Source organism: Chelonia mydas, chromosome 2, assembly GCF_015237465.2.
Source record: "Chelonia mydas isolate rCheMyd1 chromosome 2, rCheMyd1.pri.v2, whole genome shotgun sequence".
NCBI lineage: Eukaryota > Metazoa > Chordata > Testudines > Cheloniidae > Chelonia > Chelonia mydas.
In genome coordinates this window covers 173115759-173239337 of record NC_057850.1, presented here as the reverse complement: position 1 = coordinate 173239337, position 123579 = coordinate 173115759, and the positions used below count along the sequence as shown (strand labels likewise).

At 42.7% G+C, this 123579-nt stretch overlaps 1 protein-coding gene across 10 annotated transcripts; it reads left to right on the top strand.

Moving 5' to 3' along the window:
• Positions 1–79747: 79747 nt before the first annotated feature.
• On the top strand, positions 79748–121910 carry STARD3NL (STARD3 N-terminal like). 10 transcript variants are annotated; one of them, XM_043540577.1, is made up of 11 exons: positions 89248–89320; positions 90120–90543; positions 93619–93700; positions 99575–99872; positions 104351–104428; positions 107111–107188; positions 109205–109258; positions 109343–109460; positions 114149–114247; positions 119882–119953; positions 121116–121514. In XM_043540577.1, the coding sequence occupies exons 4-10, from the start codon at positions 99648–99650 to the stop codon at positions 119932–119934; spliced, it is 705 nt and encodes a 234-aa protein (XP_043396512.1). In that variant the 5' UTR covers positions 89248–89320; positions 90120–90543; positions 93619–93700; positions 99575–99647; the 3' UTR covers positions 119935–119953; positions 121116–121514. The 10 variants fall into 10 exon arrangements, with proteins under 10 accessions (XP_043396513.1, XP_043396510.1, XP_043396514.1 ...); XM_043540578.1 differs by lacking the exons at positions 89248–89320; positions 93619–93700 and adding an exon at positions 79748–79882; XM_037890038.2 differs by lacking the exons at positions 93619–93700; positions 109343–109460 and adding an exon at positions 80409–80456 and having other exon boundaries at positions 121116–121910.
• Positions 121911–123579: the final 1669 nt, after the last annotated feature.

Here is a 123579-nt window from a genome sequence, read left to right as displayed (position 1 = left end):
CTGGCTATACCATATTCTGGGAGTTAAATGTTTAAACAACTTTAACTCTTGCTTCAGTGCAAAAAAAAAAATTGTTGGCACTTACTTCATTGCTGATGTCTTACATTCATATAGCTACAATTGTACCTCTGTGCTGTTGACAGGCTACTGTGCAAGAGCAGCTTCCTGATTCAAGGAAGACATGGACCATTGGATTGCTTTAGTTTGATGATTATGGATATTTCAGTGCTGCTGAAAGTCCAGTTTGGCCAGAGAAGCGCTATGCACAAGTCATCCTAGAAAAGCCATTTAGTCAAGAAATTCCACTTGGAAGGAGAATAGCGAACTGGTATAAGTTTCTTGAAAACAGACTGTGCCCCTTTCCAATTAAAATTCTGTGGTGTACAAGATATTACCTATTTTGTCATTTTCCCCCTCTGTCCTCCCAAAGACATGACAAAATACGTCTTCTGATCACTCAAACGGTGTTGCGAACTCATGATTTTGTCACAAGTCTTATGCTATTTGGGGTTTTTTCCCCTTAAAACTTCAAGCTCCTGGAAGCATGTGATTAGGTGAGAATCTCAGCCTTCATTAGTAGGTTTAGTCCTCATGGTTATGGAGAAAAGCCTCAAAATGTGACCTAAGTGCCCCCTAAAGGTTCAAAAAAACTCCAAAAGATAAATAACCCACAGTTTTTTGGGGCTTAAAAGTCATGAGATTAAGATATCATGATTTTTGAATACTAGAGGCTGTACTGTTTACAAATGCTGTAAACAACTTTTTAGAGAAGGTGGCCTTTTAGTAAAGATGGAGCAAAATTGTACCACTTCTTATGATGGGATTCAGCCCCCAGGCTCCTCACCCAGGGGCTACTTCTACCATGCCTGTTCCTAGTCAGGCTTTCTCAACCAGTCCCCTGCCAAAAACCTGCCTTGGTTCCTTCCCAGTTTCCACTTAACCAGAGCAAACAACTTCCATGTTGCTCCAGTCCCAACTACTTCAGAAAGTCCCCATTCTACCACAGGACTCTCCTGGCCAAGCTTCTATTCCAGCCATCTCTCAAGCCCTCACTTTGGCCAATATGGAGAGACTCAACACCTCTTGCTACCCCAGATCAAACCCCACTAGTCACATGCTTGCTTACTCCATTAAGTGCTCAAGGGGCTGACAGTCATGTAACAGGTCATCTGTAAAAGCTCAGCTCATTGTCTAATGGATACATAACCTAACATTACTGAAATGCATTAAGCTCCAAAGCAATACAATACTATATTGTCTTTGATACCCTTGCAGCTCTGTCTTCGAGGTGTGTTTAGTTTGGTTGATTTCCAGGATGTATATAGTCTGCAGCTGCAAAATAAATTCTGTAAGTATTGAACATTGCATCATTTCATAGAATTGTATTCTGAGATACATGCTGATTCTTCTGTTTCAGTCTTTCCCCTGCTTTCAGTAGTCAGTTTTGGCCAACAGCAAGTAATTTGAAGGATCTGTTTTTAGAAGTGCTTGTGATCTCTACAACCAAGTTAGTTGTATTAAGTGAGGAAAAGATACTGCTGTGGATACTTAAGACACCTCACTACTAATTATAAGGGTGGTCTCTAGCACAAACTTGTTTTTAGATTTGTGTAGCACATGTATAGACTCTAGAAATATGAATGGAGATGATGTATAGCATAACTACAAATGTAACCAGATTCTCAACTTCAGGATACCATGTACAAATCCACTATTACACACTCAGGACAGAGTACAGTAAATATAAATTTCACTATGTCCTGAAAGTCAGCTCCAGTGGCAGTTTGGATCCTGGTTGTGTATGAAACACAATGTCCCCACATTCCACCACAACAATAGAGTTAGGTGGGGCATTCTTGCTTAGTCTCTAAATTTACCTTTTATGGACCAGTGCGTTCTTAGCCAAAGGACCTTCAATTCTGGAACACACTCTCAACACCATACAAACAGGTCTCAAATTATATATAGACCTTAACGGCTAAAGAGTAATACCTTTTGAATTGCAGCTGACAGTGAACTCTTGGTTGGTTCCAGACTTCTCTGGAAGGGGATTAGATGCATTTCAGTCCCAGTCTCTCTTTCTCATGATCTGGGATGTTTTGCCTGATGCTTTGCATGAGCGACATTTGTCCAGGCAGCTTTCAACAGGTTCTGGCCCCTTTAATGCCCTATGTACTCAAGGCTGGGTGTGGCTTCATCCCATACAGGTTCTACTGAATGTCCCATTGCCTCAAACCTTCTCTAAACAGTGTCCCTAGAATGGGGGTGCTCCAATGGCTGTCCACTTGTGCTACTGCCCCTTTAAGGATTGTATGGCGGTAAGGTGGGCCCTTTAGCTGCAGCAATGTGGCTGCCTCTCTGGTCTGCCCCCCAGCTCCTTAATTCTCCCCACACTCTGGATACCCTGGCAGCTCATGAGCCAGTACCTGGCAGGTGCTTGCAATAGCAGCAGCTCCCCTGTGCCTATTCCCAGCTTCCTCACAGCACAATACAGACAGCTCTCCCCCCTCCCCCCCTCCGCATGGGTTTTTCACCTAACTCCCATCTGCTCTTGTTCCTTGCATGATCCGTTCTTTCTGAGCCCTCTGACCCCGCAAACTCACCCAGGCCAGTGGGGCAATGGAATGAAGAGGCTTGCCTCACTCTGACTTAGCTGCCATAGAGGTCAGGAGAAGTGTTCCCTGCAGTGAACATGTGGTGAGCTTATTTGTTGAGGCTTTCCAGGCTAAATTTTAGCTCCAGGGAGAGGATCAGAAGTCTTGTCAGCTCACTTTCATACAAGAGTTCTTTTTAAATGGTTGATTTTCATCTTGGTCTTTCTAAATACACACTACAGTGACCACAAGTGAATAATTTTTGTGTTTGGTTTCTGCTGAAACTTTTCACAGAAAAGAAGCTGGACAGACTTTTCTCAGGGGGATAGCAAATTCACCCCTTCACACACACGTTCCTCATTTAAGTGCTATAAAATTCCCACAATACCTCTGATAGCTTTGCTGCAGAGGGGACCATAAAATTACACAGTCTAGCATCATGAAAATTGATCAGTATGAGCTATGGGAGTTCAATAAGAGTGAGGAGGTGTATTTCTTTTCTGTTCCCCTTCGGGCCTTGAATTCCTCCATTTGTGGCTGTGCAGGGATCTAACCAAGTTTTGGATGTATTTCTTTCAGTGGTTGTGCTGTCTGCTGGACTTCATTACCTAATATTTTTAGTGTAATGGGTAAGGTTGTAAGTCACTGCAGTAATCCCTAAACACCACATAGACTCGTAGACTTTAAGGTAGAAGGGACCATCATGATCATCTAGCCTGACCTCCTGCACATTGCAGGCCACATAACTCACCCACCAACTCCCATAATAGACCCATAACATCTGGCTGAGTTACTGAAGTCCTCAATCATGATTTAAAGACTTCAAGTTACAGAGAATCCACATATTCTTAATCTAGATCTTTAAACCTGAAAGTTCCTATAGATATCATGGAGGAGGTGAGGACCTTTGTTGTAAAGGTTTATTTCCCAGTTGAGGAGAGAAAAAAGTGAAATTAATGTAGAGGTGGCAGAGAACTTTTTTGTCAGACTCCCAGTATACTGTAAATCAGAGTACAGGTGACTCTCTACCTAGTGGAGTCTTTCTAGCTAGAAGGCAGTGTCTCCCTTTCCAGATGTTGGGATGAGGAGAAAAAGATGTGGAAGTTTTTCTCATGAGCTCCACAAGTACTTAGCCTTACTGTATAGCAACCTTGCGGAGTTGAATTCTCTGCTCTTACACAAGAAGACATTCCAACCTCTTGGATAAAGAGGATGGGGAAGACATCTCCATTTACAGCTCTGTGCAGCAATCTATGACAAAGATGAGGTGTTACAAAGCTACCATAGTGCACGGAGGTCTCAGTCCCTCCAGGATATTGTGTGATTCTTAGAAGTCTATACCTGAGGAATTTGGTGAGGGAAAGATGGGTGACTATAAAATGCTATTTAATTTAGCTCCTATTATGTATGTTTGTCAGCTGGCTGGATCTGCACATCTCGGAAGAAGAAAAGGGTGTTCCATAATACATTTGGCTGTCAAAGTTAAGTTACTATATTTTTTAAAATATTTTAAAAAAACAAACAAACAATACTCTCTGACATACAGTACCTCCTGGCTACTAGCACAAAACTCTTCTGACCCCAAGGATCCCTCAATAAATGAATGTGTCAAATAAGAATGTTATACACCATTATTTTGTTGCCACATAGCAAAAGAGAGAGGTGGTGTGTGGAAAAGCATGAGGCACTAATCAGACTGACAAATCCCAAACCAACTGCCTGTGTAAATCAGGGTTTATGAATAAGTGATGAGATTTTATCAAATCTGGGTTTACTCAAAAAAGTGGCAGTATTTCTGCTATAAAAGAAAGCCATCAGGGTTATTTATGACGGAAACTTTCTTTATTCTGAAACTGCCGACAACAAATCCACAGCAACGTTATCTTCTGCATTTTTAAAATCCCCTTTCTTGAGATACATGGTCTGCAAAGTACGGAGCAGGTTTTCTATCTTACAAGCAAAGTGTTTCGAATACCATTTCCCTCCAATCTGCCATGGCAATGTAGTATATCCCTATTGCATTAAGGTAAGTCACCAAAAAGATTTCTGAACTTTAAACAGCCAGTTGAGAGCCATAAAAGCAGGGGTGAAAGTAACTTAAAGAATTTACCGGTACTCTGGAGTCCTGAGCAGGGGGGCGTGGCCTCAACTGGAAGAAGCGTGGCCTCAACTGGAAGAGGTGGGGCCTCTAAATACCCGGGCCCTTTAAATCAAGATTTAAAGGCCCCAGGACTCCGACTGTGGCTGGGAGCCCCGGGGCCTTTAAATCACCCCTGGAGCTACCAGCTGCAGAGGTGGCTGGGAGCCCCAGGGCTCAGGGGCGATTTAAAGGGCCCCGGGCTCCAGCCACAGCGGAGCTCCAGGCCATTTAAATCAGCGCCGGAGCCCTGCCACTGCTACCCCAGGGCTCCAGCAGTGGGGCTCAGGTGGCTCTTTAAAGGGCCCGGGGCTCCCCTCAGTAGCCAGAGCCCCGGGCCCTTTAAAGCTCCACCTGAGCCCCGCTGCCGGAGCCCCTCGGGTAGCGGCGGCAGGGCTCCAGCGGTGATTTAAAAGGCCCAGGGCTGCGGCCACTGCGGGGAGCCCGGGGCCCTTTAAAGTGCCAGCCTGGGGAAGCCGGTTTGATCCGGCATGGCATACTGGCTCTTGCTGGTACACCGTACCGGACCGTACTGGCTTACTTTCACCTCTGCATAAAAGAGGAGTGAGGAGTACACCATTAACTTTCTACATCTCAGGATGTCAAATATCAAAAGAAATTGTCTGTTGTCTCCTTGAAATGATTTTATTTACTTGTACCCTGATTACTGATGGGTGAACATCAGTAGCTTTTGTTTAAAGAACATAAACATTCAAGGCCAGATCCTCTCTTCATTGGAGCTATGTGAATTTGCCTCAGCTGGGGAGCTGGATCCCAAAATTAATACTGAAGAAGCTAATTGAGAGGGAGTTTATCTTATCAAAATTAGCCAGGTTCTAAGATGCTCCTTTTGAGGTGTAAGTGATGAGGGATATATGGGACAGCTAGGTTATATCTGTCTCACCTTGCTAGCCTTCCCAGTCAATGGACCTTCTTCCTTACTTAAGAATGGCCATACTAGGTCAGACCAAAGGTCCATCCAGCCCAGTATCCTGTCCAGGTGCCCCAGAGGGAGTAAACCTAACAGGTAATTATCTTGTGATCTCTCTCCTGCCATCCATCTCCACCCTCTGACAAACAGAGGCTAGGGACACCATTCCTTACCCATCCTGGCTAATAGCCATTAATGGATTTAACCTCCATGAATTTATTCTTGCTGACATGTCTGAGGAAGGAGAGGGGCAATTCATAAGTAGACTGAGGCAGAGCAGAATGGGTTAGGAGACACAAGCATCTGCTTCCTTCTCCAATGCCTTATCTCAAAATACAGTCAGCTCATTTGGAGAAAATGAGGGAAAAGGACTCCTGACCACAGAAGTTACAACTTTTCAACAGTTGGAAAGTAGGAGAGATGGTGCAGTTTGCTTTGTCCTTGTCCTTTACTTCTGTTTTTGATTTATATACATTGCATAAAAAGGAACACTTCTTCTTTGCTCTAGGCACCTCTTTGACACATTCAAAAATAGAATACAACTAGATGGTTTCAGAGTAACAGCCGTGTTAGTCTGTATTCGCAAAAAGAAAAGGAGGACTTGTGGCACCTTAGAGACTAACCAATTTATTTGAGCATGAGCTTTCGTGAGCTACAGCTCACTTCATTGGATGCATACTGTGGAAATCGCAGAAGACATTATATACACAGACACCATGAAACAATACCTCCTCCCACCCCACTCTCCTGCTGGTAATAGCTTATCTAAAGTGATCATCAAGTTGGGCCATTTCCAGCACAAATCCAGGTTTTCTCACCCTCCGCCCTCCCACAAACAAACTCACTCTCTTGCTGGTAATAGCCCATCCAAAGTGACCACTGTCTTCACAATGCGTATGATAATCAAGGTGGGCCATTTCCTGCAGAAATCCAGGTTCTATCACCCCCTCACCCCCCTCCAAAAACCACAAACTCATGGCAGAGGGGCATTGCTGGCACATGATGGCATATATCACATTGGTGGATGTGCAATTATCTCAAAACTGGATACTCTCATAAAAAACCAACCTTCCACACAAACTTCCTCGTGGCTGGATTTTACTAAAACTAGACAAGCCATTTACAACACACACTTTGCTTCTCTACAAAAGAAAAAGGACACTAAACTTTCTAAACTACTACATGCTACAAGGGGCCACAGCAATGGTTCCCTCAACCCACCCAGCAATATTGTTAATCTATCCAACTATACTCTCAGCCCAGCAGAAGCAGCTGTCCTATCTCGGGGCCTCTCCTTCTGCCCCTCCACCCCCACGAACATGATACAGTTCTGTGGTGACCTAGAATCCTATTTTCGACGTCTCCGACTCAAGGAATATTTCCAAAATACCTCTGAACAACATACTAATCCACAGAGGCCTCCCAACCAACATTACAAAAAGAAGGATTCTAGGTGGACTCCTCCTGAAGGTCGAAACAGCAGACTGGACTTCTACATAGAGTGCTTCCGCCGACGTGCACGGGCTGAAATTGTGGAAAAGCAGCATCACTTGCCCCATAACCTCAGCCGTGCGGAACACAATGCCATCCACAGCCTCAGAAACAACTCTGACATCATAATCAAAAAGGCTGACAAAGGAGGTGCTGTTGACATCATGAATAGGTCGGAATATGAACAAGAGGCTTAAATAGAGACTGGGAGTGGCTAAGTCATTATGCAAGGTAGCCTATTTCCCCTTGTTTTTTCCTCCCCCCCCCCCAGACGTTCTGGTTAAACTTGGATTTATGCTGGAAGTGGCCCACCTTGATTGTCATGCACAGTGTGGGGAGAGTGGTCAGTTTGGATGAGCTATTGCCAGCAGGAGAGTGAGTTTGTGTGTGTTTGGGGGGGGGGTGAGAAAACCTGGATTTGTGCTGGAAATGGCCCACCTTGATTATCATGCACATTGTAGGGGGAGCGGTCACTTCGGATGAGCTATTACCAGCAGGAGAGTGAGTTTGTGGTTTTTGGAGGGGGGTGAGGGGGTGATAGAACCTGGATTTCTGCAGGAAATGGCCCACCTTGATTATCATACGCATTGTGAAGACAGTGGTCACTTTGGATGGGCTATTACCAGCAAGAGAGTGAGTTTGTTTGTGGGAGGGCGGAGGGTGAGAAAACCTGGATTTGTGCTGGAAATGGCCCAACTTGATGATCACTTTAGATAAGCTATTACCAGCAGGAGAGTGGGGTGGGAGGAGGTATTGTTTCATGGTGTCTGTGTATATAATGTCTTCTGCGATGTCCACAGTATGCATCCGATGAAGTGAGCTGTAGCTCACGAAAGCTCATGCTCAAATAAATTGGTTAGTCTCTAAGGTGCCACAAGTCCTCCTTTTCTTTTTGCGAATACAACTAGAGTAGTCCAGTAACCTCCCATCTCCCAATAATAAAAGCACTGTGGATGTGTATTCTTATCCTTCAAGACCTATCTAGGTACTTTATATTCAATTTTATAGCCTTTAGCCCAAGCCCTGTGAGCCCAGGTGGACTGACATGGGTCAGCCGCAGGTGTTTTATTGCATTCCCTAACATGCTTATCCAAAACATTTTGGGTTTAAAGTCTTGATCAAACTTTGTAAGACTTCTGGTAATGCTGGTTCCAAATGAACAAAATGTGAAAACAGCCTCCTAGCCTTTTGTTTCTGATCTGGAATGTCCTGAGAAATACAGAGATTAAGGAGGGAGGGATGTAATTAATATTTCTGAAATTCAAGAAAAGGTGTGACTTTTGGACTGAGGCTTCACTTGTAGAATTTTGCAGCTCACTCGGCATCACACAATTTGGGGTGCATCTGTTATATTGCATCACATTACATGACATGATAAGACTGACCCACCCTGAAATGACGAATCAAGTGGGATGTTTGAAAAGGCTTTCTTTTTTACAACCATCAATTAGAGAAACCACATTTTCCAGGAGAAAACAGTAACTTTTTAACGTGGTATTTTACAAAGAAGACTCTCCTGCCCACTATAGAACTTGGTCAGAGGGTTTTTTTAAACCTGTCATGAATCAACATGAATCATCTAATTTTAACCAGTGTCTGAAGTTCATAGTTTGAAAATAATCGGTAACACTGTCTATGCTAAGCACAGTAATGGATTTTTCAGCTCTTGTGGGATATTGCCCCATTTGCTGTGCATTATGTCACAACTTTAGTGTATCTCCCTTCAAATACACCTAGGAAATACGGCAACTGCCCAATATCCCAGGAACCTTTCTCTTTGCTGAATCAACTAACATTACATTAAGCATCCTTGGATTCCCTGTACTTTCCCATGCTGTTCAATATTTAGCAAAAACAGAGAATAGATTAAAAAACTTTTTTGCAAACAATGAAATGTTTAATGAAACTCCAGTTTGTAGCACAGGACGCTGGTGTTGCTGTTACTCTTACTAAGACCCTTTGTATTGTGCTGCACTCAGTTTAGTTGATGGCGTTTAGTTGATGAAGCTTTAATGTTTTTTGTTTCATGAGTGTGTGTGTTTTTTTTTTTTTTTTTTTGTAAACAAGTCATTGTTTTGGCTATGTATGTCTTCCTCTTTCACTTGGTGAGCTTAGAAGTGATAGTCTGTTTGATGGATCAGGTGTTATTGAATCATAAGATATATGCACATTTGAAGTGCGTCAGATCCCCAAGTCTGGAGTATTTTTGATTGTTTATGGATTGGGTATTTCTAGTTTTCTTCCTGCCAATAAAGAAAGTGAATTCTCATTTAAAATTTACATAGCATCAAGAAGCACAAAATGATTTTTGTTCTGTCATACAAACACATACAAAGATACAGTCCCTGCACTGTAGATATTACAATCTATATAAGTATAATTAAAAGGAGAAGTGAACTGTTTCAGGCTGAGTGAAATCAACATTCTGATGTCAAATATGTCCTTAAATTCATGTGTTTGAGTGTGTTCTAAATTACGAACTTAATTAAATCTTACAGCATTCCTATGGGGCAGATAAAGGATAGTAGAAATGCTGGGTCTTGGGTTGTAAGGATGGGGTGGGTGGAGGTGGGAAATCTATCTAGTAGCCAGCCCACTGAAAACTCTAGGATGAAACACGTTGAGAGGCCTGACATTGCCCAGACAATTCATAGCAGGATTGGGGAAACTTGGCCATGACTTCCTTGAACAGATGTTGGATGCTGCAGATGGCCATTGTGGTTAGAGCGGACATCCTATGTATATTGATGTAAGCATGTGCATTTATGCTTGGGCTTCTGGATGTTGACACACGTTCCAGCCACAACTCCGAGTACAGTTGGGAATGTGCAAATCTGCAAAACTCTGCATGGATGGGTACCCCTTTGAGAAGATCATGCCAGGACCAGTAGAGGGTGGCCATTTATGTGACTGTGTCTGCAATTGTATTCAGAGCCATGGTCCTGCCTGGCATTCATTGCAGTAGTGGCCTATCTTAACGCCACACAGCTCATGCAGCTTACACAACAAGAGCAATCCTGATGTTCCAGCACACTCCTGAGCCCTTGTGCCTGCTCCCTTCTCCCCAAAATGTCCTGCACTGTGGCATCGTTCTGGCTGAGCACAGCCACCATTAAATGGTACCCTCTGACTTGAGGCGGGGGTGCGGGACATGCCCACCTTCCTGCGTCTGTGGTGTGGGGACAGGCTCTGAGTCTTTCTAGGCAATGCTGCAGGGTGGCGTCAGTGTCCCCACCTGTGACTGTGGGAAAGGCAATCTGTATTGTGGTGAGTTCTGTCAGAGTGGTGTGATCACTACTGGCTCCTCAGGGATGTGTGTCTGGGTTGAGGATCTTTCCCTCGTGGGGGCTGAGGATGCAGGGGCATTCCAGTTAAGACATGCCGGCACCGTGGAGAAGGAATACATGAATGTGGCTGAGCAGTCTACATTCCACTGGTACGGAGCCTGTGGTGCTGAAAGCAGTGACATGTAGCCATGCAGACACCAGGGGCTACTTCCAACCTGGTCTTCTGGGATAGGGAGGTGGGGGGTTGAGTATGTGGTTTGGGGGGGTGGGAGGTTGGGGCATTTGTGAGGTTCTGAGAAAATGCAGACCGTACAATGATGCTGTAGTATATGTATTTCTAAACCCCTGTATCGTTGTACTGTGTTGACTCTATAGCCTGACATCTTACCAATAAATGTAGTGAAAGAAAACAGGCACTTTACTCTGTTCTAGGTCATCTACTGGGTAAACTTACAGGTTGGGCTCCTCTGCCTTTGCGGGGTGTCTGTACCTCCGCACTCTCATTACAGCAACTGAAGGACTAGCAGAGGCTGCAAGCTGCAAGTGTTTGGAGAAGCAGGAGATCCAATTTTCCCCCCATCCCCTCCACATTCTACGCCCCCGTGTTAGTGATCTCATGGATGGCCATCTTTGCCTGGTCCTGGCACAGCTGCCACTTCTAAAAATGTCTTTCAGTCCCCTCCAGTGGCTGCCCAATATTCATCCTGTCCTGGCCAGCTGCAAATATTTCGGACGTATTGGATGCTAGTTAGGATTGGGGCTTGCACACCCATAAACTGGTCGATCTCATTGATATAGTTAGAAACGTTGGACCGCTTCCTTGCTTGCCTCTGCCTTCTCCAGCGCCCCGTGGCTGACCTGTCATGTTCTGATCCAGAGGAAACCATCGTGCTGGGATGCTAGGGGCACTGCTGGCATGACAGGCTTAAAACAGCATTCGTAGACTTTGGTTTTAATGAGCTGCCATGATCATCAACACATGACATTGTTGCCCAGTACCTGCCTGATAATAGGGTATGCACCGGTTGGTGGCTATGGATGTGAAGCTTTTGAAAATGCTGATGGTGGGTGAGTAATCAAAGTTCCTCAACGTACCCTATATTGTGTAGTTCGGTGCTTATCCCCCCTTCTACCTCCCCTCACAGGAGCGGTGAGAGAAGAGAGCCTTTTCCTGTTGCTTCCGTTCAAAAATAAAAGTGGCTGCAGGTCCCGATTTGCAGCTGGTCTTTCACCAAGAAAAAGTGCAAGAAAACCCCCAACTTGAATGCTAAAGTTTGAGACGGTTGTAGGCAACGGGGGACAGGGAACAGGGTGTCAACATGGAGAAATCTATTGCTGCACACCACTCTGTGGTGGAGAACTACCCCAGTCCATCATTTGGCCGGACCAGGGGATGCCCCTTGATGACCAGGGCAACAGGAGACCAGTGCAGGTGTACAACACTTGGATGTGCAGCTCTATCCCAGAACCTAACAAGGAGGGTGAGCATATGGCAGTGCCCGCTGCATGGCATGCCTCTCAGGAGCTGACTGCGCTGGCAGTGAGGGGGCGAAGTGGGGAGAAACTTGTTGATTGTGGTTCTCATTTTCCTCCAGTCTACTGGAAGGACTCTCCTATATTTTTTTCCACCTCTTTATCATTTGAGAGGACTAAACCATGTGGGAGGGTTTGCCTGTTCCTCCCCCACCTTCACAGGCTACTGTGTCTTTCCATTCCTGTAGCGGCCTGGGCTCCGCTAGGTGCACTAGATGGCATAAGCTGTTCTTTGTGCTCGAGGAGATTGTTGAGACTGACTGACTCCAGGGGTTGCCTTTGCTGGGCTGGGAAGGCTTTGAGCCTGGAAACAGAGGGGCTAGGATTAGGGTCTGCTGGGTGTGGAGGGACCCTCCCCTTGCTCATCCCTCAGAACTCCCAAATTGATGTACGGATGACACAACATGAGAAATTTGACTCACTTCTATGTCCACCTGTTTCTCCAGCATCCAGAAGAAAGGGAGTGGAGTGAATCTAGTGGTGTGGGGCCCTGAGAGTGTTAAGGGGACTCCAGAGGAAGGTGAGTAAAACTTTTCCCCCCGTTATATAGCATTGTGCTAGATAGTGGAAATGGCTTTATAAATGTAGGAGCTGCAGCAGTCAAAGATGGTGAGGGACTGTAGAGCAATTGTTTCAAGCATACACCAGTACTAGGGGCTAGACCAGTAATAGGGGCTAATGAGTATCTCCACACTTCAAGGTTGCTTTGCTCGGGAATTTATGTCTACACAGGTGGGGCAGGGCTCACATCCTCGCATTCTGAAACTTCCATACAGAGGTGCTTACTTGGCCCCTTGCATGGGGAGATAGGCAACTACTTGCCTCCCATTCTGGTTCTGAAAACTCTGCTAGGCAGCAGCTGGCTTGAGTTTGAGCAGGGCAGCAACTAAATACCTTTAAAAATTTACCTCCCTGTACAGCCCATGCTTTCAGGTGAGATGAGAAATGAGGATCACATTCTCTTTGATGATCAAGTACTAACTAAGAAGGAAGAGTTTCACTTCCTGCAGCACGTAGGTCCTCCTGGAAGGTCTCCTATCCAACTAATGATCTGGCCAACTCTGCCCTGATTGCAAGCTGTCAGGATCACGGCACAGGTGATGTCTACAGTACTTATGACTGAAAAAGGTAAACAAGTTACATGAGCCTTCAGCTGACATACATAAGGCTGTGTATTTACATGGACCCATGCTTTCTAGAAAGTAGCTGAAAATAATCAATTTTCTGGCAAACTTCATGAATTGACCATCTTCCCCATTAATTTCATACTAACAAAAATGCCTCTGTCCAGTATTTTACATGAACAAAAACTAACTCTGGAGTGAGATCTGCCCTCAGCTGACCATTAATTTAGGTATTTAATCTCTCCTGTAACTATTCTCCTTGGTTCACTACTCGTGTCTCTCTTGCTCCTCCCACTGTAGGAAACAGTGGATGTTGCAACTCTGTGAAGGGCAAGTGAACAGTCAGTAAAGTAGGGCGGAGGGCCCCAAATTTTGTATCTTGGTCAGGTATATATTTTGAACTAGTAGAAGAAGCTTGTAGCTTTTAGCCAGTTGTAAACTGGTGGATTTGAGCCTGCCTTCCGGGCTCTTGCAGGCATGCTAAGGAAAACAAATCCTCCCTGGTGTGGGTGCCATTCAGGATAGTCCCTAGGGTGTCTGGTCACAGTAACAATGGGTTACCTCACTCCTGTAGTATCAAGCAAAACAAAACAACTCAAGAATCAGCCTAAAAATTCATCCCTTCAGGTAAGGAGGTGATAACAAGAGCAGTCCCTGAGGACTGTCCTTGTAGAGTAAGACAAGCAAGTCAGCATACCTGCAAGGAAAATGTAAGGGGCCGACCAGACAGGATAATAGAGAAGCCCACTCATCTAAATCTGATGCTGTGCTAAGTAGACCAGTTTGATTCCTGAATTATGGTATCAAAATGGATTGGGAGAGGCTTGCCAGACCAGCTCTTTTTAGAGGCAGTACCCCACAGGCACACAGTAGAGAGGAAATCTGTCTGTCTTCCCTTCTATTTTGGGACTCCCTTTCTCAAATTTTTCAAAGCAATTAGACCTTTCAGGATGTTTTAGTTTCTGAGGAAGCAATAGGCAATATACCCTCAGCCTCTGGTGTTTTATTAAAAGCACCCACCTTCTAGGATTGTGAAAGAAAACAGGTATGAATATTAACACAAACAAGAACTCTACTACCCAGAATACTTCACAATATAGCACAATCTAATATCAGATAGCCTGTCTAACAGGAAAGACACCAAAAGCCTCAATGAATCCATCAATCTAGATGTCTCAATCTACTCTTCCTTAGAAATCCTGGTGTATTTTGGAGCATGGCCTGAAAGTTAACTATTTGGCTTCAAGACTACGTATGGGTCCCCCACCCTTATTGCTTAATTTTATCACTAGGCTTTCACTATCCTCTGCTTTAGAGCACCACATCCTGAATATTAGAGTTGGTTTAAAAACTACATTTTTCTGAGCTTGTCAAAATCGGACACATCTGTGCTGGCTTTTCAGTTCATGCTACACCACAAATTTCCTGTGGCTCTAAAGGCAAATACTAACTTGTAATTTTTTGATGGTTTTCATCTTTCAGTAACATTAACTGATTGGCTCTGGTGGCTTCCATGTCCCAGTTCATAGCCACATGCTTAAGTTCACTCATAAATATGGTTCTTGAGGGGAACCATGTTCTGCTTTGGTAGATTGTTCCCTCCAGCTGAATTCTGGCTGAATTCTGCTCCAGCCCCACAGCTGGTGGCAGTAGCTGTATGTGCTCTCACAGTTGGAGTAACTGCCTCTTCAACACCTTCCAATCTCGTTCTTCCTAGAAGACACTCACTTAAGGTTTTAGGTTTCCTAGCTGTCATCTCTCTCAGGAGGAGACCTGTGTCACTCTCCCTCCAGATCAGGGGATTAGTCTTGCAGTCTCTCTGCACCTCACTGTAATTTTCTCCAGCAGGTCTGACCTGTGTCCAGCATCTGTGGTTAACCTTTTGCCAGGCACTACAACAGTGTACACCAGGTACCAAACAGCCTTCACACAGCAAGGTACAGTTATTCTTGGGGCAAAAGTATTACAGAGAAAACAAAAAGAGACCTACATGCATGCTGAAAGCTTACCAGAGGTCAACCTCCCTCAACTCCCAGGCAAGGCTTTGATAGGTGTCAGACTGTCAAACCCCTCAACTGGGTTTGCTCTTCTGATTACCAGTTTGTGTTAGGTTTCAGATCAAGAATGAGAATAACCTTGGGACAGTTCAGCTGTTCCTTTATACAGTTTGAGCCGTTAATCTCTGACCTCCTGTAACAGGAGATCACCAGTCAGTTACCTTCTCCTCAGGGCGAAGCTGCAAAAGGTTGCGTTTGCATAACTGGTGTTGTAGAATTTGCATTAGCCACCCTCCAGGGATTCCCCAGGGAACCCACTTACTGTCACAAAAGTCCATGTTGTCTGGTACATTTCAGTGTAGCCGTTTGAACACCTTACATTTCCCAGGTCTCTCACTTGTCACATGCCCAACAAGGGTTTGGCCAGAGTTTAGGATAGTGCAAAGCAGGCATGGAACACAGTTAATCAGTCAAAAACTTGCAATGTGTCCTGTTCACACAGAGTGAACAAAAGATACGATTAGACCGGCTTACCTCAGTGACTGGGCAGCTGTATCTGAAAGTTAGGCATAAACCTGAGATAATAAAGAATTTCTTTTGCTATAACAGAGCTGTGGAATCATGGGGCCCATTTAGGTTATTTTATATCTTTTCTGTGTCATTGGATGTCTCTGGGCTCTTGTATTCTGAGAAAGTAGATGGGGATCTGACTTGCTTTCTCTGCCATTCATTTGATGTAGATTTAGTTTAGAGGAGACAAGATTAAGACTGTATCTCTTCATTTTCTCTGTCTGTAATCAGCTGTTGGTCTCTCCTGGATCTCTTCCATTTGTTACTCTGGGTTTGGGTGAAAGGCAGTACCCAGGAAGCAAGTAATGGACATCTTAGTGTCCTCCTTGGTAGATGGACTTGGCATGGTGCAGAGTAGGCTTGCTCTACAGTAAAGGGAAGAATGAGGCTGACGGAGCCATGGTGCTAAAAAATGGCGGCAGGAAAGATTCTGGTTGTCACTGTGGCTTGAACTGTGGCTGTGATGAACGATGCCTGAATTAGGCACCTAGGTTCCCTACACAATGAATGGGGGGAGTTAGGTGCCTTAGAATGTGATGCTCAAAGGGCAACCCAGATGAGCTGAGAGCAGCCCAAGCTAGCCTGGAGACAGGCCGTGCCCACACATGGCAGCCTTGATGCTGACAGGCATAAGCAATTGCCTCCCCCAGTCCCCAGTGTCGAGTAGAACAATAGGCCCAGTGAAAACTGGCTCTAATGAGCTCCTTACATTGAAAGCGCATGGACATATACACTGTCTTAAATGTATTGCAAGGAACCGGTTCAGAAGACACCTGCTCCTCTCAATCCACCATTTCACTCACCCCTGAAGCTCCTAGGACTCTGAACACACAGGAGTTCTAAACTCCCACCACCCCACCTCCCAAAAAAACCCCACCAGAGGGACGTGTGACCCATAAACTGGAGAGTGGAGCAACCATGGGGGAGGTAGGGGGAGAACAGTACCATCAGACACACACAAATGCCATGCGCCTTTTCCACAGGCTCAGCGACCTGCCAGACCCCAACAAAAGAAGATCTGTCCCAAAGTCACCCTCAGTCACATCCAATACCTAGCATCTTATGGCTTCATGTCCTAGAGTCGTGCACATAGATTCTCCCTGCCCATCCCTCAAACTCCTGTACATGTGGAGGGGAGCAGCCTTTGAACCACAGGAGCTGAAACAGAGCTTCCCTGCCACTTGTCATGTCCTTAGAGGATGTGGTAATCCAAATGGTAAATCCTTTTGGACTATATCAGTGAGAACTGGGGACCTTTAAGTTCGCACCACAGCATCCACACAGGGACATGTCAGTGCAGCTCTCTGCTGCGCCCTGCTGTTCACACCCCCTGTAGTCTGAACTGTGGGGAGTGTAGACATACCCTAAGTCCTCTCATTACAGACTTGCTGCGCTAAATAGAAACTTGAGGGAGGTCAGAATTTTGCAAGCCAAACATGAAAGTTTCAGACAAGAGAAACCGATGTCATCCAGGAGCAAGTGCCCACTGTTACACTACAAAAGTCTTCAAAATTCTGCTTCACGTATTCTCACGTATTCTCACCTAAGACATACGATGCCTTATCTGTAGGACTTTGATAGAGTGTTGCTAGATGACTCACACTAACTGGAATAAAAACACCAGGTAAAATATGACTATTGGACGAAGTGATTTTTCTTCTCTCCCTGCCCCTGCCTTACTTCCCTCTGGAGTCTAGGAGGCTAGCTGATTGGAGACCTGTAGTGTCAAGTATATCATTTTGACTGCTGATACAATAAGTTAAGATTTATAACACCGCTGGTGAGCCAGCAACACTAACTCAATTTCTTGGTCTCATTATTTGCAATGAACCATAACTCAGCACCAGGGTCACGCAGCCCTTGTTATCCATAAATCTGTTAATACTGAAGTAGAGAGAGCCTTTTCCTCCATCTGAATTTCCTTTTCTAAAGACATGAGAGTGGTGCCCCCAGATGTCAACTGTGGGGAATATTAAAAAAACAGAGATAAAAATAGTCAAAACATCTGAAGGGTCTGCTGTAGCTTTTCCCTCTCCAACCTTTGTATGTCCAAAGCCTCTTATGCCAGTGAAGTGCTACTTTTCTTCACAAACGTCCTTTTAAGTATCAAAACACATTCTTCATAAGCTACAGTGGTTTGCAGAGGCTTGTCACTTACATAGCTAGGCTATTTTACTGGTCCCTTAGCCTCTTTTTGAGCATATAAATCCATATCAGATAAAAGCCCTAAGCATGCACTGGTTGGATTTTATCCTGCAATATTGTAAAATAATTTCCATTTGTAACTGCTGAAATAGCTTTCCAATACTAGAAAACTGCACCAGTTAATTTCCATTCTTGTGTGACAGGTGGAAGGTTACTAAAAGGAAAGGCTGAAGTGCCCAGAAGTTTTTCTTGTAAAAACACCAGGGTACGATGGAGCATGTGGTGATGATGATACTGTGGGGACAAACTACTTGTCATTAAAAACCCACATCCCAGACTATGCCACATAGAAGTAAAACCAAACATTTCTTGCTTACACAAAAGCATTACATTATTTTAGCTTTTACAAAAACAAAACACTGAAAAAAAAATCCACTGCAGTCACTAAAATAATGTGTTTCTAAAATTCAATCTTGAAATTCTCTAAATAAACTAACTCCTTAAAAATTCCAAGTAACCATTCCAGTGTCTTGGTCTGTGACCTAAACCGATTTAAAAATAAAAAAAAGATGCAGAGCCTAAAGGCTAAAACCTCTTCCTCCATACACCCTGTTTTTGCCAAGTTATTGGCTTTATGTGAAGTTCCCCATTTGGATATCTTGTATTATCCTAACTCAGTAGGGTGATCTAGAGAATTCTTTGAATTTCATCTCCTCTGTGCTACCTTGACCCAGCAAAGTAAATTAGGACTATGTCAGATCTTCTTGAATTTACAATTTTCATCCTCTATCACTAGCTTAATTCCAGTTATTCTTCCCTATGCTTGTAGCTTACACACCAGCCCAATATATGGGCTTCTTTCCCCTTAGAACTCCATCCTGATCCCAAAGGTGCATCCCTTCAAAAACCTGAGCATGTCTTTGATACCACCTGCAGACTGGGCACATCCAGGCCTGCATTTGTTAGACCCTCACTTAGACTGTTGGGCCATCACTTTCAAGTAGTTGTAGGTGAATTTGGGGCTTTGGGATAGAAAAAACAACCCACATTCTGTTGTCTCCTAATCCCCCATTTTTGTGCATGCTAAAATGTGGTGCTCTGTTATTGGCATTAGAGCACTGTGCATACTCTGACTGTGACAATGCCTTCTAGGGGGACAGTTTCTCTAGATGGTGGGGGAGGGGGGAGACTTGGGAAAACGAGCTGTTGCATGAGCCAGTGGTGATTATGAAAGAAAGTAATGGTACTTTACCTAAACTGGATGTTTCTGCTTAATTTTTTTTTTTTAAAGCAAGTAGTGAAATAGCAATTGCACTTCTGAGTTAATGCTCCCGTGGCCTTCAATTGCTTTCAAATTCAGAAAGTTGTTTAATGCAAGTTTAAAAGTTGACTGCTTCTTAAAATGAAAGCTTACATTCTGAAGAAATTGCAGTGGCTCAATCTCTCCCCTGCTGCTTGCCGCAGCGGAGTGAGCGGGCATGGGGAAGCTCAGATTGCTGTGGTCCATGATTTATGTGTTCTATGTGTAGATGTTAGACTGGCAGCACTCTATTTATCAGACACATGCAGCAGTCACTCTTCTTTCTGACAAACTGATGGTCGCTGAACGAATTACTTACTTGGAATAAAACAGGTGTCTGGGTCGAACATGAGTTGTGTCCATCCTTCCTTTCTTTTCCAATGCTAGCCTCTATGGTGGACATTTTGAATAAATAATCTATGTTAAGTGCATTTTTCCAGAACATTCCCTCTCCTTCCCCTCTTTTCATTGGAAATTTGAGGTAATCGCTGACTGCTCATGGGATCTCAGGCAGAGTGGCATTCTAGTTCTCCTGCTTATCACTCATCGCAGTAATGGCCTGTCGCAGCTCACATGATAGGAACAATCCTTGTGCATGCTTCCATCTCAGCTCCAAAAGTTCCAACATCACAGCTTCATTTTGATTTATCAGGACCTCTGAATTTGTGATTTTTTTGCATGGGCCTTTTTTTACTATCTGCCTTGGTCTGGGAGGTTGCAGTCTTTCCTTTCAGATGCAGATCTTTCCACCATTAGCCATGTTTTTGTCACTTCAAGATTAGACTACTTTACTTTAAAACCATTCTGAGAATGAAGCTGGCACAGAATGGAGCGGCTTGCTTATTAAGCATAGCATCTCTCTGGGAGCATAAGAACTGTTGCTCCGGGACCTGCACTGGTTGCCCATTGGTGTCTGGAAGGAGCTTATGGTATTGGTTAACCTAATAGGTGTGCAATTAATGCTCATTTAAAAAAAAACGTTAATTTGAGTTAATTGCATGTGTTAACTGTGATTAATTGACAGCCCTAATATCAACATTAATGGTTCAGAAAGCTCTTCACCCAGCTCTTTTAAGACTCTCAGATGCAAGTTATCTGGACCCGCTGATTTAAAATGTTGAACTTTAATAGCTGCTGTTTAACATGCTCAGTTACTGTTGGAATGGAAAATATTTCAAAATCATCATGTGGTATGAATAAGTCATCTGGATTTTTCCCAAATGCAGAACAAATATTTATTGAATACGTCTCTCTATTCTGCATCACTATTGACATTACTACCATTTTCATCTGACAATGAAACAGTACCAATGTTAGGGTTCCCAATTTTCATTCACATTTTCGTCCCAGCTAATGTGTGTCAGTTGTTTGCAGCTTTGTGAAAGTGCCCATTTTAAAGCACCAAATGTATTAGTGGTTGGGACTCTATTCTCTTTGCACATAATATCAAATCACTTGCACCTAAGCAACAACAACTAATTTTTAGTTCTGTGATCATTTTTTTTATGAAAATGAGGTTGAATATAGAATTCCCCCACTGGGGATGCAATATTTCAAATTAGGAAATTCATCTAACTTTTTGAAATTCTAAGAATGTTTTAATACTGGCAGCATGAGACCCCAAGCATGTAATTCAGATTGAAATTCTCCATAATAAGGCAGCTTTTTTGTCCCTTATGCATTAGATACTTGTTTAAAGAGCTGGTCATCTTGATCTGTAGTGTGATTAAGTAGTCTGTAAAAGACACCAACTAGTCACCACTAGCACTCCATCTTGTGCTTTGTCTGTTAGAACATTGACCTATAAGCATTGATGATCACTTGCTTCTCAGTTGGCAGTGACTTGGAAATAGGTGATGTCACTTTTGACAGAGTGGCATTCCTTATTACCTTTTGCACAGTAAATCATTCCTAAATAGATTTTATCCAGTGATTTTTTTTAACATTCCCGTCATACAAATCTTACCACCAGGTTTAAGTAATACCAGCTAGATTGAATCAATGCTCATAAATGACAATACTAATATCTTTTATTTATTATCTAGGGTCCTAGCATTGATGTATAGGCAACTCAAGAATTTCTTCTCTACACATCCTTTGGTGCCTTGATCGGTTTTAATCGTGATTTTGTGCTAAATGAGTGTTCCTTTGTCTGCTTTTCACTCTCACCTTTTAACACCCTAATCCATTTAGCAAGCTTGTCTCCATGACTATTGGTTCCCCTGATCTGGAGATGGAAGTCCTTCAAACTATATGGCCTCCTCTCCCCATAGAAGATGGCCCAATGTTCCACAAAAACAAAGTTTTTCTACACCACTTAGACAGCATTTCACTTCCAGAACATTCTGCTTTCTGTTTTCTTTTGCTTGCGAGACAGGAAGAATCTCAGAGAAGATCACCTGAACATTTCTCTCCTTCAGCACCCTTCCAAGTTCACTGAAGCAGGATGTAATCTCAAAGATCCTCTGAAGCAGTTTTGTTAGTGGTGATATGCACTGTTGCCAGTGGATCCTTCCCCATGGACTTCAGAAGCCTATCCAGTCTTGCAGTCACATCCCCTGTGCTGGCTCCAGGAAGACAGCACACTGGTCCTATTGTCCACCTGTCCCTTGCAGAACCTTCTCTCCATTCTTCTTAGCATAGAATCCCTGACAAGGATAGTCTGTTTTTGGACAGTTGGAGATCTTTCTGGTCACACCTAATGGTCTTGCAGGTTGGCCCAAGCAGTCATCCTCAGGCATGTCCTAGTGATAAAACAACCCCACCAGAGTGCCCTTCTGAGGCAGCACAGCAAGCATACCTGCCTCACTTTCCTCTTCTGCCCATGAAAGGAACATAGTCTGTATCTGGCACAAAGCCTGCCTCTGGACATAATTTATTCACATACCCCACTGTAGTAGTTCCCAAATACATTGTAATAAAATCATTCTCCAGTTTCCCCAGTAAGCATAAATATACAGCAGGTTCTTCTCATTCCCCTCGCCACGGACATTATCAGCAAGTCACCACCCAAGAGTCCATAGCAGCACTTCATTCTCTGTTCCTTTGGCTCCTGATCTAGGCCCCACTCTTCAGGTCTCTCTGCCAGTCTTCAAGCAGCCCTTCACTCAGGTCTTCACCCCAGGGCTCCTCCTCTTGTAACATTCCACTTCTCCAGGCCTCCCTGCCGGTGAATCGTGCCCCTGCTCAGGGAATCCACCATCTCACAAGAACCCTCTTGCTTCTGGGCTCAGCTTCCACTGACAGTCACTGGACCATGCTGGACCACTCCCCTTTTCCTAGGAGGCCAGTGCCTGAGCCTTCTGCTTGTCAAGGGTTCCAGCTTTGGTCAGTTCTGCTCAGCAGTTCTGTTCCAGGTCTCTGCAGAATTCAGCTCCCTTTACCAGGGAGCTCTCTCCCAAGCCACTCTTTCTAGCTCTTCCTTGTTGCTTCTCTCTCTCTACTCTTGGTTTCAAGCATTTCTCACCTGCATCTTCATGACTCTCTCTCAGGCACTAACTTACCAAGTCTCTCTCCTGTAGGGTCCAGGTGCCGGCGTAAGCCCAGTTGAGAAGTAGCTAATAAGTCACAGGCACACTGGCTCTTGTTCCCTTTTAAAGAGCCATTCTCCACCTGTGACCTTGGGTTTACAACCTCCTCAACTCAAAGTCCTCAAGCTCTCTGAGCCTGCTCTGACGAGTCTTCTGGAGTCTGGGAAAGAGCTGACCCATTACAAGATGGATGGCTTCTAGTCTCCTCTTCCCTGCTTGGCTTCCTGTTCCTGCTTAAATAGGTCAGTCCTAGGGTGGAACAGGGAGCCTCCTTGATTATCCCCAGGCTGCTCTGATGGGGAGCTCCTGGGTTTCCCTTAAAGGAGTAGTAACCTCCTTCACATGGCCCTCTAAGAACACACCATACAGACCAAACATCTGGGCAGATCAAGGAACAAAATAGTCCATTCATTGTATTTAGTAAGTTACTTTGATTTCTTGAACAATTTTCATTTTTGTCATGCTTATGTATTGCCCTTTTCTTCAATGACCCTTGGCTACCTCTTTGCTCTTAACTAGAATGTTGACTAGATTCTCAGCTTGACAGCTCTCACCGAGCTGCTTTTCCTGCTGACTCCAAGGCAAAAGGAGCTGTTCACTCTCATCACAGATTTCTCCAGAGACTTGCCCTTGTCTGGGTTAGCATTTTCTTCTTCATAAATGCCCATCCAAATTGAGCAGATACACAGTAAATTCAGTAGCTCCTTGGCTTTAAGTGGCACCTGCTTAAAATTCGGTGCCAGCACCGTTATCTGTCCTCCCTTCTCTCGTTTAAAAAAATGGTTATGAATTGCTTCTGAAATGTATTTAAGGGTATCCCAGCACTTGTCTGGCCAATGGATTTATAGTTACCTGAAGATGGTAGAGCTTGGGTTACTGCTGTCCAGCAAACAAACACATGGAACATTTTAGTTGGTCAATCAAATTGCATAGCTCGTTATCTAGAGACTGGTTTATAAAATAAAATAACCTTATTTATTCTGTAGTATCATATTTCATTAGTATAACATCTTAGAAGCTGTAAGATGAATACTAAAATCATAGAATATCAGGGTTGGAAGGGACTTCAGGAGGTCATCTAGTCCAACCCCCTGCTCAAAGCAGGACCAATCCCCAATTTTTGCCCCAGATCCCTAAATGGCCCCCTCAAGGATTGAACTCACAACCCTGGGTTTAGCAGGCCAATGCTCAAACCACTGAGCTATCCCTCCCCCCCTAATGAAAATAATCTCTTCATTAGATTATTTGGGATAAACTTCTAAATCACGAATCAATGTTATAATCCCCAAAACAGTAATAAAAAATAATGCTCTTAAAGTTGTACTCCATAGTTCTTGGGGAACTTCTTAAAATATGTAAAATGGAAAACTATCCCCTACGGTCCATGGTGTATACAACCCATACACGTGTGTATGCAGTCTGCCTCTATGACCAAATGGTTCTCTTGCAAATATTTCTTGGCCATGAGTGATTCAAAACCTACCCTGATCACTGGAAAACAAATACATTTATTTTATACATAATCTTTGTAACAAGAGCCCATGTCCCCACCATGACATTTTCTTCTGGGTTTTCCCCACAAAAATGCCAGGCTGAAGTACAGTCTATATAGAAAGGGTTAAAGTTTACAAGCAAATGGTTATTTAGACTTTATGGAAGTCACAAGCATATCATTAAAGTACATAACCCCAAATCCCTCACTTAAAACTCAAAAGGAAACTTTTACCCTTACCACAACACTTCTCAAGTTTTCAGTCAGTGACTTTTGTTTTCAAAGGCAACTTAATAAATTAGTCCATAACATATCCCTGAATAGAATAGTTTGGGGTTTTCTAGTACAAATTCATGTTTTTTTAAAAAAATAGGTACTTTAATATACAAAGTCATCTTAATGAAGGAGGGGAGTGAGGTGTGCCCTATCTAGTAGCTTGGGGTCTTGTGGGCTTAGGGGGGGGATCTCAAATTTACAACTTCTTTTATCCAGCATTGCACTAGATAATGGAAATAGCCTTGTAAAATGTGAGGGCTGCAACAGTCAGACTGGACTGCACAGGTATTGGTTGACAAACATCCAGGTGTAGGAGCTGACAGGTCTCATCACTTTTCAAGGGAGCTTCGTGGCAGGGTCAGCCTCTGCAAAGCACCTTTGTGGCTTGATGTGGGACTATTCAACCTGCTTCAGTTTCCTTCTGGGTCACCAGTGGTCATCAGCCCCCTCTGTTATGGCCTGGTGCTGTTGTGACTTAGCCTGATAGCTAAATACAGCCAAAGTTCCAGTCCTTCAGGGAGTATCAAAGTTCCAAAACAAATACAACAGTCAAAGAGGAGAGTCATCCATGGCTGGATCCAGCCTGTCTCTTCTAGCTAATGCTCATCTGGGCTCCCTGCTTCAAGCCTTCCTTCCCTTGGGAAGGAACTACTTCTTGACCAGTGTGGGAGAACATCGCATCATACACCCTCCTCAAGACAGTTCCCAGGGCACTGTGAGCTGATGTTAGCACCCTCACTCCCAGGAGAAGCCTGCGTTCTGGAGTGCCTTTCCCACCCTATGTTGTATCTTGTATGTGTATGGCTGAAGGTACAAGTATCATCGCATGAGCTGGGGGTTTGCATCCTTCAGTGCATTAAGCCACATCAGAGGGGCATTGTTTGTGACCAAGGTGAAGAGGCTTTCGAGGAGGTAGCAGCAGAGGGCGTCCATGGCCTCCCTTCAGCACCAGTGCTTCATTCTCAATGGCAACATGAGCCCTGTCCTGGGGAAGCACTTTGTGCTTCTGTACAGAACCAAGTGTTCCACCCCATGGATTTCCTGGGACAACAGTGCCCAACTGCACTTTGGAGGCATTGATCTGGAGGATAAACTCCGTTGGACATAAGAGTGATATAGAATGGGTTTCTTCATTACTTCCTCAAGGGGAGGTGTTTACCAATGGAAGAGGGACTAAGGGGCTTTCAAAACTCTTCGAGCAGCAGCATCGACTCCTATAGGGGGTGTCTCTGGCTTCTTGCTATGGTGGGCAACTGAGAGAATCTCTGGCTGGCTAGAACTACTCCCCCCAAACTAGCCCTGCCTTTTCACTCTGCCCTTTATGATTCTCTGGGTCCTGGGCCCTATCCCTTGGGGTCTCATTGAATCATAGAAATTTAAGGTTGTTTCCAGTTCTACAAGGTCATCTAGTCCAGCTCCCTGTGCTGAGGCAGGACCAAGTACACCTAGATTATCCCTGACAGGTGTTTGTCTGACCTGTTCTTAAAAACCTCCAAGGATGGGGATTCCACAGCCTCCCTCCATAACTTGTTCCAATGCTTAACAATCCTTTGTAGTTGGAAAGTTTTCCTACTAGCTAACCTAAATCTTCCTTTCTGCAGATTAAGCCTATTGTTTATTTCTTGTCCTACCTTCAGTGGACATGTAGAACAATTGATCACCATCCTCTTTATAACAGAAGTTAACATATTTGAAGACTGTTCAAAGACTGTTCAACTCTCTGTCAAAGTGGGGGCTCTGAGTCCAAGGCTGGCAGTACCGCCTAGTGGCGATACTCTGGACTGTGTCATGCAGTGGTGAGAATCAATGGCTGCTTTGCCTAGCAACTGTAGTCAATGGCTGTGTTGTGCTACGGTGATAATCCACAGCCATATTGCGCAGTGGTGGGAAGTCAGTGGCTGGGGGTAGGGGAACGCAGGCCTTCTCTGCTCTATTGGATTCCAACCCAGAGCCCAAACAAACAATCATTCAAAATGGGTGGCCTACGGGGCGGGTGCCCCTATGACTGTTCACTGCCACTTCCTCCCCCACCTTCTGTTCCTCTTCTGGCCAGTATTTTGTTTGTACACATTATCACGCATTGGTTGGGGAAAATATCTGCTTAGGCAGGGGAGCGCGCAGCCCTGCGTTCTGAAAATCCCATATTTAGATGCTTACATTGCCCCGTGCCATGGAGAGAGAGATGCCTACTTGCCATCTGTTCTGGTTCTGAAAATTCTTCTAGGCATGGGCCACTCAGGAAGTTCATTGTGCAGTGCTGAGTGGGGCAGCATCTAAATACCTTTAAAAATCTACCCCATAGCCAGTATTTCCAATTTGTGAAAGCCATATTCAGCCAAGAAGCAAACATTTTTTCCCCTTTGAAAGGACTTGACAGGACATAAATGAAAAAAACAGAATTTTCCCAGAATGGACAACAATTTAACTTTTGAATTCAAGTATTCAGTGGTCTGGTTTGCTTTTTTAAGTATACTCAAAAGTTGGAAAGGATATGTATGGTGTAGCTTCTATGACTGTGGCTTACTTTTGCCATGTTGACTAAAATCATGGACCACAAATAATTGTTCAATATTGTAACAGTAAAATGAGTCTTCTAGTTTTACCTTAACTCTTAAGAGCCAGATATCTCCAGCAGAAGAGGCATGGGCTGGAGATTAAAGTACAGGATTAGGGAACAGAAGACTTGAGTTCTACTCCTTGCTGTACCATTATAACCAAGGGCAAAATACTGAATTTTGGCCCCTTCTTATCCCATTTTGTAGATTGGTAGAAAATACTTACCTCACAGCAGTTATTTGAAGTTCAAGTTCATTAATAGTTGTAAAACACCTGGAGATCGTCAGATGGAAGGTGCAGTAAGAGGGTGAAGTGTTAACTTTCTAGGCCTGAAATGTGTAGCTCTTTTAAAATAGGAAAATATAATCCTTACACTATAAAGATGTTGTGTCTGACTTCTGCCAAATTCAATCTAGCTTCTTTAGCATTTTGTATCGCCATATTCCCTGTGCATATACGACTTACCATATACTACTTATTGTATCCTAAATGTGTTTTTTAGAGAGGATAAGTGACTACGTGATGGTGTGATGCTTTCTTGGGGCATCCAGAGCTGTAAGTCACCCTGTCATCCTTCTGCCTTAGCAAAAAAGTGATTTGTCGGTGCAACACTGTATGGCAGCTCCCTGCCAGCCTATGCTGTTAGCCAGCCAAACAAACAGTCCTAAGACTGCCCATCCTAACTGTGCCTTGCAGATTACCTCTTGGTGTACTTCAGTTCTAGAACTCTCCAGAAGAGTCTTCCTGCAGTATCCAGCCCCTGTAACTGGATGCCCACAGAAATACCAAGTCTGCTGTCTCCAGAGACAGAATACATACCAGCCTGCTGGTTCAGTTGAGGATGCACACCTCCCTTTAATATAACAGCACAGAGATGAATTCATCATAAAACAACAAAAAGTGTATAAATAAAGTACAGATTTAAGTGATACTAAGCAGAGATAATGAAACAGCAAATGGTTACAAAAAAACCACAAAAGTATAATCGTGCTTCCTACTGACTAAAGCTTAGCTCAACAGGTTACAATCCTTGTCTAATGCAGCCTTTCACCTACAGCCATTTCTTAGCATCACCCACCCCACATGGTTAGAGATCCACCCTTCATGGAATGCAAAAAGCACTGACCTCTTTGTCCCTTCAGTGATGGATAACAAGATGTGTTTTTGCTTCTCCTTATATTTGCCAAAGTTCATTGTCTTTATCTCAAGAGTCAGGACAACCCCCTGTCATTCTGACTGGTTTGTCCTCCAGTATGCTGTGGTCATACTGTTTGTTCATCCTCCTGAGAACAGACGTTTACTTCAGATGCAAATGAACTGCCCATTGTCTCTGGCATCTCCATGGTCAATTTACATTAGAAACACAGGACAAACTTGTTTATCAGCTCTGCCACCAAAACGTACTTAAGGAATATATTTCCAGCACACATACATAACTCTTTACACACCACCTATATATACAACATGCAGTGATATTAATGACTGGTATGTCACCAGATTTCATTTGATGCGTCACATGACACGCTTTACAGACAAATACCATGACAGCACTGTGTAAGGCAGGGGTGGGCAAACTACGGCCTGCGGGCCACGTCCGGCCCCTGGGACCATCCTGCCCGGCCCTTGAACTCCCGGTCGGGGAGGCTAACCCCTGCTGTCCCCCATCCTCTGCAGCCTCAGCTCGCCGTGCCGCCAGCCCTCTGGGTGGTAGGGCTGCAAGCTCCTGCTGGGCAGCGCAGCTGTGAGAGCTGCCTGCCTGCCCTTGTGCTCTAGACTGCGTGGTGGCGTGGATGATTCTGGCCGGGCGGCATGGCTGCCAGTCCTGGTGCTCTGAGCGGCATGGTAAGGGGGTGGGGAGTGGGGAGGTTGGGTAAGGGTCAGGTGGTTCTGGGGGGCAGTCAGAGGACAGGAAACAGGGGCTGGTGGGTTGGATAGGCGTGGGAGTCCCAGAGGGCCTGTTAAGGGCTGGCGGTGTTGATAGGGGTCGGGGCAGTCAGGCGACAGAGAGCCGGGGGGAGGTGGATGGGGGGGTCCCGGGGGACAGTTAGGGGCGGGGGTCCCAGGAAGGGGTGGTCAGAGGACAAGGAGCGGGGGGTGTGTGGGTTGGATGGATCAGGGATTCTGAGGGGGACAGTCAGGGGGCGGGAAGTGGGAGGGGGTGGATGGGGGTGGGGGACAGGCTGTTTGGGGAGGTCCTCCATACAGTTTCAGAACCCCGATATGGCCCTCAGGCCAAAAAGTTTGCCCACCCCTGGTGTAAGATGTAGTGAGTAAGTCAGGCCTGAGAGGAGTTGCAGTACATTAGGACTCCTGCCAGTAAGTACTGAGAGGCTCTTGGCATCACAGATAGATAGTTTTAAGGTCAGATTCAGACACAAACTGATTTTAAACTGACCGGGACTAGGTTCATGTCCAGGCACCTCAGTACTCAGATTGCAACGCTCCAGATTTGCCTAAAATCTTTAGATTGTCATTTCTAAATCAGTATATTTATTTAGGCACTAAGCTCAGAGAAGCAACATTCAGCATTCTTACATGGAGAGTACAAATGTATTGATATTTAATGTCTTTAAAGTGTTTGCAGTTAGAGCCGTTCAGAACCTGCAAGTAAACTAATTCATGGTCAGGGAGCTGAATTAAATTCGAGACGTGTTATGACACTAATCAAATTGATGGGTCAATATTTAAAATACTTACTCCCTGGTAGTTTAGGTAATGTGTCAGTGGACTAGATCATTACTTTCCAAGCATTCTACAAGTTTGAGCTACGCTACCATAAGCACAGTCCCTGCTAAGCAGTTTGGATTAAATTGTGTGAAAAGTGTCTACCCAATAAAGCAAGTCCTGCTGTAACAGTGTCTTTCTTGAGTGATTTCCCATTTACAGCAGCCAGTTGGCAGTTAATTTCATTAAGAGCTTCACTGAATCACAGCTTAGCCACTGGATCAAAGGCATTTTTTAAGATGTCTGCTGTTACGGTTGTGGGGGGAGAGAGCTATACCTGCTCTGAGAGCCTAATTTTCTAATCCTTGCCTAGAAGGGGCCTTCTCCCTGATTAGGGTTCCCCAAGGATGCCTAGTCTGCTTTGCATTATCCCATCTTTTCTCACTGATTTCTGTATCTGCAGGCCCAGGATGGCCCTTCAAAGATCTGACTGTATGGCAGGAAATACCTTAGAGTTTATTAGGTGGGGCTTGTCTGGTAGGGCAAGAGCAAGAGCAGGTGTTATGACTGACCCTCGTGAGGCACAGATATGCTTCCAATCCCTTTCTACAATTACAAGTCAAGAGAATGTTGGACCCTGATCCAGATTCTCCCTACTAACTGACCTCTTTTCATCAGGACTGTGACTATGGGATAAGTCACTTGTCCCCCACAAACATAGGAGATAAGGAATCGATTAGTGGGGTAGTTTGCAGAAGGTCTGATTTTTACTAGATAGCCTCCAGCTAGAGTACGGGCATATCCTAGGTTTGAACAGATAAACACAACCTTTGGGAGCTTTGGCCTGTGTCCATAAGAGGACAATTTTTTAATCTCTGAAGCCATCCACAGTTACCCAGTTTCTGCATATAAGCCGCTTTTGTGGTGCAAGGCTGTTAAAGGCCCATCAACAGCATCAAAATGTGAAAAACAGGTGCTCCAGAGCTCAGCTATGAGTCTCTGCCTTTTATTCCTTTGCCAGTTCAATTCCTTGGCCTTCGGCTCTAGCTTGCTGATGAGACTTTGATAATTTTTCTTTTCCAGACTACTCTGCTGCTAAATAGTCCTGTCTACTATATAGTTTTTGCCAGCAAACTCAAGGTGTAATCTTCATGGGAAGAATGTCCCAAAACTGTTCTAGACAGAGGTCCACTGCTTCCATTTACAGTAGAACCTCAGAGTTACGAACTGACTGGTCAACCACCCACCTCATTTGGAACTGGAAGTAAGCAGTCAGGCAGCAGCAGAGACAAAAAGAAAAGAAAAGAACAGTACCATATTGTGTCAAACATAAACTACTAAAAAAAGGGAACATTTAAAAAAAGGTGTGACAAGGTAAGAAAACTGTTTCTGTGCTTGTTTCATTTAAATGAAGATGGTTAAAAGCAGCATTTGTCTTCTGCATAGTAAAGTTTTAAAGCTGTATTAAGTCAATGTTCATTTGTAAACTTTTGAAAGAACAACCACAATGTTTTGTTCAGAGTTATGCACATTTCAGAGTTACGAACAACCTCCATTCCCGAGGTGTTCGTAACTCCGAGGGTGTTCTGTATGGACCATAGCGCTGGTTTCACAGTCCTGCAGTCTGAGCCACTGCCTGTAGCTGTGTTCCATTAGAGAATTATTTCTTCTGGAACTTGAGCTGCTACGTCTCCTCAGATTGCCAAATGAGGAGGCAGGTGCCGCCTCTGTCTGCTGTCACATGGGCAAGACCGTAGAAAGCTCTTGGGACTGGAGAAGGAGGGAAACTTGGTTACTGTTATACTTCATCAGAGTCTCTGCCCTCCTCGCAGTCCTCTCCTATAGGGCAGGGGGATTCTCATTGACTTGCTGATTCTTATGAAAAATAAACATTAACTCATCCATTTGAGCCTACCTGCATTTCTTTCATCATGGGGTAGCACAGTCTCCATTTATTTCTTCCACACTGCTCTCCTGGGACTTGGTGGGAGAAAGGGGAATTGCAAAGGTGTAGTTCATTATATTTATCAGTCTGTTTAGCACCATTGCATTTGCAATCCTGTCCTTTGGTTTTGATATGATGCAGCAAGGGTATGTGCTAATGGATTGCCAGCTGCTTAGGATGTGGGCCTCGTCTTGTTTTTTGAACCAAGCAGTCCTCTAGGTCTTGTGGAAATCACTGAGACTGGGGTCATTGCATGATTCCATGGCGATCTGTGGAGGAGTGTCCACTCAGGGTGTTGTATTAATTTTGATGGAAAAAATGGGTCCAAAGCATCAAAGACATAAACGTGATCCTATTACTGTCCAACATTAAACGGTTTTAAACAAGATTCAGGCTTAGGTATACATAGAGCCCAGCCTGCTTAGTACTATGGCAAGCACACCATTAAACATCTTTTTAACCTTTTATTAAAGATCCAGAAAAGTAAAGCAGCTAGAGCATTTCACATATAAATGATTAAGTATGGCTTTCATTCTAACATCCCTTGTTCTTCTTCGAGTGCTTGCTCATGTCGATTCCATTCTAGGTGCGCATGCACCCATAGTCATCAGAGATTTTTGCCTTAGCGGTATCCGTAGGGTCGGCTGTGGCGCTCTCTTGAGTGCCGCGCTCATGCGTTGGTATATTAGGCGTCACCGGCCCTACACCCTCTCAGTTCCTTCTTACTGCCCATGGGGTGGTTAGTCAGAGCACCTTTCCCTTGCCTCGCAAGGGCTAGCAGTTCTTATACTTCGGTCTTTGAGCCTTAAAGCCTTGTAAATAGTTTTACAGTAGTTATTTAGTAAGTAGTTTAAGTAGTGTAGTTAAATATAAAGTCCCAGCGGAGACTTTGCTCCATGCAGGTTTTAAGCCCTGCTCTGACTTTAACAGGCCTGTGCCTGTTAGTGACCCCCATAGCAGCTGCCTCAAATACTTGGGGGAATCGCATGTGAAGGAGAAGTGTCACATCTGTGAGAACTTTGGTCCCAGAACTCCGAAAGAGCGCGACATCCATTTGAGGACTCTCCTCATGGAGGCTGCTCTCCGCCCAGCGTCCGAGCCTTCCCGGCCAGACTCTGCCCCTAGCACTTTGGCCTCAGTGCACATTGCACTCCCGTCACTGGGCTTCGCCCGTCACCGCTCCCCATCACCGGCGCCTAAGTAGAGGTGGAAGAAGAGTGACTCCCCGGCACCAAGCAAGAAGGGCAAAGGACCCAGTTCTGGCAGACAGCCCACACCGGAGCCACATGGGGACGCCCTCTCAATGGGACGCCCTAGCCTCCCGAGGGATCCGCCACCGACTCCAGGGAGCGGTAGGGGACCCAGACTGGTGTCAATGCTGACGCCTTCCCAGGTTCTTCCGGCGCCCAGAGAGCAGAGGCCTCTACCAGTGCGGCTGGCACCGCATGTGTCACAGGTCACGACAAAGGCTCCTAGTGAGGGCAAGCCAGCAGTAAAGACCCCCCAGAGGGCAAGCGAATGACGTTGGTCTCCAGAGACAAGGCAGTCTCCGCCTCTACACCCCAGGTCTCTGTCTTCTGTGGGAAATCCTACATCACCGGCACCGCACTCGTGGTCTCCGCCCTCTCAATGCGGGTTGCCTGGAGGAAGGCACTGGTCCCCATATCGCCGGCAGCAATCATCCTCCTGCCAGCCATCTCCCCGGTGCAGATCCCCATCTCCCAGACAGTGGGAATGGTCTCTGTCATGGTACCGATTCCCCCAAGCCCTGGCACTGATCCTCCTACTCGAGGCACCAGTCTCCTGTGGCGACAGTTAGCCGTGAGATGCAAGCTTCAACAGCCCCTCTGTGGTCACCGGAAGGTTGTTCCTGCGGTTCAGAAAGGGAATTCAGCCCTTCAGTGACAGCACTGGCATGATTGGGCACCTGAGGCTGTGTCGACCTCTGCAATGCCGTTGTGGCAGCAAGGTCAGTGGCAAGCACAATGGCCTTACTGGAGTGCGTGGGGCATGCCTGTGATGCTGATGCCTCCATCAGTACATTCCTTGGCCTCCGCCTCAGAGCAGCAACCTACAGCTCCGAGCTTGGTGCCAGAGGCAAACTCGAAGGCTGGGGTAGGGGAGCACGTGCCCACCCCAAAACCCTTTTCCTTCCCCGGTGACCCACTCGTCATCCTTGTCCCCAAATGAGGCAGTGGCGGGCCAGTCCTGCACCAGCCTGCCAGACAATTAAAAGAACATCAGGCCGTGCTTCGTAGGGTGGCTACGAACTTGGGCTTTGAAGTGGAGGAGATGGCCAAACAGGCAAACACCCTGTTTATTGTGCTCTTGGCCTCTATCCCCTTCCCTGTTGCACTACCAGTGCACGATGAGGTCCTAAAAATAGCAAAAGCCCTTGGCAAACTCCTTCTTCCATCCTTCCCACCTCCAGAGACTGGATCTTTTTGGAAGAAAGATTTATTCAATGGCCAGCCTTCAGTTCCGGGTGGCCAACCACCAGGCTGTCTTGGGGAGGTACAACTTCAGCTTATGGGACTCCTTCTGGAAGTTCAAGGGCTCACTGCCCCAGGACTCGGCCCAGGAATTTAGGGCTCTGGTGGAGGAGGGCATGACAGCTGCAAGGTGCTCCCTCCAAATGGCCTGGGACGAGGCCAACTTGGCAGCTAGGGTGGTTGCACCAGCGGTGGTCATGAGGTGCAATGCCTGGCTTCAGACCACTGACCTGAAGGTGGGGGACTCCCCAGGTAGACATGTTCGCATCCTGTCAGAACAGGAAATGCAACGTGTTCTGCTTGTTCCAGGGATTGGACAGGTCTCCCTGTCGGACGCCTTTCTGCTCCTGTGGTCGGGGGCTCTGAGGTATGCCTTCCCACCGGTGCCGCTAATCCATAAGGTCCTTTTGAAGATCAAACAGGACAAGGCAAAGGTGATTATGATAGCCCCTGCATACATGGCCTCGGCAGCACTGGTTCGGCACGCTGATGGACCTTTCAGTAGCCGCCCTGCTGCAGTTGCCTCTCTGGCTGGACCTGCTGTCCTAGAACCACAGCAGTCTTCTACACCCAAACCTGGTGGTGCTGCACTTGACAGGGTTGTTTCTTCAGGGCTAAATGCAGAAAAACGGGAATGCTTGGCCCAATTCCAACAGGTCTTGTTGGGTAGCAGAAATCTCTCCACCAGAGCAACCTACCTGGCCAAGTGAAAGAGGTTCACGTGCTGGGCCTCGGACTGAGATATCCGGGCTGAGCAGACCTCGCTGCAGGCGATCCTGGATTATGTTTTGTCCCTCAGGCTCCAAGGGTTGTCCTAGTCATCGGTCAAAGTCCACTTGGCTGCTATATTGGCCTTCCACCCTCCACTCCAGGGCAGGTTGGTCTTTGCTCACGATGTGATGGTCCAGTTTTTGAAAGATCTGAAGCATTTCTACACACATGTCAGGGATCCCATCCCTCCCTGGGACCTCAATGTCATGCTGTTGCAGCTCATGGGTCCTCCCTTTGAACCTCTAGCTTCCTGCTTCCTTCTCCCACTCTTCTGGAAAGTTTCTTTCCTGGTTGCAATAACATCCGCCCGTATGGTCTCTAAGATCCGGGTGCTTACTTCAGAGCTGCCCTATGTGGTGTTCTACAAGGACAAGGTCCAGTTGCGGCCGCATCCATCGTTCCCGTCCAAGGTAGTTTCACAGTTTCATACCATCCAATACATATACTTACCTGTCTTCTTTCCAAAGCCTCATAAATCGGAAGAGGAGCGCAAATTGCACGCCCTGGATGTCAGGAGGGCGCTTGCCTTCTACATCAACAGGACCAAGCTGTTTCGTACGTCAGTGCAGTTGTTCGTTCCTGGGGCAGACAGGATGAAAGGTTGGCCAGTGTCTATGCAGAGGATTTTATCCTGGGTCATGGCCTGTATCTGTTACTCATTACTGCTATGACCTAATAAAGTTGCCTCCAGTGGCAATCATGACTGCCCACTTGACTAGAGCGCAGGCTTCGTCAGCAGCCTTCCTGGCCCAGGTGCCGATTCACGATATCTGTAGGGCCGCTACCTGGTCATCTATCCATATGTTTATGTCTCATTATGCGCTCACCCAGCAAGCCGGAGATGATGCTGGCTTTGGCAGAGCAGTGTTGCAAGCCGCACGACCATGAACTCCAAGCCCGCCGCCATGGATACTGCTTGTGAGTTACTTACTTTTTGTAACTGTTGTTCTTCGAGATGTGTTGCTCATGTCCATTCCATTACCTGCCCTCCTGTCCCTCTGTCGGCACTGCCGGCAAGAAGGAACTGAGAGGGTGTAGGGCTGGCAGCGCCTGATATACCGCTGATCAGTAGCCGTTTGGCCTGATATTCACTGTCATTACAGGATTCCTATGCATGTATTGAACCACAGCTAGTGATTTCAATATATGCGGTGAGCAGTGGCTGCTATGCAGTGTTGTAACTTGGGAAAACTCTTGACATGTTTAGCAAACAGATTCATGGGCAAAAGTACTCACCACCCAGTACTTGCTATCTTTGCTCTGTATACGTTTTCCTGGGTCTTGGACAACTTATTGTGTGTCCAGTAATTCTCATTATAAGCGATAAAGTTCTTAGCTTTTCATCAGCTGATTTTTCCTAATGTCTGAAGTGCCAAACCTCTCATTCAGAAAGTTAAGATGGGCAGAGCACGTACCTAGGGATGTCTGTTGATGGTCCACTGTTAAACACTGTTCAAAACCAGTAGTGTCAGCACATTGGCTGAGGTAGCCTGTCTCTAATACAAACCAGCTGTTACACAGAATGCTCAGCCTTACAATTTAGGGCCAAACTATCATTCTTCTGAGACTGTATAGCGTTGTGGTTTGGGTTCTGTTTTGCTGGAGCATTCCCATGGGAAGACTTTAACTTGGAGGGGCTCATCTCTTCCCTGGGCATAAGATAACCATTGAACCAGAGCACCAGTCTTCATTCTTCTGAGATAAATGCAGACATGAATGTTCCTATTCCCAAACTTTTGCCAATAGACCTAGACTACTGAGCTATACCAGTTACTGTGGGGTTCTTCAATCATCCCTAGTCCAAGCATTTTTTGGACTTCCCTTAGGTGTTCACATTAACTTATCAGATATCAATAGGAGATATGCATGTGTAGCAATGGGAGAATAATGCCCTTTAAAATGCTACCTGTATCTTATTGCCACAGTCTCTCCACATATTGATGTGCTATGTAGCCCAGAATAACAGACACAAAAAGATGGAAAAGATTTAAATAATAACTTTAAATAAATCCCAAGTAACTTCCAGAAAATCTGCCATTGTTAGTGTAGCAGTAATTGCTCCCATGGTTATTCTTTCTAGAGCGATTGACTATTGTATGTATGGAACACTGTACTTCTGTTTTGCATTTCCACAGTTTTTGACGTCTCAGCTGGAGTTTGGAAAGGGAAGCTATTGGAAACGTGCCTAATCCTTTATTGTTGATGGCCAATCAAAACAACGGAGATGTCTTGTCAGATGTAAATAATAGGACACCATATTGTGATGTGCATATTTAAGAGACCACACCCCTGTTTGTAGAGGCTTTATGTTGACATGGGAATCATGTGCCACTTCATCAGTCACTTCATTCTCAAACCAGAGCAATTATAACAAAATCCGGTAAAGTGGAACCAAACCACAAGCGTAACATTAGCTCTGTATTCTGTGCCATCACTTATGAATGAGATATGAAAAGTTCATGCTTACAGTAACTGTGCCCTTGTGACCAATATAGAGAATTCTTTCAGTAAAAACAATATTTTCAACACTATTGCTTTTTTTAAATAGGCTGATCTATGTAGATTTCATTTCAGCCAGCAGAACGCTTTGTATAAAACACTGACCAGTTATAGCAACCCATGACTGGTCTCTATTTCTCAACAATGAATCTTTGGCCTTCCCCTGCTTTGTTTATCTTAATCTTCACAGTGATATATTCAAAGAACTGTCTTTTTCTGACTTGCCTATGTGCTCTTAAAATAGCTTTTTGGCCCATCTAATCCAAATCTTATTTTATCTGCCTTACTTTATCTTCCTTTCTTTTGGTTTTGCTAGCGCTGGATTTCAGAGACCTAATGGGTACAAATAACCTTTTGATCTTTGCCATTTATCCATTCTGCCTCTTTTTCTTGATTTGTAGCCCTCTTTATTGTACATACCTCCTGTAATTCTAGTCTGCTTGAGCAGCCTCTGTGCTGCATTTTAATTTCCTTGTGAATTTAGGGCACAGGTATCAAACTCATTTTGTGAAGAAGGCCTACATTTTATACTGTGGTCCACGGGTTGAGCTATAAACTTAAGACAACACGCTGCCCCTTGATCCACAGTAAATCTCCCAATGATATAGAGAGTTTTGGATTAAGATTAAAGGTAGACTATGACACTCATGTAGTAACTTAATTTGTAGTTATTGTCACAATTGGCATCATTCAGTGGGAAAGCACATTCACCTTTAGGATCACCATGATTTCTTCTTCCCTCTACACTTTTCCCTCCACAAAATCCCCGTGCCCATCCAATGAGCTTCATTCTGACCCCTTTCTCCAGTCAGTTCACCAAAATGATCATCCATGAAATAATGATGTTGAAGCATTATCAATGGACTTCAGAGTTAACGTCCAGTGAGACCAGTGGTTGGGGGAAGGTAGTTCACACATCTGTTTCTGAATGCATTCAGACTCAAGAAGGAAACATTATATTTGTTTAAACTTTTGAATGTGAAAGGAACATCTTTGTAATTGAGGGCTAAAAAGCTGTTTTAAAACTTAAAGTTTGCAGAATTTGGTTAGGGTTAGATCACATAAATGCATCAAGCAGGATGAATCTGGCCCATGATCCAGTTGTTTAACACCTCCATCTGACCATGTTGCTTCAAGTCTCATGACAAATTACTACGAGGGCTCTGGTAGGGTCAAATCAACATGGATGTATTGCAGGCGGCCACTGGTTACTGTGGTCGTACTCCAACCTTAAGCAGGGCTCAGAGAGGGCCACAAACTCAAATCTCCTTGTCCAAATGGAAAACATATTAACCACAGGAAACAAAGCAAATTAAAATTCCCATGCCAGCTAGGGTTACCACCTTGGAAATTCAAGAAAAACTGGCATCCCGCTCCACACAGCGCAAGCCCACTGCAACCTCAACCACAAGGCAACCCCCTCTTCAACAGCCACTTACAGTGTCTAGAGAGATAACACACATAGATAAGATTGATAACATCATTTTCTTACACTGGTCATGTTTCTCCAAGCTGTTTTATTTGTGTCCATCTTCACTGAGATTATTTTTTCCCAAACTGCATTGATTCTATATTTTAACTATATATTTGAATGTGAACATTTTGGAACTTTATACATAAAGAAAATCCACTGAGTCTATTTCTTGAATTTGTATTTGCTGTTTGATTGTGCCGTTTCCAGCAATTTCTTATTTTTAATGGCAACATCATAGAATTCCAGACAGGAATAGCTGAGGTTGCATCTAATACAAAGCTCACTTTTGACCACATCAATACCTAAGTGATTCTTCTCATCAGCCCTAAGGTTTTCCAACAAACTGAAAACTCGCTCCATGAATGCATTACTCGAGGCACAGAAAACATATGCCTGACAATTTTCAAGACATTTGGGGCTTCCACTGCCGTGAAAAATGCACGCCACTTATCAGTAGGTCTGGCAAGACTGTAGGGCAGCGGTACGTAAGAGACAGAATTCCCTGTACAAATCATCCCCATCCATGACAATAGCAGCACTCAATTTCAAAAGGTCTTGCAGCTTCATTAAGTCATCAAATGCTGGCAATTTCTTAGTATTTGGGTATGAAAGTGACTTAACTGGAGAGTCTTCAGAAGAAAACCATTTCTCCAGATAAGCTACTGCTCGATTGTACATAGTTTTTGCTTCATTTCTGAATTTTTCCTGGGCTTCTCTTGGCAAGTGTGGCAAAGCTCTGTTCATCTGGTAACCGAAAAATTCGTCCTTTGCTTTGTCAATCAGCTGGCTTCTGACATCTGACATCAGATTGAAAAGTTCTGTGGCATTCATAGAATCCTTTTCAAGAATGGAGAATGATTTCTAAAAGATGGACATGACAGAATACACAGAATAAATGGAGCACTTGGGAAGTGTCAATTTGTCACTTAATACATGCTCCCGATTTCTGATGAATCTCCAAATCAGCCCGTCACAGTCCGAATCCCCAAGCTCCAAGAAATCCACCTTGATAGCTTACCAGTTCTACAGAAGCCTTTCGACTGCAGTAAAGAAGCTTAACCAGGGAGTGGGCACATGCAAAAGCACTGTCTGATACTTGTGCTCCACAAATTCAAAGCAGGATTTGAGATGCTCTGCTTTTTTTGCACTGCATGAAAACTCATTGAAAATCTTCTAAACCAAATCTTCCACATCAAAGCGGAGGGCTTTCATGCAGTCTTTCCTGCATTGTGTAAAACATGATAGTTGCAGTTAGCTTAGATCATCAGTGGTTGAACAGCTTCCAGTTTAGCAAACGCAGAACAATTCTTACCGTAATTCACAGATGCATTATCGGCACCAAAAGCACTGACATTTCTCAGGTCCAACCCAAACTCATTTATGGCATTAATTATACCTCCTGAAATCAACTCCCATGTCTCATCTGGTTCTTTTCTAAAAGGCCATCGTTTTTCTCTTTCGATGTCAAAAAAATGAGCTGCCAAAGGAAAAAAAAGTCCGGCATCCTTTATTTGAAGCCTCAGTAGCAACTGCGGAGGGAGAACCGCTTTCTTTTAGCTTTTTGACTGCTGTTGCCACCGAAGAGCAGATTGAAGACATTCTCAACTAGTCTTTCAATTTTTGTTCTTCCCTGCTTCGTTTTATTCGCCACAGCAGAATCAGCATGTAGCCATGTCACTAATTTGGTGCCACAGTCCATTGACAAAAACCTGTAGTTGTACTTCACTCCATGAAAGATGTTGGCCAATTCCCACAGCCTTGTCTTTAACTCTGTTTCCCTGTGAGGAAACCGTTGATATGCCTGCATTCTGCTTTGCACTCTGAACCATTGTTTGGTGGTTTTTTCCGGTTGAATGTTTCCAAACTGCATCGACTCCATCATATGTTACCGTAAAGACACTCTGACAAATTGTGCAATGAGCATTTGATCAGCCAGTCTTTGGAGTCTGTTTTGTTTAGGCAGTTGTCACTGAATGTGCAGTTTCTGATGTGAGCTTTTTATTTTCAGGGGTGTAGTAGGATCACTCACGTCATCCCCTGATCTTCCATTATTTACTATGCCTCTCACGTCTCCTTGCTCTTGAGTGACTCAAACCCTCTCTCACACACATGCACGGTGCGCTTGCATGTTGGTGGGCAGACAGCTTCTGAATTTTCAACACTTTTGATCTGTTATCGCTTAAACTGCAGCATCTTTAGCTGGACACAGAAACTTTTAACATCAGATATCCCAGTGTATTCTGACAATAATGCAAATCTTTAAACCCTCGTAAAAAAAATCCCGGCAGGTTAAATTTTTTTGGCAACTGGAAAATCCATGAAAAATCCAGTCAAATACCAGCCAGGTGGTAACCATAGTGTCAGCTCTACCTACCCTCAGAGGATCTGGCATCTAGCAGTTTTTGAATAGATCCAGGCCCCAGCCAAGCCTTCTCTCAAGGCGCTAGCATGGGAGGTTATCTCCCTTTCACAGACAGCCAATACTGATCTGGAATTTCCCCTTTTTATCCCTCCGATCACGATTTATGCCTCTTTCAAGACTCGTGGGCTAGGGATGTTTGAACCCATAGGCTCTCATTAACCCCTTCTTGGTTCATGTGGAGTCAATAGGCTGTTCCTTCATGCTGCATATTACTCCATAGCGTGATGCAACATGGAATACCTCTCCCTGAGAGGATGAACATATTGGAGTAGAAGGACAGCGACAAGAAAGAGAAGGGCCACAGCCATAGTTTGACCAAGCCTCCACCATGAGTCAAGTATTGGAATAGGCTTCCAATGGAGGCTGTGGAATCACCAGCATTGGAAGTTTTTAAGAACAGGTTGGACAAACAAGTTGTAAACCTCTGCCTAAGTTTTCTGTGCATGCTGGGCTGCCTTAGCATTACCCTGAAGAACTGCTTCTGTCCAGCCCCTAATTCTCTCTGCTCTAGAGGCTCACTAACCCCTCTTGAATCCAGCTGCCATCTTCAATTACCAGTAATTTACTCTGCTGCTTGATGCAAGGATCTAGCAACCTAATATAGAGTGACTACTCAGAGTCATACATTCTTGTATCGGGTCCCAGGAGCTTTCCCTACTAGTACAGACCAGATGTCAGGTTTTGGCAACCTGGGAAAGGCTTGAGCTGAAAACATGGTTGTGCACCAGCAGATGCCAGTTTCTAGCAGAGGTATGATTACATTAATTCAGTGTTTCAGTAATTTCAGTATATGTCAGGGAAAAGGAGAGTTTCCCAGTGAGGGAAGTGACAACATAGTGTAATTGCTGAAGCACCTGGGAAACATTTACAATTACAGCACAGTCCTGTTGTAAACAATAGTGCAGTAAACAATAGGTGAGAAGTAGGCTGGGGAGATCCCTTTCATCCGATTATGTTCTTGGAACAGTCCATTGATCAGTTCTCTGTCTGCCTCCTGGTGTGCAGTGAGGCATAACATTGCACAAGTCAGGAAATTTTCAGTGAAAGGTTGTACCAGGTTTTCCAGAGGAACACCGCCTGTGAAAATCAAGTCAGAAGCATGGCAATGGCATGTAAAGAAATGTTTTCACAATCAAACCCAGACCCCACAGGGACACCATGTATTGTAGACTCAGTGCCATGGAGTGACTATGCTACAATCCTTCCTGTGTGGGGTGGGCAACTGAATGTGTTTCCTGAGCTAACCAAACTGTCCTTCAGAAAAGGTCTTAAAAATCAAGGTCAGATCTCCTAGAAGCCCTGGTGGATTGGCAGGACTTGACTACAGGACTGCCGTGCTGTGACACCCTCTGCACACAACAGAAGGCATTTCCGACAATAACAAAACAGAAGCCTGAAATACATTTTCTTCTGCAGTTTAGTAGTGAAGGATGGTGCTGTGCATGGGCAACACTTTATTTTATCTGAGCGTCTGCACCTGGCTAACAATTGTGCAACTGAACTCATGTCAGAATGTAAAACTTCATTTTATAGAGGTAATTGTTTCAAACATTAGGTGGTTTTATGGGAACTTCCAGCTATTAGTTATAAGAACTCTTAATCACTTCATCATGTTTATATGAAGTATTGATCTCAAAGTTGCTTCAGCTTCAGAATCTTCTCTTCCTATGAGGTTTACAAATACTTCATGTTCTGAGACTAAAAGGTAGATTTTCAAATGTGCTCAACATTTGTCTAAATCTGCTCCCATTAAAGCTCTCTTTCACCTATACCCTGTTCATAGAGAGGTACTCTACTGACATCAGTGGAGTTACTGCTGCTTGTGACATCAGTGTAAGGAGGAGAATTAGGCTCTGTATCTTTCCGGAGCTGAACCAGCTTTGTCCTCCTTTAATTCATGGGAGGGCAGGGGAGAGACTGCATTCAGTGTCCATTAGACGAGGAAATAATGGGTGGATCAGATTATAAAGGAATATAACATTTCACATGCATATAGCACCAAGGAAGACATAGCCTTTATATCTACTGTGACGAGATGGCCGATGTTCGTATGGTGGGTCCTGCTCTTTTCTTGGGGGGGAGGAGGCAAGACACCACCCTTTGCCCCTGCTCTTGGGTGCCGAAGCCCCTGCTAGTGGCCCGGGAAGGTGGTAGAGGAGAGAAGCGAGGGAGGGGTCTGGGTTTGCTCCTTGCTCGGAGTCCCAGCCCCTCTCAACCCCTGCGGGTTTCTTACCTTCTTCCCCCTTGGGTGGGGAACCTTCGGTCTTTAGACTCTGGGGGAGGGAGTCCCTCTGCCCTGCCAGGGCAGGGTCTCCCTTACTTCAATTCTCTGGTCTTTCAGCTCTCACAACACACCTCCAAGCTCCAGTCTTCTCTCCTTCCTCCTCTTCCCCTGACTGCCTGAAGCAGGGGGTTTTATTAGGTTCCTGACAGGGCCTTAATTGACTACAGGTGCTCCAATTAACCTGTAGCAACCCTCCCTAGTCTACAGGGAATCATGCCTTAATTAGCCTAGGGTTTATATATTTCCCTTCTACCACTCTACCACTGCTCCTTGGCCCTCCTTTATCACACTTCAGTGAACACTGACTTGAAACAGATGTCCCACCACAATGTCCTTCTCTTGTATCTGGCAAGGAGACTTGTTTTTGTAAAGCTGCTGAAAAAAGTAATTTGAATATATGTGTAATGGAGATGCAATGTCTTACCTTTCTGTTTGTAGCTTTCTTTTGCCCTTTTTCCCTCTCCACTTTGTGTGTGGTGCGTTGCATGTGTTAAATTTAACTCCCTCTCCTTTCTGTGAAGAATACGAAAGAAAAATACAGCTGTAATATGCTAGCTTCAGTGTCATAGATATACAAAGAATGAGAACCCACTTTAATCTGAAGGCCTTTTGACAGTCCATTCAGATCTTGTAGTATTTTCATGCAGTTCAGAGTATTCAGCCACTGATATTCTGTATCTATGAGCTGCCGGTGTCATGTGCTTTTCAGGGTGCTTCTTTTCTGAATAGTTTAGAGAGAGGTTAGATTTCCTTGAGGATGAAGGCTGTTTATCAGTCTAGGCCAAAAACTCCTCCAGTGGTCCCCTTATAATTACTAGGGGAAAGTGACAATAGTCACAATACTCTTCTGTAGTGAAGTTACAAGTCTTTAATGACACCTAATTTGATTTGTTTTTGTTTTTTCAAATACTGATAGCCTATTCTTTGAGTCACCTACAATATATTATTATCTTGGATCAGTTTACTTGAAAAAAGACTGTGCAGGGCATCAAATGTCCAGAAGAGGGAGCTGTCTCCCTTCCACAGGCAGTTGTTTCTGGAAATGTTCAGTGAGCTACAATAAATACCTCTGTTAAATCCACAGTGCTTCTCACTTGCTAATCTTGGTTCACCATTACAGATCTGCTGGAAGCAGGCTGGATGTGCTTTTCTTTCCTCTTTTCTCATGGCACCGTTTATTGAAATGAGGCGGGAGAGTAAAGTTTCAGGAAGAATGAGACGATGTGAGCTGATGAACTATTTACTCTGAATTGCATCTAGGAGATGCAGTGTCTCAAAAGAGCATTTTTGTGGTTCTGGTTTCTCTGTTTGTAGACCCAGCATGTTACATTGTGCGGAGCTGGCCCTCCAGTTGGACGGTTGCTGGATCCCGTTGAACTGGTGTCAGGAATGCTGGTAGCTGAAACCCAGGATGCTGGCCAAGTCCCATCTCTGTGGTTCAATAACTCTTCTTGTGTGTGTACTTGATCCAGCACTTGACAGGAAAGGATCAGTGGAAGGACGACTCTCCCACGCTTGTTTGGTGCTTGAACTGCTCTGGTGTCTTGTCATCGCAGCTTGATGTTCTTGCGCTGTTTCAGGCCATGGTCACTGACAATAACCTATTTGCCCATCAGGAATGATCCTTGCAGTGCACATCTTACATGGCTCTAATGTGCAGATCTGTGTCCAGCTGGTGGATCTTTGCTGGCGAACTGCCCAAGAAAGTATTAATTGAATGTGGATTCAACTCATTACAGGTGCAAAATAGTTTCTGCAAAAAATGGAGTCTCACCTTGAAAATGAGGCCATTGGGTATTTTTAAATGTACCTGATTATGCATCCCAAGGCCCATGTATATTATTTAAAAAAATAAAAAATCCTGCACAGCATTTCACAAGAAACACAGGTTTTGGGAACCATAAATGAGATGCACAACAGTACAGGACCACTCCCTTCATCAGTGAGTGTGACAAAGGGTGGTGATTGCACACTTCACAAATAGAACCATAGACACTTACACAGATATTGTTAATTTGAAGAGAGAAACATTAAATATAAAGTCTGCTAAATAGCCAGTAAATATTGCCATCTTTCCCTATAGCTCAATCAGGAAGAAGCCCAATTATCTTTATATCTGAGGTGCACTCGTGTAACAAAATGCTCTATCATGAGGGAAAAAGGAAAAGTTTATGAAAGTATCCTGAAATCCCTAGACCTGCTTACCACCCATGCAAGAGTGCTTGTGCTATCTCATTTGCATGCTATAGTACTTCTCTACCCTTTTTATGAGAGAATAAAACACCTGTGGTTTGTTCAGGCACTGCTTCTTATCCAGCCAGGGAACAAAAGAATACTAAAGGATTTATGGAACAATCACACAGTGAATATCAAATTCACTTAAAAAAAAATCTCCCCAAGAGTGGCACATAAGAAATCCATAGGAAGAAATACATTTGCATAAAATATCCTGTAAACAACTGTGACTAGTAAATGCACAGGAGGGGAAAAGACAAAATAGGCCAGCTTAGTTATTAGAAATTGTTCAGTTAATTCTAATGGTAATACAAGCATAATTTCCAGTCCCATGAGTATGTTCTGGGAGGGAGGGAGAGTGGACACAAGAAGGGAGGGTTAAAAGAAGTTGAGAACAACTTGCTGTGCAAATGATGGATATCTGAGATGCCGTGTATGGAGTAGTGATGGATAACTTAGTTCAGTATTTCTTTGAAATGTTTTGATCAAAATGGCCTTTTTTGAAGAGTAGGGTTTTTTTGCAAAAAAGTTGTCAACATTGTTCAAAACTCTTATAAAATGTTGTTGTGCTTCTAAAAATATTTAAAAGTGTGGTTGAAATGGATCTTCTGTTTACCAAAATCCTTTGTTTTGTTAAATGAAAGACTTCAGAAACCATTTCCATAACATTTTGCTATGTTGGATAATTTTATTAAATGAAAAAATTTATGAACAAATGCTTTAAAACCTCAAATGAGCTTTGAATGCTCAAAACAAAAACTAACAATTTTCATGAAAATGTTTTTGTTTTTCAACAACCTTTGAGAAAGCAACCTTAACAGTACATAAAGAAAAATATTTGTTTGGTAAGGATAATAATATGGATGTAACTTTGATCTTTGAAGAATGCTCCTGTAAATAAAATAAAATAAAATAAAATAAAAAAAAATCTCAGCCAAATTTTCTCTAATAAACGTAAATACTTAAATTTAAGAAATGCTTTTAAGACGGAAGTAACAGCCTACATGAGGCCAGAAAACACTCCTGTGTACTGAATAAGTCCAGATTAGCTAAGAAATAATTACTGTGTGTAGCTTATTGGTAGTGTTGTAAGGCCCAATCATATGCAGTGCTGAACGCCTCTTCTAGGTGCTGAGTACTCTCTGCTTACGTTGAAGTGGAGGGTGGTCAGCATGCTTAGGAGATCTGGCCTTTTCTGAGTATTCCACGTCAGTGAAGTTGTTTATTTGAAGCTGCAGCTGTATTTTTGATGAACCCTGTTGTTCTGCTGTCTGAGGCTTTGCAGAATGAATATGATAGATGCTTCTTGGGTAACATCCAGTCTGGTGAAAAAATCCCTCAGTGTTGCTTACAGGGTGGTTTCTGTACAATAGCATGTGATTCGTTCATCTTTCAGCAAAATAAAATATTAGACTAAGCTGTCAGGGAAAAAAAACATCTTTAAAACTTCAGACCTTGTTTTTTCCTCCTCCTTTCTAATTTTAAGCTAGTTCCTATTTGCTGGAAAATGTCTGAGTTTCAGTAAATGTCTGAGTTTCAGTAAATCAGATCACAAGAATGGATAAAATGAAGTAATGTCATTTGAGGCTTCCTGCAACTACAAATTAAGATTTTTATTAGTCCTTAAGTGTGTGGGTGTGCATGACTACCATTACCACTAATAGAATAAGATTTGGGGCTTTTGGGGAGAGAGAATATGCTCCTTTTTACAGCAGTGTGATGGAGTTAATGAGAACCTGTTAGTGCAGTCAGCTTTGACCCACTAGTACACCTGCATTAGGTGTAAAGCCTGGAGGGAGAAGTTAGAAAGGCTGAACCTGGCTCAGTTAGGCCCTGGACTGAGCTGGCTGGGTCTGCCTGGAGAGCTGAGAGGGAAAATTTTCTGACCCCAAATGAAATCACTCTAGAAACTGAAGAAGAGTCTATTAGAGAGGGAGAATGGGTACAAAGTAAGGAGGGGGGAAAGAAAAGAGTAGAGGCAGAATCAGATGATGATATCAGCAAAAAAGCAAAGTGGAGGAAGGACAACTCAAACGTTATAATTGTGAGATCCCTAGCCAAAGAAATAAGATGAGGTGATGTTCACCCTGTGAAAGTAGATGACTGGATTAATAACAAGCATAGGGGATATAGTAAGAGCCAGGAGGTAGTGAGATGAGGATCTTCTAGTTAAATGTAAAATCAAAGAGCAAAGTTGATAAACAGCTAAAAACTAAAATGGTGCAGGGAAAGTTAAAATAAGTTGCAGGGACCAAAATATTTGAATGAAACAAAGGGGGTTATATATGAAGTGCCATTAGAACTGACCAATGGTGAGATAACAAAAAAGCATAGGAGAATATTATGAAGTGTTAGTAAGTGACTAATCAGTAAAGGAGGAGGAGAAAGCAAACTATCAACAGCAGGGCTGATTACATTTAAGGGAGGGACGCTGCCTGAGAAATTAATACTAGGGTTTAGAACCTACATCCTCCTTCCCCTAACGTGTTATAGTGCTAACATTATGGCCATGTACTAAATGAAAATGAGATGTGGTAAATGTACAGGAGAACATCCCTGTGACAATTGCACAGAAGGGGCAGAGGTCAAGTGTGGTAACTGGGATGGTAATCAGAGTCTGGCATATAAGAGTTTGTATTGCACCAAGACAAGCTAAGAAGATACAAAAGACAAAAATTGTTAATAACATATCTTAAGCAGAAGCTGAAAGAGGACTCTCAAAACACCAGGTGGTGAAAGAAGAGAAAATCAGCACGGGAAAAGGGGAACTGCAGACAAAGCCTCACTCTCTAAAAAATATGATAAACACTGCAGAAAGAATAGGCAATGATATACTAGTAGTAAAGTAGTGAAATAAAGGTTTATTTCAATGATGATAGAGATCATAGAATATCAGGGTTGGAAGGGACCTCAAGAGGTCATCTAGTCCAACCCCCTGCTCAAAGCAGGACCGATCCCCAATTAAATCATCCCAGCCAGGGCTTTGTCAAGCCTGACCTTAAAAACTTCTATAAGATGATAAATTGTTTCTGATTTTTTTCCCCCTGATTGTGATGTGCAAAGAGAATTATAGAAAGGGCAGTGGAAAAATACTTGTATATTAACAATCTGTCAATGGCCATATTCATGCGATTTTTGAATGAGCTTTTAATGGTGAAATATGACTAGCATGGGGATCGGAATCTTTTGCTGGATGTGCACAATTTGATAGCACATGGTCAAGAACTATCCACAGAAGCGGTTGCTTATAGACTTATTGCCCTTACATTCTGTTTGGGTAAAATTATGGAGACAATGGTGGATGAAAAATAGGACACGGGGCAGCAGGAGAGAATATAAACCACTAAGTATTTAGGAATTATAGTTGATGGCAGCTATAGATTATTCAGTTAAGTCTGCTTTGCCATTTAAAAAAAATAAAGAAAAGTGTGGCCCTGACCAGGAAGGAGAGCAGATCTGTGCTTCTCACTCAGTGACAAAGGCCTGTTTGGAGTCAGGGAGCTGATTGGCAGGCAGAGCCTCCATGAAGGAAAGCATGCATGCAATAGGGAGCACAAAGTAGTTGGGAAGGAGCAGCGGAAAGTAAGTCCATCCAGGATTTTCTTTGCCGGAGGAGGGTGCTGCAGGGAGCAGGATGACTACAGCTTAATCAGGGACTGCCCTGTCAGGCGAGCAGAAAAACCTCCTCTCCAGCAGAACCGGTCATATGGCAGAAAGTGCTAAGTACCCCTGCAGTGAAACGATGGAAGAGGCTTAGGGGGAGTGGAGCTGATACACTGGGAGCCTGGGAAGAGGCTGTGGGAAAGGCCTAAGACAGACCAAGGTAGAAAAACCACTGCAGGAAGGAATGGTTATCAGCAAGGAGTGCTAAAGGAGAGTCTGTGGCTATGTCTACACTATGAAATTAGGTCAAATTTATAGAAGTTGGTTTTGTAGAAATCGTTTGTATACAGTTGATTGTGCGTGTCCCCACATAAATGCTCTAAGTGCATTTAGTCGGCAGAGTGTGTCCATAGTACTGACGCAACTGTCGACTTCCGGAGCATTGCACTGTGGGTAGCTATCCCACAGTTCCTGCAGTCTCCACTGCCCATTTGAATTATGGGTACAAATCCCAATGCCTGATGGGGCAAAAACATTGTCGCGGGTGGTTCTGGGTACATATAATCAGGCACCCCCTTCCCTCCCTCCCTCCGTGAAAGGAACAGCAGACAATCGTTTCGCGCCTTTTTTCCTGGGTTACCTGTGCAGACGCCATACCACGGCAAGCATGGAGACCACTCAGCTCACCGTTACCATATGTCTCCTGGGTGCTGGCAGACACGGTACTGCATTGCTACACGGCAGCAGTTCATGGCCTTTTGGCAGCAGACAGTGCAGTATGACTGGTAGCCATCGTCGCTGTATTCCAGGGTGCTCTTTTAGCCGACCTCAGTGAGGTCGGTCAAGGGCGCCTGGGCAAACATGGGAGTGACTCAGCCACGTCATTTCCCTTTTAAGTTTTGTCTCATGGCGATTCAGTCCTGCCGGCAGTCCTACTGCACCGTCTTCTAATGAGCAGCCAGGAGACGACGATGGCCAGCAGTCATACTGCACCGTCTGCTGCCAGCAAGATGTATAAAGATAGATGAAGTGGATCAAAACAAGAAATAGACCAGATTTGTTTTGTATTCATTTTCTCCTCCCTTCCTCCCTCCCCCCGTGAAATCAACGGCCTGCTAAACCCAGGGTTTTGAGTTCTATCCTTGAGGGGGCCATTCTGTTTCTCCTTGATGCAAAGCCACCCCCTTTGTTGATTTTAATTCCCTGTAAGCCAACCCTGTAAGCCATTTTGTCAGTCGCCCCTCCCTCCGTCAGAGCAACGGCAGACAATCGTTTTGCGCCTTTTTTCAGTGCAGACGCCATAGCATTGGGAACATGGAGCCCGCTCAGATCACCGCAGCAATTATGAGCACTATAAACACCGCACGCGTTATCCAGCAGGATATGCAGAACCAGAACCTGCAAGAAAAGTGAAACCAGGCGAGGAGGAGGCGACTGCAGCGCGGTGACGAGAGTGATGAGGACATGGACATAGACTTCTCACAAAGTACGGGCCCCTGCAATGTGCACATCATGGTATCAGTTGGGCAGGTTCATGGTGTGGAACGCCGATTCTGGGCCCAGGAGACAAGCACAGAGCGGTGGGACCACATAGGGTTGCAGGTCTGGGACGATTCCCAGTGGCTGCGAAACTTTTGCATGCGTAAGGGCACTTTCATGGAACTTTGTGACTTGCTTTCCCCTGCCCTGAGGTGCAAGAATACCAAGATGAGAGCAGCCCTCACAGTTGAGAAGCGAGTGGCAATAGCCCTGTGGAAGCTTGCAACACCAGACAGCTACCGGTCAGTCGGGAATCAATTTGGAGTGGGCAAATCTACTGTGGGGGCTGCTGTGATTCAAGTAGCCAACGCTATCACTGAGCTGCTGCTATCAAGGGTAGTGACTCTGGGAAATGTGCAGGTCATAGTGGATGGCTTTGCTGCAATGGGATTCCCTAACTGTGGTGGGGCCATAGATGGAACCCATATCCCTATCTTAGCACCGGAGCACCAAGCCAGTGAGTACATAAACGGCAAGGGGTACTTCTCAATGGTGCTGCAAGCACTGGTGGATCACAAGGGACGTTTCACCAACATCAACGTGGGATGGCCGAGAAATGTACATGATGCTCACATCTTCAGGAACTCTGGTCTGTTTCAACAGCTGCAGCAAGGGACTTACTTTCCAGACCAGAAAATAACCGTTGGGGATGCTGAAAGGCCTATAGTTATCCTTGGGAACACAACCTACCCCTTAATGCCATGGCTCATGAAACCGTACGCAGGCACCCTGGCCAGTAGTAAGGAGCTGTTCAACTATAGGCTGAGCAAGTGCAGAATGGTGGTAAAATGTGCATTTGGACGTTTAAAAGCGCGCTGGCGCAGTTTACTGACTCGGTTAGACCTCTGTGAAACCAATATTCCCATTGTTGTTACTGCTTGCTGTGCGCTCCACAATATCTGTGAGAGTAAGGGGGAAACATTTATGGTGGGGTGGGAGGTTGAGGCAAATCGTCTGGTCACTGATTACGTGCAGCCAGACACCAGGCGGTTACAAGAGCACAGGAGGGTGCGGTGCATATCAGAGAAGCTTTGAAAACCAGTTTCAGGAATGGCCAGGCTATGGTGTGACAGTTCTGTTTGTTTCTCCTTGATGGAAACTGCCCCCCTCGCCCTCCGCCCCGGTTTCACTCTACTTTCCTGTAAGCTAAGCACCCTCCCCTCCCTGCTTCGATCACCGCTTGCAGAAGCAATAAACTCATTGTTGCTTCACATTCATGCATTCTTTATTTATTCATCACACAAATGGGGGATAACTGCCAAGGTAGCCCAGGAAGGGTAGTGGAGGAGGGAAGCTCCGGGTGGGGTGGTGGAGGAAGGAAGGACAAGGCCACACAGCATTTTAAAACTTTAAAACTTATTGAATGCCAGCCTTCTGTTGCTTGGGCAATCCTCTGGGGTGGAGTGGCTGGGTGGCCGGAGGCCCCCCCACCGCGTTATTGGGCGTCTGGGTGAGGAGGCTATGGAAGTTGGGAAGCAGGGCGGTTGGCTATGCTGGGGCTGTAGCGGAGGTCTGTGCTCCTGCTGCCTATCCTGCAGCTCAGCCATACGCTGGAGCATATGAGTTTGATCCTCCAGCAGCCTGAGCATTGACTCCTGCCTTCTTTCAGCAAGCTGACGCCACCTACCATCTTCAGCCCGCCACCTCTCCTCGTGGTCATATTGTGTTTTCCTGCACTCTGAGATTGTCTGTCTCCACATATTTTGCTGTGCTGTCAGTGTGGGAGGACAGCATGAGGTCAGAGAACATTTCATCACGAGTGCATTTTTTTCGCCTTCTAATCTTCGCTAGCCTCTGGGAAGGAGAAACATATCCAGCTGGTGGAGGAAAAAAAAGGGACAGTGGTAGTTAAAAAGACACATTTTATAGAACAATGGGTACACTCTTTCATGGTAAACCTTGCTGTTAACATTACATAGCACATGTGCTTTCATTACAAGGTCGCATTTTGCCTTTTATTGAGGGTCTGCCGGTTTGGTGTGAGAGATCACTCACGCAGGGCCGGGCAGCAGAATTCGGCTTGCAGGCAGCCATGGTAAGCCACAGTCTTTTGGCTTCTTTAACCTTCCTAACACGTGGGAATGGTTTCAAACAGCAGCGCCCTATACGAAGTAGCCATTGGGTTGGCCATTAAAAATGGGTTGGCCATTTAAAAGGAGGGGCTGTGGTTTCCGGGTTCATGTGCAGCAGAAACCCAACTAACGCTTCCCCCCCCCCCCACACCCAATTCTCTGGGATGATGGCTTCACCCCTCCCCCCACCGCGTGGCTAACAGCAGGGAAGATTTCTGTTCAGCCACAGGCAAACAGCCCAGCAGAAACGGGCTCCTCTGAATGTCTGCTTACTAAAACCACCCTATTTCAACCAGGTGACCATGAATGATATCACTCTCCTGAGGGTAACACAGAGAGATAAAGAACAGATGTTGTTTGAATGCCAGCAAACACCGGGACCATACTCTGCAATGCTTTGTTCTGCAATGATTCCCAACTACGTGCTACTGGCTTGGCGTGGTAAAGTGTCCTACCATGAAGGATGGAATAAAGCTGCCCTCCCCAGAAACCTTTACATCCAGGAGAGCTTTATGGAGATGTCCCTGGAGGATTTCCGCTCCATCCCCAGACACATTAACAGACTTTTCCAGTAGCTGTACTGGCCGTGAATGCCAGGGCAAATTAATCATTAAACATGCTTGCTTTTAAACCATGTATAATATTTACAAAGGTACACTCACCAGAGGTCTCGTCTCCGCCTTCAGGGTCCGGGAGCCCGCCATGGGTGGGTTCGGGGGGTACTGGGTCCAGGTCCAGGGTGATAAACAGATCCTGGCTGTTGGGGAAACTGGTTTCTCCGCTTGCTTGCTGTGAGCTATCTACAATCTCCTCCTCCTCATCATCTTCCTCGCCCCCAAAACCCACTTCCGTGTTGCGTCCCACTCCTTGGACAGAGTCAAAGCAAAGGGTTGGGGTAGTGGTGTTTACACCCCCTAGAATGGCACGCAGCTCATCATAGAAGCAGCATGTCTGGGGCTCTGAACCGGAGTGGCCGTTTGCCTCTCTGTTTTTTTGGTAGGCTTGCCTGAGCTCCTTAATTTTCACGCGGCACTGCTGCGGGTCCCTGTTATAGCCTCTGTCCTTCATGCCATTGGAGATTTTTTCAAATATTTTGGCATTTCATCTTTTCGAACAGAGATTCATCTCCCCATATAGCGATCAGATCCCGTACCTCCCGTTCGGTCCATGCTGGAGCTCTTCGGCAATTCTGGGACTGCATGGTTTCCTGTGATGATGAGCTCTGCATGGTGACCTGTGCAGGTGAGCTCGCCATGCTGGCCAAACAGGAAATGAGATTCAAAAGTTCGCAGGCTGTTTCCTGTATACCTGGCCAGTGCATCTGAGTTGAGAGTGCTGTCCCGAGCGGTCACAACTTAGCACTCTGAGATAGTTCCCAGAGGCCAGTTCTGTTGAATTGCATCCACAGTACCCCAAATTCGACCCGGCAAGGCCGATTTCAACGCTAATTCCCTTGTCGGGGGTGGAGTAAATAAATCGATTTTAAGAGCCCTTTAAGTCGAAAAAAAGGGCTTCGTCGTGTGGACGGGTGCAGGGTTAAATTGAGATAACACTGCTAACTTCGACCTAAACTTGTAGTGTAGACCAGGCCTGTGATGCCATGCCCAGCCACCCAGGGGTGTGCTGGTTTGTCAGTCACATACTTACAAGCAGTTAATTCACATAATTAACACCAGAAAAAAATTGTATACCCAAAATAGAATATAGCCAACCATTCAAACAAATATGAATTCATTTAGAGATGTGAATCTAGCTAAAAATTGCATATTGTAAGTGTAACCAGTGCACATATGAAATCTTTTCAGACTATAGGTGGAAGTTTTTGGGTAAAGATAGTAAGAAAATCAGGAAAAATGAAATTTGTTTGTATTTTTTGTCAGATTTCTGATTCTATTTCTTAGGTCAAAAATAGTAAAAATTTCATGAAGTGATTGAAAATTTGTTTTGGACAAAGTTTTCCAACCAGCTCTAACTTTGGGAGATGTTTGTTTTAATAGCACCAGGGGAGGAATGTTGAAACCATAAAGTTCCATAAGGATTGGAATCGTCCAGTTGGAGAAGCACAGATCTGAAGAAAATATAGTGACAGCAACAGGACCACTTTGAATAAGGATTCAGCGACAACAGTCAGTGAGGGAAAGTTAGTAGGAAGCTTGCATGAGAAGAACAAGATAAGGGAGGTGAAGAAGGGAACAGAGTTTGTACAGAAGCAGAACCAGGGAGAAAGTGGCAGAAAATTAAAAATGGGCTGTGAAGTCATCCTGTAAAGATAAATCTGCACTAAGCTAACTCTAATGCATTGGTGGAGTAACAAAAAGTCAACAGCAATTTACACTGGTCTATTGTTTAAATATAAAAGGTATTCCTGTCCTTCGCCCCATTGATAAAACTCTTTATTTACCTCGTGTTGGTGAGGAGCAAGTGGATTCAGGGGGTTAAACTTCTATTACTGAGCTGTTTATATAAGGTCAAATTCTGTGGACTTCAGTTAGGCAAATCTCCTGTTGACTTCGAAGGGAGTTTTGTTCAACAATGGACTGCAGAATTTGGCCCATTTTGTGGAGTAGGAATTCAGGGTTTGTTGTCATGACTACTAAAATAGGGATACCTTTTAGTTTTAGGGGTATCCTACACCAGAAAGATATTTTGAACACATAACCAGATGTTAAAGAAAACAATAGCCTATTGACAATATTAGGCATCTAAGAATCAAGACTTGCTCCATGATTTTTACCCCAGAGACTGTACCTGCCCAAGTGCTTCAGAGGTTGTAATGATCAGATCCTCCAGTAGGGAACCCTGAAGATGGAACATAAGCAATATTTATTTTGTAAGAACTAATATTGTTTTATATTATATAAATTAATGGGGGTTTCCTTTGGATCCCAAGCATCAGCTTTAATGCTTGATCTATCTGAAAGTCCTTAGCTTGAAATCTAATGAGGGGTGGATTTATATAATGCCTAACAGGTGTTTTGATAGTCCACTGCCACTGAATCTAGCCTGCGTCAGTACGTGCATGCTAGAATGCTACATACAGCGCCTATCACAGTGGGGACCTGGTCCAGGAGTAGAGCTCTTAGATTCTATGGTAATACAAATAATAATATACCTACACACCATGCTGGAATGTCTCTTTGTGTGCTTTGAATGGGGTAGTTTGTTTAAAGTTAAAAGTGTGTAAGGGTCTCATCTTCAGGCAGCTAAACATCTGCAACAGGGACATAAAGTAAAGGACTGTGTCTATTTCCAGCAAATGGAGATGCTTTAGCTAGAGCTCCCTCTTGCTGTTTGCATCTGAAGGTTAAATGACTTCTGTGGTCAGTACATCGATTATGGCAATGGCAGTAATTTCACAAAATGTACTACTAATTCTATTGTCCCTTAGATTAGTTTGTTTTTCATTGCTGTGGCCCAAAAAATATCAGACTGGTGCTTTTATTCCTTTTCTATATTGTAATGAACTCTAAATTCACAAAACCATCATCAGGTATATTTACTGATGTAATTTATGGAATCTACACCACATTTGCCATGATGTACATTGTCCCAGCTGGAAGTATTTCACTTCTGCCATCTGATATACTTCCCACTTAGCAGTGTCCATAAAACTTTTTTTTTTAGAGGTGATATGCCAAAAGGTGACAATGGGGAGAGAGATGGATAAACACCCAGGATAAAACTCTCCATAGAAAGAGTTAAAGATGTCATGCAGGAATCCTATCCAGAGTTGTGAAGAATACAATGTGGGTTAAAGTATTCTTTGTCTGGGCCAAAAGACTGTTTCTGAGCTTCCGTTGTATTGTAAAGCAGCTGCACAAAAGGACGTTTAATGGCCAGAGGAGAGCCCTGGACTTAAAATTTCCCAGGAGCTGGAGTTGGAACAGGTGTTAGGCAGTGAGATTGGCATGAAATCCTGGACAGAGACAGACACAAGGCAGGGGTGCTTGACCTGAGGTTTCTTCAAGAGGGAGTTGGCTGTGTGTAGTCTGTTACCACCTCTGTTCTGGCTTAGAGGATTGCATACACATTCTAAATAAACAAATGGTACTAAAAATACACGACTCTGCATCACTAACTTCTGCTCCAAATGTGAAGCTGATCTACAAGGCAACAAAAATCTGCTACAGTTCAGCAAAGGGATAAGAATATGAACATTATTTAGTAATAACAATCTACTACTCTGGAACTTGTCACTTCTTCAAGCACTCATCCACTCAGAAGTACAGCAAACAATTGTACAGTTCATTAGTTTGGCAACTCGGGGGTGTGGGAGGGGGGGAGAATTGAATGGTGTCCTGCAAAGGAAAAAACATGAATCTGTGATTTTTTTTATTCTTCATGACGAATACATTTTGCATTTCCCTCTCTGTTCTGATACAGTAAATTTGTCATCAGCTTTTAACATAAAGTGGGTGATATTTGTTCCAAGTGAAATCAAAAGGATCCAAGGCAGTGACCTTTACATTGCAACTGAGTTCCCAGAAAAGGTCCATTGATTGAAATAATCGAGTTCCCAGAAGAAGTTTTTGTGACTGGATATGTGGGTGGAGCAAACTGGCAACCTCCACTGTTACGTAGAAAGCAAAGGAGGGAATTATAGACCAAGCAGATGTTGTACTTGTTGAAAATGCCACCAGATATACTGAGAGGTCTTAATTTCAGTGATATAAATGATCTTGAATTATCTTTTTTAAGATGATTCTTAAGCCACCCTGTCTAGATCCACGTTAAATTGCAAAAAATGTAGAAGCTTTTAACACAAATGCCATGTTATTCTGAGTTAACATTTTAAGTAAATGTTAGCAGATTATAGAAGAAGATGGAGTTGAATTTATAACTTGAAACAAAAGTTCCTGAATTGGTCTTACAACAGTGTCAGAGTGTAACAGTGGAGAGAGATTGGGGGTGAGGGGCAAGAGAAACATATGGAAAGGCAGGATTCCACCAAGCCCTACCCTGGGTCAAAAGTTAGGGTATACCGCTAAACACTGAGGATGGAGTGGACGTCAAGGATAATCTAGGCATGGCCCAATATCTAAACAAATACTTTGCCTCAGTCTTTAATAAGACTAAAGAGGATCTTAGGGATAATGGTAGCATGACAAATGGGAATGAAGATATGGAGGTAGACATTACCATATTTGAGGTAGAAGAGAAACTCAAACAGCTTAATGGGACTAAATCGGGGGGCCCAGATAATCTTCATCCAAGAATATTAAAGGAATTGGCACATGAAATTGCAAGCCCATTAGCAAGAATTTTTAATGAATCTGTAAACTCAGGGGTTGTACCGTATGATTGGAGAATTGCTGACATAGTTCCTATTTTTAAGAAAGGGAAAAAAAGTGATCCGGGTAATTATAGGCCTGTTAGTTTGACATCTGTAGTATGCAAGGTCTTGAAAAATTTTTTGAAGGAGAAGGTAGTTAAGGACATTGAAGTCAATGGTAAATGGGACAAAATACAACATGATTTTACAAAAGGTAGATTGTGCCAAACCAACCTGATCTCCTTCTTTGAGAAAGTAACAGATTTTTTAGACAAAGGAAACGCAGTGGAGCTAATTTACCTGGATTTTAGTAAGGCGTTTGATACCGTGCCACATGGGGAATTATTAGTTAAATTGGATAAGATGGGGATCAATAGGAAAATTGAAAGGTGGATAAGGAATTGGTTAAAGGGGAGACAACGGGTCCTACTGAAAGGTGAACTGTCAGGCTGGAGGGAGGTTACCAGTGGAGTTCCTCAAGGATCGATTTTGGGACCAATCTTATTTAATCTTTTTATTACTGACCTTGGCACAAAAAGTGGGAGTGTGCTAATAAAGTTTGCGGATGATACAAAGCTGGGAGGTATTGCCAATTTAGAGAAGGACAGGGATATCCTACAGGAGGATCTGTATGACCTTGTAAACTGGAGTAATAATAATAGGATGAAATTTAATAGTGAGAAGTGTAAGGTCATGCATTTACGGATTAATAACAAGAATTTTAGTTATAAGCTAGGGACACGTCAATTAGAAGTAATGGAGGAGGAAAAGGACCTTGGAGTATTGGTTGATCATAGGATGACTATGAGCCGCCAACGTGTTATGGCCGTGAAAAAAGCTAATGCGGTCTTGGGATGCATCAGGAGAGGTATTTCCAGTAGGGATAAGGAGGTTTTAGTACCGTTATACAAGGCACTGGTGAGACCTCACCTGGAATACTGTGTGCAGTTCTGGTCTCCCATGTTTAAGAAGGATGAATTCAAACTGGAACCGGTACAGAGAAGGGCTACTAGGATGATCCGAGGAAAGGAAAACTTGTCTTATGAAAGGAGACTCAAGGAGCTTGGCTTGTTTAGCCTAACTAAAAGAAGGTTGAGGGGAGATATGATTGCTCTCTATAAATATATCAGAGGGATAAATACTGGAGAGGGAGAGGAATTATTTAAGCTCAGTACCAATGTGGACACAAGAACAAATGGATATAAACTGGTCATTGGGAAGTTTAGACTTGAAATTAGACGAAGGTTTCTAACCATCAGAGGAGTGAAGTTTTGGAATAGCCTTCCAAGGGAAGCAGTGGGGGCAAAAGATCTATCTGGCTTTAAGATTAAACTCAATAAGTTTATGGAGGAGATGGTATGATGGGATAACATGGTTTTGGTAATTAAATATTCATGGTAAATAGGCCCAATGGCCTGTGATGGGATATTAGATGGGGTGGGATCTGAGTTACCCAGGAAAGAATTTTCTGTAGTATCTGGCTGATGAATCTTGCCCATATGCTCAGGGTTTAGCTGATTGCCATATTTGGGGTCGGGAAGGAATTTTCTTCCAGGGCAGATTGGAAGAGGCCCTGCAGGTTTTTCGTCTTCCTCTGTAGCATGGGGCACTGGTCACTTGCTGGAGGATTCTCTGCTCCTTGAAGTCTTTAAACTACGATTTGAGGACTTCAATAGCACAGATATAGGTGTGAGGTTTTTTGCAGGAGTGGGTGGGTGAAATTCTGTGGCCTGTGTTGTGCAGGAGGTCAGACTAGATGATCATAATGGTCCCTTCTGACCTAAATATCTATGAATCTATGAATCCCAGGCTGAGGAAGTCTCCTGTTACGCTGCTGCTTATGTAAACTTTTTTTAATTTCTGGTAATAGGGCCTGATCCAAAACCCACTGAAGTAAGTGAAAAGACTCCCTCTGACTTGGTTTTGGATCAGGCATGCAATTTTTAATCTCTTGAGGACACGCCTTGTTTAGACTGCACACAGGCATTTGTTTGTTTCCACTGAAACATTCCACCAGTCTCAGTTGCCTTTAGCTAAAACTGTTGTTTCTTGGGGCTGTGTTGTTTTCCACATTCCCAAATCCAGAGTGCAGTGAAGAGGATACCAGAGAGTATTGGGGAGGCAACACACAGTTCCCCAAGCGCAGTGATGAGCGGGCTAGCCAGTGGAGCCATCTTTTTGTTGACCAACCAACCTAAGAGGGGCTGCACGAATGGATGAATAATCTCTTTAATGTTTTGATCCTGCCAGGCACACAAGGGATAATGCAAGACTATAGAAGACCCCCCACCAATGCAAATCCCCAGTTGTGCCCAGTATGGAAGAGGACACACATACCTACAGAAGTGGTCTGTATACACCCAGTTTTGCTGCTAAGCTTCTTGGACTGTGACTTTGCATCTGCTGGCTGCAATCACTATCTTGGTCATGCTTCCATGCACCTCCTTCACTGCATGGCCTGATGGAGCCCCACATTGTGTCCCATGGAGACCACAGCATGGGCTTCACAAGACCCCTGTAAAGAACTCACCATATGCCATCTTCTACCTGCTCAGCCTAGGGATCTCCAGCACAGTCGACAGTTGGAAAGGGTTTTGAAGGCCACTGCTGGTCCTGCTGGTGTCTGTGTGCTACCTGGAATTTAACCAAGACTGCACTGCCAAATCCTACCACTTTGTTGTTTAACATTGCAGACATCCCCACTCAAAGATGGACACACTGAGGGTGATATTGCCACATCAGCCAGTGTCTGAATATTTCCTGTCTGCTCCCACCATATTCGAGGACAATCTTTATGTTCTCATAATCATGTTCACCAGTGTTTTGGTCTCAGCTCCAGACCAATTGATTGCCCTTTGATAACATTGTTAGAGTCCCCTGGATGTCCATCACCCTTGGAAATCACTCTTCCATTGTTTGGGAGATTTGCTAGCTCAGGCAGAACAACGATGTGGCAAGCTTTGATGCTTTTCCCCTATGTCTCCTAACCCAGGAGCATTCCCAAGGGGTGGTGATCCTCCTTTTCCAACCATGCTGTAATATCACCAAAAAAGGGCACAGCAGGAGTAGGTCCAATAGCTTGGCCTCAAACGGGTACCCTGTCCTACCTAGGTTAACTCATGGTCAACAACCACCTTACAGATATCATGACAGTGGTCACAGGTGATGCATTTGCAGAAGGATGGATGGAGTCTGCTAAACTCATCCCCACTGGAACACTGAGCACTTCCCCATTATGTCTGTCTTCCACTGACAGATGATCAGTGACACTGAAGGTGCCTCGACAGCAATATGTGTCATCTGTTTGCTTTCTTCCCCTTTAGGAGGCTGGTGCTGGCAAGTGAACATGTGTGCAGCTTGGCTCACAGGAGAGCCAGGTAGCTGATATTAAGAACAGCATTTTTTAAATGTGATTCCACAGCCTGTGTCAGGCTGGAGGGTGTCTTTGGATGCAGCTGGGGAAGGTGTGCCTCTTGGTGTGATAGCAACATATGTGATCTCCACAATATGGCTCACCTTTGGGACCTGTCTTGGGAGAAGGAGGGCCTTGTCTAGGAGCCTGTGGCTGGAGAGAATGGCCAGGTTATGGACATGAATCAGCAGGGCAGGGAACTGACAGCATGTGACTTAGTTACTTCACCTGACCCCATCTTATCTTTGGTGTGCCTGTGCACTGGGGTTACCTCACTTATTACAGGAGGGATTTTTATGGGTGAAGGTCAATTTGAAGGGATGTGGCTGGGGAAGTGGTGGGTCTGCGTATATGCAGTGGCTCCCTGTTAGCCGATGGCCAAGGATGTTTGGTGAGGTGCCAGCTACGCCCGTTTTATACCATCCGTGACTTTAACCGCTAGGACGCACTGTCCCTTCGCGGCGGGCAGCCCGGGCTAGGCTGACGGATGCCCCAAGGTCCTAACCACCCGTGACTTTAACTGCTAGAGCTCAGAGCTCCTTCGCAGCGGGCAGTCAACACTGACTGACAGGTGCCCCAATGGCAGCACTAAGAGCCTCTCCACACCCGTGATTTTACTGCTAGAGCTCAGAGCTCCTTCGCAGCGGGCAGTCAGGATTGACTGACAGGTGCCCCAAGAGTTTGCCCCGTGGAGGCGGCACAACTCAACGCTAGGCTCTTAGTACTCTCACCTAATGGCCAGGCTTTATAGCCAAAACGGCTGAGGTTCTTTAATTGTGTTGGCTGCTTTACAGTAAACCAGAGAAACAAGTCAGGCTTATGCACAAATGGTTACCAAAATTTATTAAACTAGATTCTAATCATGTGGTTACAAAATTGCTAGTGCCTACTTATTTAAATGTAGAGATGTTACACACACACAAACAAGTTACAAAACTGAAGCCACAATCCCAAAGAAAGAAAACAAAGTATATAGAGCTCTATTTCAAAATATGTGTACACTAAAGATAGGAGATCAGGTGTGGGTGCTTCTTACCCTCCTTGCATCTCTCGATTCCAGCGGTGCCAAGCCAGGATCGGTCACTCAATTCCGCGGAAAGACGAATAAGGGACAAGGCTTAGGGACCCTCTTAGCTGCAGAAGCCTTGGGAGGCTGTCACTTATCTGACCAGCAGATAGATAGTGAAAAGCACTCAAAAATCATGGTGCTGTAGGTCCCCTACTTATACCTCTGTACTCCTTTATTCTCTTTCTCCTTTCTTATGCCAAATTGGGGCTGGTCTGTCTGGGTGACGCCAGCTCTCGCAAGAGTAGTTCACACTTGCAAGGGAGAGAAACAATAAGTTTCGACTACCGGACATTCCTTTTATTAGGGTAAATATTTTCCCACCTAGGATGTTGGTGTGTGTGCATCATGCTATTTAGTAGGGGCTAAGAGCCATGTCTGTCACAGCGCCTCTGCCTGCTGTGAGCCTAATCGTTGTATATGTTCCCAGAGGCACATTGTAGCAGCACACCTGTGCTTCTCACAGCTTCAAAGGCTGTGCTGGAATTTATGTTGAGTGCCCTGTTGTTTTGGCTCCCGTGTGTTCCCAGCAATGCTGGTCTGAGAGGGGGGGCTGTCTGTCTGGCTACACTCCCCCCTAGTCAGCACTCACTCATTCGTGCATTTGCCCCATTGCTTATCTTCCGGATTCTCTTTTATGGTGACGTCCCAGCCTAGGGTAGGGAGCGGGCTGTGTTCCCTTCCTGTGCATCAGTCTGCCATCTCCAGCTCTGGATGCAGGTCAGGTTGGCATCTATAGTCGTGAACTAGACTCCCTGGTGTCCTTTTATCCACCGCCGTTCTGACATGACAGCCGCTTCCAGTCCTACCTCAGTCCTACCCTAATGTGCGGATAAAGCTACAGCACAGTGCTGCAAAGTGGGTACAGGAGTGAGTGGGGTGGGGACAACGGGTATGTGAACTTACCTCTCCACAACCAGCAGGTGCAGGGTCTCATCCAGGGGACCAGGGGTTTTGTCCCACCGCTGTTGAGATTTGTTTTCCTTCTGTATTATATCTGTGGGCTCAGCCCACTCCATGGCCTGGAGTGATGCTATTGCTGGTTGGCCATTGTTTTTAGTCAAAAAAGCTAACAGAAAGTTAGGAGCCGTTAGGAGAAGGATAAATAATAAGAGAGTAAATATCTTAATGCCACTGTATAAATCCATGGTACGTCTACCCCTTGAATACTTTGTGCATTTCTGGGCACCCCATTTCAAAAAAGATATATTAGAAATGGAAAAGGTATAGAGAAGGGCAACAAAAATGATTAAGGGTATTGAACAGCTTCCATAGGAGGAGAGATTAAAAAGACTGTGACTTTTCAGCTTGGAAAAGAGATGACTAAGGGGCGGAAGATGATAGAGGTCTATAAAATCATGACTGATGCGGAGAAAGTAAATCAGGAAGTGTTATTTACTCCTTTTCATAACACAAGATCTAGAGGTCACCAAATGAAATTAATAGGGAACAGGTTTAAAACAAACAAAAGGAAGTATTTCTTCACATAATGCACTGTCAACCTGTGGAACTCTTTGCCAGAGGATGTTGTGAAGGCCAAAACTATAACTAGATTCAAAAAAGAATTACGTAAGTTTCATGGAAGATAGGTCCAATCAGTGACTACTAGCCAAGATAGTCAGGGATGCAATCTCATGCTCTGGGTGACCCTGCACCTCTGACTGCCAGATGCTGTGAATGGGTAACAGGGGATGGATCACTTGATGATTGCCTGTTCTGTTCATTCCCTGTGAAGCATCTGGTATTGGCCACTGCTGGAAGATATGCTACTGGGCTTGATGGACCATTGGTCTGACCCAGTATGGCCATTCTTAAGTTAAACTTAAGTGAGCTCCCTGCAATTTCTCAACCACTTGGCTTTTCTGAAGGTTTCTCATGTTCCCTGAGACTTCTAGACATTAACTGTTATCCAAACTGTGCAATATTCACTGTTTCAAAGTGAGAACAACAACAAAAATTGGTTACCTACCTTTCTGTAAGTGTTGTTTTTCAAGATGAGTTGCACATGTCCATTCCACTGTAGGTGTGTGCGTGCCTCGTGCAGTACCCATCAGGGTGGTCTGAGTGCCCTCTGTTGCCATGTGCCACTGTGTGCTGGTAGAAGAGGGTGGAGCCATCCCTGACCCCTCTTAGTTCCTTTGTACTGGATAGACTACAATAGAGAAGGGAACGTGAGTGGGTTGTGGAGTTGACATGAGCAACACATCTCAAAGAATGACAGTAACAGGAAGGTAGGTAACTGTTTTTCTTCTTTGAGTGCTTACTCACGTCCATTCCACTGTAGGTGATTCAGAAGCAGACAAATATGGAGATAGACTCAGAGTCTGCATGAACAGTGATTGTAAGACAACCCATCCAAAGCTGCCATCGTCCCTGGACCGATGGGAAATGGCATAATGTGAAGCAAAAGTGTGGACAGATGCTGCTTTACAAATGTCTATAATAGGTACTTGCACCAAGAAAGCCGCTGATGTTGCCGGCACTCTAGTATAATGCAACAATGCCCTAGTTGGTGGGGTTATATTAGCCAACTGGCTGCATAAACAAATGCACAAAGAGATCTAGGATTAAATCCTTTGGGTAAACACTGATCTGCAATTGCAATAAACAGTGGAGTAGAGGGCCTAAGTGACTTAGCATAATCTCGATGGAAAGCTAGAGCTCTTCTCACCTCTTGCAAATGCAGTCTCTCCTCATCTCTATGAGCATGAGATTTCAGAAAAAAAGTTGGCAAATAGAGTGCCTCATTAACATGAAAATTAGAGACTATCTTAGTAAGAAATTTTGGGTGAGGAAAAAGATAAACCTTATCCTTATGGAAAACTGTATAGGGAGGGTCAGACACTAGGGCTTTTAACTCTCCCACCCTTCTGGCTGAAGTAGTGGCCACTAGATATGCTACCTTCAAAGAGAGGTGCAGCAGAGGGCGAGTTGCAAGGGGTTCAAAAGGTGGTCCCATCAGTTTTGCCAGGACCAAGTTCAAAATCCCAGGAGGGATGGGATCTTGCATGTGTGAATACAATCTGACCAAACCCTTTAGTAATCTGATGATGATCTACTATCCACCAAGATGTGGAAGACCAAAATAGCTGCCAGATTCACTCTCATAGTGCTAAAAGCCAAAGTCTTTTTTTTATTTTAATATAGAAAATAGCCAGTATGAGGTCCAGGGATGCCCACTCCGGAAATATGCCTTTCTGATGGGACCAAATGGAGAAACGCTTCCACTTAGTCAGGTAAGTGCTCCTCATTGAGGGTTTTCTGTCATTCAGAAGCACTTTCTGAATGTCCTTTGTACAGGATCTCAAATGGTGTTAACCACGAAGCATCCACGCTGTCAGATGGAGGGCTCTGAGGAGCTGGCGACTGTGGTCCTGGGAAATGACATCTGGATCCAACAAGAGAGACAGCAGAGGCTTGATTGAGAAGGCTAGTAGGGTTGAGTACCAGTGATGATGAGGCCACATTGGTACTAGAAGGATGAGGTGAGCATGGTCTTGTTTGCTTTGAACAAGACTGTAGTTAGGAAAGGAATCGGCGGGAAGGTCAACAAGAGGAGCTTCTTCCAGGATAAGAAAAAAACATTTGTCAGTGTGCCTGGGCTGAGACCTCTCCAGGAACAAAACTAAGGGCATTTTCTGTTGGTCTTTGCTGCAAACAGGTCCAAGGACACTGCTGAGGGAAAAATTTCTCCAACTGTATACAAGGTGTGTAGGCACCTACAGTGGAATGGACATATGCAAACATTCTAAGATGTAACGATAACCAGTTCTTCAAAAATTCTGTATTAATCCTGTTTCTCTCATTCATTGTTAGAAGTGAAACAATTACTACCTTCATTTTCTGTTGTTCAAATAATACCAGCCACTAGATGGTGCAGGGGCCAGATGATAGCCTCTAAATTTCATTATCTCTGTTACTTTATGTAGAAGTCTCTGATTTCATGGCATCCAGGCGAATCCTATTAAATGGCAAAAATAGCATGTTAGTTAACTTTAAACTTTGCACTACTATAAAACATGCTGAGCAGTGCTACGCAGATACAGCATTGAATATTAAGTAACTATCATTGCTGTGATCCCTGTGAATGTTTCTTCAAGATGACAGTCTTATTTCTATCTAACTCCTCAATGGATTATTAGAGTATTGCATTGCAGTTCCACTTTGTCAGTCTCTTACCACTTGGTGTGCGAATACTTGTGTTATACACATTTTTTAGCTCTTCGGTAGCATTGTTCATCCATCAATATCAAAGCACTTTGCAAAGGAGAAAAAGGATCAGTGCTCCCCATTTTACAGCTGGGGAAACAGGCAGAAGTGCAAGTCACTCAGCAGGTCAGTGCCAGAGTTTTTAGAATATAACCCAAGTCCCCTGATTCCAAGTCCTGGAGTCTGTCCACTGTACAACACTACCCTGCCCATTTTATGAGAAGAATGTACCTGCAGCCCCATCATTAAGGTTACAACACAGTTCCTGTTTAAAGCTGAATCTTCAAACCTGTGTAAAATCAATATATAAGGTTGGAGCACCTTGAATACTGGTATGCCAGTTAGGAGCCCAGGCAGGGTATGAGGTGCAAATATCCGCTCATTTGATTAAGAAGTTCTCTTAAGACAGCCCTCATTCTATGAACTGTTTTTAAAATTTGTAAAGTCTTCTAATGTGTTTTGCTCAGAGACAGGGAAGAGCAGGAGGGAAACATTGCTGGAATGCTTCCAGGGAGATCCAGCACACAGTACTCAGAACAGGCCGCTGGGGCCGGTATTGGAGGGCCTGCCTGACCCACTCACTTTCTGCAAGGTATATGTGTATGAGAGGGGAGCATGGGAGAATAAGTGTGATCATGGGTGGTGTTGGCAGCATACTCAGAGCAGGGTGAGCTCCCTGAGTGCTGGAGTGCCTCAGCTTTGTCAGGCTGCCTGCTCCTTTGTGATCTCATAACGTGAGCTGGACAAATCACTAGACATCTTATACAGACAGAATACATAAACTGGTAATTTAGTAAAAAGACATGATGCTGCATTAGTGGAGAATATTACAACTGAGTGAGTGCTAAGAAGACACGAGGCTGAAGACCAATGTATTAACAGCTTGAACAGATTTTATTCCCAAGTAGTGAATAGTTTGTTCTTTGGCCATCATATCATTTTGGGGAGCTTGTTGCTAAATTTAGAAAGGTTGTCATAAATTAATGTTTTTAACTACTACTGGATTCTGAAGTCTGTATGACTTCTGAACTTCTGTGTGTAGAGGGAAGTTCTTTGATGTGGATAAGGCTCAGCTGACATCCACATTGACATTGAATCTGGGCTGTGAACCAATAAAAATGTCAATGCAGTAATGTCATACTGCTTGCTAGGGGATGCAATTAATAACCTGTGTGCCAAACTGTATTAGCCCTCTAGCTAATCATATTGCTTGCGTACTTGTATCCATTTTTCTATGATAGGATGAGAATTGAAAAGACAGTAAATATATTTGCAAATTGATGTAAGAATACAGCTGAAGAGGTCGCATATTCATGTTAGACCGTGTGATTCTCTCATGAATTTTGTTTAGGCCAAGCATACTGTGTCTGTGTTTGTTTTTAGTATGTTAAAACACACTCTCCAGACTGATCATTGTTTCAATATTTGATAGGCAGAAACTAAGGCCCATTCAAAGGCATGTAAGGTGGTGTGTGTTACAACTTACTTACTCATGTGTAAGAGTCTAAGCTGGGTGTAATTTATACAGAAGAAAGTGTATTGGTGTTAAAAAGAAAGTGTAAGAAGTCAAAGTGGAGACTGACCTCCATTAACTTACACATTGTTACACCCTTCTGTTAGCTTCTTTTTTTCCATGTTCCTTTGTGTTGCCTCTGTATTTGGGTTACATCGGATTAGACTATTGTTTTCAGTTAAACTTTTTTGCAGTCCAAATACAAAGTTGTTGTGTAAAAGCAGTGTGGCAAGGCACCTTCTCGGTCTCACCAGCCTCAGCTGTTTTTAGCCTTAGTGAGACGGGCTTGGGGTAAAACAGTCCCTCTTTGCTGCACAGGGGCAGTCCGCTCCTTCTCTCAGCCAGTCTTTTAGGTTGGTTTTTCTCCCTTATAGGAGGGAATGCAGCCTCCCTTCCTGGTGAGGCTTGCTATCTTGCTGTTCCTCCCCTACTGGCAGCTTGACTCCCCCACTGCGCAGGGTTTAAAAAGCTCTCATGCAGCCCTTAGTTGGAATCAGCTGATCCTAATTGCCCTCAGGTAATTCCCTCTCATCTGATCCTAACTGATCTCTGGTAACCCCTTCTCAGATGAACCTGCTTGACCTATAGTCACCCCTCCTCAGTTGATAGGGAGGAGGGCCTTTTACCCTTCTGGGACTGTTTTCTACCCCACCCTTACAGCTGTCTGTCCTGAGTTTATCACAGCAGGTATAAACTGTGTGTTAGTAAGTGTCTGAGTGAGCCTTAAGTAAATAAATCCATGTATTCATGACTGAATATCGGTGATAGCATAGCAGAAATTTTAGAAGCTTTCATGATCCATCGCTCACTTTGAGCATGCTGCAGCTGACCTTCCAGTGATCTGCCACTCACCATACATCCATCTCCTCTCTGGTTGTCTTCTACTATGATGAACATCCACCATTCCTGCACGATAACTTTCTCAAGGTTATTTCCATCTCTATGCCTAATGTGGCCAAAGTACATAAATTTGTATCTGTTTTTCTCCAACATCAAGGTTTGCTTCTCTTCAATACTATTTCTAACGTAGGCATTTGTCTTTTTTTTTCCATCCAGGAAATATGCAAGAATCTTCACCAGCATCACCTTTCAAAAACTTCAGTTTTCTTCTTGTTGGCAGCATTAATGTCTCATGACTCCCATCCATAAATCACTATAGAAAAATTAGGCTTTTCACCAGTCACACTTTTGTACATTTTGAGAGGCCATAGCTAAGTTAGCCAACTCTAGTGTTCTTACGATTTCTTTGGAACAGCCTCCTGGGTTGTATATATATGATCTCAGATAATTAAATTCATCTGCTACTTCTACAGCTTGTCCAATAATCATAATGTCCACTAACATTCTGTTTTTCTTATAAATGTACATGCATTTTTTTTTGTTGCATGCAAGAACAGTTCATATTTCTCACTAACTGTTTTTACAGACTCCAACGTTTGTTACATTTCCTTGGCAGTTGTAGCAAAAGTGTTGTGTCATCAGCATATCTGAGGTCAGTTAAGAGGTATCTACCAATGGAGATCCCAGCTCCTTCCACTTTGTCAAAACCTTCCAAGGCTTGTCTCAGAATAAATTCTCTGTATATATTAAAGAGGTCTGGGGGACAAAATACACCCTTGTGTCTCACCCTGCCCAGTGGAAAACCACTCATTGTTTGCCCACATCGTGGTCTGGTGATAGCAGACTTGCAATGGATTCAATGAGATGCTTTGCAATCCCCATATTTTCTAGAATCCTCCAAGATGGTCATGTCAGATGATATTGAATGCTTTTGAGTTGTCAATGAAGCACATGATCAATGTATTTTTCAATGATGTAACAGTTGTGCTTTGGTCATATGTGATTGGCCCTCCCTAATCTTGCTAATGGCTTGTGATTGGCCTTCCTAATCTAAGCTTGCTGTGGTGGTAGTTCTGCTTTTAAACTTTATTTCATGCAATCCTGGATTATGTAGAGCAGAAATTTGCTGGTGTGCAATATCAGGGAGATAGTACAGTAGTTGCTTACTCTGTCTCCCTTCTTTAATAAGGGCAGAAAAATCCCTTTATCCAGTCCTCCAGCCAATTTCTAGTCAGCCATATATCACTACAAATTTTCCACATAAGAGCAGTACTGTGTTCATCAATTGCTTTTAACAATTCTGAAGGTATATTATCTACTTCTGGTGCTTTCACACCCTTCATTTTCATAATAGTGTGCCCTACTTCTCACAGGATTGATGGCTCAGATTCTATATGCTTTTGTCATTATGAGTGGCTTTGGCAAGGCACACAGAATGGCACAATAATCTCTCTATGTGTGTTTAATATCATCGCCCTCTGTGGGAACTCTGCCCTTGTGATCTTTTATAATGGTTTGATTGTGGGGAAAACCTTTTGGTAAGAAGTCTGACCACTGTGAATATATCTTTTGTATTTTTACTCTCTTTATAATTCTCAAGTTCCATATACTTTGGCCCTCATATATTCGCTCTTGTCTCATCTAGTCTGCCTATGAATCTGTCTGCTAATTTCATTATATTCTATCCTACGTTCTTCCATCTCCAGGCCATTCTGTTTCACCCTGCATAGTTTCTTCTGTTAGCTCAAACATCTTCTCAATTAACCATGGTGCAGTCCAACACTGACTTTTCAGAAGGTGTGCTTTGGCAGTTGCAAGTACGAGGGAGTGTAAGTCGATATAAAATACACATAAAGGGGCTAGAAATTGTAACATAATAAACACTGACAGATTCCTTTTGAAGTAATTTACGTTCACCTCTGAATTTGGCCTTTTGTGTTTGTTTTGCAGTTCCAGAGTCAAAAGGAATAAGTACAATGGAGTTTGTTGATGAGTATGTTGCATTGGTGGCAGCAACCATGGATCATACTAATTACATTTGCAATTAAGTCTGGCCATGGGATGGTGGCAATTTTATCATAGGTTTGCATAAATAACAAGTAAATAACCAAAATGTACTTTCTATTTCAAAATGCTTAATTTTCAGGAAAAATTTCCTTTCAAATAACGTAGCCCCTGGACAGAGAAGTGAATTCTTTCCCCACCTTCTACCCCAACTCCTCAAAAAACCTTTCAACTGTTCCTACTAGTTGCAAACCATCACTTTGAAAATTGTATTTCCATTTCAAAATTTTGTACATAATATTGTTACATATAGTCTCTGTTTTTCCAGTTTGCTTACATTGTACACTTGACAGCACTTTGGGGGAAATCTTGGCCCTACTTGATGTTATTGGCAAAGCTCCTGTTGTCTTCAGTAGGGCCTGGATTTTACACTTTGTGTTTAGTCATTTTCACTGTTTTGTTGATGGTCCATTGTAATTCCTGTTTTGTGCATTGTGCTGGGGCAGGGTAAAGTTCTCATGAATCTTTTAGCCTGGGCCCTTCAAGAAAATGCTTACCAGTAATAGTAGTAGCAAACATGAAACAGAAGGGTCAGCAGACAGGTGAGTGCCTAGACTGAAAGGGAGAGGGCTGGAGGAGTGGACCCAAACATGTTTGCTCTTGGTCCTACCCAAATACCCTTTAAACAGTACTGGAAAAATCAGGAAATATAATTGCAAGGGTTTTCTATAGAATAATTCATAATTAGAAATAAATTAATCTGAAAAATTATAAATTGATGGTGCCCCGTTAATTTAGAGTTTTGCTTCCTCCCCAAATAATCTCTGTGCTAATACTGAGTTGTTCACTGGAGGATATTAACATATTTGTATATTGTTTTGCCTTTTTTAAAGGTCCTATACAGGTATGAAGTTGTTGGATTCATCTGCATTGCTGGAAATAGTTTTGCCTGTTTCTATAGGCATGATTACAACGAACGTGGGCTTATTTTCTGAAACGACATCTTAGGATGCAAAAGGAGAGGATGGTGGAGTTAGTCTAATAATACAAGAGATTGTCTTGGAATTTACTCATAGAGCAAGAGTACCAGCTCACTTTGTTACTCATGCATTTTTCAGGCATATAAACATTAACAAATGTATTCAACTCTGAATAGTGAGAACTTGTTTCTTCACTTATTGCATTGAGAAGACTGCAGCCAAGAAATCAGTTATTCTCCAACCAACAATCAAATAATCATAATTGGCAAATGTTCTTGGAACTATTTTTCTCCATTAGAATGCACTTTTACTTGTAAAAGATTAAAAACAATATTTAAGATTTTGTTTTATGTTACCATTTTGCTAATGCTACATTATTGTTGATTGGCTTTGTTGTTTTCTAATGAAAATGTGCAGAAAACCATTTGTTTTATTGGAGGGGGTAGATATGTTTAGATGTGTTTAATAAACATGTCATTGTTTTTAGTAAATTCTGTTAGCTTTTGTGATAGTACTGAACAACAGACAAGTAAAGGCCTGGGCAGAGTTTAATGTTCTCCTATTGATACTTTTGAAACTACGTGTGTATGGCTCAGGTTATGGACATATGTACAGTATATACAAATAAAAAGAAGAGCTGTGAAAAAGGTCCTGTCTACACTACAAACAGAACAATGTTTAGTGTAACTGGATTGATAGTAGTAGTAAATATTTATATTATGGTATCATACTGTCTGGAGTGGCTCGTGACTGAGAATTCCTACCTTAGGGAGACTGTCAAAAGCAGGGCAGATACCTCAAACTGGTGGTATGTTCTATCATTCGATTTCAACAAACCAGTAACAAATGTGAACTCCTGAAGTATTATGATAATCTTATAATGGAGTCACAGACAATCCCCTTAGACATCTTGTCACTCAGGCAAGCTGGACTATGTGATAAATGGTCATTTACACAAAAAATCACAAGTATTCCAGGTTACGCCCTCTCCCAAGAGACCAGTCACTCACCCAGGTCGATTTGCGTGCTATATCTCGTACCAAAGACAATGCTGGTAGCCAATTGTGTACAAAACTAAGTAAAAGTGTATTAGCTAAGAAAAGGGAATGAGAGTTATTGAGAGGTTAAAGCAGGTGAAAATATATGTTCAGGTGAGTCACAGTCTATAATTCCAAATGGTAGCAGAGATGTAGTAATCTGCCAGTTTCCCAAAAGTCTCTCAGGGCTGGGGAGCTCCATCTTCTTGTTCAGTTATTCTGGCCTATTAGAATCCAAAAAGTCCAGAGATGAAGGGTATTTCCCTGTGTCCATACTTACAGTTTCTTCTCACAGAAAACAAGCTGACAGGGTGACCATCTACATAGGCTCTTTCTTTCTTTGGCAGAGACAGGAATAGATCATCACACACGATGATCACTTGCCTTCAAATGCACAAGAATTAGTACTTTCCTGTTAAAGTTCTTCATTTGTGTTACACAAGGCTTCTTTCTCGTTTGATGGGTTATTTAGTTACAGAGGACTACACAATCTAAATGTTTGCTATTACATTCTAACAGAATACACATAAGTGAAAACAATTCATGTAACATCCCATTACTTTTCATGAAGTTTAAAAACCAAATATATTTTTAGACATTTAACAATCATTTTGATCTATACTAATACACAAGTCAATCAGCCTGGCTTCCCACTATGCATTTGTAAGTGTTCAGTGAGGCCTGGAGCTTTGGCATGACCTGGCACCTGGTTTGCCAGCATCACATGTGGTAGCAGCTAAAGTCCCTAGTTGGGATTAGAGTTCACTGGGCTGGGTTGGGTTGTACAAACATATGTCTGTCGGACAAAGGTAGAGTTAATATGCTTTATCATGTGTATATACTGCAGTTTATTGATAGAGTTGACATGTTATTCTTATAAAAAGCACACGGAATCTTTTAAAGGGGATAAGGCAATACACCACTTTTATTGAGAGTACAGACGCTCCCCAACTTATGCAAGTGTACTGTTCTGGAATGCCTTGCGTAAGTCAAAATTTGCGTAAGTCGGAAAAATATCTCTGGCCATTACGCAAATAAATAAATAAATAAAATAACCCCCTCCTATTTCTAGCTTACTGAAGTTTTTCTGTAAACTTGGATTTGCATAAGTCTGGTTTGCGTAACCCTGGGAGCATCTGTAAAATTTAAGCATGCTTCTATTCACACACACACACACCCCAAAAGGTTCTGCAGCTGGATTTTATAGTTAACAGTCCTTAGTGTTGTTCGGTCAGTTTCAGTGGCCAGCTGAAACTGAACACGAGAAAGGGGAGCTGGGCCTCTGTTGAACGCATTTGAAGCTCCGACGTTGATGCAGAACGAACTCAAAGTCCCAGGGCATTACACCTTTCTTTTATAGTGATAAATTCCCATACAAGTCTCTGGAGCTTGCTGTGTTACACCGGAGCTGTTCAAGGTTGTTCCAATCAGCATTATTTGGGTTGTTACTGGGAGTTATCCGCAGTGTTTCTTATCTCGTCCCTCTGGCTCCACTCTTTATCTTGTCCTTGGGGTGTATGCCTTTGCTTTAGGGTCATCAGTCTGCCATCCGGGTGAAAGTTGGCGCCTCTCGACTCTTCCACTCCCTTCTTGACCATCTGGCCTAGCTGTCCTTTCTCAGTTAATTACCATACATTCTTCTCTCACACCAAACACTAAATAAGGCAATGACAGCCATAAAACTTGTATCCTTCTAAAAACAATCATTAACACAATCAGTAAAGAATAAACTCAGAACAATTTCTTCTTACTAATTCAAGGCTACAATTTCTTCTTCACCTTGATCACCTGGATCGAATGGTCTTCAGCTGTCGTTAAGACTGCGCCGATCACAAAAAGTCCGCCGTTCTTCTCACACTCTTGCCTTTCTTCTCCACGTTCGTCCAAAACACTTAACGATGTCATCTTCCCATCATCTTGGAGGTCGACCGGGTGGTCTTTTCTGTTCTCATGGATACCACTCAGCAATGATTGCGATCCACCTATTGTCCGTGAGCTGTGCTGTGTGGCCCGCGCATCGCATCTTGTTATGTCTGCTTTCCACGACAATACCTTTCACACCACTGTGTTCTCTGATCATTTCATTTGGGAAGTGATCCAGAAGGGAAATTCCCTACATACTTCGGTCCATTGCCCTTTCAGCTACCGACAGCTGCTGTTCTCTCTTCGTCAGTGGCCATGTTTCACTGCCATACAGCATGGCTGGCAGCACTGTTGAATTGAAGATATTTGTACGTGTGGTCATGTCGATTTTTCCTTTGAGGACATCCTTGATGGAATTAAATGCACACCATCCTGCCCGAATCCTTCGCGAGAGTTCTCCATTCAGGTCTTGGCGCATATTAACTTCTTGGCCCAAATATATGTACTGTTCCACTTCTTTGATTTCTTCTCCTGTTACCGTTATTTGGGCTTTTTGTAAGATGTCTGATCGCATGTATTTCGTTTTGCAGCAGTTCATTTTCAGGCCGAACTGACTGCTTTTCTTGTCGAGTCTTCATGGCATGCTCTGCAGTTGGTTGGTGCTTTTGGCAATTAGTACGATGTCATCCGCGAATCTGAAATGGGATAATCGTTCTCCATTTTATGTTCACACCACTCCTCCAGCTGATCTTGTTCATAACCATTTCGAGGCAGGCGGTGAATAGTTTTGGTGAAATTGTATCTCCTTGCTTTACACCTTTCTCGATTTGGGATGCAGAGGGAAGTTATGAGGAGAGTAATGTCTGTTGTACATCCAGTATTCGCTTCCTTCAACAAACTGATGTACTGCATGTTAATGCCCTTCTCTGCGAGCGCCTTTAATATTGCGTTAAACTCGACGCAATTGAAGGCCTTTTCATAGTCAATGAAAGCAACGCACAGTGGGAGTTTGTATTCCATCGCTCTTTCTAGGAGCTGGCTAAGGGTAAATATATGGTCAATCATGCTGAAATTTCTTCAAAACCCTGCCTGCTCTGTCGGCTGTTGTTCATCCAGAATCTGTGAGAGTCGGTTCGTTATCACCTTTGTAAAGAGCTTGTAGATGTGAGAGAGCAGGCATATAGGGCGGTAGATCTTAAGATTTTCTCGATCACCCTTCTTGTGCAGCAAGATGGTATTCGACTCCTTCCAGCTTGATGGTATTTTTCCTTCTTCAAGATATCTACTAAATCTTAAAGCAAGGGCCTTCCAAAGTTTTTTGCCTCCTGCAGAAATAATTTCTGACGTTATTCCATCTTTGCCTGGAGCTTTTCTCTTCTTCATCTGATGTAGTGCACTTCGGACTTCACTGATGATTGTTTGGGGGACGCGTTCTTCTGACTCTTGGAGCGTTGGGAAAGGGACGTTGGTTCTTGATTTGAACAGTTCTGTATAGAAGTCCTTGCAGACCTCCTCTATCCCTGCTCTGTTGATTACTGTCTCTCTGTCCTTGTTCTTCAATGCTGTTATGCTCAATCTATACTGTGTCAATTCCCACTTGCATGTCCTGAGGCTCTTGCGTGATTCAGCTTTTTTGAGGAGCTTTTCTTTCCGGAAGTTCTCAAAGTTGTCCTTCAGTTTTCACCATATAAGCTTGCACAGAATGGAGTACTTGAGGATGTTATCCAAGCTCCTTTTCGTGTTTCTCCGCTTCTCCAAGAAGTTTTTTGTTTCTTCAAGATTCTTCCTTTCACCTTCTTCAGCTTTTCAATTTCAGCTGCTTTTATGCAACTTCTCAGCTTGTCAGCAAAGAGACTATAGTCCTCGTCACACTTTTCTGTCTGGCTCCAGTCAAACCCAGAAATCGCTTTCTTCAGCTTTGCTTCATTGTATGTCTTCGGCCGCTGTTTCCTGTTTGCCATCTGTAACGCCTTCTTTTCCACCGCTTAGTCGAAAATCAACTTTGCTCTAAGCAGGCGATGGTCACTGGTGGTGTTGAAAGGCTGCACCACAGAGACGTCTTGAACTATGCGCCTTTTATTGACTAAAATATAGTCGATTTCATTCTTGCTCTTCGCGCTTGGCGCGATCCATGTCCACCTTCTTGCGGTCTTCTTTTCGTACCAGATGTTTGCCACGTAAAGTTCTTTCGTTTCTATCATCGCTACCAGCCTTACTCCTCTTTCATTCCTTTCACCCCTGCCATATCTCCCTATGAACTTTTCGCCAGCTTTCCCTCGCCCGACCTTGGCATTGAAATCTCCCATCGTGACGGTGTAAATGGACTTTTGCGCGAGGGGTCTTTCGAGCTCTCGGTAGAATTCTTCCACTTCTTACAATTTCTTCTTACTAATTCAAAGCTAGCAAAATGGAGTACAATTTTACTTGAGACAGTTTTTTCCCATTAGGCTTTTGCTTACAGACACATCATTTTATGCGAGGACTTAGCTGTCTAAGGATTGCATAGATATAATAATACCTATATCGTGCTTATCGGTAGATCTCAAAGTGCTTTACTAAGAATGTCAGTATCATTATCCCTATTTTACATGTACTAGTTGCAGTGGTGCAGGAGTTATTTTGGCACTGATATATTCAAACCCCAGTTACTTATTCAGTAAGCCTTTGAACTGTGGAGGTATGTGCTGCACAGAAATCGAATGTGGAGTGAGAGAACACAATATAGGTCAGGACAGGAACCCTTTAAGGATTTCAGAAGATGAATTACTGAGGTGACCCAAGAGACATTTAGATATATATTGATTTTCAAATCCCAGTTGTTCAAATAACAAAGCAATTGCATAAAGAAGGATGGGCTGTTAAAGAACAGTATTTTGTACAGAAAAATAGCATTGGCAGGAGTGTCATTTCTTAGCTGATTCTTAGACAATTAGGCTAACTTAAAAATTTGTAGACACGTTTCTTAAGGTTCAAGCGAACACCTCTTATATATTTCAAAGACTGAAATGTAACTACATGAAAAAAATAGACCAGCCTGACTTTTTTTTAATGGAATTCCACTTTACAATCTTTTATTTATGTTGCAAAAATCATACATTTGAACAACTATGTGTATCACTTTGCCTGACCAGTTCCTGAAAACAAAATTATCTGAGCAAATGCTTCTTATTAGACAAGTCGCAGAATATTAGACACTAATAAGAGATGTTAACTAATATACAGCTATAGATATAGGATGAGTGGCCACTAGACTTGGAGACACCTGAGAACTATTTTATTTATACATACTCAATTCTTAGTTCCCTATTCAAATCAAATCAGGAATTTGTGCAGTGCGAGGTAGTGGAGGGGCATGGGATGGTTTTCTCATTGGTTACAGCAGATCTGGAAGGTGATGCTATGGCACTGTATGTGGCAGATTGGGAGGGGCCACTTTGGCAGCATGAGGAGTAGAACTGGGGTGGTGTATCAGCAACTTGTGGGGCACATTTGTGTCTTGGATTATACATAATTTAAGGCCCTTCATTTTTGGTTTTTATTTTGTGTCCTGGGAATGTCACTGTTTAAAAAACAGGTGAAAAATCAGTAAAAACTGAAAATGCAGGGCCAGTGTTTGGGGTGTGTTAGGGATGTCTGCTACTCATGGGAGGTGGCATGAGGGAGCCTTCCGTTGCCTACAAGCCTATTGCTGCAGTGGCCGGGTGATCTTGGCTGCTGGGACTCATCTCCCTCCCCCACTGCACTGGGGAAAGCCGACACAGCTGTGCTGAAGGGCTGGGGTCAGGAGAGGCATCTGTCGGGCAGGGAAAGCAGATGGTGGCAATCACCTGCCTCTCTGCTCCTCTCATTCCCCCACACCCAGCAGCCATCCACTGGCAGTGACCCTCCTCTGCTCAGGCCTGCTGTGCTGTCGGCCAGGGCCTGTGTGAGGCTGATGGAGGTCTGGGTTGGTTTGCCAATTTTGGTTGGATGCATCCTTGGAGGTTTCAGCAAATGACGTAGTCTTTAATTAAAGATTCATTTTTAATTCCTGGAGACTCCAGAGCAAATACTGGAGGACTGGCAACCCTAGGTCTGGGGTGTTCCTGCACTTGCCAAATTCAGGTTAAAATCTGACGACCTGGTTTTTCAAAAATCTGGTAATGGGGGGGGGGGGGGGGCAGGAAATGGGCAGACATCGACACTTAAGGGTTGCGTAACCGACCGCACTCGCGCAGCAGAGCAAGGGGCCTAAATGGTGACAATTAGATGCTGGGCTCGAGATGTTCAGTTTCAGCCGTCGATGGGGTGCTGATAACCCATCTCCTTCTAAAATGGAGCTTGGTCCCTGTGGGAGGGCGGCTCTTGTGGCTGGGTTGCCGGCGACAGCAGGGACGTGATGACCCACACGCCCGCCCCGCCCCCTGGACGCCTCGGTCCCTCTGAGCCAGTAACGCCTCCTCAGTGACCTGCCCCCAACCCCCCGCCCCGGCCCAACGCGGCCAAGGGAGGAGGAAGCCCCGCCCCCTGCCCTATGAGCCCCGCCCATGCTCCGCTCGGGGGCCCCCCCCTCCCCATTCGCTGCCGACGCGGGCTCCGCCCCCTGCCGCTCTCGTCACTGTGTGTGTGGCAGTTGCCAGGCCGCGCGGCGGCGTCTGTTAGTGCGCGGCCCCGTACAGCCGCCCCCCCTCAGCCGGGGCCGCTCCTTGCCACAGCGGCGCGGCCCCGCCCCCGCCCGGCTGAGGTAAGGCCCCCCCTCCACCCCCATGGGCTCGCCTGTGGGCTCAGATCCCGCTCTTCCGCTCCCCTCCCCCCCCACCGCTGGCCAGCCCCCTGCTCCCCCCCCCCCCGGGTGACTAGATCCCTTCGCGCCCCTCACTGATCTGCCCCCGCCCCGCCCCCTGGGGGCCTCGGCCTGTCTTACCCGCCCCCTCCGGGCCCCGGGGACGCTTCGCGGCCTATCCAGGAGCTGAGGCCCCTTAGGCTGTGAGGGTCGGGCAGGCCCAGGCCCGGCTGTGCGGTGGGGCTCGATCGGGTCCCAGCCCCCGGCCGCTCCGGGGTCGGGGTGGGCCGCCCCGGGCCTTGGCCCGCTCCGCCCGCCTGCCTGCAAGGGGAGCTGTGACAGGCGGGGGCGGGGGTCCGCCACTCCTGGGGCCTGGGTGGTTGGGTAGCTTGGTTGGGGCTGTTTCATTTTTGTGTCCATTCAAAGTCAGGCTGGCGGCGGGGGGTGCAGCAGCAGCAGCTTTAAGAAGGTGTCATTGAAGTGTCAGTGACCCATCCCCTGCTTTTTGCCTCGGGGCGTTTCTATGGGAGAGCAGGTAGGCTTTGAATCAGCGTTGAATAAAGGAGGGGCCAGTCCGCTCATCAAAGTAGAGGTTCCTCTAGAAACCTCCAGCGCTGTGCCCTGCATTCGCTGAAACATCTGTTATATGTGCAGATCAGTCATAGCTGGTTTTCGTGCTGTACAACTGAAGCTTACGGGGCTTTTTTTCCAGGGGATGTCAGCAGGGGAGGTGGAAACTTCCTAAAATTGGTGAAGCCACCAGTGCCTGAACTGCCCCTTCCCCTCCAAGGCCCCGCTTCTGTGCTGCCCCTTTCCCCCTGTGGCCCCGGTCACCCTCACAGACAGTAAAAAGTGGGAGGGCCCTAGCACCCCCCCCCCCCCCCGCGTTCCGGCGCCCCTGGATGTCAATTTAATACCACCCAATCCTCGCTAGAACGTGGGATTTGGGATCCATGTGCAGTACCGTGTTAAAATGAATTGCAATTAATGTAATTAAATTTGGGATCCATGGCCATGACTGCATTATATGCGAATTTGCGCTATATAGACATGCGTTCTAGCGAGGGGCCAGTGTATGGTGGTTCTCAACCTGCTGGCCACTTGCAGCCCAATCAGCACGCAGCTGCAGACCATGTGACATCCTCAGGCTCATATAGGTAGTATATTTATTGTGTGGATGTGATAGAGAGCTGCATTTGTGGCCCACAATGGTAAATCGGTTGAGAACCACTGGTTTAACAAATGGCCTGACATATACAACGCCACAGGAATTCTGTATCTCAGTGTATTGTCTCTGAAAACAGCGAAAACAAATTAATGTGGGCAACTCTTCGATTTTCCCTACAGTGTGATCATATAAAGTGAATAATTCTAATGTCAAACTACACCCATTTAATAGTTACGTGAATTGCTGAGAGATGCTTTCTCATCTCAACATCAGGAAAGTTCAAAATTGTTTCAGAAGTAGGTTGTCAGTTGAGCTATACAGAGCTGAACATAAATTTCAATTAACTTATACCAGTGAATCGAAAAAAGAGGAGGTCTGTATGTTTGGGTTTTTTTTTTTTTTTTTACCAGCAACATTTGTCAACTGTCTACTTTCTGACAGCCATGTTCAAGTGAATACACTGATTGAATTGAGTGTGGATGGTTGGTAACCTTTATCCTTGAAGAAAATTTAAAATAAAGTATTTATATTACTGAGCTAGAAGCATAGATTAATGCACTGTCTGTGCATTGAATGGTGGTTAAGCATTTGAGTTGCCATCCATTTTAATATTTATATATTATATCTTTGCTTTCATTTTTCATCATAAATGTCTCTCTGTATTTAACTTTTTCACTTTGGAGGTGGGGAGCAGACATAATGCCAAGATTTAATCAATAGTAAAAGCAATCTTTTTTTACTCTTACTGGAACACTGAAACATATGTATTGGTAGTGCTGGAGGTGGAATGCTTGACTAGATGGACGAGTGGTCTGTCCTGGTATTACTGTTCCTTAGCTTGATGATAGGTTAGTGTTTGAAGAGTAAGTCAAGATAACTGAACTGTGTAACCTCTGTAGCTTTGAACTAGTCTTACATGGACTTGGAATTCATTTATCAGTGCAGTGGAATTAAATGTTGTCGTCTCCTTAACTTGGTGATGTATTCTAATTAGATTAAATCTCACGGAAGTTCTTGTCCCAACTTTCTGAAGTCCATTCTCTACCATTAACTAGGGCCATCAGCTAATTTGGAAACTAATATCTTTTTAGACTTGACTTTCCCACTTGAATTCTAGTGGTCTGCCTGGAAGTTTGATGTGTGATTTAACAACTTTATTTGTTGAAACGTTCTGTATAACTAGATCTGGTTTCTAGTGAGTGAGAGAACCTAGACCAGTGGTTCCCAAACTTTAACAACCTGTGAACCCTTTTCACTAAAATGTCAAGTTTCACGAACCCCCTCCTAAAAATTAATATTTCCATGGATTTTCTCCTTTACCTGAGTATAAATTATAAAAGCAGTGATCTTGGAACTATAAAAGACTATATATGTTTTTATGACATGTTTATTACACACTATTTATTATGAATTATTATTTAGCATTACAGTATTTTTATTACATCATGAAAACGGCAACACTCTTCCAAGATCTCACTTTTGTAGCTTGTACACTTTGAATAAGCCTGTTATAAGACAAGGCTCCTATGTTTCATCAAGGAGTATCAGATGTGAAACAGCATGAAGGTATTTAAGAAGCCAACTCAAAGAGTTCCTCCTACACAAGCATTCAGCTCTTGAGCAGTCCAGGCAAACAACGCACGTTACAACAAAGCTTAAACTTGTTCTTCATGATAATTTTAAAAACAATACTAGATGCCTATTTAATTTTAAAAACAGCAAAATATATCCACCTCCGTTTCCATTTCTTATAAGAAGTCTTGAAGTTTAAATCTCCACAGTGTGATAGATATGCTTGCTTTGATCTGCTTAGCTCTTGGAAGTCCAGGGGCCCTGGGCTGCTGGCCCCAGGCTCTGTCCGCCATTAGGGAATTTTTTCCTGAGAACCCCCTGTCACGGGGGTTCACGAATCCCAGTTTGGGAACCACTGACCTAGACATGACTTTTACTGTGGCAGTATGTTAAATTCACAATTAGGAATAAGAACAATTAAAATTATTTTTGAAAATTGAATTAAATATGTAAGAGATACTCTAGCAGGTTTTAAAAATCATCTGAGCAATAAATTTGTTGTAAAACTGCATAATCAAACATCATGCTTCTGTGCATCAGCTGATCACTGCAAGGTCGGGAAGGATTTTTCCCTATGGCAGCATTGCAAAAATAGCCAGGTACATTATTATTTGGGATGTGGTGATGGTGGTAATATCTTACTCTAAAGATCAGGCATAATCCTCTGCCAGGCACAGTGTACTCAATTTGTACCATTAGTTTTATCCGACATGGCAGATAGTCTGTTGTAAAGCTAACGTTGCCAGAAAATAAAAGGGGCTATCTTACAACTATGTTATTGTTAGGGATCTCTTTCATAGCTATAAAATATGACTTTAAGTGTGAAAATGCTTGTAAAAGCATATCGCATTTTAAAAGGACTCAGAATTTCTAAAATCAAATATTTCTTTAAAGGTTCTAAAGAATCCACAGGTATTCTTTGGTTTCCTGGAAAATGCATCTGACAGAGCCTGAGAGATTCCTTATACCCCTAAAATGTAATTCCTAGTGAATGTAAAAGTTGCTGTACTGAAGACTCCCTTAATCCTACTCAGGAAAATACAATTAAAGCCTCTTATGCCCACACAGTGTTTGGATGATAGCCTGGGGCTCCTAAATTTGAAGTAGTTCATGAGTACAGTCTCATGAATATCTGAAAGTAGGAATACAACTAACTTGGCTCACTAGGGGAAAAATACTGGTGGCTTATCTACATTCTGAGGAATATAGCCTGTCAGGTCAGCATGTGGTAGGGTATGTCTACACTACCCGCTGGATCGGCGGGCAGCGATCGATCCAGTGGGGATCGATTTATCACGTCTAGACTAGACACGATAAATCGACCCCTGAGTGTTCTCCCGTCGACTCCTGTACTCCAGCTCCACGAGAGCAGCAGTTGACTCACCACGGTAAAGATACCACAGTAAGTCGATCTAAGTACGTCGACTTCAGGTACGTTATTCACGTAGCTGAAGTTGTGTAACTTAGATCGCTTCCCCTCCCCCCAGTTTAGACCAGGGCGTAGTGATAGCAAAGAAAAATAGCTTTAGTTATAGAGAGGAAAGCTACTACTACTTTAATTTTTGCTAATTCATTGTGTGCACGTCAAGATTTTACTAATTAATATTTAACATTTAAAGCCTTAATGGACCATTTTCCTTAAAAGGACCAACTTGTTTCAACTGTGATTGGATGGATTGAAACTGATCATAGTCAGTCAAAAAGGAAGGTTTGGGAAAGAATAGGAGAGAGAGGTACTGCAGGAAACACAGGATTCTGGAATTCCTTCTTATTCACTAGAATGAAGTCTGTGGCATTTTTCTGCATAGACTGATTTGTTCGGTGCTTGTTATGAGCTTCATGAGTAGTTATTGCCTTATGTTGTCTGTATATTTTGAGAACCATAGGCTTATAAGGGGGAGCTAGCCAGGTAACCACCTCAAGCCTTCAATGGTTCTTGGCCCATGCTGCTTGTAAAAATATTTATAAAATAGATATTGACCCGTGCTCAGTATCTATTTTATAAATTTTATTTAAAGTCAAACTAAAATAAAATTGAGCAAACATATCACCAAACCTAAAAAAATAAAACACTATCAGATTAGAATCAAATCATGATAAAATCAAACATGTTATTCTCAGTATTAGATTGGGATCAAATAAATACCAAGAATAACCAGTCCTTGTGCATTCTCAGGAGTTGATGAAGGTGGCTGTCTTCTTGGTAATAAGCCCCAGCTAAAGAATTTTATCAAACTCCATCAGATCTATACTTTGAAAAGAGTTAAATATTGTAATAGTGAAAATAAATTGTCTGAACCTCAATGCCAATGATAAAGCTGCCTTCTTAGACTTAAGTTTTATTGTGGTGGCTAATCTTTCCTTCCTAACAGAAATATTATAATACAGACTTCAACAGAACATTCCCGATAAACAGAAGTTTAACAACTCTTATTTACCAGAAATTACATATGACAGTTTAGTCTCCGAGGACTTGTAAACATGGAACATGCTTTAATGTATATCTGTGTGATGGCATTGAGGTCTGTTTAACCTGGGGAACTTCTTTCCCCATGTGGACTTTATGGGTGCACTCTCACAGATGCATACACACAGTCATGCTCACGCCTCAAAAATAGAAAGGCTGGGATGACTCCCAGTGAATAAAAAACAAGCTGACAATAGGAAAAAAAATAATTAAGATAACAGGGTTTGTGAGCTCTTTACCTCCCACATTCTTCTAGATTCTTGTAGAACAGAAGAATCTGGAACTGCAGACGAGGAGCCAGACAGTGATCTCCTGGCACAGTGCTTATCACTCGTGGGCTTCCTTTGGATGCAGGGAAGGTTAGTCAAAGGCTGGTATAGGCTGTTTGTTGATGTTGTGACTTTCTCTCCCCAAGATGTTCAGCCTTGTTGATTCTGGAATATCAATCTTCCCTTAGATGCCTTATTAATTTGAAAGTCAAGGTTTCTCAGTCTTACCACTGATGCTTATGGTTTACAAATTTTGCTTGCTTCACCGTGCAACTCTTTCCTCCAAGGTCTTCAGACCAATCAAGTGTGAAGTTTACCTTGGAGACATTCAGCTGTTTAGTTCAGCTTAAAATAGGTCATCATTCGTTTATCAAGTTGGAAAATCCTACTTAAAGCAGCAATTTTAAAAAATACTGTGGTCCACATCAGAGACAATGCATCTGCAATCACCCCCAAAATGTCAAAAACCTAGACACATAAGATCACATTCTGGAAGCTGATGTGGTCTTAAGACATTAAGTTACAAGTTTACAAAAGTATTCAACATAAAAACCTATGAAAACAATGAATAGGAAAAACCCTAGCACGGCAAAACCAGGTTCTCAGCATTCAGTCATCAGCAAAATAAAATAAATTGAGTCTTAAGACAAATTTCTTTGGTCCAGTTTCTTCTTTGCTAACCCACTTGACCTTGATGATCCCTTGGAATGTATTAACTACTTATGCTAAACAATCTGTTGCACCTTGTAATTTAGCTGTTACACTCTGAGTACGTTTTAAAGACCTTGAACACTCAAAAGCTTCTCTCTCTCACCAACAAAAGTTCATCCTATACAAGATATTACCTCACCTACCTTGATTCTCCAATATCCTGGACCAGCATAGCTACAAAAACCATTGTATATGATCTAAAAACAAATTATCTTTTTCTTCTGACAATCAAGGCAATTAAAATAACTTTTCTATTTTGGAACTGGGCTATAGGTCAGACAGCTTATCTTCTGAAAGCTACATGTTGATAAAGAAAAGTTTCTTTAAATCTCATCAAGATGAAATCCATTTGAAAGATAAAATTTCAAATATTTTATAAGGTCTGTATACCCTTACAAGGTATTCTCACAGTGGGGTGTACTTAAACTTTGTGTGTTGGATAAGGAATGTTCTTAAATCATAGGATGTTACAGATAAAAAAGACATGTCATATTTCCTGCCAAAGTAGGATTATTCCATATGGAACTCTTGTAACTTATTTTGGTTCACTGTTAAGTGTTCCAAGTGATAGGACTTCCACCACTGTTCTTAGACTCTACTGAAGTCTACTACATCTCATACTGTGCTCTATTCCTGGAAAAGTCTCCCTGTTATCATCTGCCAAGCACCTTCTTTTTTTAAAAACCCTCCTTAAAGTTTTCATATATGTAATCAATAATCCCCACACGTTCCCCTTTATTGAACGGTTGTAAAAGATTGAGGAGAGGTAGTGTTTTACACTGTAAAACACATGTAATGTCCTGCAGTGCTGTATTCTGGGGTTCTTAAACTGTGGGTCGGGATCCCATTTTAATGAGGTCGCCAAGGCTGGTGTTGGCCCTGGGCCCAAGCAAGTTTGAAGCCCAAGCCCCGCCACCCAGGGCAGATTACATGCCCCCCATCCAGGGCAGAAGCCTTTGAGCTTCAGCTTTGGCCCCTGCACCCAGGGTGGCGGGGCTTGGGCTTCGGTCCCCCCTCCTGGGGTCGAGTAGTAATTTTTGTTGTCAGAAGAGGGTCATGGTGCAAGGAAGTTTGAGAACCACTGCTGTATTCCATTAACCTGTTCTTTCTGCTCCTGTTTTTGGATTCATTTGGATAAGATAGGTGTGGGTATTTGTGTAAGTAGCATGCACAGGCCCATGGGCATCAGCACCTAAAAGATTTTCACTGATAAATAGCTAACTGAGGAATAAAGGAAGATAAAGGCATGGGTGAGGCTGGGAAATGTCCCTCACCATGCCTTTTCATTGGTCAAAAGCGCCATGGCAATGGAGACTGTGGAAGTTGCTACAGTAGTGTTCTTGGAATGGTGTAAAACCTCAGATTTGTCCCTTAAAGTGGTCAGCATGAAGGGAAACTCTAGTAATCTGTTGGAGAGCATCTGACAGAAGGGATGTCACAACAGGAGAGGAAATGTGCAGAAAAATCTGGGCAATCCAACTTTGTCTGTATTGAGTGACTACATAAAATACAGAAAATCTTTCCTTTTTGTTTAGAGGGAAAAAAATCTCCTTAGACTGAAGTGTTTGTCAGGAGTGGCATCTACTGTATAAAAATCTCTAGTACTAGATTCATCTTCTGAACCTTGATGGTGATTCTTACACCGCTGTCTTCCACCACTAGCCCATCCCAGTGGATTCTGATTCAAAACTATTGTTGTATTTAACTGTATGTAAATTATTTGCATGTTTCTAGTCATGATAGAGTATTGATGATAGAGTATTGTCTGATCAAGTACAAAAATCTGATTGGAATTAACATTTTGCCCAGTTCTTACTCCTTTACAAATACTGACTAAGTGCATGCTGCACATATGTTGGTTATTTTGAGGTCTTCCTTGACTCGTATATGGTAGCCTAAAATGTTTTTCAAGTGTTGATTAGGTACTGGCCTAGGTGGACAGGGCAAAATATATTAAAATAGTGGTTATTGTAATCATGGTTCTCAACACTTTTGTAAGTTTTGCCTCCCTCTGCTAGCAAAACTGTAATGTGAGACGAAGGCCAATCTTAAACTACTTCAGGGTTGCGGTATTTTTGGTACTGTGGACAGAGGTCTAGGATGAAACAAGGAAGCGCCTAGAGAAGAATGTAGTTTTAACCAATGCATTTAAGACTGCTTTGGAAACAAGACGTACTGATGAACTCAAAGTTAACATACATGTTGGAAAGTATAATCCTGTAGCGTTTTATTTTGCTAAAAACATCAGGGAGGTGTTAGAATGCCTGCAACAGAGCTGTTTTTGTTGTTTTTTTTTTTTTTAATCAATGGCTGGACAAAAGATCAAGTGGTTGATTATCTCCATTTTCTGTAATTGTTACCTGTTTACTTCTTTGTGCTGTTAAGAGTTTGCATGGCTTGAGCTTTCATTCCCTCTTCTGTTTAGGCTGTTATCAGTAATTGTCTTCATTTTGTATACTTGTAGTGGTTTTTCTATTGCTCTTTCATGGAGCTTTCCAGGTGGATCAGTATGAGTGCTGTGTAGTATCTGTTCCTACTTGAATAGTTATATTCTCCATATGTAGGCTAAAACCTGAATTTGCAGAGTAGGCTATATTATTTGGTCATCCCCATCTCTAGATTCTGTGTTTTGATGGTCAAGCTATAATACCAACCAACTGAAATTGAATCTAAGTTTAGGAAGCCTGTTTCTAAAAATTGTTTTGCAAGCAAATCAGGTATTTGGAGGAAGTAACAGTTATTGGGGAAGAGAAAACAATACTTAGCACATAACTAGTGCTGTGTCAAAACCTTCCATAAAGATTAAGACTAGCCTAGGAAAGTGGTATGTATTGAGTGGGGAAGGGGTGAGAGTCTTGAAGAGGATATTTGTGATTTAGATGTAGTTTGGTGTGGGCAGAAGTGACTATTGTAATGGTACTAGTAGCTACCATTCAGTATAAGCTGATTTCTCTAAAAATGAGTTCTTCACTCATCCTAAAAATATTGTCAACATAGAATGGCTTATTGATAGATAATAGTGAATAGAACTGTAGAGGAATTTGTCCAGTGGGATTCAGCAAAGCTTGGTGACAGGCTTAGTCCCAACAACTTCATTAAAATTTGGAAGGGGGTAAAAAGCACAAAATTAATATTACAGGTGTTACTACAGACACTACTTTTGGAGGTGCTCTCCATACCAGTGAAGATAAACGACACAGAACAAATTAGAGGTGAGAAATGTGGGCATGAAACAACCAAAATGAAATTCAAATTAAAGCAACAAACTAAGTATAGCAGATTATAGGCTGGAGTACAGATTCACGGGCAAGCTGAAAAGTGGAAAGCAGTAATGCTTAGAGACCTCGATGTGATAATAGACAGTAATTTAGAGTAGAATCCCAATTTTATTAACATAGATCATTTGAATGAACAGTTAGTTATAAACTATTTTTCTGCTGAATGTGACTTCGGTCCTTTGGCCAACATTGAAGCAGCTGTACAGGTTTGAAAAGACAGAGTTGGTGGCAAAGAAGAGAGGCAGTTCTCTCAAAGAAAGAAATCAGGCACGCTATAAATTTGTTACTGTTCTTTATGTACACTATCATTGAATGATTAAGAAGTTAAATTGTTCACTGTATATACTGTAATTACGAGATTTTCAATTTTGATCTTATGAACACATTCATAACTTTGATGCAACTTTTTGATCTTATGGAAACAATCCCTAATTAGCCCATAAAATGGGGTCCTAGTGGAATTATTTAATGCCGTATAACAGTAAAACTGGCCAGTGTGACTTTAGGTAGTATTGTTACAAGCATGTCATGGGGAAGGGAAATAGTAGTCCCTGTTTATATAATTAGTGAGAGTGCATTTTTACTTTGCTATGACTGTACATCATTTTACAGTGTTCCCCAGTGCACCCATCCCAAAATTCCTGTCCTGAAGCACTTAGTCTAAAGGCATAAGCAGGTAAATATAGACATTGTAATAACAAGATGTAATAACTCATAATATTATCATTTTTAGGCACTTCAGTTCCACAATGACTACTCAGAAATTATTAGAGAAGAGGATCAGAAATGATTAGGGTTTGATTTCTGAGGAATACCTAAGAGCTGTGTATTGCAGTAGTGTAGCTGAAGGTTAACAATATCAAGGATGGAGAAATCAAGTAATGGGATGACATTAGAAAAAAAATCAGAAGCAAAATCAAGAAGATTTTGTTGATGGTGAGACCTACATTGTTAATCCATGAAACATTCAAGGGAAATGGTGAAACTCACATTATTTTGGACACCTGAACGTAAACTAAACAAAACACTGTAGAATTACCTGCAAGAAGTGTCTGCACAGCAGGAGACACACAAGACACAACCAAGTCTTTTCCAGCTCTTAATTTCTTAGATGATGCATATCCTGTTGTAAGATGATCCAGTTGGACAAAATATCAGTAAGTAGAATTGAGGGACAAAATATTAAAGTAGAGGTGATGGGGAGGAATGAAAACAACTTCTGCAAAAAAAAAAATCTATAGATAATGTTTAAAATCTTGTTTGGCATGGAACAATTTCCTCAACTTTTGAAAAAATGAGACAGGTGAAGTTATTATTAAAGCTAAGATTTTTGTCATAGGTATTTTTAGTAAAAGTCATGGACAGGACGTGGGCAATAAACAATAAATCATGGAAACTTGAGCCTTGCAGCATGGGGCAGGAGCTGAAGCCTCACCACGCGGGGCTGAAGTTGTGGAGATCATGTAAAATCATGGAATCTGTGACTGACTCATAGCCTTCTTTATAATATTTAACTTTTCCTTTTACCACTCTGTCTTTTTGAAAGTTGGGGAAATTTTAAAAAGTTGAATGAGGAGGGGAGACTTTTAGTCTGTTAAATTCAGTGGCAAAAAAAGCAGAGGGAGCAAAAACAATGATATTAATTTTGAAAGTGTTTTTAAAAATAAAGGTTTCAGAGTAACAGCCGTGTTAGTCTGTATTCGTAAAAAGAAAAGGAGTACTTGTGGCACCTTAGAGACTAACCAGTTTATTTGAGCATGAGCTTTCGTGAGCTACAGCTCACTTCATCGGATGCATAGCATATCGTGGAAACTGCAGAAGACATTATATACACACAGAGACCATGAAACAAAACTTCCTCCCACCTCACTCCCCCGCTGGCAACAGCTTATCTAAAGTGATACAACCGCATTTGCAAGCTCTGCGATACAACCGCATTTGCAAGCTCTGCGATACAACCGCATTTACAAGCTCTGCGATACAACCGCATTTGCTCCAACCCCTCAGACAGAGACAAACACCTACAAGATCTCTATCAAGCATTCTTACAACTACAATACCCACCTGCGGAAGTGAAGAAACAGATTGATAGAGCCAGAAGAGTTCCCAGAAGTCACCTACTACAGGACAGGCCTAACAAAGAAAATAACAGAACGCCACTAGCCGTCACCTTCAGCCCCCAACTAAAACCCCTCCAACGCATTATTAAGGATCTACAACCTATCCTGAAGGATGACCCAACACTCTCACAAATCTTGGGAGAAAGGCCAGTCCTTGCCTACAGATAGCCCCCCAACCTGAAGCGAATACTCACCAACAACCACATACCACACAACAGAACCACTAGCCCAGGAACCTATCCTTGCAACAAAGCCCGTTGCCAACTGTGCCCACATATCTATTCAGGGGACACCATCACAGGGCCTAACAACATCAGCCACACTATCAGAGGCTCGTTCACCTGCACATCCACCAATGTGATATATGCCATCATGTGCCAGCAATGCCCCTCTGCCATGTACATTGGTCAAACTGGACAGTCTCTACGTAAAAGAATAAATGGACACAAATCAGATGTCAAGAATTATAACATTCATAAACCAGTCGGAGAACACTTCAATCTCTCTGGTCACGCAATCACAGACATGAGGGTCGCTATCTTAAAGCAAAAAAACTTCAAATCCAGACTCCAGCGAGAAACCGCTGAATTGGAATTCATTTGCAAATTGGATACTATTAATTTGGGCTTGAATAGAGACTGGGAGTGGCTAAGTCATTATGCAAGGTAGCCTGTCTCCCCTTGTTTTTTTCCTGCAAACCCCCCCTCCCCCCAAGACGTTCTGGTTAAACTTGGATTATTGCTGTGCACATTGTAAGATGAGCTGTTGCCAGCAGGAGAATGAGTTTGTGTGTGTGGTTTTTGAAGGGAAAAAAAAAAAAAAGGGGGGGGGGGGTGTGGGGGGGGTGAGAAAACCTGGATTAGTGCTGGAGGTGACCCACCTTGATTATCATGCGCATTATAAAGAGGGGTTTCAAAGGGAGATGGGCTGTTGCCAGCAGGAGAGTGAGTTTGTATGTGTGTGGGGGGGGAGGGGGGGAAGGGTGAGAAAACCTGGATTTGTGCTGGAAATGGCTCTACTTGAGGATCACTTTAGATAAGCTGTTGCCAGCGGGGGAGTGAGGTGGGAGGAAGTTTTGTTTCATGGTCTCTGTGTGTATATAATGTCTTCTGCAGTTTCCACGATATGCTATGCATCCGATGAAGTGAGCTGTAGCTCACGAAAGCTCATGCTCAAATAAACTGGTTAGTCTCTAAGGTGCCACAAGTACTCCTTTTCTTTTTAAAAATAAACACAATGAAAACTTCAATTTGAAACAAAATGCAAACTTATTTAGTTATGAATAAGGCCATGAAATATCTGTTATGGACCATGAAATAAACCCTTCCCCATGAAATCTAATCTCCCCCTTGCTCCTGCTTCTAGCTGCAAGTCCCCATTGGGCTGGGGAGGGACAGGACTTGTCCTTCTCTGCATGGCCACTCCCGGTCTCCAGTCTGTATGTGGGGAAATGGCCCACCTGGGAGTGCCTTCTCCTGCTGCAGGAAGCTCCCTGCCCAGCACCGGAGGTTCCTGCAGCTGGAGGAGACTCGTGGAATTGGGTGTAATCTCCCCCTGCTCCTGGAAGCTCCCCAGCCAGGGGACTCCTAGCTGTGAGTCCATGCTGGGCTGGGGAGAGACAGGACTTGTCCTTCCCTTGCATGGCAGCTCGGGGGGGAGGGAGGGGGGGAGGAGAGCTCAGACCCACTTCCGGCTACCTTTTGGTTTGGGCCCCCATGGTTACAACACTGTGAAATTTGAGATGTAAACATCTGAAAATGTGAAATTGACCAATTAAAAAACCCTCTGGCTGTTAAATTGATCAAAATGGACTGTGAATTTGGTAGGGCCCTAGTTATGAAATTTCCCGTTGAGAAATCAATGTTGTGAATTACTTAGCAGTTCAGAGGTTCACCTGGATTTGTTCTGCCTCAGTCAGATAGAAGACCCTTCATTTAAAGTCACAAGGTTCTTTTGTCTTTTGGGTCATGTTCTATGTGGGTAGTATTTTTTACCCTCAGGGGAGAGGCTCCATCTTCTCCTTGTCTTTAATACAAAACAAAACCATCTATGTGGCACACCATCATTTCCTATTAAATGAGCTGATAGTCTGTTTCTTGGCTGCAAGAGTAGATGGTCCAGCTGCCCCAAATGTGCATTCCTCAGCAGCTCAACACTTCCACCCTCCCAAGTATTACCCAGCCTTCCCAAACAGGTAAGTGGCTTTGGGAGAAAGAGGGGATAGTAACATCTATATAACAGATGACATTTTGCGTAAATGATCCAGCAAGTTCTATGTCTAGTTCCAGTGCATCCTGTACAATTTCACGTATATGACTACTACGATCTAAGGATTCTGGTATCCACATTTTGTAAACTCAGTGAATTTTGGGTAGCTTTCTGCCAGTTTATCAAGGTGCATATACTTTTTTTTTTTACTGTTGTTATTTTCCTCAATAAAGATAATAGCTGATTGTTTCAGACTTCAGTGTAGTATGTAATTCTCTTTACATTAACTAGGTCAGTGGCTCTCAACCTTTCCAGACTAGTGTACCCCTTTCAGGAGTGTGATTTGTCTTACATACCTCAAGTTGCACTTCACTTAAAAACTACTTGTTTACAAAATCAGACATAAAAATGTGTGTCACATCACCCTATTTTTGAAAAATTGCTTGCTTTCTCATTTTTATCATATAATTTATAAAATAAATCAATTGGAATATAAATATGGAACTTACATTTCAGGGTATAGTGTATATAGAGCAGGATAAACAAGTCATTTTATGAAATTTTAGTTTGTACTAACTTTGCTAGTGCTTTTTATGTAGACTTTTGTACAACTAGGCAAATATCTAGATGAGTTGATGTGTCCCCTGGAAGATCTCTGCGTGCCCCCCAGAGGTACATGTACCCCGGGCTGAGAACCACTGAACTAGGTCATCTTTTGTTATGCAGATGTGAATGATGTTTTACATTTGAAAACCATAGTGCTTCCTGTTATTTATCATATTCTTTTTTAAGTTCAGGAGGCCAAAGTACTAGCTGACTACTATCAGTGGATGGTACGTTCAAGTTACTCACCTTTTCATTTTTAGCACCAAAACCAACTGTAAATCTGTCTAAATATAGTCTACTAACTCATTTCAATTTTTGTATCTAATTTGTTTTTATATTGGCTGCCACATATAATGTGGTCCCAATGTTTAATAAGAAACTTGCCCATGCACTTTCCCCCTTTATCTGCCATAAAACATAGCTAGGAATTTTCCTAAAACACTTAATTAACTTTAGAAAAAACAAATTAGTATGCACATATACATATCCAAATCATTGTAATTTATTTATGTAGGTTTTTTGGAGACTCAGTAATAAACACACGAAAAATGATATTTGTATGTTTGTTAATATCACTTCTTATAGCACACTTAGTAGCTAGCTGGGAGGCTCTGAAAAGTGATATGTGTATGTTTGTTAATATCACTTTTCTCAGAAAGCCCCAGGACAAATTAAGCCCTGGATGTGGGGTCAGGAGACGATGAGGGGATGGATGTGGGATGATGGAGGAGGTAGCGAGGCTTGGGGTGATCGGCAGGGGGGTGAGCCCTGACGTGCGGCCAGGAGCCAGAGCATGTGGCTAGAGCTGGGGGCTGGCATCTGCCATCACACAGCTGGAGCTGGAGGGCTGGGCCGGTGCCTGCCACTGCATGGCTGGAGCTGGGGGCCTGCACCCAGGGCTAGAGCTCACTGCTGTGTGGCCAGGGTCCGGAGCTAGGGGACAGAGTCCAGGGCCGCATTGCCAGAGTTGGGGGTCAGTGCCTGCTGCCACGTGGCTGGAGCTGGCACTTGCTGCTGCGTCTCAAAGGTCGGCACCTGGGGTCAGCTTCTGCCACCAGGGGTTGGCACCCACTGCCATGGGGCTGGGGCAGTATGGCTGGAGCCAAGGGTCAGCACCTGCCACTGCGTGGCCAGGAGTCAGCACCTTGGAGCCAGGGACTGGAGCTGGGGACCAGTGCCTGCTGCTGCACGGCCAAAGCTGGGGGCCGGAGTCCAAAGCCCCACAGCTGGGGCCACATGGTTGGACACAGGAACCGGAGTCAGGGGTCGGTGCCCAAAGCCCCAAGGCCAATATCTTGAAGTCCAGCCGCTGGAGCTCGCCGCCCAACCACCCTAGGGCTGAAGCCTGAGCCCTGTCGTGCCCCCACCCACCCCAGTGGGTTGAGAACTCACCTTGCTCCTGCAGCGTTGTGCCTCACCTGTCTCCAGAGGCTATGCAGGGCGGCACAGCCAGGAGCAACAGGGAGGAAGGGAGAGGGGCCAGTGCTTTGCCCCACTCCCTTCATCACCACTCAGGAGACTGTTGTGGCTGCACAAAAAGCCACTGGTGGCCACATTTGAGAAACACTAGAATCTGTGTGCTTAGAGAAGGGTTGAAGGATTGTAAGAGTCTTTTCTTTTTTTTTCTCCTCCCCCCCCCCCCAATTTAAACAAAAGCGTTCCCTTAAGTAAAAAGAATATCTTGGCAATCAAACTTATATTGCAATAAGTTTGATTTGCAAATGTGGGGTGGAGGGTGAGAGAGAGAGAGAGAGAGAGAATGAGACAGTCCATTGCTACTATACCACAACATTAAACTTTTCTTGTTTGAAAAGAGGAAGGGGTTGGTTTTGAAAATCTTGTAGGCAGATGTGATATTTTCCTCATTACATTTTTTTTAAGGTACTGGACATCTAGTGCAATTTTGGACATTGAAAAGACAAAATTGGTCCTCTAGAATTTTTTGAGCCTCAATAGACAAACATCTCTGGCAGAGAGGAAACACTGTATTTGGAGAGAAGGGTGAGCTCTCATTAGAGTCATAGAAGTTACTGTAGTTCTTCCTTCATTTTGGTTAGTGGAACTTTAACAAAGAGTCCCTGAGAGCCTTCTCAGGCACATTGTTCCTCCTGCTAATTCTTTCCCAGATACTGTTTTCTGGTAGTACTCTGCAGCTCTGACATGGAGTGCAGTAGAAAAACTCTCACATGCATAGTTGTATGAGTGCTGGATATCTTACTGTATATATACACCCTTTCTGTGCAGTGTTGTTACTTTTGTATTTTTAGCATAAATCGAAATGTGATACTTAAATACCACTTCCTTTCTCTCCTAGAATAGTTACTTAATTTTACTTTCACTTGCCTGAACTGCTGATATGTCCTTTGACCTCTTCTTTCTCTAAAAATAGTAATAGTTTTATTATTTGATGAAAAACCCTTGAACATATTTTCCTGGCTGTTTTTAATTTACTTTAATATTGTGTCCTTTACTTTGTGTAAGAGACAGAATGGTAGAAGATTAGAGTCTTAGTATTATAAGAAGTTGTACTATAGGTCCCAACTTGAGACATCATGTATGTACAGTGAATAGGACAAAAAACTGGGGGGAGAGGTGTATTGGTAGAGGAACAAGTATATAAAAATATGACCTGGGTTTTTTTCTAAGCATGATTTATCTATTAATTGGCTTTTGTTTTTGTGATTCTTTTCTTCAGTATTAGTTGTTGGTAGATTTTACCAGATGTCATTTTTTTGAGCATAAGCGAAAGTTAATTTGTAGTCACTAGGCAGCAGTTGATGAGAACATTTTTCTTTATTTTAAGTGGGTTTTAGGAGGGTTTATGAAGTTCCAAGTTAGAGTTCGTATAACAGACCATTTAACAACTATGTATCTGACACTGAAAAAATATTGCAACCCTGACTCAACTAACGTTAATTAGTTCCATTATTTTTCATTTGACTGGGATTCTTGAATACAACATTTGAGGATCTCAAGAGTATTTGATTTCCTCTTGGGAATTTTCAGTTGCACTAGTTTTATTTCTTCTTGGGTGGCTTTTAAGAAATGGTTTGTCATTGGGCTTTCAAAAGTTATGGATTCTGTTACTTCCTATTTTTTTTATATCTATATCTATATATCTGTATCTATATCTATTTTAACCCTGTTGACTTCTACAGTTTAACTTTCTTGGGGTTGAAGTGTTGCAGTTTTCTTGGAATTGGGGGAGGGGAGGGGGTGAGTTTCACTACTTCACCCTATGTGTGACTTAATAGAGAACAACCTGTACAAAAAAACCCCAGTCTTTGATTTGTAAAAGAATATACTGAGTACAGCATACTCCTGTTTATCCAAAACCTATTATCCAAACCTCTATATTGTTCAAATCCCTTAGTTGTCCACCAGCAGGAGATACATGCCCTCTGCAGAGGAGACAAGGAAGGGATTTGGATAACAGAGCAGAGATTTACACCCGCATCCAAGGCTAGGAGAAGCCCCTGGCCGCAGGGGAGGCCACCCTGTTGCTGAATGGCTCCTGTAACAGAACGGGGACCACAGGGAGCCCTCTGTGGCTGGGCTGTCAAAGGAGTGAGCAGGGCCATGATAGTGGAATTGCTGAGGGCTCCCTGTGTTGCCAAAGGGCTGGTGACACCTGATTCCTGCAGGCACAAGGTTGTGAGCGTGGTGTCACTGGCACTGCAACAGCACAGGGAGTCCTCTACAGCCCTATGTCACAGGAATGGGGCAGAGCAGAGACCCCTGGCCAGGACTGTGAGGAGCAGGAGAAGCCCCCACCAACAGGGGAGGCAACCCTGCTGCTGAATGGCTCCTACCCTCTCGATTATCTGAGCTGCCCAATTATTTGAATAAAATCGGTCTCCCCCATGCTATTCAGATAATTGGGAACATACTTTACTTCCTAAGTCGGCTACAACTATTTTGTATCAGAAGATGCATAATCTTCAGTTGCAGAAATTGTTTTGGAATAAATGTAACACATTTTTTATTAATACTGTTGGAGAAAACTAATCTGTTTTTTATATCTGTTGAAACATATGACCACCTTAGTCAGCTGTCTTTGAGGACACTTTCCGGAAAAAAGTGCAACAGCAAGTGGTAGAAAAAACCCCCTGCAGCTGCTTGGTGTATGAAGAAATGTATCAGTTTGAGACACCCGAGAGCACTTAATATACAAATGCAGTGTAGTGAACAGACTTAGGCATCTGTTGACCTTTATATGTTACCATTAGCTTCACAGAGACACACACTGGTAATGTAACATGGTGTAAACTATGGGGCAAGATTTAAGATATCGGCTCAATAGAACAGGATACCCAGTAGTAGAGATGTCAATAGTTGTAATGACCTTTTGACTTGTTCCTGTTTCTTTCCCAGCCAAGTCAGTCATACCCTGACCAGTGATAAGTATGGATGGCAGACACCCTACGTTTAAGAAGTTGTACCAAATAGACCTCTGTTCTCTTACAACTTGTCTAAACACAGACGTCACACTGGTTTAACTAAAGATGTAATGTTGCTTCAGTTTCGTTAAACCAGTGGATCTTTGTGTACATTTAGACCGGTTTAGCTAAACCAATCTAACATTACATCTTTGGTTATATCAGTACAACTCTCTGTGTGGACCAGACCTCACTCTGCAGACAGCAAGTCCCTCATTCCCTTTCTCCAAATTATCTGAAGCTTGACCTGGTCCTGAGTACTTTGACTTACTGCATAAAAGTTTTAGGTACAGTATGCTGGTGTTTGAAAGTCAAGTAATCATTCCATGAAGCAGTGATGAAAGTGATGGAAAGAGTAGGCCCAGCTAGAGAATCTACTTTTACTAATCATTTATAGAGTTCTTTCTAAATTTGAAGTACCATGCAAGCATTAACTAATCAGTCTGCACAACATCCATGTGAGGTATTAACCACAGTTTTGCAGTTGTAGACAGCAAGGCAAGGTGAAGTAACTTGCGCAAGACCACCCAATCAATCAGTAGCAAACCTGAGATTAGAGTTTGAAAATTTACAACTCTAGACTATGTTTCCTGAGATAAGGCTCACATTGCTATATATTTAAATATTAATATCCTGTCTCAAAAAGGGATTTATAGGTGAACTTAGAAAACGTGCTAAAAGCATTTTTCAGCACACAGTTGCCAAAGAAACTCAACTGTTGGATTACAGAAAACAGTTCAGGTCTGATTAGATTAAGTTTGCTTAGTAGCAGTCAGTTTGCTATGATTAACATTTTGGATTTGTTCTTTCTAAAGACCTCTCCTTCTATATGGATCAACCTGCTAGTGATGGTGAAGCTGGGAAAAGGCTACTCTAACCACAGCCAGGATGAATCGGCTGCCAGGTGATGCAGAAAATGCTCAGAGCAGCAGTCGGGGCTCCTGTCCTTCCTTGCAGGATGTCCATTCCATCAACCCAGCGCAGCTGATGGCAAGGATTGAATCATATGAAGGAAGAGAGAAGAAAGGCATATCAGATGTCAGAAGGACTTTCTGTTTGTTTGTTACTTTTGACCTTTTATTCGTAACCTTGCTGTGGATAATAGAGCTAAATGTGAGTCTTGTTTTTCAAACTTTTTTTAGATTTGTTGTTTTCCATCAGGGGTTGGTGGGCTCAGAAATGGCTAATTGCCACCATTCCCTCCAACTCAAAGTGTGTACTTTCACCCCGGTTTGACATGTTACATTATAACAAACGTCTTGCCATCTAACAGTGAAAACAGATACCCATTTAGCTCAGCAGTGGCAACTCTGTTTTTAATTGCTGGGGTTTACACTTCATTATTATCCATTTGTATTGTTAGATCTTTTCTGACAACACTTCAATCTTAATCGTAATTATTAACTATGTCAAACTAGAACAAGGAAAGTGCAGTGTACTTAACAAAGAATCAAAAAGTTTCAAGCTTCCATGAATTTGGATATTAAATATGAATTTCAATCTAACCAGGGTTTAGGCTTGTTACCGCGTGACACATTGAAAACAATATTTTCCTGCATTGCTCATCACTTGTGAGAGAGATTCCCCTCAGGGGTGCTCTCGGCCAGAGTTTGTTTTGGTTTTTCAAATAAAATATTTGCCTTGTGCCAAGTTTACTCTGATTGATTTTTAAAATATATTAGTTTTGCTGTTGCTGAGGTCTTCTCCCTTAACTACTTTGATTAATAATCTGGAATGTATCCCCAGAAATATCAAAGTGGCTGTTCGTTGTGGGTAAGCACTGAAATTACTCAGTTCAAACAGCTGTTCCTAGGTCCTGGATTTGAAATCATACCAAAAGGTATGTAATAATGTAAAGTCCCATATTTTTAGTATTTACAAGTGAAACATTTTATTGTGAAATTTGGATATGAGGTGTCTCTATCTAGACCTTTAACCACATTTTTGAGGTGTTTGACCCAAGAGCAAGTTGAAACAAAAGATTTAATTTCTTAGAGATATACAATTTTGATTTTAAAATATGTCAATAAGAAAACAACTCACATGAAAAGATAGATCTAGATGAGTGGCTCTTTGTGGGAAAGGGGATATACAATCTTCAATTTGTGTAGCTTATGAATCTTTTTTTTAATAAATTACTGTATAGATTTACCCAGTTAAGATCATCATATTTTTGCAACTAAGGAGGTGCTCTGCTGGAGGTGTTTTAGGGAAAGGAGAAGATACTTGCACATGTGGTGGTTGTGTCCCAAATTAGATGGTTTTGGGAGGAAATTATTAAAGAGATTCATCTTACGACAAAATGCTGGCTTTCTAGAGATCCCCTGTCCTGTTTACTTAACGCTCCAGTAAAGGATCTACATTTTAAATAGAATGTCAAATAATTTTTTTTAATTGTTAGCAGCTAATCTTTGTACTGCACATAATTGGAAACATGTGAGCCCTCCTCCTATGGAATTGTGGTATAGTAAAATGTGGACTATCCTTGTAATGGATAAGCCTGCGCACCAAGTGCATAGGCAAGAGAAGCACCAAAAGGAGGATAGATATTTAGAAATTTTGTAGCCCTTTCTAGTGTATTCAGTGGAGGAGGGCTCCCTAGCCAGCAAGACCGAATCTTTGTCTTTGAATATTAACCTGATCCTGAATAAGTGATGTATGATATAGTATGGTAATGTTTTGTTGTAATTCTTCCTCTAGTAAAAAGGTAAAAAACCCATGAACCCTCCAACATCACAAGATAAAAAGAACATGATTTTTTAAAAAGTTTTAAAATATCATGATTTTTAAGCTAGTCTCATGACTCGGGGGGGTGTGTGTGTGTGTCCAACTCTTGATTTTTAAACACTGGGTGTTGGTGCAATTGATACAGAATCTGCTGTGTTCTGGCTTCCTCACTGGTGAACAACTAGTGAGGTTTGGAGAAGACACCAGTCTTTTCATAAACCAGAAAATGTTTCTCTGCCACTTTTGGACCCGGACTGGTTAGCATCACAAGTTGTTGTTGAACACTTGGTAGTTTAATATAAATCTCAGAGCGGATTGCTTTGTAGGAGTGCTGGGAGGGAGGAGGAAGAGGAAGTGTTTTTTTGTTTTTTTGCTTACTTCTGTATGACACACTAAAATTGTTTTTCAGCTGACCTTTTTAACATGTTCGCTTCCTGAGGCTGAAGTGCTTACACATCAGGATATTTTTAAACTTTCGGTGCTGTGGTTATGTCAAGTGATTAAAATGGCATATTTGTTATCTCTTGTTTTTCTTACTGTTTTTTTTTCTTTTACACAGTTCTGTTTTCCAAAGGCTTTTGTTCAGGCTGGGTAGCATTCCCCAAGCTTTTTTATGTTATAAACATGGCATCTTTATTAATTATCATAAAGGCAAATAGATGCAAGAGGACAGCGTGCAGAAGGAAGGATTTTTGGCAAGTTGTCTCTGAGAATTGGAAGAGTATTTTGGAGCTCAAATTGAGAGGAGATGGAAGTGTTTAGGGTTGCATTGGCTCCTGTGAGGGATAGAGGGGGGATGGGTGTCAATGACGTAGTATTGGGAAGCGTCCAATCTCCCTCGGTTCCATGCCCTTTAGCCTCCTTTGTCTGTAATATCTGTGCACTCTCCCTACTTTAGTTCTGGTCCTGTGGCTATGTGAGGAGTGTAACAATGCACTCTTCCTGTCAGTCAAGCACCACCTCTGTGATTTCAGGTTGTGCTACTTTAGGAATTAAGCAGTTAACATAATTGTCTTTTGTGTGGACTTTTCTTTGGCTTTGCAACAACCTACTGTTACACTTGAATGGTTCAGGTGAGAATCGAAGCATCCTGTTCCAGCTGTCAAACATCCAAAGTCTCATGAGTCTGGATTGGCAGGCATGTTGTCCTGCCCGGCAAAAAGAGCCTTGTTCTCCAAACCCACAAGGAGGTCAGACCAGATGATCATACTGGGCCGTTTTGGCCTTAAAACATATAACTCTCTGGAACACAGACTTTAGGTTTTCCAAATCTTGGATTTAGAACTCTGAATTGTTCATGTTTATCCATACCAATTTTTTTACACTATGAACAGTGTAATAATGGTAGCCATGTAACTTGCTCATCTCCGATACATGAGTTAGCTGTTACTGTGCAAGTCTCATTAAATTCAGTATTTGTATTCTATAAGTAATAGTGATCTATTTTCACGAAGTTGTATTATATTGAATTTGGGTTCTTAATCTTTTTCATCCCCAACTTTCAAAAAAAGGTGTTTGTTTTGTTGCAAATCTAAAAAGAGGTGCTGTCAACAGAAAAGCTAAATACTAAGTAAGTATACTAAAATATTGATACCATATTTTAAACTGAAAAACCAAGCCATTTAATAACACTAGTGCATTTAGTCTTTCAACACCCCTGTTAGGTAAGAAGATAGGGAAACAGGTAGAGCTCAGGTGACTTGCCCAAGAAGTTAATATTAATACTTGATCTCATTTTAACAGATAAACTCCTAAGATTTAAAAAAACAATGACGTAAATTTTTAGAAATGAATTAACTTGTAATGGGGCCAGAAATGGAGATGGCTTAGAGCTGCTTTCTGTAGCTCCATCATGATCATCATAAAATGGGGGAAGTCAGGGGAGCTGACCCCTGCTTTTGAGAAACTTACAAGTCGCTATCTGCTGAAACGGTCATTTAGAACTGGTGTTTGTGAACACAGATAGTGAGAGCTTCCCTGTGTGGAGTAAGGAAGTAGTGCAAATTGATGAGGATTTGCTGTCACTGCACTGCTGTGAGGGAGCACTATTGTGTCCTGGTAGTAGACAACAGATAACACTCCAGTAAAAAAGGAGGAATTTTTTTTCAAGTTACTCTGTCCTGATGCTCTTTGTGAGAGAATTTAAAATAATGTTTTTTTACATGAGAAAGTTCTTTGGACTAGCCAACTTATGATTGGCAGGGGAATGTTGAGTGAGGTGATGATAAAAGGAGGCTTAACAAAGGGAAGGAAAAAAGGGACAGTGAAATAGCAGCAGGCCATTAAAGAGTAGTAGAGAAAATAATCTGAACACAAGGTCTTTAAAAAAAAGGGATACATCTCGAAAGCAGGAAGATGGAAAGAGAACTTGTTGTCCCAACACAGATATAGGAGGTAATTTTTTATTGGTTTCTTGTTTTACGTTGATAGATTTAAATAACTTATTCTGCTTATTAGACATGCAAGGAATTTTGGTTTCTTGATCACGAAATGTGGCAAAATACTTAGGCCTGACTACGTCTTCCACTAACAGTTTCTTCACTGTTATCTCAGGGTGAGAATCGGGAAGGCAGCCTCAGTAGGTCATAGAGTAATTAAAAATAGTGATAATCTTAGACCCATTAGACTTTTTGAAAATACTAAATGCATTTTGATGGAAAAAAGTACATTTGTAACAATGCCACTCCTCTAATGATGTTTCTAGAATAGTAACTTTTCTGGCCTATATGTTTCCTGTCTTGGAGTCAGGCAGAGAAATGCTTTGAAACAGTTACTTGTACAGTTACAAATGGCAAGTGTTTTGACTTCAGTAATTTCCCAGTTTCTGAAGCTGTAAATGCTAAGACTAATTTGTTCTTTTATAGGTAAATGGGGGCATTGAGACTACCTTAGAGAAGGAAGTCCTGCAGTATGACTACCATTCTTCATATTTTGATATATTTGTAAGTATTTTGTTTTAGAATTTCTTTAAAACACGCTTAATGCAAGAATTGGGATTGTTTTTTTTATCCAGAGAGGCCTTATCTTTTATTATCCCATAGTCTGAGTCCTGTGCCAGGGTTAGATTTTCTTGTAACTTAAAAGAGAGGGAAAATGTACTCTAAATCACATCTCTCTTTAAATTAGGATATATAATCTTATGTTTGGGCAATATTCCAGAAATAGATCCAGCAGTAGTGAGGGAAGAATTGATCACAGGACAATAGCTGACATCTGTATATGTCAGGTTTGTTGCAGATTTCTGTATTTCAACCAAAGTAAATTATTATTTTAAATTTTTATTAAAATCTATGTTTAGATTCTATTTTAAATATGGATGACTATAGACATAATGACCCAGCTGCTTCCCTCTACACACAGGCACTAGGAACAAGGAGGAGGGGGGGGAGCAGCACCTCCATTGCTTATTCACTCTCTATATGGGTGGACAGAAGCCCTCCACTCTCTCTTTTTTTTTTGAGACTGCAGCTTTGTGGCAGTGTGAAAGGGGACAAAGTCAGGAAGCAGTATTCTCAACAGCATGAACCATGCAGATATTCGCATGCAAATAAATGCTTTTTTTTGTCTTTCGATCGGCAGGATTTGTGGGCTGTGCCCCCTTTCTTTTCCATAACCCTCATTCCTCTTAGGTAATATTAGGCCTTGTCTATCCTAGAGAGAACAATTGTTGACATTGCATTTGTTATATACCAGTTGTTCCACCACTGATGGGTGCATCGAGACTACTTATCTGGAATTAGTGTAAAATGTTGCTCGCATTTCCACACTGACGCTGCCTTATACCACTTTGGATGACATGGCTGTTATGTTCAACTGCTCCAGCAGCCAAGAGTTGTCCCCTCTGGTGCCTCCCACCATGCCACCTTCAGCAGTGCCCCTGCAGTATCTCCCATCTTATAAAGCTAAAATAGCTATCTGATCATTATGATAATCCTGCAAATAAATCCAGCCTATAGTTAAAGCTGCTTATGTAGAAAAACATATAACTTGGAATGGAAAACTCTTGATAGGAGACACTGAAATCCATAAATGATTTAGAACTTACAAGTAAAACTACTTCTGCCTCTAGCACAAATGTAATTAATCTTATTCAACTTTATACTTAGATTTGGTTGTACTTCCGAAGCTATTCTCAGTTTTGATATTTTAATTGCCGGGGAAAGACAATTCTCTTAAATTTAAGTGTTTGCCTGTTTCAAGTTTTGTGAAATTTTTTTTGTAAACTCGTTTGAACAGATGATGCTTTACAGATAGCATGGTCTCAAGTAGGGCCCTACCAATTTCACAGCCATGAAAAACATGTCACAGACTGAAATAAGCCCTTTTCTGTGAAATCTGATCTCCGCCGTGCTGCTGGGAGCACCCCAGCCTGGGGCTCATAGCTGTGTCTCCTGGCTGGGCTGGGGAGGGACAAGACTTGCCCTTCCCCTGCACAGCCACTCTCCGGGGGAGATCAGAGCCACCTCTGGGTGCCTTCCCCTGCTACAGGAAGCTCCGGGGCTGGACAACAGCCCAGGAGGTTCTTGCAGCCGGAGGAGGCTTGTGGAGGTGGGTCTGAACTCCCCCTTGGTGCTGGAAACGCCCCAGCCAGGGGCTCCTAGCTGATAGTCTCAGCGGGGCTGGAAATGGACAGGACTTCCTCCTCACCTGCATGGCAGCTCTTGCGGAGAGGCGAGAATGAGATCTGACCCATGTCCGGGTACCTTTTGGGTTGGGACCCCCACAGTTTCAACACTGAAATTTCAGGTGTAAACATCTGAAAATGTGAAATTGGCCAATTAAAAACCCTCTGGCCATGAAATTGATCAAAATGGATTGTGAATTTGATAGGGAATGGAAGATTGGGAACTCTGATTCAGAATTCTAATCACACCTGTGCCACTGACTTATTCTTTGGCCTTGGGCAGGTTCCATAAGCTCTCTGTGTCAAATTCTTCCATTGTAAAATGTGGATAACTCTGTGTCTGGAAAAATTATTCACATAGATCTTTGAAAATGTCCAATGCGCAAGACTAATTTTTGGACACAGAAAATAAGAGTAAAACACAAATGAAAAATTGCAGGCATTCTCTAAAGGGAAACAAATAAGGATGACTATATGAATAGTTGTAAAACCTTTATTTCAGTAAGCCTTTTAAATTCTTCAGTTACAGAAATCATTGTATAAATATGTTCATTCCCATCCCATCATTTGTAAGGTAAAATATTTAAAATATACTTACACAGTAACCCATTAGGTATTTGGCAGATTAACTATCTGAAAAGCTTAAATGTTCAGGTCCTGAACTATACACAAATGTACCATGTACCTATGCAGATTTAATGTACTTCAGCTGGGTGTCATACTGGTGCATGCTTAGAGGCCCTCATCTTGCAAACATTTAGGCATATGCTTAATTTTAGTCTCATTGACAGCAGTGTTTTATAACTGAGAAGCCAAAATGTTGAGTTTATATCTTAATAAGCAAATCCACTTTCAAAACTTTTTCCTAATAACCAAATTCCTTTCTTTGTGGTGTCCTGTTCATTTACATTACAAGCAGTTGGTATTTTCAAATAGCTGAGTATCTTGCTGTTTTTTATACATTTGGAATTAACCAGCAATTTTTTTCTTTTCTCTACAGCTACTGGCAGTCTTTCGATTTAACGTGTTAATACTTGCATATGCAATGTGCAGACTGCGCCATTGGTGGGCAATAGCTGTGAGTAGTAGCCAAGCACAACAGAGTTAACTAGAAATGGGTCAAACTTTGGCAAATTTTAGATGCCTCCAAACAGTATATTGAGAAGAGTCTGTATATGTTAAAATAAATGTAAGAATGTGCAACAGGTAGCATGCCAAACAAATGAGTCCTGGTCATCAATTTTTATGATCCTTATTTGGTATACAAATAGTACAAGGTAGTGACTCCTGAAGACCCATTTCCGTTCTTTGAAGAATTCCAGCTATGAATTCCTTTTTGAAATGAAAATGGGAGGGGATAGATGTGCCTTTTTTTTCTTACACTTTCTTATAATGCTCTTAGCACATGTTGCTATATTTGCCATGCCACTTCACAAACTCTTGTTCCATCTGACGTGGTTTCTTGAGACCAGAGTTTGAAAAATCCAGTTAACCACTGGAAACTAGGCAGCTATATTCAGGGAGGGTTGTGGGAAAGGAGAATGCCATATTGATACCAGAGTTAGTGTGCAGACATTCAATTACATGCTGCCGCCCCAAACTCTTGAGTTCATGTGTTGTACTCACTTCCACTTTCCGGAGATTTTAGGCATGGTCACTGTGCTCATCTTGTTCTATACTCTGGTTCAAAGTGCTGCCCATAGGCCCCCTGTAAAGTGGGAAATTCTTAAGGATTTTTTGAGTGTATTGGAGTAAAATACTTACAGCTATTTCTGTAACTGATATGAAGAGGAGAGGGAATTTAACACATTTAATGGCTCTGACTCATACTTCCATCCGTATGGTGGTTTACAGTGAACACTGCAGGCTGTAATATAATAAAGCACCTACTGCTGGCTCATTATATTGTAGATCCAAGAAAGCAGTTTTTTCTATGTTGTGCTGCTATATTTGTTTCATTGGTTGTGTTTGCATTTCTGTGTAGAACGTTTTCAAAGGAGCAATATACAATATGTCTTGCACTAGACTGATTCTGAGCCTGAGTCTCTTGATTCAGTAAAAGTACAGTGTTCTCTTGCTACAGGTGTACATCGAATAGAAATTGCTGCTGAATTTGAGGGGACTAGTGATTTTTTTATTCTAAAGTGTGCATCTCAAAATCCCCTTGCCTATAGTTTTGACTTGTAGATTGCATCTTCCATCTTTACACAAGGGGCTGGGAGATAGCAAGCCAAACCCATCACAAGTGGTAAGCATTAGAGGAGATGCAAAAACAGTTTAGGAGTTTTTCTGGAAGAAGTGAATCTCATTTTAAATCTCCTGTGTTCTCATCAGAAGAGAACCACGTGGTTTGCTGTAAATTGGTATTACTTGGAGAGATGTTGGACCATTGTGCATTAACAGAGCCATGTAGTGAAGGATGCATAGTATCTGTTCACAGTATGTATAGGGCAAGTGAATACCATTAGCCCCTTGCTTTCATGATCACAAATTTCATTCACAAATTTATTTTTATTCTCTCCTATTGCACTTAGCAACCCCCCGCCCCAACCTCCCCCAAAAGACTTCACTATTCATACCACTTGAAGTATTTTTCTAAGTTGTTTACCCAAATATAGTAGCTATCTGAGTGTTTGATTCTGTAAAATGGCTTGCAAAATGAATAGCAGGGTAGGTGGGTTGGTATTTGGAGTAATAGCTGTGTTTATTTTTTTCTGAAGTAGGTATATCTTTAAATGGGTGTTGATTTACAAAATAAGGTATCATCAATATGTAGTTAAATTACAATTTATAATAACTCAGTATGTGCACAGTTTCTAAGTTACCATCTCTGCTGTGTCAAAATAGGTGTTTTGAGGCATCCAAATTAAAATGGCTACGCCCCTGGACACTCAAATTTGAGTTGACGTTTCAACATCCTGTCCCCTCAATCTTATTAATCTGTGACCTTGTTAATTGTTGGGTAACTTTTAATGATATTGCTGTGATTTTGGATTTCATGCCTTAGCGATTAATAAATTACTGTATTGTGCTGAGAAAGTAAATCCACAGTTATTAGTGCAGTTTTAACTATTTTTAACACTGTCTTTTTCAGTTCACAACAGCAGTGACCAGTGCCTTTTTATTAGCAAAAGTAATTCTCTCAAAGGTACGTATTCAGATCAAATTCTAATTTATTTATTTAATATCATGGTTTTCTATGAGGAAAAATGTGGTGTTTTGTTTTTTCAAGTTGTTTTCCCAAGGTGCTTTTGGCTATGTGCTGCCCATTATATCCTTCATACTTGCCTGGATAGAAACCTGGTTCCTGGATTTTAAAGTGTTACCACAAGAAGCAGAAGAAGAAAACAGTAAGTTTACTTCTTATAGTCACCTCAGTTATTGCAGTCCACCTCATGTTTTTTTCTACCTTTTACAATAAAAGAGTATTCTCCCCCTGTCCCACTCAAAATCTGCTAGTATATCTCATCCTTGAGACAAAGATTTTAGCAGTGTATCTGATTCTTGAGACAAAGTGGGGGAGGTAATATCTTTTATTAGTCCAATAAAAGATGTTACCTCAATCAGCTTGTCTCTCTAATATCCTGGGGCCAACACAGCTGCGATAACACTGAATGTCTTATCCTTATCTTTTCTCCCATCTTCAAAAGGAGGAGGAATTTCTATACAGAAGGAAGTGTGTTTTGTCTAGTTCAGGAATGTCAAAATTACACATCATGGGAGGGCCACATTGGCAACTTGCCATAAACCCAACAGTGTGTCTTATTTTCATATATCTTTACATCTTTTAATAAAAAACATTGTATGTAGCTGGGGCAAGTAAAATTTTTTGGTGAGTGGAGTGCGGAGCTGAGCTGCTGGCTCCTTCTCTTGAAGGGAGCGAAAGAGTTCACAACAGACCAGGTGCCTCTAGTTGTTTTGAAAAAGGATGGAGAAAGGAGAGAGTAGTGCTCCTGGAGCTATTGTATCTGTCAGAGTATGGGACCAGGGCATCCTCTAAACTGCTGCTCCTTCAAGAAGAGGCAAGTGAGGGACAGAGGAGGAGCTTGGAGGATGAAGACCTCCTACAGACTTATGGAGCAAAGGTAGAGGGATTCACATTAATCGACTTTATTTTATTTTTATATGTTTTTAGTAAGGGATAACATTAATTGGGCAGGATCTTGAAAAAGTGCACGTATTTCTACAAGAAACATCCTCTAGTTTCAACCACTGGAAGATTCAGACTGGGTAATAGTACAGTGAACCTTTTGTATTTACATAAACAATTTAAATCTGTGCTGAAACAAGTGACCGTAAGTGAATGTTTGCCTCTAAGGTCAATAAATCTCGATCGTGGTATCAACAGTGGAGCTCAGTTTCTCCTCACCGAAGCACGTTACAGTTAATCCAGCACATTGGAGCACCAAATCTTTTCACCCTCTCAATCTCTCTTACCATCAAAAAGAAGATAATTAAATTAGAGGGGTTTGTTTATTTAAAAAAACCCAAAACACTAAATAGGAAAATGTAACACATCATTTTTTGCCTTGCTAATTAGCCAGTTATTTTTATTCTGTCACTTACATCACACAGGATCCCAGCAGCTAAGCAGCCTGGTGAATTCAAAGTCGAGCGTTGTTTTAAAATTAGCAGCCTGGATTTTTAAGTACGTCTTTTACAATGAATACTCATAAGCGAAGAAAAGATTTGACATGTGCAACCTACATCTTTTTGAGGTTCAGTTCATAGAAATTGTTGAAAACCTAAATGTGTTTTCCATTTTTGGTGGGTTAAAGGAGATAGTTATAGTTTTGTTCTATAGAAGTCTATTGTTTTGAAGTACAGTGTGCTCTTGTTTGAGTTACTAAGATTTTTAAAGAAAATGCTGTGTTCCCTGGTGTAGAGCATTGTTGTGCAGTTACTTCAGACACTCCACAGAGCTCTTTCCTTCTATTTGAGAATTCCAAGTGCTCAGTATGTCTTGGGATTTCTCCCCAAGTTTGTGGTTGTATATGTTCTGTTTTTTTATGTATAATACACCATATGAAATCTTGCTACAATAGGAATTCTGATCTGGACAGCTGAAAAATCTCTGTAATTACACCACTTGGGGGAAGAAAAATGATATTTTTAAGAACTCCTTTGCTGTGAAGAAAAATAGTTGCGTGTTCTAAGTTAAAGCAAGAATTATGGAAAGTACAATAGTTTTCTTCTTTTTCTGTATTTTAGAAAAAGATGGACTGTAGGATACTATGATTCTAGTTAAATATTTTCATAAATAGGAACATGTATATGCATGTATTTATTATAACTAGACGTGGGCTAACCACCTGGATAAAACTACCTTGAGCCATTTGAACAGAACCCACATTTATTTTGAGATTTGAAAAAAGAGATTAACTCTATGTATTATATTTGATTCTCACATATGTCTGTAGTTTGTGGTTCCTGCTAAAATATGGAGAGAATTTCCAGACATGCTAGAAGTAAAAGCATTGGAAACCTCATGGGAGCTGCTTCTTGTAAGACTTTCAGAACAGTCTTGTAAGCCGAGAAGTGCAGGTAAACATCCAGGTGTTTGGTGCTTCCCTGCACTGAGCTGCCTAATTTTGAGGTTTACCCATGAGGTGAGGTTTTAAATTGTAGAGCCATTTTTAATTCCTCCTTTGTTTTTATTCTCCTATTTACTCATCACTTGTGATAGCCATTTTGGTCTCCGTTTTCCCACTCGCCACTAATATTTGATTTCTTAGATTGTTGCCTCCCAAGGAACTGGTTGGCAGGATAAATTTCTATCTGCAAATAAGTGGCTGAGATGGAAAACAAGGTTCAGCTCTGATTAGAAAATAACCTATTATCACACTATATTTGTCATTAGTTATTTCAGTGTTTAGTACAGATTCAGTGACAGTAACATTTTAAGAAAACAGGGCAGTCCCCATGGCACAGTAAATAAAAGATGGGGAATTTGAATTTGTTCAAGTACCAAAAAAAAGTAGGGAGCATTCCTGCATTGGCATGGAAATGCATTAAAAACCCTAGTACGTCTTCCATGTCCAACACCTGTGATTCTGAGACTGGCTGAATGTAAATGGAACAAGTGGCAGTACTAATCCACGCAGGCTCATTATGCATGATATTTCTTTCTTTGCTACCCCAAGGCTTGAATTCATTCCCATAAGTAGAACTTAGTTAGCAAGGATATATTGTATTGCCTGGTGGAGTGAACAGTTCACACTTTAGGGGAAAAAAAAATTGTCTAAAGTAAAGTGGTCTGATTGGCACAAATTAATAACTAGAAGGTGTTCCCTATTTACTGGGTGGTATTCATAGCCTCCCTTCAGCTTTACTCAGAATTACCTATCCTCATCATCAAAACAAATAGGACTGTCTGAGATTCAGACTTCTTTTCCACAGCACTCTTTGCTTCTTAGAATCATAGAATATCAGGGTTGGAAGGGACCTCAGGAGGTCATCTAGTCCAACCCCCTGCTCAAAGCAGGACAAATCCCCAACTAAATCATCCCAGCCAGGGCTTTGTCAAGCCTGACCTTAAAAACTTCTAAGGAAGGAGATTCCACCACCTCCCTAGGTAACGCGTTCCAGTGTTTTACCACCCTCTTAGTGAAAAAGTTTTTCCTAATATCCAACCTAAACCTCCCCCACTGCAACTTGAGACCATTACTCCTTGTCCTGTCCTCTTCTACCACTGAGAACAGTCTAGATCCATCCTCTTTGGAACCCCCTTTCAGGTAGTTGAAAGCAGCTATCAAATCCCCACTTATTCTTCTCTTCCGCAGGCTAAACAATCCCAGTTCCCTCAGCCTCTCCTCAGAAGTCATGTGTTCCAGTCCCCTAATCATTTTTGTTGCCCTCCGCTGGACGTTTTCCAATTTTTTACACATCCTTCTTGTAGTGTGGGGCCCAAAACTGGACACAGTACTCCAGATGTGGCCTCACCAATGTCGAATAGAGGGGAACAATCACGTCCCTCGATCTGCTGGCAATGCCCCTACTTATACATCCCAAAATGCCATTGGCCTTCTTGGCAACAAGGGCACACCGTTGACTCATATCTAGCTTCTCGTCCACTGTAACCCCTAGATCCTTTTCTGCAGAACTGCTGCCTAGCCATTCGGTCCCTAGTCTGTAGCGGTGCATGGGATTCTTCCATCCTAAGTGGAGGACTCTGCACTTGTCCTTGTTGAACCTCATCAGATTTCTTTTGGCCCAGTCCTCTCATTTGTCTAGGTCCCTCTGTATCCTATCCCTACCCTCCAGCGTATCTACCTCTCCTCCCAATTTAGTGTCATCTGCAGACTTGCTGAGGGTGCAATCCACACCATCCTCCAGATCATTAATGAAGATATTGAACAAAACCGGCCCGAGGACCGACCTTTGGGGTACTCCAGTTGATAGCGGCTGCCAGCTAGACATGGAGCCATTGATCACTACCCGTTGAGCCCGACAATCTAGCCAGCTTTCTATCCACCTTATAGTCCATTCATCCAGCCCATACTTCTTTAACTTGCTGGCAAGAATACTGTGGGAGACCGTGTCAAAAGCTTTTCTAAAGTCAAGGAACAACACGTCCACTGCTTTCCCCTCATCCACAGAGCCAGTTATCTCGTCATAGAAGGCGATTAGATTAGTCAGGCATGACTGCCCTTGGTGAATCCATGCTGACTGTTCCTGATCACTGTCCTCTCCTCTAAGTGCTTCAGAATTGATTCCTTGAGGACCTGCTCCACGATTTTTCCAGGGACTAAGGTGAGGCTGACTGGCCTGTAGTTCCCAGGATACGCCTCCTTTCTTTTTTTAAAGATGGGCACTGTATTAGCCTTTTTCTTGCGATGTTTAGTCCCTCCTCCCCAAATCCCACCCATCAAAGAGTAAGTCCTAACTTTTTGTGAGTTCTTTTGTATTGAAATAATGTCTTGCAGTAACACAACTTACACAGACCACAATGGAAACAAACTTTTTATAATATAGTACCTTACATTCTGACTGATAGTGGTAACAATGATGCACATTTCTAATTACTGCTTTTTTTTAGGGCTCTTGCTGGTGCAAGATGCGTCTGAGCGAGCAGCTCTTCTTCAGCCAGGACACCTCTCTGATGGGCAGTTTTATTCTCCTCCTGAATCTGCAGCAGGTAATTTTATTCAGAGTGTGTATGCAGAGAATAATTTTCTGTTGCTGTTAGGTTTCCTGCAGATTCCCACAGAGCGTATATCTAATCTACAGGGCAGTGACACAGTAATTTTATAGTTTTGGTCCAGAAAATGTGATTTGAATTTATCAGTGTTCGATCTGATTTGATCAGTTTGCAATTTATGCTTCCCTGTTGTAATTTTTGCTACAATATGTAAGACACTTGTTGCAAGTAAAATTCCATGTAGCATTTTAACACTGCAGAAATAAGACTTATCCATTGCTATAAAGCTTTACAATATGAAGTTACATTTATTTTGAAATCTGTCAGCTGGTCAGTTTGACACTAAAATAATCTCTCAAATCCTTTTCTAGTAGTGTCAAGAAATATAAAACCTGTTCTTTAGATATCTGATTTTTAGATCTGTTTAGTTAAATAAGTTTACTGTTCAGAGAGGAGACATGATACTGATATATAACATAATGAATGGAGTAGGGAGGTCTGAGTCCTACCATACATAATACAAAAGCAAGATGACAGTCAATTAAACTGAAAGGCCAACAAATTTAAAACAGATCAGAACTTGAGATCAAGGGGTTTCCTGCTGTCATGTCATCAGAAAATCTGAACAGAAATAAGGGCTTGTCTACACTACTGCTTAAGTTGATGTAGCTTACGTCGTTCAGGGGCAATGTAAGTTAGTTTCACGTAAAGCAGTGTCTATACCACGCTATGTCGGCAGGAGACACTTTCCCACCAACATAGCTTCAGCCTCTCATTGAGGTGGAGTAATTATGCCAATGGGAGAGTGCTCTCCTGTTGGCATAGTGCATCTTCACCAGACGTGCTACAGCGGCACAGCTGCGTCGATGTAGCATTGTAGTGTAGACTAGCCCTAAGTGTTATAGATAGATAAAGTGTAAGCATGCTGAGTTCTGCTGAGGCAAACTTCACTTGCATCTTAACTACACTTATGGTGCACCTCAATTGGGTCAGTGTAAGAGGTGACTAGACACAAGCCAGAAAAAAACAGCTTTACTATCTGATTCAAGGATGAGTTTGCAGGGAGTGCAGATACTGTCATCTGTTTACTTGTAGAATGAACTACAGCTGAATTCTTTAAGAAACAAATATGGAACCCCACAATACCACGCTAGTCATTTTTCAGAATAGGATTGCACTTTCATGCAGTCATGCTGTCTGTTCATACCTTTTAAAATATGAAATCAAATCAAATATTGTCATCTGCAAAATATTATAAATATCTTCCTGTGATCTTGTAAGGTGTGCTTTATAAATGTCTACTTGGGCATTATTTTTCACAGGTTAATTGAGTTGCTACCCTTACAGTTCCATTAGGGACTCTTCACAGCTCTCTGATCTGTCAGATGTGGGGGGTGGAACAAAAACAATTGTGTCAGATTTCTGTGAGGAGCTTACCTGTCAGGAATCTGGACTTCTGGTCTTGTTACAGTGTTGTAGATAGCTGGCTGAATGGCTTTTGGCACCAAGCAAAACTGTTCCTGGAAGCGATCCCATCTCAGTCCTTCTGCTGCTATCTTGCTGCTGCAGCAGGATCAGAGCAATGCAGTGGTCACCCCAGTGACTGGAGTGAGCCTGGTCCTTTCGGTGGCAGGCCTTTTCCATGCTTGCCCCAGGGCACCTACGGTGTTCCTTGGATGTATCCCAAGCCATTAAAATTAAACCCTGAATTTTTGGAAATCAAACTTTGTTTTTTGTTACTGAAAGTGCAACAAAGAGGAGAAAGTCTTTGCAGTTATTCATAGCTGTATTCCTGCACTAAGGAAATCTACATAGAATGCTTCAGTTCTCAGGTGCTTTGAGGAAGTGTTACAGGTTAGGAAATCTTTCACTGGGCTGAGAGAGAGGCTTGTACAGGATTTAGACATGGTAACAAAAGCTTCAATAACCAGCTGTGGGGTGGAGGTACCCATAATAAGGAGCAACAACGTAGAGGTCACACTGGCAATCTCTGTACAGAGGAGAAACTTACATGGGAAGATCACATATCCATTTTTTAATAACTTTGTACTGGTGATAAATTCAGTATTTTATGTCCATAAGGCTACTATTGACAGTTATTTTGCATGTTATGTGGAGGTTAATGTAGAAGTATCACTCAGGAGCAAGAGTGCAATATAATCAAAGATGATCTTGTTATGATGATGATTTATTACTGAAGAAGGGATATTAACTGCTGAATTTAGTATAAGGTTAAACTGTTTAGCATCATAGTATAATAAAGATAGCTGTCGTATAGTTCCATCTAGTGGTGGTAAGAGGCATTAGGACAATTTAAAGCACAGAATAAAACAGCTAATTGCTCCTGTACCCATATGCTTAGTCACCTGTTGTATCTGAGAGATGATGATATCTATCTAGTAGGTTGTAATTCTGAGACATTAAGAATACAGGCTGAGTATCGGAAGTATTGCATCGTTACCCTTGTAACCTTATTTTGAAATCCACAATGCTGCATTATTTCTTGCCTGTAGAATCATGTGAAGATGCATAGAGTAAAAATAAGTCATACAGGTAACTTTAAATCAGAAAATATTTTAGAAAATTATAATGTCCACTGGTCTAATCTGGTTTACAGTAGATTTTGAGGAATAATGGCAGAAGTAAGCAGTCAGATCTAATCCAATCTAGTGGCACAAAAGCAGAGTTTTAAACAAAAAATTAGGGATATGCTGTGCAGTCTACTGCTACAGACAAGAGAATTGGGGTTTGATAGCAACCTTTGAGACTGGGATTTTTAAAGGTCTGCTGAAGAGTATACTCATTCTTGAAATGATCCTTACTGCTGTCATGGATTAAAGCTTCCTTAGATTGTGTGGGCCAAGTTTTATTGCACACACCAGGGGATCCTTGCATTCTTCCATTCCATCCCACAAGCTCCCTGTCTATCATCTTCCCATCCCTCTCTGTTTTAGGGACTCCCCCCAACCTCTTCCTGACAGGGATTCTGTGTGTCCCATTCCTCTATCCCTCCATGCCAGTGTCCACCATTCTCTCCCATAGCAACAGCTCTGTGTGCATCCCATACCAAAGTCCCTCCGATTTCCCTCTTCCAAAAATGATGTGCCTGCCATTCTTCCCTCCCCTTATGCCAAGTTCCCCCGCGGCTTTCTGTGAACCTCCATTGTCCCCTCCACACCAGGAGCTGTGTGCATGCCCCCACCTGCATGCCCTCCATTCCCCCCATACCATTATTATTTTTGTGGGAGGTGTATCATTCAGGGTGTCAATATGTTACTGTATTGGAAAGACAAGCAGAGGTTGGATAGGGTGTTGTCGTGCTGGAAGGCGTTATTCGGTGCCAGCAACCAGTTGTTTGATCTGTGGACTATTATAGAGGTGCTTAAAGTGTTATTCCTTGTTTTCCCCATTCTGGCTTTCCAGTTTTCCTCAAAATAAATAGGGGTCTGGCCTAGAATATTTCTTGGAATTTTAGAATTGAAAGATATTGAATTATGAACAGAGAAATGCCATCAAGTTCAGCGTAAGACCTTTGCAAGCTCAGCCAATAAATTTAAAGTCAGAAATAGTATAGACAATATCACTGGAGATATAAATTGATGACCATATTTTTCATTGTCAATGAGGAGAGACTAAAAAGAGAATGAGCAACATTGGGATATAATTAATTTAAGAGATAATAAATCAGAATGTTTCAGTATATATCTAGGTGGTGGTCTAGAATGTCACAAAATAGTTTGCAGTCCATTGGGAAAGCTGGCAAATAAACATCTGATAGAAATTTAAGGGACACTCTTAACTTGAAAATCATACGTTTGAAAATTCTGTACCTACTATTGCTAAAAGTAAAACCAGTGATTATTGTAACTAAAAGATGGTAAAAAAAAATTTCTCTATCAGTTCATTTCCTTTGTGTGTCTGATAGCTTTACGTATAGTTACTTTCAACGCTCCCCTTGCTAATCGGCTTCGTCTATGGTAAAAAGACCAATAGGAGAGCAGAAAAACCCTTTACACTTTTTTGTTTTAAATTTTTAGGGCTTGTCTACATGGCATGGCCACATGCACCAAAGGGGTGTAAACTCTAGAGTGCTCTAAAATATTGCACTCTGCCCTTTAATGCACTCTTAATGCATGTTAATGCAGTACTGTGTCATATGGGGCGATATCAACACACAGTAGGGACCTTTTAGAGCAAGTCAACAGGGCAGTTAGAGTACAACACATGGGAGCACTTTACAGTTTACACCCTTCTGGTGTACTGTGTAGACAAGCCCTAGTGGAACATGGAATATTTTTAAGTTAGTCCTTTCAAAAATGTAAAGCTGTGTCCCTTTAAGAGGAATAGCTCAGTTTCAGTTTACTGTACTTGCAGCCCCTTTATCTTCAATAAGCAGCTAATGGTTGCTGAGTAACCATTGTGGTGAGAGCAGGTGCTAACTGAGCCAGGCAGCAGTTAGATTTTTACAGTTCCTTTTAAAATTCAACTTCAAAATAATAGAGGCAGTTAAGCCACGACAAAGAATTTTAATGATTTGAAGTAGTTCAGTTTAAAAAAAAAATCCCTTCATGCTCTGTGACTTTTTTACCACAGATTTCATGTGAAAAATACAGCATTACTCTTGTGGTCCACAATCTGGCTTAAAGATAGTGGCACAGATCTCCAGAGTAAGTTTCCCAGGCATTTTTCATCATAAACAGTTACAATCAAATGAGATTCTCACAGGAAAAATAACTGTCCAAGACACATACTCAAAGCTGGAATGGTTCAGAGGCTGAGAAATTTCTCACTGACCACAAGCAGTGTTCAGTGCCAGGTGTGGTGGGAACAAAGGAATCTATAACTCAAAACATAGCTACAGAACTTCTGTTTGCTAGTCCGCATCTGACCAGTTTAGTATCCCTGTTGAGTTGGCACTAGATTCTGAAGGGACACTCCCTCCAATGTGGCACAGTAGGTTGAAGTTCTAGGCGGGGGTATAGAAAGGGTCCACTCTAAAGGGTTTACTGATTATAGATGTGTGTAGTACTGTGGTTCGAGCTTAAAACTGGGAGTGAAGATCTCCAGAATTCTAACCCCATCTCTGATACTAATGCATTCTGTGATCTTGAGTACGTATTCCTGTCTCTAAAATGGGGTTAATAATTAACCAACGGTGGTCACAACTGTGCTGTGATAATTCCGATTAGTTCAGTCTTCACGTCATATAAATGGATACCGTTATTTCAGTAATGGTGTTCGGTTTACTAATGACCTGATGCTTATAAAATACTTTACTTAGGCCTTTACTAGCATTTCCATTTTACACAAAAATCTCTTATTTTAGATTAAACATCAACAGACCCCGGTCGTCGGCGGGTGGCATCGAACCCGGGACCTCTGGAGCTTAGTGCATGAGCCTCTACTGCATGAGCTAAAAGCCGTATGCCTCTTAGCTAAGGCTGCAGAGCAGACTCGTTAATCTCTCTCTCTCAAGTGGTCTCGGTGCTACTAGCTGGGACAGAACACCACACCCACCCCAGTGTGTGGGTTACATTAGGAAAACCTTGTCTTCACAATTTGAACTGGTTTTTTAATAAACACTCTGAGTTTCTCTTACCAAACTAATAATGTTATTCTTTTCCTGTTTAGGATCTGATGAAGAATCTGAAGAAAAACAGGATAGTGAAAAACCAATTGTATAGCAACTATGAGAGGTAACAGGCAAGTCCTTCTTTAGGGAAAATGTCTCTTGCATAAAAAGTCTCTTTTATTAATCACCTAGGAATTAGCCACAATCCAAATGGTTAATGCTGTTGGAACTGGCCTGTTTCTAATGTCTGAGATGGCTGTTAGGGAGCAGAAGCGATATATCTGATTGCTGAAAGGGTGAATTAGGACCCACCTACAATGAGTTCTGACTATCCCCGTTTTTCCTCTTCCTGGAGACAGCAACAGATGAGGTCAAGGCACACTGGGTACTCTGGTAGGGTCTGAGATGAACTGTCATGGAGCACATAAAAGGAAGTGGGCTAGTCGTGTGTGTGCATCTGTTGGCCCCCTGACATTCCTCCCGTTTCTCACGTTGGAAGATGGGGAAGAACAAGAAGTTAGAGGATCTTGAGTAGAAGAGAGAAAGGAGCAGAAGTTACTTTGAGTCCTTTCTCTTAGGTGGGGCCTACACTGAAAAGTTAGGTCAACATAGTTGCTGTGAAAAAATCCACACGCTAGAGTGCTGTAGCTGTGGCACCTCCGCTCCCCTCCCCCCAATGTGGACACAGCTAGGTCAATAAAAGAATGCTGCTGTCCCCTGGGGAGGTCAAGTTCCTACAACCAGGGGGAAAACCCCTTCCATTGCTGTAGTATCTGTGCTGCGGTGCTACAGTGGTATAGCTATGGTGCTGTGTCTGTAGTGTAGACATGACCTAAGTGTAGAATGCTGGGGGATTCTGTGTGTTAAAGTGTTTTAAACAACAGAAAGAAGAGGGACAGGAGACCATATCAGGGTCAGGAAAGGGTTTGGCTACTTGGTGTATGCCTTATGTTTTATGTGTTACCCTCTCTTAATTCTTAGTACAAATTATTTTCTTACCTATCAATTTTATTAACTATTGAAGAAACAGAATTCTTTCTATAATATTTCACAGTAGTCTTTCCCTCAAATGTGCTCACTGTACTAAAACTGATATTGTTTCTAATTGATGGGGAATTAATCCTCTTAAGAGGCTTAAGTTCCTACCTGTCTTTTTTTCATGGCTTATTTCTGATTTTTTTTGTGAGTAGTAATGAGATATTGCTCTCTCTTTTTGAGCCTCTCTCTCTTTTAATGTCCGTTGTCTTGGATCAAACTCTATTTATTCATCTTGACTTGTTTTATCTCTTACAGAGTGAAAATCTGAATCAAAGGCCATTAGGGAATTGCCTATTTTGAAACTGTAATGACAATGTCTGCAGTTGACTTATTGGTGGAACTGCTAACAAAAGAATGTATTTATTAGCGAGGAAAGAGGAGTGATTCCCGTGTACTGTAATACCTCACAGAGTTGTTCTGTTCACATATATATATTAGACTGCCTCATGGCTGTTATGAAAAATTACTCATCCATATTGTATTCAGTGATTCTTGAAGTTGATCTTCTAACGACTAGGTAGCTACTAGAAAGTGTTGTGCTTGTGTAACTAATCAGTAGACCTGGTAATATATTGAAGTAACACTTCTGTATGATGGAAGTATATTTAATGATTGTTTGAATTCACCAGATAAAATTTATTTTACTTTGTTAAATATTTGTCTTGTTAATTTTTACATTTTCTTTTTTTTTTAAACTCCATGCTTTTTTTTTAATGGACTTATGCACTCTTTGTAAAATAAAGAAAAATGTTAATAAAAACAATGTGACATGTTGCGACATGTTTGTCTGTCCCTTCACATATTATGAAGACCTGCCTTTCCAACCTCCTTGTCTCTCACTGGGAAACAAATGGTCTATGTTGACTTTCATTTTTGTATAGATTTTATGGGACAGCCCTGTAAAGTTAATGTATTCCTGCCTATTGTGACAGACTCGTGTGGTGGAGTGTAATCTCTAAATATAGCCTGTGCAACAGTAGAATCCTGTTTATTCAAGCAGAAGGCAAATGTGGAGTTTATTCTAATAAATGTTTTGGACAAAGTTTTCAATGCAAAGAGTAAACAACTCTGTTTTGGTGAAGGGTTTCAGGAAATGAGCTTCTACAATAATTATGTGGATTGTGGGAGGGTGGAAACTATAACCTACTTTAAAATGAAATTAAGGCCTAGGATATGAAAACTATTCACAGACAGAAAATCTATTCAGTTTTTATTGATAGTCTCCTTTTTAAGTAGCATTAGCCAGAGAAAACAGGAAACTTTAAACCTACGGGTGTGATTTTTGGGCATCTCAGTTTTTGGGTGCTCAACTTGGGACACCTCAAAGGGGCCCTGATTTTCAGAAAGTGCTGAGCACCTGCACTTAAGGTGTCACAAATTGGATAACCCCAAATTACTAGTTACTTCAGAATCTTGTGCCATTTGTTTGTTAACTTTAACACCCAGGTGCATAACAGCCATCCTCCTATACCTTATTATGTGGGTGTCCATGCTCAGGGTTTAATGAGTAGCAGGTGACCTGTGATATGATAGCAGTAGTTTCAAAACCTAGCCATACATTACCAAGTAGAAAAATAGTGAAACCGTAGCTTTTTTCACAGCTCTATAACAGCCATTAGCAGATCATATTTCATCCAGAGTTGCATGAAGCATTTACTTGAGGGGGAAAATAATCCATGGGTAGTTGCCATAACATGTATCGGTGTTTTGGTAGTGAACATTACATTATTCAGGTTTTCTGTGTAAGAATCTTACTTGTGCTCTACTGGCAGACGTCACTGTATGGTGTTTATCTCTAGAAGTACCACATGCTTCCTTCAGACTGTGAATCCCTTGTCATTTTTCTAGCATTTTTATCAACAATTGCTGTTTTATAATCAATGTGCGGTGGGTGGAATTTGTACATTATTCATATTTCTTAGTAACTGTTGCCCTAATTGAATGTGGATTGTCATTCTGGCACTGTGACCTATGAAATCATAACCGGTAGAAAATAGATATTCAACCGCGTGTGTGGATACAGTATGACAGGACGCTTGCCCTCACAGTTGACAAGATGATTATCTCCTGAATGGTATTAACCTCACTAGACAAAATCTAACTTCATGTAATGACTTCATAGTAGGAAGGAGGAACATCAGTGCATGTAGCTTTCCTACAATCCTCCTAGTCTTGCAGTGGTAGTCTGTGTGCATTAATGTGCCTCCAACACACTGTAGATTAAACTGCACTATTTCTACAGATACCATGGTAATAGACTATGAAGTGTTACTGTACTCTCTACATGCAACTCAGGCATGTCTTTGCATTACTTTGTATTTCCATTAGCTGTGGCTTGTAAATACGTATGTGGTAGGGCGCAGGACTGGCTGTGGTTTAACTGTCCTCATGTTATCTCACACGCCAATCACAAGCTACCTTTTCTGAAACAGCAGTGACTAGCTTAGTTTATAGAATTTTCCACTAAATAACCACATCTTCCAGCAAACAAAATAACTCAAGCCTCAAAAATAAACAAGCCTTAAAACAACCCCCGGCTCCCATGTTCAGCATGTAAAAGTGCAGCAGGAGGTCACGTTCGGTGCTCATGAGCCATTGCAGCTGTGCAATTTGCTACCGCAAACTTGATAAACCTCAGTAATTGCTACAAGGTAACTTCACTCAGGGCTGGGGGTAAGCAAAGGCCTTTCCACAAGAAGCTTAAAAACATAAAAATATC

What these genes read in the sequence shown, in the direction of transcription:
- STARD3NL (XM_043540578.1), top strand. Translation starts at nt 99,648, where the DNA reads ATGAATCGGCTGCCAGGTGATGCAGAAAATGCTCAGAGCAGCAGTCGG. An exon ending in GCCATTGGTGGGCAATAGCT is followed by an intron (nt 107,189 to 109,204) that starts GTGAGTAGTAGC and finishes TGTCTTTTTCAG; the next exon opens with TTCACAACAGCAGTGACCAG. An exon ending in CAAAAGTAATTCTCTCAAAG is followed by an intron (nt 109,259 to 109,342) that starts GTACGTATTCAG and finishes TGTTTTTTCAAG; the next exon opens with TTGTTTTCCCAAGGTGCTTT.